The sequence below is a fragment of the Hevea brasiliensis genome, chromosome 9 (genome assembly GCF_030052815.1).
Source record: "Hevea brasiliensis isolate MT/VB/25A 57/8 chromosome 9, ASM3005281v1, whole genome shotgun sequence".
Taxonomy (NCBI): Eukaryota; Viridiplantae; Streptophyta; class Magnoliopsida; order Malpighiales; family Euphorbiaceae; genus Hevea; species Hevea brasiliensis.
In genome coordinates, this window is record NC_079501.1 from 12,055,852 (window position 1) to 12,200,030 (window position 144,179).

At 33.5% G+C, this 144,179-nt stretch overlaps 10 protein-coding genes and 1 non-coding gene across 22 annotated transcripts; 5 read left to right on the top strand and 6 right to left on the bottom strand.

Annotated features, from left to right (window-relative positions):
- Window positions 1-894: 894 nt before the first annotated feature.
- LOC131183747 (small nucleolar RNA R71) lies at window positions 895-1,001 on the bottom strand. Its single transcript, XR_009151771.1, has one exon. It is a non-coding gene; the product is annotated as a small nucleolar RNA R71 (small nucleolar RNA).
- A 2,048-nt stretch (window positions 1,002-3,049) lies between these two features.
- On the top strand, window positions 3,050-16,880 carry LOC131182808 (uncharacterized). The gene is made up of 4 exons (XM_058152117.1): window positions 3,050-3,248; window positions 12,886-15,702; window positions 16,254-16,393; window positions 16,494-16,880. The coding sequence occupies exons 1-4, from the start codon at window positions 3,050-3,052 to the stop codon at window positions 16,878-16,880; spliced, it is 3,543 nt and encodes a 1,180-aa protein (XP_058008100.1).
- Window positions 16,881-38,738: 21,858 nt separating this feature from the next.
- Window positions 38,739-47,542, bottom strand: LOC110644768 (signal peptide peptidase). 2 transcript variants are annotated; one of them, XM_021797697.2, is made up of 12 exons: window positions 47,376-47,542; window positions 46,972-47,143; window positions 45,726-45,841; window positions 45,484-45,635; window positions 45,282-45,367; window positions 41,680-41,807; window positions 40,949-40,999; window positions 39,805-39,891; window positions 39,598-39,667; window positions 39,273-39,409; window positions 39,064-39,141; window positions 38,739-38,978 (listed from the first exon to the last, which is right to left on the bottom strand). In XM_021797697.2, the coding sequence occupies exons 2-12, from the start codon at window positions 47,009-47,011 to the stop codon at window positions 38,898-38,900; spliced, it is 1,026 nt and encodes a 341-aa protein (XP_021653389.2). In that variant the 5' UTR covers window positions 47,012-47,143; window positions 47,376-47,542; the 3' UTR covers window positions 38,739-38,897. The 2 variants fall into 2 exon arrangements, with proteins under 2 accessions (XP_021653389.2, XP_021653390.2); XM_021797698.2 differs by having other exon boundaries at window positions 46,972-47,035; window positions 47,376-47,536.
- Window positions 47,543-53,544: 6,002 nt separating this feature from the next.
- On the top strand, window positions 53,545-76,261 carry LOC110644766 (ankyrin repeat-containing protein P16F5.05c). The gene is made up of 7 exons (XM_021797694.2): window positions 53,545-53,781; window positions 53,934-54,021; window positions 72,962-73,026; window positions 75,307-75,375; window positions 75,455-75,504; window positions 75,598-75,754; window positions 75,901-76,261. Exons 1-6 carry the CDS (start codon window positions 53,704-53,706, stop codon window positions 75,707-75,709), a joined length of 462 nt encoding a protein of 153 aa, XP_021653386.2. The 5' UTR covers window positions 53,545-53,703; the 3' UTR covers window positions 75,710-75,754; window positions 75,901-76,261.
- Window positions 76,262-82,994: 6,733 nt separating this feature from the next.
- Window positions 82,995-85,950, bottom strand: LOC110644764 (protein LATERAL ROOT PRIMORDIUM 1). Its single transcript, XM_021797692.2, has 2 exons — window positions 83,787-85,950; window positions 82,995-83,662 (listed from the first exon to the last, which is right to left on the bottom strand). The coding sequence occupies exons 1-2, from the start codon at window positions 84,505-84,507 to the stop codon at window positions 83,310-83,312; spliced, it is 1,074 nt and encodes a 357-aa protein (XP_021653384.2). The 5' UTR covers window positions 84,508-85,950; the 3' UTR covers window positions 82,995-83,309.
- A 12,440-nt stretch (window positions 85,951-98,390) lies between these two features.
- LOC110644776 (uncharacterized) lies at window positions 98,391-99,370 on the bottom strand. The gene has a single exon (XM_021797718.2). The coding sequence runs from the start codon at window positions 99,286-99,288 to the stop codon at window positions 98,683-98,685; it is 606 nt and encodes a 201-aa protein (XP_021653410.2). The 5' UTR covers window positions 99,289-99,370; the 3' UTR covers window positions 98,391-98,682.
- A 2,927-nt stretch (window positions 99,371-102,297) lies between these two features.
- Window positions 102,298-107,622, bottom strand: LOC110644774 (pentatricopeptide repeat-containing protein At5g01110). 4 transcript variants are annotated; one of them, XM_021797709.2, is made up of 5 exons: window positions 105,096-107,622; window positions 104,924-104,989; window positions 103,543-103,613; window positions 102,942-103,050; window positions 102,298-102,511 (listed from the first exon to the last, which is right to left on the bottom strand). In XM_021797709.2, the coding sequence occupies exon 1, from the start codon at window positions 107,444-107,446 to the stop codon at window positions 105,248-105,250; it is 2,199 nt and encodes a 732-aa protein (XP_021653401.2). In that variant the 5' UTR covers window positions 107,447-107,622; the 3' UTR covers window positions 102,298-102,511; window positions 102,942-103,050; window positions 103,543-103,613; window positions 104,924-104,989; window positions 105,096-105,247. The 4 variants fall into 4 exon arrangements, with proteins under 4 accessions (XP_021653401.2, XP_021653403.2, XP_021653404.2 ...); XM_021797711.2 differs by having other exon boundaries at window positions 103,518-103,613; XM_021797712.2 differs by lacking the exon at window positions 103,543-103,613.
- A 2,985-nt stretch (window positions 107,623-110,607) lies between these two features.
- Window positions 110,608-112,999, top strand: LOC110644772 (uncharacterized). Of its 2 annotated transcripts, XM_021797708.2 has the most exons (2): window positions 110,608-112,467; window positions 112,549-112,999. In XM_021797708.2, the coding sequence occupies exons 1-2, from the start codon at window positions 111,433-111,435 to the stop codon at window positions 112,750-112,752; spliced, it is 1,239 nt and encodes a 412-aa protein (XP_021653400.2). In that variant the 5' UTR covers window positions 110,608-111,432; the 3' UTR covers window positions 112,753-112,999. The 2 variants fall into 2 exon arrangements, with proteins under 2 accessions (XP_021653400.2, XP_058008888.1); XM_058152905.1 differs by having other exon boundaries at window positions 110,610-112,999.
- A 5,397-nt stretch (window positions 113,000-118,396) lies between these two features.
- On the top strand, window positions 118,397-119,528 carry LOC110637830 (AT-hook motif nuclear-localized protein 17-like). The gene has a single exon (XM_021788173.2). It carries the CDS (start codon window positions 118,447-118,449, stop codon window positions 119,296-119,298), a length of 852 nt encoding a protein of 283 aa, XP_021643865.1. The 5' UTR covers window positions 118,397-118,446; the 3' UTR covers window positions 119,299-119,528.
- A 3,915-nt stretch (window positions 119,529-123,443) lies between these two features.
- LOC110637767 (hydroxyproline O-arabinosyltransferase NOD3) lies at window positions 123,444-127,586 on the top strand. 2 transcript variants are annotated; one of them, XM_058152907.1, is made up of 9 exons: window positions 123,444-123,749; window positions 124,061-124,703; window positions 125,287-125,354; window positions 125,453-125,654; window positions 125,949-126,046; window positions 126,148-126,217; window positions 126,306-126,377; window positions 126,554-126,667; window positions 127,188-127,586. In XM_058152907.1, exons 2-9 carry the CDS (start codon window positions 124,299-124,301, stop codon window positions 127,257-127,259), a joined length of 1,101 nt encoding a protein of 366 aa, XP_058008890.1. In that variant the 5' UTR covers window positions 123,444-123,749; window positions 124,061-124,298; the 3' UTR covers window positions 127,260-127,586. The 2 variants fall into 2 exon arrangements, with proteins under 2 accessions (XP_058008890.1, XP_021643786.2); XM_021788094.2 differs by having other exon boundaries at window positions 124,225-124,703.
- Window positions 127,587-128,607: 1,021 nt separating this feature from the next.
- LOC110637741 (nonsense-mediated mRNA decay factor SMG7) lies at window positions 128,608-136,145 on the bottom strand. Of its 6 annotated transcripts, XM_021788060.2 has the most exons (9): window positions 135,908-136,145; window positions 135,483-135,576; window positions 134,703-134,812; window positions 133,909-134,547; window positions 133,646-133,768; window positions 132,522-132,754; window positions 130,482-132,433; window positions 130,245-130,392; window positions 128,608-129,237 (listed from the first exon to the last, which is right to left on the bottom strand). In XM_021788060.2, the coding sequence occupies exons 3-7, from the start codon at window positions 134,772-134,774 to the stop codon at window positions 130,510-130,512; spliced, it is 2,991 nt and encodes a 996-aa protein (XP_021643752.2). In that variant the 5' UTR covers window positions 134,775-134,812; window positions 135,483-135,576; window positions 135,908-136,145; the 3' UTR covers window positions 128,608-129,237; window positions 130,245-130,392; window positions 130,482-130,509. The 6 variants fall into 6 exon arrangements, with proteins under 6 accessions (XP_021643752.2, XP_021643760.2, XP_021643767.2 ...); XM_021788068.2 differs by lacking the exon at window positions 135,483-135,576 and having other exon boundaries at window positions 134,703-134,759; XM_021788075.2 differs by lacking the exon at window positions 135,483-135,576 and having other exon boundaries at window positions 133,909-134,514.
- Between the last annotated feature and the right edge of the window lie 8,034 nt (window positions 136,146-144,179).

Genomic DNA, 144,179 nt, shown 5'->3' on the forward strand with positions numbered 1-144,179 from the left:
TTTATTTGTTTGCTCCTTACCCATTTCAATTAGATTAATCAATTTACCTTGCTCAATTATATTTATCATTTATTCATTAATCATTAGCCCAAATAATCGCTTCATTCATGGTTTGGTCATCAAACAGCAAATCCTCGTGGGAACGATACTTGATTCATCACTTTATTACTTGAGACGACTCGTATACTTGCGGATTAGTCACATCAAGTTTTTGGCGCCATTGCCGGGGAATTGATTTTTGTTTGATATTGAACAATTGTTTGTTTGGTTAATTTGGGCACTTTATTTTATTTTCTTTTTACCATTTTACTTTGAGAATTTGTTTATTTTGTTTTTCAGGTGCTTTATTTTATGAGAAGGACAAAAAGTAAAGAAATCAATCTATTCTTTGATCCAGAAATAGAAAAGACAGCAAAAGCTTTAAGAGCAGAATCTAAGAGGAGAAAAGCTGAAATTAAAGCTCAACAACAACAAGAAAGAGCACAAGAGCAAGAGGAATTACAAGAAGAAATGGCCAACAACAATAACAACCGCTCTATAAAGGATCATGCCTATCCTAACATTGGGGATTTCATGCCAAGTATCACAAGACCAAGAGTAGAAGCTAATAATTTTGAACTGAAGCCTGCTCTTTGTCAGATGGTACAGCAATAACATTTTGGAGGAAATCCAAGTGAAAGTCCACATGTGCATCTAGCACACTTTCTTGAGATCAGTGATATGTTGAAGATAAATGGAGTTTCTGATGATGCAATTCGACTCAGATTATTTCCTTTTTCTCTAAAGGACCGAGCTCGAGAGTGGTTACATTCTTTGCCACCGGGTTCTATCACAATATGGGATGAACTTTCTCAAGCATTTTTAGCTCAATATTTTCCACCAAGCAAGACAGCTAAGCTAAGAAATGAGCTAACTTCTTTCAAACCTAGAGATGATGAGAGCTTGTATGAAACATGGGAGAGGTACAAGGATTTGCAAAGGAGATGTCCACATCATGGGATTCCTAAGTGGATGCTTGTTCAACACTTTTACAATGGAGTTTCACCAGCTATTAGAAGTACAATTGATGCATCTTTTGGAGGTGATCTTATGGAGAAATCTGGAGATGAAGCTTTTTCTGCTCTGGATAAAATTGCTTATAACAACTACCAATGGAGTTGTGAGAGGAATGAAATCAAGAAACCAGCTGGTATGTTTGAGCTTGATGCCATGAATATGATTAATGCTAAGTTTGATGCTTTGACAAGGAAGATGGACAAGCTAAGCATGAAAGTAGATTCTTCAGCCGGAGGTTCTAGTAATTCAGTAGAAGTTGGAGCTGCAAATGTTAATTGTGCAGCAGATTTTTCTGCACTTGATCAAGATTTTTCAAGTGAGCAAGTGGATTATGTGGGGAACTACAATCAAAGACCAGGTGGTAACTCATGTTCTGCAACTTATGATCCAGCATGGAGAAACCACCCCAATTTCTCTTGGGGAGGTAGACAAGGGCAAAATCAGAATTTTCAGCAATCTTCTGGATATCAACAAAATCAGAATTTTCAGCAGAATAGAGGTCCTCCTCCTGAAATTTCTAAACCTCAAAATGCACATGCTCCACCTCTACCACAACAAGCACAACCAGACAAGACAGCTAGGTTGGAAGCTATGATTGAAACTCTACTTGTGAGCCATCAAAGTCAACAAGAAATGATTTCTCAATTAGCATCTAAAGTGGATCAAATGGCAACACACAACAAGATGTTAGAGAATCAAATAGCTCAACAAGCTAGCTCTTCAAGTAACAAAGCATTTGGGAAGCTCCCTAGCCAGCCAGAAAATTCAAGGGAGCATTGCAAGGCTATTACATTAAGGAGTGGAAAAATATTGGAGAATGGAGATAAAAAGATTGAAGAGAAAATTGAAGAAGAGAAAAACAGAGAAGGAGATGAACAAACTGAAGCTGAAGTTAGAATTGGAGCTGAGAAAGAAAATTCAGTGGAAGAAAAAGGAAGTAAGGAGAAGGAGAGCAAAGAAGAAGAACCAAAATATGTTACACCTAAAGCCTACATGCCACCTTTACCATTCCCACAAAGGTTCCAGAAAGCGAAATTAGATAAACAATTTGGGAAGTTCTTGGAGGTATTGAAGTCTTTGCATGTGACTATTCCTTTCACTGATGCTTTAGCACAAATGCCTTCTTATGCTAAATTTTTGAAGGAGATTTTATCTAACAAGAAGAAATTGGAGGAATTTGAGACTGTAGCTTTCACGGAAGAAAGCAGTGCTATTTTGCAAAATAAGCTTCCACCCAAACTAAAAGATCCTGCGAGTTTCTCCATACCATGTCACATTGGGGATATCAGTATAGATAAGGCTTTATGTGATCTTGGAGCCAGTGTTAGTCTGATGCCATTGTCTATCTATGAGAAAGTGAAGATTGGAGAAATGAAGCCTACTACCATTTCACTACAATTAGCAGATAGGTGTATTAAATTTCCAATTGGGGTAATTGAGAATGTTCCTCTTAAAGTTGGAAAATTTTTTATACCAGTGGATTTTGTGGTATTGGAGATGGAGGAGGATGTACACATTCCTATCATTCTTGGTAGACCTTTCCTTGCTACTGCTGGAGCTGTGATTGTGTTAACAGACCATTACGAAGCTACACACGCAGGAAGCCACGTGTGAATATCCAGGAAATTGAAGACTAGTTCAGCATTTAGTTATTTTTGACTCTTTCTTAATTTGTTATTTTTTTCAGTTATTTTAGGAGATTTATGCTCCATGTAATCAAGTTGTGATTCCTTTGATTGTGAAGGTTGTTACCTACAATCTGTATAAATAATCAATAATAATCAATGAAGAGGAACTTGAAAATCAATTAGTCTTGAGTACTTTACACTCAAAGGTCTAGGTTCCCTTTGATGAATCTAATATTATAAACATAGGTCGAAGTAAGAAAACCCCTGTTCCACCTTCCTCTCCTACTCCATCTTTCCCTGCAAGCAGACCCGTAACTCGATCCTTATCTCGGGTACATAACAAATTGGTATCAGAGCCTGGAGTTATGGGCGATTCAACGCAGGAGCAGTTAAACAAAATGTTTGAACTATTACTTTCTGAACAAAAAGCGAATCAGAATCGCAGCGAACAAATGGATCAATTCCAAGCTCAATTGGATGCAATTTCGCGAGACCTGCAATCAACCAAACTCAGTTTATCGTCTTCCAGCACCGAGAGCCAACACCGTCCTCGCAAGGAAAAAGGTACGATGGGTGCAACCAATTCCGAATCTTCCGGAGAACATTTGGTTGTTCCTAAGTACACAAAGCTCGATTTGAAGGAACGGAAGCGTGAAAAACACAAGATTATACCATTGAATTCAAAAATTTTCACCTAGGGTCACATGCAGCATGCAAGATTTATTTTTATCTATTTGATTTCAATGACAAACAACATATTAAAACTCTTTTAATATGTTTTTGGATCTGTATTTGCCATTTAAGATTTTAAAATTAATCAGATTAATTTTAGAACCCTAGATTAAATCAAGAACAATTACACTAACCTCTTGATGTCTTTGCAGTATGCGTGCCTTTGAGATTCGTCTTCAGGACACCAGATGTTGTCCCTCTAGCTTGTCCACACCAAGAACACCTATGGCAGCCCTTGAACAGCTTCTAAAGCCTTTTCTATTAATTAGAAATTCAAGTTCTGCCTTTTAAGAGATTAGAGATGCAAACAGGACACTAGAAACAATTTCTAGTGTTCTTAATTCAAGAGATTGATGGCTAATCTCTTTGAATTGATGAGAGATGAAGAGAAATAGCTGGAGAGGCTCAAAATGGCGTGACAATTGAGAGGAGAGGCTGCTGGTTGTGTTTTCTTTTCATAACCCCACTTAAATAGCTAGGTTAACACATTAAACCCTAGCCACATGTCACCTTTTGATTAGCTCTAGGTTTAAGTGACCCAATCACATTGTGCCAAGTGTCAAACCTATATTTAATCTTGATTTTAATCATCTTACATGATTAAAAAACATTTGGCAAGCTTATGTGTTATGCCATGTGTCACCATCTCATGGTGCCACGTGTCACACTGTGAATTGACCAAAATGCCCCTATGTCTTAATTTTGAGTTCTTAACCCAAAATAATTATTTTCTTCTTCTAATTAATTTATATCAAATATAAATTAATTAATTAATCTCTATTAATTAATTTCTCATCAATTAAATTCATATTTAAACACTTTAAATATAAATTTAATTTATACTACACATCCAATAATCTAGATTTGGTTTCAAGTCATGCTAGGAACTTTGCAATTTAATTGCAAACCAAATCTATTTAATTAATTAATTAAACTCTTTAATTAATTAATTAAATCATATTTAAATAGGTGATAACTTGTGTATGTGTGTGACTTACTAGGCTCATCACTAATTGGCAATGAGACATGATATCAACTCTTAATATCATCAGAACTCTTTCTTACCATAAATGATTTCTCTAAATCATTTTATGAACCTCATAGACCATGGTTAACACCTAGCATAGCATGCCATGGCCACCCAATTAGTAATAAGATTTACCTTAAATGAACCTATAATCATATGTTACCTGCACTAGAATCTCTCTGCTACAAAATCCCAACTCAAGTTGAGTCATGGTTTATGTCAAACTCCATTTGCTATGAATATTATGTTCTCTTTTAATTCCAGTTCTTGATTAAAAGATTTTCTCATCGTAAACTCTTTCTCAATAAATCTATCTGTCTGGCCAGAACTTGAAACATCAAGAATAATTAAATGAACATAGAATTTTATCTCTATTTACTTAGAGGAATGGATTCCATCTTGATCAACACCAACCTCCATATATAACTAGCCGGAGCTAACACATGCCCATATACCCATACATAGTACAAGTATAAAAGCAGTATCAAACTCAAACCATTTATAAACAAGATAACTATGCTATCTCAGATCTAAAGATTATATGTACTGATATGATTTATGACAAAACATTGACAAGAGTAAACTCCATGTGCTTGTCATAAGTGTCACTGGTTCGGCCTACTTATCATTTATAAGTGCCTATCATGTTTGTTATATGGCATGAGACTCACCATTCCATCTTATTTATATCTCATATAAATAACTTGGGAACAAACATGAATACAATCTTTCTGGATAAGTCATGTCCTTATTATGAAGTATCCTCGATTGTGAACCTATTTATGATACTTTGTGCTAGAAATATTGTCACTCATATTCTTAACAACTTAAGAATAATATTTCTAACAAAATATCAATGGACCTTTTCTATTACACATAAATATATTATGTAAACGGAAAAGTGGAAATGCCTTTTATTATTAAAATATGTACAAGATACATACTAAATGATATGCTCTAGGGCATACTACTAACAATCTCCCACTAGCACTAGAGCCATTCATTACAATATCTTAGACCTATCTTCTCAAGATGTCGGTCTAACTGAACTTGTGACAAAAGCTTAGTGAATGGATCAGCTGAATTTTTTAGCTGATGTTATTTTTCTGCATGGCTATATCGCCTTGCCCAACTATATCTCTGATAACGTGGTAGTGCCTTTCTATGTGTTTGGATTTTGGGTGAGACCTTGGTTCCTTAGCTCAGATGATCGCTCCATTGTTGTCACGATTAATGGAACTACGACTCAATGGAAGGAACTACGTAAGTTCTGTCACGAACTTCTTTATCCAAATGACTTCTTTTGCGATCTCGATGCGAGAATATACTCACCTCGAGTGGAATCTGCAATGCGTGCTCGCTTGGAACTCTTCCAACCGATCGCACCTCCATTACAAATGAACACATATCCAGAGGTAGACTTTCTATCATCGATATCTGATTGGAAATCAGAATCAGTATAACCATCCAATTGCAAGTCTCCACCTCCATAAATCAAGAATAAATCCTTAGTTCTTCTTAAGTACTTAAGGATATTCTTGACAGCTATCCAGTGTTCCAAACCTGGATTGGATTGATACCTGCTAGTCAAACTAACAGCATATGCGATATCCGGCCTAGTACACAACATTGCATACATTAAACTTCCAATAGCCGAAGCATATGGAATCCTGGCCATCTTATCTCTTTCTTCAGGTGTCTTTGGAGACATCTCTTTAGAAAGATGGATACCATGTCTCACTGGTAACAATCCTCTCTTGGAATCAAGCATGTTAAACCTCTTTAATACCTTTTCCAAGTATAGACTTTGTGATAAACCAATTATCCTTTTCGCTCTATCTCTATAGATGCGAATCCCAAGAATATAGGTTGCCTCCCCTAAGTCTTTCATGGAGAATGTATTTGACAACCATACCTTTATAGTCGTCAACATACCTGTATCATTACCCATCAACAGTATGTCATCCACATATAAGACAAGGAAAGTGATAGCACTGTCACTAACCTTCTTATATACACATGGCTCATCCTCATTTTTGATAAAACCAAAAGATTTAATGGCTTCATCAAAACGGATGTTCCAACTCCTCGAAGCTTGTTTCAACCCATAAATGGATCGCTTTAGCTTGCATACCTTGGAACCATCTTGGGATTCAAATCCCTTAGGTTGTTCCATGAAAATGTTTTCTTCAATGTATCCATTGAGAAAAGTCTTTGACATCCATCCGCCAAATCTCATAATCATAGTATGCAGCTATTGCTAATAAAATCCTAATTGATTTAAGCATGGCAACAAAGTAGAAAGTCTCCTCATAGTCTATTCCTTGCCTTTGGCGAAACCCTTTCGCTACTAGCCTTGCCTTATAGGTCTTTACCTTTCCATCAGAACCAATTTTCTTCTTGAAAACCCATTTGTTCCCTATAGGTACAATACCTTCAGGTGGGTCAACAAGATCCCAAACTTGATTCTTATACATGGAATAAAAATCTGATTTCATAGCATCAATCCATTTTGAAGAGTCTATATCTGATATAGCTTCTTCATAGGTAAGTGGATCATCTCCATGATCTACTTCTTCATGAGTAGACAACTCTTGTTCTTCTTCATGAAGAAAACCATATCTCACTGGTGGGTGAGATACCCTGGTTGTTCTACGAGGAACAGCTGTAGATGTTTCATCAACGGGTATTGGTTGACTAGATGGATCTATATCCATATGATCTGTTGGTTGGTCAGAATTCTCCAATTCTAACTCTATTTGCCTTCCTTTGCCTCCTTTTTGAACAAACTGTTGTTCAAGAAATGTGGCATCTCTACTTATCACAACCTTTTGTGAAGTAGGCAAATAAAAATAATATCCAAAACTATCTTTTGGATATCCAACAAATCGACCTTTTTCTGATCTGGTCTCCAATTTATCAGTGTTCGACTTTTGATATAATATGTACAACCCCAAATCTTAACATGCTTAAGACTTGGTTTTCTTCCATGCCATATCTCATAAGGTGTGGAAGAAACTGATTTTGATGGAATCCTATTCAGAATATACAAAGCTGATTCTAATGCAAATCCCCAAAAGGAGATTGGCATATCAGTATAGCTCATCATACTACGTACCATATCCAATAGGGTACGATTTCTCCTTTCAGATACACCATTCAGTTGTGGCGTTCCTGGAGGAGTCAGCTGAGAAACAATGCCATGCTCTCTCAAGTATTCATCAAATTCAGTACTCAAATATTCACCTCCACGATCTGATCGAAGAGCTTTAATATTTTTCCTGTTTGATTTACTACTTGATTTAAATTCCTTAAACTTTTCAAAGGATTCATATTTGTATTTCATCAAATACAAATACCCAAACCTTGATTTATCATCAAGAAGGTAATAAAATAATGAAAGCCCCCTCTAGCCATTTCTTTAAATGGACCACATACATCACTATGTATTAGCTCCAAAATATTTTCAGCTCTTAGCCCTTGTCCAACAAAGGGTGATATAGTCATTTTGCCCTGAAGGCAAGATTCACAAGTTGGAGTAGGCTTAGAGCCCAATGAGGATAAAATCCCCATTTTCTCCAATTTTGTAATCCTATCTTCTACAACATGACATAACCTTAAGTGCCAAATATATTTTGAACTTGAGTTGGTTTTCACCATGGCATTGCATTCATTTAGATTGCTATACTGCTAGTGGAAACACTTTCTTCGGCAATGGAAACACTTTCTGTTAGCAATGGAAACACTTTCTGTTGGCGGTGGAAACACTTTCCTTTGCCTTTGTCACTTTGGTCTTCCCTTTCTGTTTAGCTATTTTCTTGGAAGGACCAGGAATCTGAAGTTTCTTTTTCTTATTGCCCTTCTTCTTGTTGGACTTTCCAGCGGAAGAAGATGCAACCAAAGCTACCTCTTTTCCTTTATTGCCCAACATATTCTTTTGGTCAATAACCAGCATGTTGAGTAAACCAGCTAAGGTGCATTCCTGTTGAGTCATATGGAAATTTGTCACAAAATTCCCAAAAGACTCAGGAAGGGACTGAAGGATCAAATCCGTCTGTAGTTGGAAATCCATGTTGAAGTCAAGATGTTCCAACTGCTCAATCAGCCGAATCATCTTGTGGACATGATCCCCAACATTACATCCCTCGGACATCCTCATACGGAATAGTGTATAGATATCTCATACCTAGCATTCCTCTGTGCTCACCATACAACTCTTGTAGGTGAAGGAGGATCTCACTCGCACTCTGCATGTTCTCATGTTGCTTCTGTAACTCATTACTCATGGAAGCAAGCATGCAACACTTAGCTCTCATATCATGCTCCTTCCACTTGTCCAAAGTTTCATGTTCCTCTTGTGTGGCCTCTGGAGGTAAGGGACCAGGAACATTTGAATCTAGAACATATCCTATATGTTCAAGGTTCAGGACAAGTTTCAAATTTGTTAGCCAATCAGACAGATTAGGTCCTGTCAACCTATTGCGATCAAGTATGCTTGCAAGGATATTGGATGGTGGTGGTTGTTTTGTGCTCATTATTATCAGAAAATTAATTGCAGAAATAACCAGATTAATTAGTAAATGTATCATGTAATTAACCAAAATGATTATGGTCTTTTAATCAAATTGGTCCTCCCACTAACTTAGCGAATCCTACACTTCCAAAGTAGAAAACGGAAATCCTAGTTGGATGGATTTCTAGTGGGTGATTGAATTCTTATAATTCTATTGATCATCCTCAGGTACATCCATTATTGGAATTACAATAAACTATAAGTGAGCAACTCCTTGCCCATCACATCTCATGTGAGGTTCAATCCTTTACCTAGCCCCTAATGCTCAAAATCTCAGGTACATCCATTATTGACTTATCTTTCATTAGTTAAGTTGATCCCATTGAGCCAGAATTATGCAAATAATTTTAATGTCCTCAGGTACATCCAATATTGGCCACCAAACCATTTACATATTTACAACATCTCATGCTTAACAATTATTCTTAAGAAAATCTCTTAAATTAATTGCATCTCATGCAACTATTTAAAATTTCTTAAAATAATTGCCCCAATGGAGGGCTTATGTTATAATTACTTTAATTATAGCATTTCCAACTTAATCATTTGTTTGGAAGATTTTATAGCCATCCTAATTACTATTAAGGTCTCACTTTGCACATTATCCATTTAGCATGCATATATCATATAATTGCATACATTCCCATACATCTCATGCATTCATGGATAAGCGATAAATATGGTATGATCATGGACTTTCTAAGGGATTCAATTACGAGCCACCAAGAATTGAATCAGGGCATTCCTAGGTGCATTTCATTCATTCTTTTACAAGAGTTGCTGAAGGAGTACATAATTAACACTTGATCTTGAATTCCTCTCACTTGTCCCACCAATGCTCTTGACCTCCTTAAACTTCTTGCAATCCAATATTACATAGTAATCCTTGGCATACCAAGGCGAATTTACAAGAACTTAAATAAATGAAATTACAACCCAAAAATATTACAAACTTAATAATACATGCCCAAAATAAATTAAAATAAATTAATTAATTTACAATCCCAAAGAAACATAAAAGAAATAAATCCAATCACATTGGTCTTTTATAGTCCATGATCATCCATCATGCATATCACTATTTAACAATTAAATAAAACATACATACTTAAATTAAATTGAATATCTCATATTCAACTTAAAAATTCAGATTTGAATATGATTCAAATAAATTTAAAAAATCAGATTTGAATCTCATTCAAACAAATTTAAAAATTCAGATTTGAATCACATTCAAACAACTTCAAAAATTCAGATTTGAATCACATTCAAACATTTTTTAAAAAATCAGATTTGAATCACATTCAAATATTTTTAAAAAATCAGATCTGAATTTTATTGAATCAATTTTAAAAAATCAGATTTAAATATGATTCAAACAACTTTAAAAATTCAAATTTGAATCACATTCAAACAACTTTTAAAATTCAGATTTGAATCACATTCAAATAATTTTTTAAAATTCTGATTTGAATCATAATTTAATTGTGTGATTAAAACTACTAATTAAACACTTTAATTAGTCAAACAATAGGCCTTAGATCATACAACAATTGCAGAATTAAAAGCCAAACCTTGAATCACCCATGGAACCATTGTTGCCGCCACCATTGGTGGCTTCACCATGTGTGACGCCACATCTCATGATCCAACCAGCAATGAATCTCTTGATCTCATGATCAAACACACAATTAAATTATATAATCAATAATCTAAATGGCAAATATAGTGGCTCTGATACCAATTGAAGGAACGGAAGCGTGAAAAACACAAGATTATACCATTGAATTCAAAAATTTTCACCTAGGGTCACATGCAGCATGCAAGATTTATTTTTATCTATTTGATTTCAATGACAAACAACATATTAAAACTCTTTTAATATGCTTTTGGATCTGTATTTGCCATTTAAGATTTTAAAATTAATCAGATTAATTTTAGAACCCTAGATTAAATCAAGAACAATTACACTAACCTCTTGATGTCTTTCGCGTGTACATGCCTTTGAGATTCGTCTTGAGGACACCGATGTTGTCCCTCTAGCTTGTCCACACCAAGAACACCTATGGCAGCCCTTGAACAGCTTCTAAAGCCTTTTCTATTAATTAGAAATTCAAGTTCTGCCTTTTAAGAGATTAGAGATGCAAACAGGACACTAGAAACAATTTCTAGTGTTCTTAATTCAAGAGATTGATGGCTAATCTCTTTGAATTGATGAGAGATGAAGAGAAATAGCTGGAGAGGCTCAAAATGGCGTGACAATTGAGAGGAGAGGCTGCTGGTTGTGTTTTCTTTTCATAACCCCACTTAAATAGCTAGGTTAACACATTAAACCCTAGCCACATGTCACCTTTTGATTAGCTCTAGGTTTAAGTGACCCAATCACATTGTGCCAAGTGTCAAACCTATATTTAATCTTGATTTTAATCATCTTACATGATTAAAAACATTTGGCAAGCTTATGTGTTATGCCATGTGTCACCATCTCATGGTGCCACGTGTCACACTGTGAATTGACCAAAATGCCCCTATGTCTTAATTTTGAGTTCTTAACCCAAAATAATTATTTTCTTCTTCTAATTAATTTATATCAAATATAAATTAATTAATTAATCTCTATTAATTAATTTCTCATCAATTAAATTCATATTTAAACACTTTAAATATAAATTTAATTTATACTACACATCCAATAATCTAGATTTGGTTTCAAGTCATGCTAGGGACTTTGCAATTTAATTGCAAACCAAATCTATTTAATTAATCAATTAAACTCTTTAATTAATTAATTAAATCATATTTAAATAGGTGATAACTTGTGTATGTGTGTGACTTACTAGGCTCATCACTAATTGGCAATGAGACATGATATCAACTCTTAATATCATCAGAACTCTTTCTTACCATAAATTATTTCTCTAAATCATTTTATGAACCTCATAGACCATGGTTAACACCTAGCATAGCATGCCATGGCCACCCAATTAGTAATAAGATTTACCTTAAATGAACCTATAATCATATGTTACTAGAATCTCTCTGTTACAAAATCCCAACTCAAGCTGGAGTCATGGTTTATGTCAAACTCCATTTGCTATGAATATTATGTTCTCTTTTAATTCCAGTTCTTGATTAAAAGATTTTTCTCATCAGAAACTCTTTCTCAATAAATCTATCTGTCTGGCCAGAACTTGAAACATCAAGAACAATTAAATGAACATAGGATTTTATCTCTATTTACTTAGAGGAACAGATTCCATCTTGATCAACACCTACCTCCATATATAACTAGCAGGAGCCAACACATGCCCATATACCCATACATAGTACAAGTATGAAAGCAGTATCAAACTCAAACTACCTATATACAAGATAACTGTGCTATCTCAAGTCTAAAGATTATATGTGCATCGATATGATTTATGACAAAACATTGACAAGAGTAAACTCCATGTGCTTGTCATAAGTGTCACCGGTTCGGCCTACTTATCATTTATAAGTGCCTATCATGTTTGTTATATGGCATGAGACTCACCATTCCATCTTATTTATATCTCATATAAATAACTTGGGAACAAACATGAATACAATCTTTCTGGATAAGTCATGTCCTTATTATGAAGTATCCTCGATTGTGAACCTATTTATGATACTTTGTGCTAGAAATATTGTCACTCATATTCTTAACAACTTAAGAATAATATTTCTAACAAAATATCAATGGACCTTTTCTATTACACATAAATATATTATGTAAACGGAAAAGTGGAAATGCCTTTTATTATTAAAATATGTACAAGATACATACTAAATGATATGCTCTAGGGCATACTACTAACACGATTTTCCCCGCTACAACGGATTGGAAGACCCATTGGGTTGGCTCAGTCGTTGTCAACTCTTCTTTAAGCATCAATCCACACTAGAGGAGGAAAAAGTTGGCCTAGCATCCATCCATCTAGAAGGAATTGCCCAATTGTGGTACTTACAATTGATTCAAGATAATCCCGAACCCACCTGGACTGATTTTGAGAGTCAGTGTAACAAGCGATTTGGCCCCCCAATTCGCAGCAATAAGCTCGGCGAGTTAGCAAAACTGAAGCAGACCGGTTCCGTTGAAGATTACCAAAACAAATTTGAAACTCTGGTTTCTCGTGCAGGTACCCTAACGCAACTTCAAAAAATCCAACTATATATCAGTGGTTTGCAGGAATACATAGCTGTGGAGGTTGAACTCCATCAACCACAAGACCTGGTTTCGGCCATGAGCATGTCACGCCTGTACGAAAGGAAGCTGAATTCTCGACTTCCCTCTAATCGAGATTTCCGGCGACCTTCAAACCCACCTGAACCACGTACAGCGCGTCCAATCAAGCGGCTCACTCCCGACGAGATGGATGACCGCCGGAAGAAGGGATTGTGCTTCAACTGTGATGAGCCATTTGTGCGAGGGCACCAATGCAAACGTTTGTTTCTCATCGATCTGGCGGAAGAACTGCAATCGGATGAAGATATGGACTTGGACCCGTCCCCAGAAATTTCTTTACATGCCATCACAGGAACACAAACTTCTCAGTCCATGCGTTTGCGTGGAGTTTGGAATGGTTTACAGGTCTTGATACTGGTTGATTCCGGGAGCACGCACAGTTTTATTTCGCTGGCTAAACTCTCAGAAAATGGGGTGAATGTCGACGCCACGGCGGGAGTGAGGGTGAAAGTAGCCAACGGCGAACAATTGCACAGTCCTGGTATTTGTAAAAAAGCTACAATTAATCTCTACCCCATTTTCTTTAGGGTGGATTTATTTGCTTTACAACTAACGGGCTTTGATATAGTGTTGGGTGTCAATTGGTTGAGAACATTGGGACCCATTTTGTGGGACTTTGAAATTATGCAGATGTCCTTCTATTTCAGAAACCAATTGGTTGAGTTGCGAGGAATAAATTCCAAATCAGAGGCGAGCCCAGAACTGCACTCTCTCCTGGCCGCATCCAACCCTGATCTGCAATTACAGAATTTATTGACAGAATTTGCGGCGATCTTCGAACCTCCAAAGGGCCTTCCTCCAGCACGCAACTGCGACCATCGCATTCCCTTGGAACCCGGATCCAAACCGGTGGTAGTGCATCCGTACAGGTATCCACATGGCCAGAAGGATGAAATCGAAAGGCAGTGTTCTGACATGCTCAATCAAGGGATCATCCGACCGAGTCGTTCTCCCTTTTCCTCATCGGTTATCCTGGTCCCTAAAGCCGACAAGACATGGCGTCTTTGTGTGGATTATAGGGAGCTTAACGCCAGAACTATAAAAGACAAGTTCCCAATCCCAATTATAGAAGAACTTCTGGATGAATTAGGAGGGGCACAGTTCTTCACCAAACTTGATTTGCTTGCAGGATATTATCAGGTTGCCATGTACCCGCCGGACATTGAAAAGACGGCCTTCCGAACACATCATGGCCATTTTGAATTCCTGGTAATGCCGTTCGGGTTGTCAAATGCCCCATCCACTTTCCAATCCTTGATGAATGAGGTATTCCGGGATTATTTACGCAAATTCGTTCTGGTTTTTTTTGACGACATTCTGGTTTTTAGCAGTTCTTGGGCAGAACACTTACAGCATCTTCGCCAAGTATTTCAACAATTGGCAGCTCATAAGCTTGTCCTGAAGAAACCCAAATGTTCGTTTGCACAACTCCAGGTGTCCTACCTTGGCCATATTATTTCACAGGTTGGAGTTCAAGTTGATAATTCAAAAATTTCGGCCATCACCGATTGGCCTCAGCCTACAACTCCACGAGGGCTACGCGGTTTCCTGGGGCTTACTGGATATTATCGCAAGTTTGTATACAATTACGGCTCAATTGCTGCACCGCTAACAGCTTTATTAAAGAAGAATTCTTTTCAATGGACGGCTGCCGCAACTCAAGCCTTTGAATCCTTGAAGAAAGCTCTAACTTCCACTCCAATTCTGGTTCTTCCCAACTTTGATCTTTTATTTGTAATCGAGTGTGATGCCTCTGACACAGGAATCGGCGCCGTACTGCTTCAAAACAATAAGCCAGTGGCCTTCTTTAGCCGAGCAATGGCTGTCCGTCACATTAGTCTTCCGGCGTACGAAAAAGAATTAATTGGTCTGGTCAAGGCAATTCGACATTGGCAGTCTTATTTATGGGGGAAGCAATTTGTGGTGCGTACAGATCATTATACTTTAAAGTTTTTGCTCGAACAGCTTTCACTCTCCTCGCCCCAACAACATTGGGTGAGTAAGCTACTACCATTCGATTTCAAAGTTGAGTACAAACCGGGCAAAGCTAATACAGTGGCAGACGCCTTATCACGCCGGGATGTTGACCAACACAGCCTCTATGCTATATCACTGCCTCAACTTGATTTATTTGATGACATCCGAAGGGAACAAATCTTTCGGATATTCAGAATTGACATTACTACGATTAGTGGTACCGCAATCGATGTGTGGAGCTTTAAGCAGGGTTACCTTTTCTTCAAAAATCGAGTTTATATTCCTCCAGAGTCACCTTCGGTTACATTAGTCATGACAGCACTACACAATCAAGGTCATGAAGGTTATCAGAAAACTCTCCATCGCATTACCAGGGATTTCTATTGGAGGGGCATGAAACATATGATTCAAGATTTCGTTCGTGCTTGTGAAGTCTGCCAACGTAATAAAACTCAGACCTTGCAACCAGTGGTTTACTACACCATCGCCTGCTCCGCAAATGATTTGGGCGGATATTTCACTAGACTTCATTGAAGGGCTTCCCAACTCCAAAGGTAAAAATGTTATCTTGGTAGTGGTAGATCGGTTCTCTAAGTACGGGCATTTCTTGGCACTTTCTCACCCATATACTGCCATCACTATTGCTCGTTTATTTTTTGATAACATTTTTCGATTGCATGGGCTGCCTGAGTCTATGGTCAGCGATAGAGATGTTACTTTCACTAGTTCCTTTTGGAGAGAATTGTTCAGGTTGTGTGGAACGAAATTATGTTTCAGCTCAGCTTATCATCCACAATCGGACGGCAAACCGAGGTGACTAATCGTGCCGTCGAGATGTATTTAAGGTGCTTCACCACTCTCAACCACACAAATGGTGTGATCAGCTTCCGTGTGAGTTTTGTTATAATACAAGCTTCCATACTGCTCTCAAGTCCACTCCATTCGAAACAGTCTATGGTCGGCCTCCACCAAGACTCCTTTCTTACTTACCAGGTAGCTGTGCTATTGAAGCTGTGGATGTTGTTCTCCAACAGCGGGATGAAATGCTACAGCATCTACGCTCTCACCTGTTGGATGCTCAAAACCGGATGAAAATTCAGTATGACCGCCACCATAGGCCATTGGAATTTCAAGTGGGTGACCAAGTTCTCTTGCGCCTTCACCTTTATCGATCTTACTGTTGCCACAAGAAGAAATCAAATGCTCTCTGTCTAGTTTTATGGGCCATTTAAGGTGCTTGAACGGGTTGGAACATTGGCTTACAAGTTGCAGCTTCCTCCGGAGTCCAAAATACATCCTGCTTTCCATGTTTCGCACTCAAACCATTCCATTCGGACATGCATCGCTGCTACAATCCTTCCTCCTTTGGACGACCCAGCACCGCAAGCTCCTCTCACTGTTCTGGGTCAACGAATTCGAGCGGGCATACATGAAGTGTTGATCCATTGGAAGAATACAAACCCTGCCGACTCATCCTGGGAACGTGTCTCAGACATCAACAACAGATATCGAGAATTCAAGCTTGAGGACAAGCTTTCGGTGGTGGGGAGTATTGTTAAGACCATTCTAAGCTACACACGCAGGAAGCCACGTGTGAATATCCAGGAAATTGAAGACTAGTTCAGCATTTAGTTATTTTTGACTCTTTCTTAATTTGTTATTTTTTTCAGTTATTTTAGGAGATTTATGCTCCATGTAATCAAGTTGTGATTCCTTTGATTGTGAAGGTTGTTACCTACAATCTGTATAAATAATCAATAATAATCAATGAAGAGGAACTTGAAAATCAATTAGTCTTGAGTACTTTACACTCAAAGGTCTAGGTTCCCTTTGATGAATCTAATATTATAAACATAGGTCGAAGTAAGAAAACCCCTGTTCCACCTTCCTCTCCTACTCCATCTTTCCCTGCAAGCAGACCCGTAACTCGATCCTTATCTCGGGTACATAACAGATTGATGTAAAAAATGGGAGGCTTACATTAGAAGTTGGGGAAGAGAAAGTTGAATTTAATTTGTTTCAAGCGATGAAAAAGAAAGATGATTCAAATTCATGCTTGAGAATTGATGTGATAGATGAAGAGGTCAGAGAAGTGCTTAAAAGGCAACATCCTAAAGATCCCTTAGAAGCTTGTTTGGTTCATAACATCAAAAAAGGGGATGAGATTGAAGAAGCTGCAGAATATGCTACAATTTTGGAAGGAAATCCACCTTTGCCTATGGCTGATATTGAAAAGATTGGGGACTTGAAGCAAGATACAACTTTATCATCAAAGCTTGAAAAAAGTGAAGCACCCAAGGTTGAATTGAAACCTCTTCCAACAAATCTCAGGTATGCTTTTCTAGGTCAAAATTCTACATATCCTGTGATTGTTAGTGCTAAATTGACTGATTGTGAGGTTGAAAAATTGTTAAGAGTTCTTAGAAAGCATTGAAGGATAATTGGTTATACCATTGATGATATTAAAGGAATACATCCTTCTATGTGCATGCATAGAATTTTGTTGGAAAATAATCATAAAGCCTCTCGAGAGTCACAAAGGAAATTGAATCCAAATATGAAAGAGGTTGTGAAAAATGAAATCTTGAAATTACTTGATGCAGGTATCATTTACCCTGTTTCTGACAGCAATTGGGTAAGTCCAGTTCATGTTGTACCCAAGAAAGGGGGCATCACAGTAGTGAAAAATGAAAATGATGAACTAATACCTACAAGGATCAGAATGGATGGAGAATGTGTATAGACTATAGGAAATTGAATAATGCAACTAGAAAGGACCATTTTCCATTACCATTTATAGATCAAATGCTTGAGAGACTAGCTCATCATTCTTATTTTTGCTATTTGGATGGCTATTCAGGGTTCTTTCAGATCCCTATTCACCCAGATAATCAGGATAAAACTACCTTCACATGTCCTTATGGTACCTTTGCATATCGAAGGATGCCATTTGGACTATGTAATGCCCCTGCTACATTTCAAAGATGTAAGATGTCCATATTTTCTGACATGATTGAGGGTATTATGGAAGTGTTCATGGATGATTTTTCTGTTTATGGTAAATTTTTTTATGAATGCTTATCTAACTTGTCTAAGGTTTTGCAGAGATGTGAAGAGTTCAATTTAGTTTTGAATTGGGAAAAGTGCCATTTTATGGTACAAGAAGGAATTGTTTTGGGACATCTTGTGTCAAACAGGGGTATTGAGGTGGATAAAGTAAAGGTAGAAATTATTGAGAAAATGCCACCCCCAACATCTGTGAAGGGAGTAAGGAGTTTCTTGGGGCATGCCGGATTTTACAGGAGATTTATCAAGGATTTCTCTAAGATTTCTAAGCCTCTTACCAATTTATTGAGTAAAGATGTGGAATTCCATTTTGATACTAATTGTATGAATGCTTTTTGCAGGATAAAGGAAGCTTTGATATCTGCTCCTATTATGCAGCCACCCGATTGGTCACTACCTTTTAAGTTAATGTGCGATGCTAGTGATTATGCCATTGGGGCTGTTTTGGGACAAAGGAGAGATAAGAAGGTGTATGCAATATACTATGCAAGTAGAACATTAGATGATGCTCAAATAAATTACTCTACTATAGAGAAAGAGTTTTTGGCAGTGGTATTTACAGTAGACAAATTCAGGTCCTATCTTGTGGGGTCAAAGGTAATAGTGTACACGGATCATGCAGCTATCAAGTATCTCCTTCAGAAAAAAGAGGCTAAACCTAGATTGATAAGGTGGGTGCTACTCCTTCAAGAGTTTGACTTGGAAATTAAAGATAAGAAAGGAGTAGAAAATGTGGTAGCAGATCATCTATCTAGATTGAGGCAAGAACAAGGAGAAAATTTGGGAAAAGAACCCCCAATAAATGATTATTTCCCTGATGAACAACTGTTAGTAATCATGAATGCAAAAATCCCTTGGTATGCAGATTTCGTGAACTATCTAGTGTGTGGAATCCTTCCACCTGACCTAACATGGCAGCAAAAGAAGAAATTTCTTTTTGATGTGAAGGATTATGATTGGGAAGAGCCATTTTTGTTCAAGAGATGTGGAGATGGGTTGATTAGAAGATGTTTAGCTGATGAGGAGATAGGGAATGTTATTAAAGATTGCCATTCTTCACTTTATGAGGGTCATATGAGCATGACAAAGACTGCAGAAAAAGTTCTTCAAGCAGGGTTCTTTTGGCCACACATGTTTAAAGATGTGAGGAAGTTTGTAAATGCATGTGATAGGTGTCAAAGGATGGGTAATATCTCAAAGAGAGATGAAATGCCCCTCCAAAATATATTGGAAGTTGAACTATTTGATGTGTGGGGCATTGATTTCATGGGACCTTTTCCATCATCCTTTGGACACAAATACATTTTAGTTGGAGTAGATTATGTGAGCAAATGGGTTGAAGCTATACCATCTCCAACTAATGATGTTAAAGTTGTGATTAAATTCCTTAAAAAGTTCATTTTCACAAGATTTGGAACTCCACGTGCCATTATAAGTGATGGAGGTTCTCATTTTTGCAACCATCAATTTGAAAGATTATTACAAAAATATGGAGTGAAGCATAAGGTTGCAACACCCTACCATCCGCAAACTAGTGGTCAAGTGGAGATCTCAAACAGAGAGTTGAAAAGAATTCTTGAAAAAACAGTGAATAATTCGAGGAAAGATTGGTCACTAAAGTTAGATGATGCTCTTTGGGCCTATAGAACAGCTTTTAAAACTCCTATTGGCACTACCCCATTTAGATTGGTTTATGGGAAAGCTTGTCATTTACCTTTAGAGTTAGAGCATAGAGCATATTGGGCTATAAGGACACTGAATTTTGACTTAAAAACTGCAGGACAAAAAAGAATGCTGCAACTAAATGAACTTGAGGAACTTAGATTGGATGCATATGAAAATGCCAAGCTTTACAAGGAAAGAACTAAGAGATGGCATGATAAGCATATTAGGAGGAAAGAATTTCAGGAAGGGGATTTTGTTCTTCTATACAACTCTAGGTTAAGGTTATTTCCAGGAAAATTAAAGTCAAGATGGTCAGGGCCCTACACTGTTATAAAAGTATATCCCTATGGACCTGTTGAGATAGGCAATGAAACCTCAGGGACTTTCAAAGTTAATGGGCAGAGATTAAAGCATTATATTGTTGGAGAACCCACACAAAAGATTGTAGAGGTTTCATGGCTTGGTTCTCCAATCAGGGATACTTAGGTGATTTGGAGTGGAAGGTCAAGCTTAAGACCTTAAACAAGCGCTTCTTGGGAGGCAACCCAAACATATCCTTTTATAGTTTGCTAATTTTTCATTTCATTTCATTTTTAGTTTTTACCCTCATTAAACTCAAAAGTGACATTTGTTTATCTTTTGTAGGTCATTCATGAAGATTGGGCAAATTAACACTTGTAGCAAAAAGAAAGAATTGAAAAAGAGCAAGTATAAGCAAAATTCTGCATTTTATCCAGTACCTGTGAACAGTAACACCTTTAAACTTGTGCTAAATTACTGATATTGCAATCTACTTGATAGCACGTGTTTAATTTTGTATCTTGTGTAAATTATGTGAAAATGCAACTTGAATGAGGATCAATTTTGATATTTAGGACTGATGTGAGCTTTATTAAAGTGCAAAAATAGTGTTTATTAAGTTTTACCTTTTAGTGTATATATAATTTTGTAGTCTGTTAGGAATTTACATATTTTTGTTTGAATTGCTGTTAGTTTTTACAGTTTGCAGATTTTTTGCTACTGTTCATACTGCTAAAAAGGTAAATTTCTATGTCCTTTCTACAATTCTTGAATGTTTGGAACTTGTCTCAAATGCTGCTGAAATGTACTTTTGGTATAAGTTCAGAAAGGAAATCATTTCATTAAGTGTGCAAAAGGGTAGTCACAATTGGTGCCTCAATTGAAAAATGTTTGCATGAGCTAAATGGAAATATATAGTGTTTGATGAGTTCTACGAGATGATGAGCTTAAATCCCTAAATTTTATGGTGTTTGTGTGTATATGGTAATTGCTGAGGGTCATGACAGCATTCCATAGCATTTGGACTGCTTTTGGTAAGTAAAACTAAAATTTTTCCCAAAACCTGCCGAAACTTGCTGATGATGTTGCTTGTCAAGCAGAGTCTTAAGCAAATTCTGCTGAACCTTATGCTTAACCCCAAGCATGACCCATATTACCACATGTCTGCCCCACATTTTAAAAAACTCAAAAATTTCCGCCATTTTTACAAAAGCCTCGCTCAAACTCCCGATAAACCTCGCTGACTCCCTTCCCACGCTATTTTTTCCGGCAAATTCTTACGGGAAGCTAAAAGGTTTCTTTCTTTTCAATAAATGGTGAGAACTAAAATGTGGTCTACCCACAAACCCAAACCCCGAAAATCTCGATACTCTATCCAATCGAAAATGGGTACCCCATCCTCTATACCCATAAACCCTAACCCCAGTCCCAGTCCGCCGTTACCTCAGTCGCCCCCACTGCAAACGCCGCCATTGCCGCAATCGCCACCACCTCAGTTGCCACCACTACCCCCAGACCAAACACCAACCCTCATTCCGCCGACTCCCCTCTCGCCGTAAACTAAACCGCAAAATGAAACACCAATTCTCGAAACTCATTCCCCAGAAACAATGCCTGAGCCTGCGCCTACTCAAATGAAAACCAAAGGCAAAACTCAAAAGGCTGCAGGTAGACCCAAGAAAACCCCTGTCGGAAAACGGAAACGAGTACCCTCTGTTCCTTTCGACCTAAATTCTCCACCCCAACCTTCCTCTGAACCAGAATTGAAAGGGACAATTGTAATTCAAATTCAATATTGTTTATGTAGTCCCTCTAAAAGCTTCAAAATTATATGCTAGCATTGGTGAATAGTTGTAAAGTTCTTTCTCCAAAATGATTCAAAAAAAAAAAAAATTTGTGTGTCTTGATCTTTTAATAATTTGATTATTCTCATATTTTGTTACCATTATCCCTTTCTTGTTAGCCACATTATCACCCCTTAGCCCCACTACAACCCTTGAAAGTCCTTTTGATCTTTTGATGGTGGTTTGCTACATTAGTGGAGATTGGAATAGGAGAATTGCCTATGGGATTGGGATATCATTAATCCATTCATTTACTTCCATCATTATTTGAGACACTTTAGTTTATGGATTACCCTATAGTCTATTTAGGCATGATTATTCCTTGTAATTGATTGGTTTGGGCTTGATGATATGGATAGTTGACCCAAGGCTAAGCGGTGATAACTTTGGTAAGGATTGAATTCTTTGTATCTTGAAAGTGGGTATACGGTTTGTTGGTGACTAAAAGTAAGTTTAAGAGTTTGGATAGGTAATTTTCATAAATTTAAGGTAAGGCACCCCAAATTGCATTAATTGTTTTAATTTGCTTGAGGACAAGCAAAGGTTTGAGTTTGGGGGAATTTGTTACACTCATTTCATATAGGCATTTTAGGGTAGTTTTGCATCCATTTTGTCCTCATATTTTAGTGTATTTTATGTTTTTAGCTTTATTTTATCTTATTTGTTAACTTTAGATACTTTATATTTGATTTTTGTAATTTTGTTATTTTTGATAGGATTTTGTGGTAAATCGAAGATCAATGAGTGCAATAGGAAGTGATTTGAAGAGATTTGGAGTTCTTTAAGCATGGAGGAAAGTTAAAGAAATCAAGCCTTGAAAGAGCAAACCAGCCAAAATTTGCTTGAGGCTTTGCTTAAGATCATGCTTAGGGTAAAGCGGCAGTGCTTAAGGTGCAGCACAAGTCAAGCAGGAGCATAAAAGTCCATTTTACTCTTAGTCTGCCGAGATTTACTGAAGGTCTGCTTAACCTTAAGCAGACAGTGCGACCAGAAGCTAAAATTTACTAAGAAGCTGCTTAGGGTTAAGCCGAACCCTAAGCAGACTGCCCAGAACGTGAAAGATGCTGCTGACTTGGATAATTTTACACCTCATTTCCTACCCACTCCTTGACTCTTATTTACTTTTAGAGCAACTTTTTTGGACCATATAAATTCATCATTTCCTTATTTTTGCCACAAGAGGAAAGGAAGGAAAGAAAAAAGGAAAGAAAATTTAATAGAGAGAGAGAGGAGACGCCATTTTCTCTTGGAGGAGGAGCTGCTGCATCAGTTTTGGAGCTCTAGAAACCAGAGATTTTGGTTCTTCTACCTGGGTTTTTCTATTTTAGTCCTTTTATCATGTTTTTCTTTACTTCTCCATCAATCTTTCTTGTAAATACCATCATGAGTGAGTAATCTCTTTAGATTTCAGAGTTGGAAAATATGTTTTAGATTAATTTGTGGATTTGGACTGGATATTTCCTTATTTTACATAAATATGAGTTTTGATTCCTTCCTTGTATGCTTGATTTACTTGCCTAATGTTGGTACCCATTGGGTATTGTATTAATCTTTGATTGAAGGACCGAAAGGTGAAAGTCATTGATAGATAATCAAGGATTGGAACTTAAAATCACCTAGATTTAGAAATAAACTAGGATTTTAAGAGGAATTAATTATTGGTTACAAAACTTAATGGGTTTTTAAGTAATAAAATAACATATGAAAGTAGGTTTGGTTATTTTAAAACACACTTTGGTTTGCTTGAAAAAGATATCAAAGGAATTTAAAATCAATTTCCTTCAAACTCTATTTTTTTCCTAAAAATTGGAATGCCCAAGACAAATCCCAATTAATTTATGCATAAACCCCTAACTCTGGAATCACTTTTACCATAATTAGACTTTCATTTAAATTACCCATTATTAATTTAGTTTAATTACGAACTAGAATTAGAATTTATTTGTTTGCTCCTTACCCATTTCAATTAGATTAATCAATTTACCTTGCTCAATTATATTTATCATTTATTCATTAATCATTAGCCCAAATAATCGCTTCATTCATGGTTTGGTAATCAAACAACAAATCCTCGTGGGAACGATACTTGATTCATCACTTTATTACTTGAGACGACCCGTATACTTGCGGATTAGTCACATCAATGGTCAAATGAACAAATACTGTTTATTTAGTCATTTTTGTACAGAGGCAATGCACATTACCCGGATTTGACCTAATTATTCACTATGTTAATGTCATTTTCTGGGTATGGTTTTTAAATAAAAAATGTGCCATTATGTATCTATTTTTATTCTCAATTTTTCTCATACCAATTGGGTTAGTAAAATTTCAGTTTTGGTCCCTCAAAAGGACCTAGGTCAAGCTGCCAGAATAGGAACCTTAACCAATCCAAATTACAATTTGTTTCTACCAATTCAAACACATCACAAATAGTCCCAATTGATCATTTTTAACCTCAATTAGGGTCAATTGCATCAATTGACTATTTTCTCCAATTTTTCTCCCAATTTCTAAAGCTCAAGAACCCTAATTTATGCAGTTCATTTAATTAGTGAAATTAAAGAGCAAAATCAACATCTACACACTTAATTACACTTTTATATCACTTTAATTCCATCAAATTCTTGCAATTCTAGTCCCCCTTAATGCTTGGCCAAAATTCTCAATTTGCTTCCCATAATTGTTTTTGTTTGACGTTAAGTTAAATTCTAAGTTAACTTAACTAAAAACATAGGAATTAAACAACAAAATTCAAGTTCACTCACTAACCTCAATCTTTGGAATTCAATCACCAATTTCTTTCTTGCTCAATCTTCTTCTCAAGTTACCAAAGTAAGGTTTAAGTAGTTAATTTGGGGAAATTGATAGAAATTTGGGAGTTTAAAAACTTAGACTTAAGCTTTAATGGAGATAAAAGAAAAATTTAAGAGAGAGAGGAAGAGGAGGTGACGGCAAGGGTGAAGAAGATGACCAATTTGTTTGTTTTTCTTTTATTTTTAAGTCATTTTATATCTTATTTGACTTAGTCAAAATTTTCATAAATTAAATTTATATCTTATTTGACTTAGTCAAAATTTTCATAAATTAAACTTGAATTATGATGTCATGGTGAGGTAATCTTGATGATGTAATAAAGACTTTTCTTTTCTTTTTCCATTTTCTTTAATCTTTTCATAGTACTTTAATTTAATTCACTATTCTAAAATTTTCATTTCTCCGATTTTATTGGACAGTTAGGTCAGGAGTCACCACTAGGGGTGATTTGACCAAATTGCCTCTCACCTGTTTGACCCGGTTTATAAGTAATTCAATATTTCTTCCGGAATCCTGACCTAATTATTTGACCTACTTATCAACCCTTTTCTGTGATTTTCTCTTTTCTACTAGGTTTGCAATAGTCCTTAGGACCACGACGTCATATTTTTCATTTCAAAAGTAGGGTTAGAACTGACATCGCAGTCACTTCTCGGTAAAGTCACCCATCGCTGTGACCCTCGGCTCATTTAACTGTTTATGTTCTGTTTTTCTTATTTATACTTAACCATCTGATAATCACTATTTATTTTCATTCAGGGTTTTTCTAATTGTCTTAAATGTGGTTCTAATCCCCTTAATTGTCCGGACCGACACCGATCACCGGAACAGTGAAATATACCAGGCTATGCATATAGAGGTGTTACACGATACTTCACTCACTACTTTATTACTTGTTAGCGATCCGTGCACTTGCGAGGTTAAAAAACCAGCAAACAAGTTTTTGGCGCCATTGTCGGGGAATTTAGTCTTAATAATATTAAGTGATAAGCAATTTAGCTTGTAATGCCCTCAAAGTAGGCAGTTTCATACAGTTTACTGTTCCAGTGACCAGAGTCAGTCCGGATAATTAAGATGAGTAAAACCATATTTAAGTCACCTAGAAAAGCCCTGAACAAAAATCAATAGTCATTACATGAAGGTTAAATGGAAATGAAGAAAATAAAGTATGATGGGTTAAATAAGCCAAGGCCACGGCGATGGGTGACCAAAACAGGAAGTGACTGCGAGGTCAGTCGCTGCCTTATTTTTGAATGGGACCCTATGGCACCCTGGGCCTAAGAATTATTGCGAAGCTAATGGTATTATGAAAACTACAGAAAAGAAGCAAGAACCAGCTCAAATAAATGAACCAGGGTTTCGAAAGTAATTAAATGTTATTGGAAAAAACGGATAAGACCGGTAAGGGGCAATTTGGTTAATTTACCCTTAGAGGTGACTTTTAGCATAAATGTCTAATAAAATGTAGGAAATTAAAATTTTGAAAAATAAATTAGAAATGAAGAGGTATAGAGAAAGAAAAGAAAAGGAAAAAAGAAAATTCTAAATTTTGATAGATTTATGACATCATTGTGAAATAAGCATGACACAATTAAAAGTTAAAGTTTAATTATGCTTTTTATGGATAATTATAAGCATAAAAGAAGACAAAAGCTAATTAAAAAGAAGTGTAGAAAAAAAAATGGAAAGATGAAAATTTCAAAATATAATTGAATTATGACCCCATGCATGACATAATTAAATTTTTAAAATTTAATTAATTATTGATGGGATAATTATCTACCAATAAGAAGACAAAATCAAAAAGGAAAATCATTTCCTTCTTCCCTAAACATTTCAGCAGGCTCACCATTCCCTTCTCTCTCTTTCTCTTTTCAATTCCTCCATTAATGGTCACTTTAAGCTTCTTAAACTCCATTCTTTCTTCATAAACTTCATACTCACCAAAGTAAAGTCTTGCTATTTGGCTTGGATAGAGAGTTTGGGAATAAGAAAGATAAAAAAGAAGTGAAGAATTAAGGACACAAATTCTGCTCACTTAAGGTAAGTCTTTTTCTTAGCTTCAATTGGGTTATAACTATAGAATTGAGGTTGAATAAGTGAGGATTGCTTGGAAAAGTGAAAAACCATGCTTGTTAGGGAACTTATAAATTTCGCCCAGCTTGAAATTGAGTTGAATTTTATGTGAATTGATTGAATTAAAGGAGTAGGCTAGCTCAATTGAGTAGGTAGAGATGATTTGTACAACTGAATTTCATAAATTGTGTTAATTTAGAGACTTAGGGTTCTTGATAATTGGGAATTTTGGGGAAAATTTGGGGATTTGGTGAATTAATGTAAATTGACCTAATTGAGATTGAAATTGGTCAATTGGTTTGATTTAGAGTGTGATTGAATGCATGGAATGGAATTGAAGTTATGTAGGTGAAATGGCCAATTCTGGCAGCTTGACCTTGGTTAACTCAAATGGCCATAATTGAAATTTTGTTGCTCCAATTGGTGCGAGGCTAATTGGAGATGAAAATTAAGACCCAAAGCTACAATTTTTATGTAGAAACCTAACCCTAAAACTGACCTTAAGTTGGTGAAAACTTTAGTGGAATCTGGATTAGGCACATTGCTATTATACAGAATTGATCATATGAATAGTACTTGTTCAAATGGTCATAACTTGGTATAAAAAGGTCCAAATGACCTAATTTTTATACCAATGGAAAGCTTAGATATAGTAATACAACTTTCATGAGAACACAAACCCAAATTCTGACCATAACCAAGTCAAATTGCCAACCAAAATTGGTTGCTCAAATCTGCCAGAACCCTAGTTGCCCAGAATTTCTGAGTTTAGACCGCATCCGGCCAACCTTAGAAAAATTGGCATAACTTGAGCTACAAAACTCCAAATGGAGTGATTCAAAAAGAGAATTAAAGCTAAGACATTAAGGAACAACTTTGATGGAGGAAGTGTAGCTAAATTTTTACTGTAGATATGGTCAATGGAACAGTAAACTTGGGTACCAAAATTGAATTTTTGGAAATATATCAAGGGAACTTTGAAATTCAATTAGCAACTAATGCCAACAATGTTAAGACCCAAAATGTGGTATTATAGGGTATTTTAAAATGGTCAAATGAATAGTAACCATAACATACCACATACAAAGAATTTAAATTTTAGAGGAAACTTATAAGGTAAATTTAGCAGGCAAAAATAAAATTGTTGAAATTAATTATTAGAAATAGTTTGAATAGATACTGAAATACTTTGAAATTTTATGTTTCAGTTGGAAAGAGGTCTTCGAAGGAAGAAAGAAAATTGGAATAGATCAAGACAACAAACGAGGTTTGTGCACAACTAGTTTTAATTTATAAATGTCTTACATATTTTGAATGATTAAATGATTTTAATTCTTTGTGATTTATGTTTATTAAGTTATGATTTTATTTCAACAATTATTGAGCATGGTTATAGATTGAATAAAATTTACTTTGGAAAATAGTGAATGAAATATGGTTTACATGGGAATTGGAACAATTATGTTCAAAATGGTGATGGACATGGAAAATATCGGCTATTGGAATTGGCATTGAAATTGATTTGTATTGTGATTTTATGCTCACAGAAAGGGCAATAAAATTTATGATGTTATTTTATATTTCACTATTAATGCTCGACATGGTTATTACCTGTCCCTCATTTGTTGAGGAGACACTGGAGTTAGCTTTGTTTTGATTACCATAGTATGTGCACATTGATGTATGATCTTCCTCATATAAGAGGTTAGATCAATGATGAAGATGACCCTTTTGGAAATTAAATTGATATGGTGTGATGGATGGAATGTGCACAATTCGATCCCCCCGATCATAGGGAGTGAGAATCACTTCGAAGATGACCCTTACGGATTGCATTGAGATAGTGAGATTAAGAATGGATTGAAAGTGAGAAATTGTGCTTTCCAAATGATATTTTATGCACAAATGATTTAAAAGAAATTATTAAATTTAATTGGTTCATTTTTTGATGCTTTTCCCTATTAATGAAATTCAACATCTATTGTCATAAATTGATGGGAATGTTTCAATGTTTATTTATGATTTGGAAAATTGTACTTATTGATCATTGTCATTTAAATAAATGATTTATATTGATTTTGATTTTGTGAAATATGATGAAATTAAATATTTCCAAATTCTTTGCTATGGATTTGTCAAGGCATAGTATATTACATTTTAAATTATAGTTGTGCACCACTGAATTCACCGCTCAGCAATAGCTTTGTATACCGTCGCTGGTGAAAGAAAAGATAGAGTAGCTGAGTGAGGTCACTTGAAGCTGCGACTTGAGGACAGACCGAGATAAACTTTGGGTATATTGTAGGCATACTATTGTATACTAAATTTTGATGTAATTATGTAATTATGTGTATGTAATGTACGTTCGAGCAGTTGTGCAGACAATTTTGTAATATTATTTTTGGATGTACTTAAATGTAAATTACTAAAATATTAAATGGAGATTTTATCTACTTGTATATTTCTGTAAAATAAATTTTATTACCCCAATGGATGCAGTACTTAGATTTCCTTCTAAATTTTGAAATTAATGAATTACTTCCTTTATGATGAGTTTTGTTGAAAATGAATTGAGATGGATTGAATTTGATTGCGGGAAATAATTTGTGAGTTGATTGAAATTGGATTGGGAAAAATTTTTGTAAGTTGCTTTTGCAGGTAAATTAAAGAACTGTTTTGACCAAGTTTTAGCCGTAACCACGCGAATTTTTCGCAAAATTTTAAAAATGCCTAATTAACCCTAACTAAGATTTATAACACATACTTGAGTTGAAAACACTCAAGGAAAAATATCTTAATGCATGCTTTGTGTTGGCACCTGTAACACCCCTACATGCATGGTCCTGTGCAAATCACTGTTCCAGTGATCAGTGTCGGTCCGGACAATTAAAAGGATTAAAATCATTTTTAAGTCACCTAGAAAAGCCCTGAACAAAAATTAATAGTGATTACCCAAAGGTTAAATACATATCAGAAAAATAGAATATAAAAAGTTAAATAAGCCGAGAGTCACAGCGATGGGTGACCGTACCAGGAAGTGACTGCGAGGTCAACTGTAACCCTATTTTCGTACGGGGCATTGTGACATCGCAGGCCTAAGAAAAATTTTGAAGCTAGGAAAAATGTAAAAATCACAGAAAAATGTTGAGAACCAGATCAAATAATTAGGTCAGGGTTTTGGCAGAAATACTGAATTATTAGTAAACCAGATCAGACCGGCGAGGGGCAAATTGGTCAATTCACCCCTAGAGGTGACTCATGACCTAACTGTTCAATAAAATATGAGAAATTAAAATTGTGAAATATATAATTAAATTGAAGAAGTGAGGAAAAAAAGAAAGAAAAAAGAAAATAAAATAAAATTAGAATAATGACATCACCATGGATGACATCATGCATGACTTCAAAATTCATTTTAATTTAATGAATTAATTTGACTAAGTCAAATTTTGGATAAATATGCATAAAATCAAAATAAAAACAAAAATAATAATTTTGGTCTTCTTCCTTAGAAGTGTGCCGCCCCCTCTCTCTCTTGTTCCTCTCTTATCTTTTCCATTTCCACCATGAAAGCTTATTTTCAAGCTTTCTAAACCCTAATTTTAATCATAAACCCCCTAAATTCCTTAGTTAAAAATTGTTATTAAGCCTTGAGAAGAAGATTGGGAGAAAGAAAGTGGAGAAATTGGAGGAGAATTGGAAGATTTGAAAAGCTCAAGTGAGGTAAGTAATTTAATCATCTTCTTTGGTAAAAATTGATTGAATTTAAGTTAGTTTTGATGGAATTACATGAAGAAATTTGAAAAAATTCTATGAATTGAAACCATGGGAAATTTCGGCCACCATTAGATCAAGGGTTTGATTGATTTTGATGAAGTTAAAAGTACATTTAAGCTTAGATTAGTGTGTAGATGTATAATATATACTTTGATTGAATGAGATGTAACAATTAGTGAATTAGAGTTCTTGACCCTTAGGGTTTTAGAGGAAAATTTTGAGAATTTAGTAAATTGATGTACTTTGACCTAAGTGAGGTTTAAAAAGGTTAATTGGTATAATTTAGAATGTGTTTGAATGGTGAGAAGTTAAGTCAAATTCGGATTCGTAGGGGTCCAATTCTGGACAGCCTAACCTTAGTCCACTTAGGGGACCAAAACTGTAATTTTGCTACTCCAACTAGTGCGAGCCCAATTGGAGATGAAAGTAGACACATTATGCCACAATTTTTGTGTAGAAACCCTGCCCTGAAAGTGACATTAAGTTAGTGAACAATTAGGTCAAACCTGGAATTGGCACATTGCCATAACTTGGTGTAGGAAGGTCCAAATGACCTGAATTTTATACCAATAGAAAGCTGAGACATAGCACTACAACTTTTATGAAGAATACAAATCCAAATTCTGACCATAACCCATCCGAAAAGTGAGCTGTAGTCAGCACATCAAACTGCCAGAACCAGAATTGTGCTCAGAATTCTAGGTTTGGACCAATCCGGCCAGTCTTAGAAAAATAGGCATAACTTAAGCTATAAAACTTCAAATGGAGTGATTCAAAAAGAGAATTAAAGATAAGACATTAAGGAACAACTTTGATAAATGATATTTAGCCAAATTCCCACAATAACTAGATCAATGGAATAGTAGAAAATAATGATCCAAAACTGAATTTTTGGATTTGAACCTAGGGAAATTAGAAATTGAATTGGCAAACAATGCCAATAAAATTGATACCCAAAATATGGTATATGGATGCAATTAGAATTAATAAACCTATTAAATATGAAAAAGTCAATATTCTAACCTGAATAGTGCAATGAATAGTAACCCAAAATGCAAAATTTAAAGGATACTATTTTAAGCAAATTTAAGGCTATAACTAAGTAGACATGAAATAACTTATTGAATTAATTATGAGATATGGTACTGAAATACTGTAAATTATGTGTTTCAGTTGAAAAAGAGACTGGAAAGAGATCTTCGAAGGAGAAAAGAAAATTTGAGTAAATTGGGTTAACAAAAGAGGTTTATGCATGACTAGTTTTAAATTGTTCATGTTTTGTATATTTTATTTGATTAAATGATTTTAGTTTCTTTGTGTATTATGTTTACCAATTATTGAATTTATTTCAATCACTATTGAAATGTGTTATAGTATGAATGAGTTTAGTTTTGGAAAATAAAATTAATTATGATTTTATTTTGTTATGAATTGAATGGAACTGACTTCGAAAAAATTTTGATTGAAATACGTTTACATGTTTTACATGAAAATTTTGATTTGAAAAATGATTTATACTTAACATGGGAAATGGATTAAATATGTTTGAATTGTGATGGGCATAAAAAAAATTATTGGATATTGGAATTGACTTTGAATTAAATTGTATTGTAATTTATGCTCACAAAAAGGACAAAGAGATTCATGATGTGTTTTATATCTCACTATAGATGCTTGACTAGGTTATTACCCGTCCCTCATTTGTTGAGGAGACACTAGAGTTAGCTTTGTTTTGATTACCATAGTACGTGCACATGCTTAGATTCTCCTCTTATTAGAGGTTAGATCTAAGTTTTTCATTGGCCCTTTCGGAAGTTACATTTTTGTAGTGTTGTAATGTGCATGATGATTCGATCTCCCCGACCATAGGGAGTTAGAATCCCGATTCGATCTCCCCGATCATAGAGAGTTAGAATCATCCTGAAGATGGCCCTTACGGATTAGTCTTGCATAGTTAGTGAGATAAAGAATGGTTTTTGAATAATAAAAAATTTTTGGATTTCAAATGGGATTTATGCATAATTGATTTTAGTGAAATTTTCTCTTTATTTCCATAAATTTATGGAATTATTTTAAACGTTCAGTTATGATTGCTAAATTGAATTTCTTGATCAATGTCATTTAAATACTTGATTTGTATCATTGAAAATATTGACTAATTTGATGAATTTAAAGACGTCCAAATTCTTTGCTATAATTTTGTCAATGCATAGTGTATTATGTTTTAAATTATAGTTGTATGTCACTGAGTTCACCGCTCAGCGATAGCTTTGTATGCTATCACAGGTGAAAGGAATATAGAGCAGCTGAGTAAGATTTCTTGAAGACAAATTGGGATTAGCTCCGGGTATATCATAGGTATACCCTAGTGTATTAAATTTTGATGTATTCATGTAATTATATATATGTAATTTTATTTGAGTAGTTGTACAAAAACTCTTGTAAAATATTTTAGTATGTAATTAAATGCAAATTATTGTAATGTAAATTTGAAATTTTTTATTTACCTGTATAGTTTTGTAATATTAATTTTATTACCTTAATAAATGTAATATTTAAAATTCTTTCTGAGTTTGGTAATATATGAATTGTTTCCTCTATGATGAGTTTGACTTAAAAATTAAATTGAGCTGCTTGTATTGATTTGGGAGATGAAATTGAGTTTATTGGAGTTGTGGTTGAGAAAACATATTGGAAGTGTTTTTCTTTTCAGGTTTTGAAGAACTGTTTTCTCAAAATATAGCCAGCATTCTACCGAAATTTTGAAAAATTTTCGTAACATCAGATTTAATCGAGAATTTGATCCATGACCAAAATTTCAATTATAGGCTTTTTAATAAATGTTCAACATTCCCACCACTATAAAAATGATTGAAAATTATTTTAAAATCCCTTATAATATATTTAATGAGTTACCAGTAGGCGAAGTACGGTAATTCATTAGATGTACTACGGGAGCATGTTATGCCTTACGGAGGGGTAAGGTGTGACAGTATCCGCCTAGTATTGATTACAGATATTAATTTAAGGACTGAAATATGAAGATTAATATTAGAAAATCAGAATTTTGAACCTAGGAAATCTGATTTAGAGATAGGCTGATGACATTTGTAGTGTTCCATAATTAATCAAAGATCTTAAGGGGTTTTTTTTAGGACTAATCACCAACGAAAGTAGGGTTTAGCTCTAATCGAAGCACACCTTATATGCCTTGAGAGAGGACTTAGGATATCTTAGGATTAATTTCCATCAACGTGACGATCCTCAATCCAATGAATAGACAAGATTAAAACCCATAATAAGATTATAGTGTGAAATCTTAAGGTAGAGTAAAGCCACACAGACCTAGCTGAAGATTAAGAGATGCATTGTGGCTCAATGAGTTGGACGAAATTAGGCAAGATGCATATGAGAACGCCAAAATCTTCAAGGACAAAACCAAAAGATGGCACGATAAATGCATAACAAGGAAAGAAATAAGAGATGCATTATGGCTTAATGAGTTGGACGAAATTAGGCAAGATGCGTATGAGAACGCCAAAATCTTCAAGGACAAAACTAAAAGATGGCACGATAAATGCATAACAAGGAAAGAAATAAAAGAAGGAGACCTTGTCCTACTTTTCAACTCTAGGTTAAAACTTTTTCCAGGGAAGCTGAGGTCAGAATGATCTAGACCCTTTAACGTTATGCAAGTCTTCCCACATGGAGCTGTAAAGATTTGGAGTGAAACCTCAGGAGCATTCAAAGTAAACGGGTAAAGGCTGAAACCATACTTTCAGGGAGAACCCATAGCGAAATAGATAAGATTAAAACCCATGTTCATTATACGCTTTTGTTTACACGACCCGTGTAAGGTGTATCAGCAACACTTCTCAATCTTTTGGCCTTTCCAAGCTCTCTACTTTGCTCCTATGCGTTGGAACTTCTTCAAAATACCTGAAAATATACAGAAAACATAAAATTCTGAGTCTGGCCATGGAATTTACAAAAGTTGGTGAAATTGATGATTATGCATGAGATTACTTATTTAAATGCTATGAAATATTATACAAATATACTTAAAAATATCTATACAATACAAGTGTATCATAATGTAACGATAATTCTTATTTTAATATTTAATTTATTTATAATATTAATAATAAGTAATAATTGTTGCAGTGACTAATAGTCAAGTGATAGTGGTGGTTAATGATGGTGGCGGCGGCGGCGACAGTGATAGTTAGATAGTGGTGGTGACAAGGTGAGATAGTGATGATGGTAGTAACCAAGTGGTGGTAGTGGTGACAACAACTAAGTAGTGATAACAATGGTCAAGTGATGATGATAGCGATGGTGGTAATAGGATAGTGGTGGCGTGGTGATGATGATAAAGCAGGAGCAATGGTGGCTGAGTAATAGTGGTGGTAATAGTATTGATAATAAATAAAAATTAAAACAAGTAATAATGATTACATTTATTTTTGTATGCAATGACTATTGTGTTATTTTAAGTATAATTAATTATGTTACGTAATTGTCATTCCATTACATTAAATTTTTTTATATTATCAAATAACACAATTAAATATGCAATGTAATCGCGATTATATTACAACTTTTATTACACCATACCAAACATGACCTAATGTTCTATAAGAGAAAACTTTTTCTCTCAAATGCTTTATTGCCATTTTATTCTATTAGGTTCACCGAGTTTTCCTTCCTTTCGTTTGATTTTCTTTATCCCTACGATAGAGGAAGACGCTTTTCAAAAACCTAGTTTGTGGGTAGCTTCTACCATTTGAGTTGGGAGTACATAGATTTTGGGTTGTGTTGATCTTTTGCGCATATGAGGAAATTGTGAGCGTAACTTTGAAGATCCATGTCATGGCTTTGTTTTGATTTATTCTTGAATTGAGCCAATCATTGACGTTTGGGTCACAGTCCTCATGGAGGGTTCCTTGCATCTGTGATGGTGCCATCCTCCTATGTTGGTTGCCGACCCTCGAGCTACACAAGATTGAGAAATTGTGACTCTACCCACTGTACCCCTTTAAAGGCCTCGTCAATGGTTGTATGTTTTGGTTCTTAAGGTCCAATTGTTGGCTAAGATTGAAAATCTAGACGGTGGTTTTTGATAGCATGCAGGCTCTTTTGTAGTTGTGGAAACTTATACTTTTCTTCCTTCCCAATTTCCTATCCAGTTCCAGTTTCTAGAAGGTTCAGCAATACCACAAGAGTCTTTGATTCTCTGTTTTTTATGATCTTCTACGACTTTTTGGGTTATGGATTTGGGGATTCCTTTGTATGCAGGGTATGAATTATTTGACTATAACCAAATAACTACACTAAATTGATAAAATTTAATTATTTTAATAAAAATAAATTCAGTTCAATTTAATTCGGTTTTCAATTAGCAATTATAAAATTTTTAATTTTCAATTTAATTACTTTCGATTTGGTAATCGAACTAATTAAAATAACTAAATTTTTATTAATTAATATATTTTATTAATAATATATTATTTATAATTATTACTTTTATAATTTTATAATAATATTTAACTCATAATTATTATCATATTAATATTAAGGCAAAGTATACTTTAGTACCATGTACTTTGGTTTTTTAGCATTAAGGGCATACACTTTGTTTTGCATCAATTAAGGACAAGGAATTTGGTTCTATTTTCACAGTAAAGACAAATTATTAACGGTATTAAATGACGTTGACATAACATACTGACACAACATCCTTGTATGACGAGTCGCCATGTATTATGGAGTGATAGCGTGACATGTCATGTTTGCGCCATGTTATACATGGGTGCTACATTAACATGCCACATCAACAAATTTTATAATATGTATCATTTTTGTTACTTAAGTATAAAAAGATAAAAGTACATATCCTAAATTGTAAAAATGTGAAAGTATTGATCCTAAATTATTAAAAAAAAAAAAAAGCAAAATTCAAGGCATAATTGTTAAAAGCGTAAAAATTTTAAAAGTACATGAAAAAATAAAGATATATATATATATATAATGAAAGATAATGAGAAAGAGAGAGAGATAGAAAGAAAGAGAGGCATGGGGGAGAGGGAGACAGAGAGATAGAGATAGATTGACTCTCCCATGTCTCTCTATTCATCTCTCCCTCTCCCTCTTTCTCTCTTTGTATCTCCCTTTTCTCTCTCTCTATATATATCTTTCTCTCCCCCATTTCTCTCTTTTTTTTTCTTATTTTTTCATATAAGTTTAAAAGCGCAAAAGTTTTAAATAGTGAGTGAGAGAGAGAGAGAGATACAATTAGGAAGAGAGAAAAAGAGAGACATAAAGAGAAGAGAGAGAGAGAGGGAGAGATATGAAGAGAGAGGAAGACACAATGAGAGAAAGAGGGAGAGGGAGGGATGAATAGAGACACATGGGAGAGTCAATCTTTCTCTATCTCTCTCCATCTCTCTTTCTCTTTCTCTCTCTCTCATTATCTCTTTCTTCCTCTCTCTCTTTCTTTTCTTATTTTTTCATGTACTTTCAAAACTTTTACATTTTTAATATTTAGGGTTTGAACTTTACCTTTTTTTTTTCAATTTACGATATGTACTTTCACATTTTTATAATTTAAGATATATACTTTCAACTTTTTACACTTAGATGACAAAATGAAATACAGCATAAAATTTAATAATGTGACACCCATGTTTAATATGGCGCTAACATGGTGTTGACATGGCTGGCTATGACATCACCACATCATGCATGGCACGTCAGTGTCATGTCATACATGAGTATTATATCAGCATGCTACATCAACGTCATTTAACACCGTTAATAATTTATCCTTATAGTGAAAATGAGCCAAAATTTATATCAATAATTGACACTAAACAAAATACATGTTCTCAATGCTAAAAGAACTAAAATACAGAGAACTAAAATGTGCTTTGCTCTTAATATTAAATCATATTTATTTATTTATTTATAAATAAATTATAAATATATTTTTATTAATAATTAATTAATTAATAATAATAAATATATATTTTATTTCTTTTAATTAGTTCGATTATAACCAATAATCAATTAAACATTTCCAACTTCGATTAATTTTAATTTTTTTCTTTTAATTAACATTTTTAAAATCAATTAATAATTTAATTAATTAAAAATTCCATTCAGTTAGTTGAATGCCCTCTATACACTATTTTTGAACTTAAAACCACATCATGCATGGCACGTCAGTGTCATGTCATACATGAGTATTATATTAGCATGCTACATCAACATCATTTAACACCGTTAATAATTTATCCTTATAGTGAAAATAAGCCAAAATTTATATCAATAATTGACACAAAACAAAATACATGTTCTCAATGCTAAAAGAACTAAAATACAGAGAACTAAAATGTGCTTTGCTCTTAATATTAAATCATATTTATTTATTTATTTATAAATAAATTATAAATATATTTTTATTAATAATTAATTAATTAATAATAATAAATATATATTTTATTTCTTTTAATTAGTTCGATTATAACCAATAATCAATTAAACATTTCCAACTTCGATTAATTTTAATTTTTTTCTTTTAATTAACATTTTTAAAATCAATTAATAATTTAATTAATTAAAAATTCCATTCAGTTAGTTGAATGCCCACTATACACTATTTTTGAACTTAAAAAGCCTTTGCCATTCAATCTGATGTACTGTTGGCCATTGAGCCTCGTAATGCGATTATACCATCAAGCACTCAAAATCACTTACCCCTATTTAGAATTTAAAATTTTATAAAAATTTAATTTAATTATTTTTTTAATTAAAAATAATTTAATTTTTTTAATTAAAATTTTATTTAAAAAAAATATAAATCACTAATTTTTTTTCCCCTTATAAGTGGTTTATTTCAAATAAAATCAAATATTTATCTAAAAAACTTAACTTTTTAATAAAAAAATGTACTCTTTTTTTGTTTTGAAAAAAAAATGTTTTTTCGCTTAATTCCAAATCAGTTACAGCGATGTGCAATTTGATCATAAGAGGCTTTTAGGGTCCTCAAAGAAAATAAAAATATCTCTATCCCGCGCTACAAAGTTTCGATTCACTCGACCTTTTTGTCAGACTTGGTTTCGCTACTATCTTTAGATGATGTGGCACTCTTGGATTCATCGAATTCCATCAACTGCAAATGATATTAAAACAATTAATTTCTTTTTTCTTTCTTTTTTTTAAAAAAAAAAGGAAGCCCATTAAGGGTTCGAACAAACCGGTTTGACTTCGCCATTCCATAGCACATGAGCTGCTAAGAATCCAATTACAGATGGTACAATATACAGAAGTGCAGGCTGAAAGCAAAAAAAATAATCAGATCATCAAACAAATTGTGTACTGCAAAATAGGGTTATTATATTAAAAATCATGTGCTCAGTATGCATTATAGGGAACAAAAGATAACCCAAGGAACAGGTGAAGTTACCTGTGCAGCTTGGAACCAGTTCATGACAACAATTGTAAGGACCACACCAACTGTATACCCCAGAAAAGCACTCTTAAAATACTGGCTGTTTTTTCCTCTAGACACATCAAATCGCAATGCCAGAGCTACAAAAATACCTGAGAAGGATGCATATGCATATTATTAAACCAATTAATGTACCTGCTTTGTAATAGCTAATGGACAAGTATTACAAGACATGTTCAAGATTCAGCGATCAATTTCATATTCATCAACAACAGTTTTTGTTCAAAAAATGTTGAAAACTAAATTTTAATATGTATTAACATGAAATTTAAAACCTTACCAGGGATGACAATATCACCAAGCCCAAGCATTGAAAATGGCCGTGCAGCATCTGTTGTTGGAAACAATAGCTACAGTAGAAACAAGCAGTTACTTCATTAGTATAATACACTAAATCATATCAAATGCCACAATATCAACACAAGCAAAGTTATATACACAAACATGTAAAGGCCAGATGAATTTTCCATCAAGTAGAAAAACTAACCTTTATAGGAGCATCAAATGATTTTGCAACACTAACCATAACAGGAGTGAAGAAAACCCAGAAAATATCATATACAAAAAGTCCAGCCTGTAATAGGCAGGGCAAAAAGAAAATGTCAGAAGTAATGGCTGAGTGTCTGGAACACAAATGCACAAGCAAAAATACAAGGCATAGGATCCTTGCCATATTGGGCTAATTATCTAATCTCACATCTGAAAGCATATAAATGATTTCACAAGCATTAGTTTAAATATAGTGAAGTTCAAGATGAAGCGGCTAAAGTAAACAATCTTGTCAGTCAGAGATAAAAATGCCTGTGTTTTTCAGGAAAGGCACCAAATACTAAGGGGCTGTTTTGCAGCAACAAATAGAGCACCAAGAACTATTTGCTTTTACTTTCTTTAGGAATTCCATGGATTTGCCACATGCTCTGTTGATTATATGATGATACCAATAGAAACCAAGCATGGCAATGCGGTGCCAGGAGTTGAGGTCTGAAGCTACATATTCTATAGCAATCACTTATTCAATTGAGATGATAATAATCACATGATAAAATGCATGATGGTGGCAACAGCAAAAGAATACGGACAGTATCATACTAACAATATGAATCACTCAGCAGAATTGTAAGATTGGGCAAATGACCATGCTCCAATCCACAAACAACTTCAACGTATAAATGATTCCATTGCCATCATTTGCTTACAAAATAGAAAATTTATGGCAAATTAGTTCCGGCCAATGTTACAATTCAATTCTTGAATGTAAGATATTGAATACTTCCCAAACCTTATACAAATATGAAAACGTAGGAGGTGCTATCAGAATATGTGGTAGAAAGAGATTGAGGAGTCAAAACGATGACTTAATGATTTCACATCTCAATAAGATGAAAACCACAATCATAGAAGAAAACGAGCCCTGGCTTTCGGGCAATAACACTTTGAGACCAAGATATTTGAGAAATGTTTGTCTAATGCAAGGAATTGCAAGATAGCCTACTACGATATATAACTGCTGCCAGACAATCAAAATTTTGCAACTAATTAAACTTATAGCATCTCTGGTTGTCAAGCAACTGTTATCTGCAATATACATAAATTACAAAAGAACTCCACAACCAGTGATTGAAACTTCTTACCAGGAGGATAGCGCCAGTCTTAAAAGAACCAAGAGAAAGCATTTCAATTCCCTGCAAAAGAACAAGAAGAAACCCTTCATTCGGTACACACACTCTAACCATTTCCGCCTCAGGAAAAAGAAATTTAAAACTTGTAATAAGCCAAAAAAAAAAATCCTAAGAAAATCTTTTCTGCATTCAACAATCAATTACCACAATTGTTTCACATGCATATGCTATAAGATTAAATTTGCAAGGTATAAACATGAAAATCTATAAGAAAACAACCTGCTATTCAGGACAAAGTAGCAATCACTGAAATCCCTAAAATCACGTGCAAATATGCTGAATAGTGAATGCTATGGAGAAAGAAAGTTACCAACAGCCTCAATCTATCTTGCAATTACAATGGAGACCAAAAGAATATACATGCTTAACTATCAAAACTAAGTAATACTAAAAAAAGGTGACCCGGTGCACGAATAATTAAGTAATAATACCTCATATTTAATACGCGGCTAGTTGAGGTAACATCTAAGCATCAAACATTGGAGAAGGTGACAAAAACATGAAATTACCATGATAATAAACAAAGTGATCAAGATGATGATGATGCAAGCAACTTACTACTAATGCAGAAAATACAAAATCAGAGATAATTTTCAAGCAACTAAAGCCACAAAAAAATATAACAAACATTTGCTTACAAATAAACATCAGCAACAATGAGAAATTCTTTAAAAGATGCAGACCTGAATAGAGAAAGACAAGCCTAAAATGTTGTTAGCCAGCCAATGCTTCTGGGAAGCATACCATGCACAAAAAAATGTTCCTGGAATTGCAGCAACAATCTGAGATCTTGTGAACTCAATCTCCAAAGCTGTGTAAGAAAGGTGTAAGGAAAAACATCATTCTGCATAATGCAAGCGAGATGTCAACTGGTTCAAATAAGAACTGAGACGAGAAAGACTGATAAAAATGCTTTAACATGCAAACAATAATTGTAACACGAACAACACTAGGTGCCACCAGTAACCAAGCACACAGAACCCAAAAGGCATAAATTTGAAAATAATGAGGCTCACCCTATTAAATTCTTAATCAATAGACACAGTTTGAGTGGCAAATACAACTCCAGTTACTCCAACTCCTTACATTACCCTCATATGACACTTTTCAAATACCTAGAAGAAGACAAATACATTGGCACAATCTTCCAAATACAAGCAAAACATATAAAAAATTGGATATCGTAAAGTTTGAGAGAAATTATTTTGATGATCTTTTCAAAAATAGTCAACGTAATAATAGCGTGAATATAAACTACAGAGCAATAGAAAAGAATGTGAATTATACTAGAAGGATTAGATCTTTAGAAGTAAATGAAGCACTTAAGAGAACGAAAGTGAGTAAAGCCTGTGGACCCGATGGAATACCAATTGAAGTGTGGAAGTGTTTGGGAGATATGGGAGTGGCATGGTTAAGTAAATTGTTTAATAAGATTCTAAACTAAAAAAAAATGCTTGATGAATGGGGGAGGAGAATTTTAGTACCTATTTTTAAAAACAAGGGAGACATACAAAATTACTCAAACTATACGGGAATTAAACTCATGAGCTATACTATGAAGTTGTGAGAGAGAGTTGTGGAACATCGACTACGTCATGACACTTCTATCTCTCCCAATCAATTTGGCTTTATGCCTGGTCGTTCAACTATGGAAGTGATCTTTCTCATTAGAAGCTTGATGGAGAAATATAGAGATGTAAAGAAAGATCTACACATGATTTTTATCAATTTGGAGAATGCTTATGATAGTATTCCAAGAGATGTCTTATGGAGAGTGCTAGAACAAAGGAGGGTATCTATTAGGTACATACAAGTGTTGAAAGATATGTATGAAGAAACAACTGCTATTGTGCGCACAGTGGGAGGAGACACAAGAGATTTTCCTATCTCAATTGGATTACACCAAGGTTCAGCTGTAAGCTCTTACCCTTTTACATTAGTTTTAGATGAATTGACGAAACATATACAAGAGAGCATCCCTTGGTGCATGATGTTTGCAGATGATAAAGTTCTGATAGATGAGACGCGAGGATAAGTCAATAGAAAGATAGAGATTTAGAGAAGTACTCTAGAGTCAAAGGGTTTTAAGTTAAGTAGAACGAAGATAGAATACATGCATTGCAAGTTCAGTGAAGGCCGAGCCGGTAATAGGAAAGGAATTAGTTTGGATGAAGTGGTACTGCCCCAAAGTAATCACTTTAAATATCTCGGCTCAATCCTTCTAATAGATAGGGGATGTGAAGAGGATGTTAGTCATAGGATTAAAGCCGGATGGTTGAAGTGGAGAAGTACCACGGGAGTTTTATGTGATCACAAGATTCCCAATAAGTTGAAAGGAAAATTTTACCGTACAGCCATACGACCGGCCATATTATATGGTAGTGAGTGTTGGGCACTGAAAGAGTCATATGTGTCTAAAATAAAAGTTGCGGAGATGAGAATGTTAAGGTGGATGAGTGATCATACCAGACTAGATAAAGTTCGTAATGAGAGTATTAGAGAAAAGGTAGGAGTGGTGCCAATTGAGGAAAAGTTGAAAGAAGAAAGATTGAAGTGGTTTGGTCATGTGAAGCGTAGGTATACAGAGGCTCCAGTTAGACAAGTAGAGCACATTAGGTTAGCGGATAGAAAGAAAAGAAGGGGTAGACCTAAATTGACTTGAAGAAGAGTAGTAGGCAGACCTAAATTGACTTAGAGGAAAGTAGTACAATATGACCTAGAAGCATTACACATTTCCGAGGATTTAACCCAAAATCGTTTAGAATTGAGAAAGAGAATCCATATAGCCGACCCCAAATTCTTGGGATAAAGGCTTAATTGAGTTGAGTTGTCAAGTTTGAGAGCAATATGCATCTAACATTCTAACTTGTTAAAATCCAAATTTTTGAACACAAAATAGGAACAAGATTGGATAAAGTTGCATGTATCCATTCATTGCAAGCATGAAGGATTTTTCTTTTGTTTCCAGCTTGCCCCATGTTTCAGATGCACAGTAACAAAAGATAAAGTTCTTAAGAAAAACATGTTTGTTGGGAAAGGAACAGTAGCCAGTATCACTTTTAGGAAAGCAAGGTTAGGCACTCAACCATTGCCATCACATTGAAAAGAAAGTAACCACTGCCATCACATTCAAAAAAATGTAACTATTTAAGACATGGTTTTAGCTAACGGCCGTTACGTATGTAATGGCCGTTATTTAAAGGTTTTTTGGCTTACCGTTACTGTTACCACCTTTATTTAACGGCTTTGTAAATTTGTAATTGTAAAAGCCGTTACGTCCATTATTTAAAGGTAATGGCCATTACTGACCTTTAAGTAACGGTCATAACAACCGCTACTTTTCCAACTTAGTTTTCTAGGCTTTTTTTATATCTTTCATGTGAAATGTAGTGGAAGGAATTTTTTTTTTTGGGGGGGAAATAACTATCTCGTTTCATTCATTTTAGCACCTTTTCATGCTCTCTCTATGCAACTAAAGCCATTTTCTCTCAACTTTCTCTCAATTTCTCCACAACCAACTTAAGTGAAATCCTTCAATTTTCTACAAATCTTTGAGCTCAAGAACACAGATTATCAATTAGACAAGGTAGTTTTAAAGTGATATTTTTAGGCAAATAATAATATCAAAGAAAGTTCTAGGATTTAATAATATTTGCTAAGTATAAATTTAGGTTTTGGCAAGATAAAATTCAAGAAAAATAAATAATCATGAAATTAACTCTTAAAATTAATTTCATAGATTAAATAGTAAGTAACTTTACAGCCTAAGGCAATGATCAAGCTCCCAGTCCTAGCCCTAGGATTAAAGTCAAGATAATCAAGACTCTCCTAGACACTCATTTTGATGGTAATAAGGATAGCTATTTACTACCTTCCTAATTATTTTGGTTTTAAATTGATTAATACTAATGATGCATAAGAATGGTGGATTTAATGTCTTTATTTGATATATTTGTGCTTATTATTTAGATGTATATCTTAGTTTTAATTGTGTTTTTTAATATTTATTCATTTCATGAACTTCGCAAATTTTTCAAAAAAATTTGCATAGCGATAGTCCGTTAACGTTATGTTACGACAGTTACAGGCCCATTTCCGTTACTCGTGACCGTGACCACGATTTAAAGAAAAAAGCCAGGTAATAAGGTCCATGAAAAAAAAAAAAGAATGAAATTTGGCAATATTGCATTTGATAGTCCATGAAAAATAGTGGAAAAAGAATGAAATTTAGAATGCAATGCAGCACACTTAAAACAGAAACATAGAAAATCTTAAGTATACGTACAGCGGAAGAATGGAAAATGCCAGGTAATAAGGTCATCATTCCAATGATTTGGCAAGTATCGTTTGATTGCTGGCAACAATGTTGCCCTGCAAAAAAGTAAAAATAATAAATAACAGTAATAATACTAATAATAAATCTGAAAGAAGCAAATAAAAAAAAAATTAATGGGCCTAGTAAAATAACCCATAAGGAAAGAACATACGAAAGTGCAATGATTCCAAGCGCGAAAAAGTAGCATGTCAATACAGCATTAACCAAGTCTTTTGAAAGAAACTTGAAGAGTAAGAATAGAGATAATAGCATTGCGCTCCCAACAAAGGGAAAGCGCATTGCATGTTCATTAGACATCGTCTCCTGCAAGATGAAAAGTAATAAATTTGCAGTAAGCTTCACTTAGATTCATTGGAAAAACAAAAGAATGAACAAAACTGCTGCTATTCTTACTGAAGGTGGAGTTGGCTTGACTGATCGGTAGCACCCAACATAGACTGTGAGGCATGCAGTCAAGATGACATTTAAGTTTGGGTCTACCTTCACAAGAAGTGGTGCCAATGTTAAACCTGCATTTAAGATCATGAACACAGTATCCAACAAAAGGAACAAAGGACCAATTTCCCAAACATAACAGGACAAAAGAAAGATGGTATCACATATATCACATTTATGAAACAGATAACTATCATATTGAAAAAATCATTCTCAACAAAAGAAAAAAAAAAAAATATATATATATATATATATATATATATATATATATATATATATATATATATATCTCCTCAAACCTCATCCCTAGATGAACAAGAGATTCAAAAATTCAACCCCATCCCATGCACCCACACTTCTTTACTACTTGTCATATGCATATGATAGCATGAGTTCCAATGTTCCATTTACCAAGGATTTTTTTATATGCAAAAAACAAAACCAGTTACATTCAATTGTCAAGGATGTATCACTCATGAGGAATTGTCTGCACTCACTGATCTCTGACCTACATTAATTAGTAACCACTGCATCAACCTGCAAAAGCTCATATAAAGATGGCAGTCGTCCACAACACATAAACACTACCCAACTCAAATGAAACTCATCCCAACACAAACTGCGACAGCTAGATCTTGTATGAAGCCTTTTCTCCAATCTTTTCAGGAAAACATGAATAAAATATTGCCAAAAAATTTTCAATGATGAGTAGTAATATAAACAGATAGCTGCTCCCTAAGACCATTGCAAGTATCAAATTCTTCAAAACAAGTGTTGCAGTCAATTCATAGCATCAAATCCAAGCCCACAATTTCCTTCTCTCAATGATGAATATAATAAATATTTGTCACCAAAAGGCCAATGCACAGCTTATAAACCATGATCACACCCTAAATCCCACCAAAAAATGAAAGAAAGAAATAGTGCCTTTAAACTAGGCATACCAGAAATATTCATTCCAGTGTTACTTTTTAGCTGTCATATTTCCAGGCGGAAAAATTAAGCATAAACTAAGCCAACCCCCTTGATTTCATGGAAGTCAATAATAAAAAAGGAAACAAATAAATAGACAAAGATCAACCTGAAAAGAAAATGAGAGCGCAAGCAATTCTAACAACTGGAGATTAGACTAGCATTCTCATTACCGATAACACCCAGTCAAGATTCAGATGTACAAATAAATAATAAATAAATAAAAACAAACCTGCTAAAGCAAAATTGGCAAGACGTTCAGTGTTCTTCATTGTTTCCTAATTTATTCAAACTTCCTGCAGAAAATTGAACTAATGAAGACGTACGTAGCAGCCCAATTAGGATAAATTAGTCCAGTAGCGAACTGAAATCTATTGAAAGATAGTAACTTTAGGATCCAGAACCTACAAATGAATATAAAAAAAAATTAAAAAAAAATCAAATTAACGTAAAATAACACATTTTAAAATTGAGATAAATTACACTCCGTTTCCAACAGTTGTGAGCATATAAATACTAGTCTTGATTCACTGAAAATAAAGTAAATCACGGGATTCGGGAAAAAAAAATCCTATTCCAATCCTCAACTTTCTCGGTAACCAAACATAAATTAGAATCAAATAGAAAGAGATGTACCAGAGACTTGTCCCTTTCTCTCTCCAACTGTTGCTGCTCAAAACAGATCGTAGATAGGTTTCGTCCAAGAGAGAGAGAAAGAAAAACAGAGATTTGAGATTTTGATATTCGATAAAGAGAGACAGCCAGATAGGGTTTTAACTATAACAAAATGGGAAAGATCAAAGAAATGGAAGTTGGCATTTAGAGACATCAAATACTAACACGTTAGTCACTAAAGTGCGCTCACAGCCAATTAGATGACAAAGTCTAGCAGAAATAGCCACCGACTAATATTCTATTACACGTGGTTTTATCTTATTTGGCGTTGATGGTAAAGTTAGAGAAACGGTTGTTACTTGTTATGGGTAGAAGCTTTGGATGACTACTTTTGTACCCCAAATGCACCGTACCGGTCATAATCGGTACGTTGACAACAATTGGATACTTTTAACGAATGGCCACGTCCGTTGAGGTGTATCATCCAATAATATTTTGCCATGTAAGCATCCAACAAGTATCTCCATTTGTTTTTCTTATTTTAAATATTCCACGTCAATTTTTCTATGATAAAAGAAAATAAATAAATATTCTCTAAAAAAAAGAAAATAAATAAGCAAATTAGGAAATGAATATCAAAATTTGGCGAAAATCATAATTTGGTTTCAAATGTTTAAAATGCTACCATGTATTTCTAAATTCTTAAAATCTAATCAAATTATCAATAATTAATATGATAAAATAGAAAAAAAAAAAACAAATGTTAATAAGGGAATCCTTTGATTTTATATCATGTTTAATTATAACTAAAAATATTTGCAATTTGTCCCCAGCATATAAAGATGAAATGCCAATTTAAGGTTGAATTTTAATTTTCTCAATCAGTTAAAGAATGTACTAGAACTTTTAATAATAATTATGTGATACTCATGCTATTTACACTCTTTATTAATATTTCTAATTTAATTTTATTTTTTTAATAATTTTTAATATATTATATTATATTAATATTATTTGAATTAAAAATGAATAGTTCATTAAATATAAAAAAATTTAAAATTATAATATTTTAAAATATTAAATTTTATAATAAAAATTAAAAATAATTTTTATCTAAAAACTCTATCTTATAATCATAACAATGTAATTTTATCTCCGCGAGTTTTTTAATTATTTTTTTATAATTTACATATAAATATTAAAATAAAATTTTTATTATTTAAATTAAAATAATAATATTAATGTTAATTTAATTAATTTTATAAAATTTTTTATAATAATTAACAGTGTGACAAATTTTAACTAAAGTTTGTTATAAAAGAATTTTAATGAAATACTAATACTGAATTGCTATAGTATTTTAACTAATTTCAATGTTCCCCTTCCTTCATATATTTATATATTATTAGTTTTTAAAACATATACAATGCACATGTATCAAATTAAAAAAATATAATATTTAAATATATATAATTTATTATTATAAATATACTACATATTACATATTTAATTATATGTAAACATATAATTACATTAAAATTATATAATGTATTAAAAAATATGACAAATAAATGTATACAAATATTTTTACTTTATTATTTTATTTAGTATATTTGCTACATTTTTGGCTCAATTATTGTTAAAATTTGAAATCATTTTTAATTAGTAAAATAAGTTCAGATTTATATAATTCAATTTTTATGATTTATTGAATTATGAATTTTTGATGTAGTTTATTTTCTTAAAATATTGAATTTTTAAAAATGAAATTTTATTAATATCAATTTTGTTTAAAATAACATTTTTAATATGCATAAAAGAAATTTTTATTCCAATAATTTCTAAATTTTAGTATAATTAAACAAAATGTCAACTCTTATTATGTACAATAGGTTTATTTGCATTATTTATCTATTAAGTATGGAAAAGAATTTCGTTATATGAAGAAATTTTTATTGTTATTTTGACATTTTATATATTTACTTTAATTTTGCTTGATTAATATATTAATGTACCTTTGCCTTACCATGTAACAAAATGATTTTTGAATTCTTCTTATGGAACGTAATGTTAGTTTGATTTTTATTAAGCTTTTAAATTTTTTTATTTTAATTAGGTTTTATTAATTTTTATTTTCATCTCTAATAATAATAGACTTTTTTATTATATTAGTTTTCTTAAATTTTATTCGATAGGATTTCTATATTAATTAATAAATTTTTTATAACACCCATAATTTTTAAATTTATTAGTTTGTGGGTAAAATTAGTTTTTTATTTTATTAAAATTTTGAGAAATTATTTGAAATTTTTCGAATTTTAGACATCGGGTTTGATTTTTCAAAATCAATAAACTTTGTTAATTTTTAGGAATTAATTTAAAGACCACGTGATAAAACTAAAAATATATTTGAAATCTATAATTTCTTTTCTGAGTTTTTTGAAATTTTTTTCAAAATTTTTGAACCTCATTTTTTGTCCTGTGACAGAGTAAAAATTTAATTTCGGATATCCTAAATCAGACCGGCCGAATCGAACAGGATCCGATCAAATCGAACCGGCCCTCTTCTTTTCTTCTTCCTTTTCCCCGTGCGTCCCGACTCTCTCCCTTCCCTCTATCTTTTCTCTCTCCTCTCTCCTCCCCTTGTCGCCCCACAGCCGCCCAGCCCTTCCCCGGTCACCGGCGCCTCGCCTGGATGCCTCCCCACCACCGGTCGCCACTCCAGTGGCCAAAAAAGCGCACGCGAAGTCCCTTCAACGCGCCGTGCAACTCCTCGTCTTCCCAGGCCGATTCTGGTCAATCCGGCCACCAATTGGACCGGGTCTTGTCCCAAAACTCATCTACACTTCGAGAGCTTTCCATATACACAAAGAACACAAAAATTCATCAAGCGATTTGTCTAATTTTTATCTCAAAAGTTTTAGCCCTTTTCGACTTTTGAGCTAGATTTCTCGTAAATCGTGAACCCCATGAAAATTTCTAGAGTATCGGAGTGCTCTCTCGACGAAAGCTTCGTGGCAATACCCATTTCAAAATTTTTCGACATCGTTTTTTTGTAGGTCCCACAGAACTTCGTAGTATTTTTTTATATATTAAATGAGCTTAATAAATTTCGTAAAAATTATGTACTAACCCCGTGTTGTGAGCTTCGCGTAGGTACGCTCATTTCGCAGAAATTCGATAGTTGCTTGGGTCTGCAATTTCAGGTCAGGTAGGCAGACTTCAGAATCGGATCGAGATTATAGGCTATTCCACCATTTTCAGACGTCCCGGACACCTCCCAAGTGTCGGAATTGGCATAGGTAAACCCGAACCCTCATTTTTCTTAATTATCAAGGCCTGATTTCGATTAAAAATCTATAAAATATTATTGATATGTTAGAAAATTATAATTCCTTTTGCATTAACTTAATAATATTGCTAAGGATCGTGAGACAAAATTTTAAAATTTTTAGAGCTCATTTTGGTAGTTTTTGCAAAAGGGTTAGTTATAGAGATTAAATGATAATTTTTCAAATTGTGGTGTTTAGTTTGGATGGGCTCAGGAGGGGCCATGTGATGTGATTGAGTTGTGGTTGTGTGACTTTGTAGATATAGAAGTGTATTTTAAACATTTTTTGCAAGTTGTATAGGTCATAGGTACAGGGAGACTCTACCGAATTTTCAGCACGACTTAAAGTGTCTTTGTTTCTTTTTAAGTTTTTATTAAGTCAATTATATTTAATAATTATAATGAAATTATCAGATGAGCTAGGACAACCTTCCTCTTCTGTCCAGCCGCCGCAGTGACCTCGGTTCACGTCTGTGAGTAAAATATTGATTTTAATCATAATTTCAATATTATTATATGTTCAGGCATGCCCATGCATCACTTATAAATATATATCTATGTAGTTAAATACTAGGCACATTTTATATTGCATTATTAATTGATGAAGTGACATGGATATTATTTTATGGTAATTTGGAGCAGTGTGCGTATGTTGGCGTGCTTATGGTGTGTGGTGTTGGATATAGACAGGATAGGTAGACGCGGCTAGAGCTTGACTCGTTAGGAGACGATCATTTTATGGATAAGTCGGGGTAGGCACGGCTCGATATTATTTCGCTGGCCCCCGCATTTGGTCTATTAAGCAAAAGTCTGGCTTGAGATGTACTCGCTGGCAGAGGTTGGAACAAGAGAACTGTATAGGGGATCAGTTTCCATATATATACTGTTTGAATATTATTGGGTGTGTGAGTACTCCAGATTACCTTTTTGCTGTTATGATGTGATTTGTATGAAAATTATGAATGTGCTGCATTCTATAGTTTGTGATGCAATAGTTTTAGATAGCTATAGAAATTGTACTTAAAATCGGTATTTTACTCTCTGAGTCGAACGCTTACTCCTGTTCACCTTATTTTTTCAGGATATAGGAGATTTTTTGTTGAGTTCTAACCTGCCTTTCTCTCTCGCAGGTCATCTATTAATGTCTGTGATGTTTTGTATAATTTTAATAACTTATAGAATTTCGCATGTGTTATAAATATTTATTTTAAATTGAGTCCGTAATATAATGTCGTATTTGATCTGTAAAATTATTAGATGCATGTATGATTTGATTGAATGAGGGAGCTGAGCTTCAATTTGATTTTATGATATTATGAGTGTGTGGAGAGTGAGCGCTCCCAAAATTATTATATATTGTGCTTACAGGTCGGACGAGCTAAAAACTCCTCGTTGTATGGTGCATGTTATGGCCGGACTCTGTCTGGTTTTTTTCTTAAAATTGAGGTTAATATGGATCTCAGGATTGGGTTAAGGAATAATTATACTTACTACGGGTCTCGGAGACTTTAAATTGGCCTAGGTCCTAGTGTCGGTCCAGTCTATAAGTTGGATCATGATATTTTTAATAATAATAACTAAATTAATTTTTAATAATAATAATTAAATTAAGTAATTATATTAAATGTATAATTTTTTAACAAAACTTCCAGTAAAATTCAATTATACTGATAACGTGAGCAGGTCACTTTGACAACCTAAAAAACTCTACAAACTAAAATATGAATCAAAGGTCTATATTGTGATATAGGATTCAAGCATTGTGGCACCTGAAAATCACTCAAATCACCTCATTGGATATACTTTTTAAATCATTGTCGATTAATAATACATAAATTTTTATAATTTGAAAATTTCAATTCAAACGAATAAAGCTAAATTAAACTTTGTTGATTCACTAATTAGGAATATGATTCCTTCAGGTAGGTGAACAAATTAAGTATGAAAAAGAGCTTCCTTATATGAAAATTTTTTATTATGATTTTTTTTATGGGAAATCCCTTACTTTAGCTTTTGTTAAGCTTTTCTTTTATAATTTTCAATTAACAATTTATTTTGATATGAATTCTTATTAGTATGTAGACTCCCTATTAAGATAATATTTCTAAATTTTATTTAATTATATTTTTTTAATAATTAAATTAAAATGATTATATTAAATATATAAGGGTATTTATATGTATAATAGAGTTAGTATATTTGTCATAAAATTATAACTGAATAAGAATTTAATTTGATTAATTTTATGACATTTGAATTTTTATTATTGTAAATAATATAAAAAATTAAGGGTATTATAGTTAGCTTACTCTCTTATTCGTATATTTGTATATATTATATATATATTGTAGATAGATAGATTATAAATAGATATGTATAAATTTAAGTTAATTTTTTTTAATGAATAAAATCTAAGTTAAGTTGATATCAAATATCTCATAGTGAAATTGATGTAAAAATTAAATTTTGAGTTTTGAAATTTTTTAATTAAATAAAAATTTAATTTATTATTCAATAAAATTTAATAAAATTGAAAAAATTAAAAACTCGTCTCTTCGTCAATTGTTTAACTTTATTAAAAGTATTAAAAATAATAATTTTAAATATATTAAATTAATAATTTTAAATATATTAAATTAAGTATATTCTTAAAATTATTTGAGATAATATTTAATCTCAATATGCACGTATAATGCCTCAAAAATAACAATAATAAAAGTAAAAAGATAAAATAAAATAATTTAATAAATATATTTTACGATTAATACTTTTAAAATTTAATTTTTTTTGAATTAAAATTTAATTTTTCACTAAAACAGTATTTTGTTACCTAATATATTTTTTCTCGGCTCTAGAAACGTTATAGTGATAAGGCCTCTTTATTACGGAGATAGAGATTCCTTGTATATATTTATGTATATAAAAGAAAAAGGTTTAATGATTTGTTAGGTTTTCCCACCGATTCTATAAAAAGTGATATTCCTCACCGCAATCGTCTTCGACAACAGAGGTAAACTAATGGGGGCAGAGGCGAATCAAGCAGGGCACTTTACGCAACTGGAAACGACGCCGGAGATTGTTGATGCCTTGCTCGAGGTAACCTCTCACCTCGCTTCCAGTACACTCTAGAGCTTCAAGTTCTTTCGATTCTACAGGGATTTCCACCCCCCCTCCCTCCCCCTTTTTTTCGTGGTCTTATTGGTTAAAGGATGGAATGCTTTTTTTTTTTTTTTTCAATGTGTTGATAGGCTGCTAGATATGATGATATTGATGACATTAAAAGCTTAGCATCTGAAGGGGTTTCTCTTGATTCCAAGGATTCACTGGGCCGAACAGGTTGTTATCAATACCATGTTTTAGACTCTCAATTTACTTATTTTTATGGTCGGTAATTATAATCAATGCTTATGCTTGTTTCTGGTTTTTTGGTTTCTTGTTATTTTATATCTGTTCCACAAGCTAGTTGTTATGGGTATAACTTCTGCTTGCAGAGTGTATCAATTTTGCATGACAGCAAGTAGGGCGTGTTAACTGTTATATGGTCTTATTTATGGTGCTCTATTTTTTAAGTATCAATTTACTTGCATTTCTTTTCTTTTTTTTTTTTTAAATTTATTTTATGGTCTTTAATGAACCAGGAAAGCATTATTACTAAAGCACAAATCCTTGTGGAATTGGGACTAGTTTCAGGATTCAAACATCTTGTGTGCTATTTTATCCATATACATCAATGCTTACGAAGCTTTTATCAATAAATCAGAAAGAATTCTTCCACAACAATGTTGATGCAATTCTTATTACCTTAGGCATGATGTCAACTGTAACTTGAGAACTGATAACTGATGATAATAGGACACTAAGATCAAAACTAGCTAAAATAATGAAATTGATGCTAAAAGAGCACCAGAATCAAAACAAACTAAATTTAGGTAAAAAAGTCAAAATCACACCATAATCCAAAAGAATATTTGCATACAAATGCCCCCCCCAAACCTTGACTTTCTAGTGTTATCATGATACCTTGTCATACTTAATTGTCCACATAAGATCCTATTTGTTATAGATTTTAAATATTCTAAGTAATTGTTCATGTTAGTTGTCATTCGTATTCTTGGTTTTTGATATTTGGCCCCCATGTGGGAATAATAATAATTAATAGTGATGCTGCTACGAGCCTCTAAAAACCAGTTCAAATGCCATGTAAGCTTGTAAAATGAGAGAATAGTCGGTGGCCTTTTGGCCAGCCACTCCGATGCTTAAGTTAGAGATTTGTCGTGAAAGTGATGAATTGAATAATCAGAATTTCAATAGTAAATTTGGCAGAGTAAGCGTATCTGCTTAATGGTTGTTTCTTATATTTATAGACCAAAAAGCTAATTAGCCATTGTAGTAATCTGCATGAATCTCGGGCATTAAATTAATATCTCGAGATTCCCTCCTGAAGATCCGGCCTTCCCATTGATTAGTATTGCTGATGCTCTGGACAGTTGATGCTCAACAATGATGCTCGGCTTACTGAGCGAACGTCTTCACCTGACCAATCTCTTAGCATTCTTCTGCCCAATCTGGGTTACCTGAGCTCCCTTCTGCTCGGTGTGGGTTGCCCAAGTACCCTTATGCTTGGTCTAACTCTTTGACTGAGTACTAACACTTTGACTGCCATGTTGAACTCTTCATCCAAGTGTTGACTATTTGACTCGATTTTGGGTGGGTAGTATCATTAGTCCCCCCCTCCCCCAGAAGCCCTACGAATATTTAGTTTCGGGTACTATTCGTCCGGTCGCCTTGTGCAGAGTGTCCTTGGAGCGTGTGATTTGGAATTTAATATGACATGACTCGAGGACAGCTGTTGGGCGTGATTTTTGCACTGCGTTGCCTCGATAATGCGTTGTATTGTTAACTTTTTCCTAAAAAACTTGAAAGGGTGTTTTGGCGGTTTGATTTTTGAATATGTGCTTTTATTTCTTCGATCATTGCACTATAAATGCTCCAGTGCTTCTACTCTTTTCATTTTTTGCTTTCGTACTTCTGTTTCTCTTTGTTTTTCTTTCTGCGATTTCCAATGATTGTTTTCCGGTGACATTTTTCCTTAGGTAACTCCAAAATAATCTTCTTTTCTTGTTTTCTTTCTATTTTGTTAAAAAATGAGTGAGGAGAGAGGTTACAGTGCGACTCCCCAGTCGTTGGTGGTTGTTTACAGTGAAGATTCAAGTACTCAACAGCTTTTCTCATATTCCAGCCATCGGGGCCAGAATGTGGGAGGCGATCCTGAGGTCAGTGGACCGTCTCGCTCATTACCTACTGGTCTTGCTGGGCCTGAAATCGTCTCTGGAGCTGCTTTTGCTCAAAATGTGGGGGTGAGTACATCTGGGTTGATTGTTCCTTCGGGAGTGAGTGAAATTGTTTCCGTCCTAAACGGGTGGGATCTACTAGATCCCCTCAAGTCACTTGGAATAGATAAGGACAGGTTTCGCGTATCACTCGCCGGACAAAGGGGACAAGCTGACAGTATTTTTCTTCTCTCAGTCAGGGTGGCCGTTTATGAAGAACAATTGAAGTCTAGTTTATGGCTTCTGCTCGACCCGCTGGATATCGAGGTCTTGAAATATTACTAGCTCTCCATCCTACAGATGCACCCTAATGTTTGGAGATTACTCTCGGCTTTTCGAGCGTTGTGCTGAAGAAAGAGGGTGCATGCATCCACTCGGATCTTCTCTTGCTTCTTCCAATTAAATACTTGGAAGACCGAGGAGTATTGAGATTTCATGCCTGGAAGGGGATGAGGCTTTTCGCCAACCTTCCGTTGTCTTTGAAAAAGTGGAAAGATAGGTTTCTCTTTATCGAAGATACGGTGGACGAACAGTGGGGCGACATCTGAACAAGTTGGAACTATCTAGTCGACAAGAGGGCGGGAAAGTTGAGACTTAATGCCAAAGAAAAGGCTGTAGTGAAGGAGCTTAATGCAAGACAAGATATCGATTAAAACTTTGATTGAAGCCGAAACCAAGTGGTGGGAGTCCGTGTACGTGACAAGGATCCCGTGGCGGCCAAACACTATAACAATCTTCCGATTGAGGGTAAAAACTTTAACTCATCCTTTGATTATTTTTACTTATTGAGATCCTTTTATTCTTGTAGGAATGTCGAGTAGAGCAAAAAATGTTGAGCAGTTGATCGGGAAAAGGAAGAAATCTAGACGGGCTCTTGCCGGTGAACAAATTGATGTCCCTGTGCCGAAGAGGTCAAGGGCTGCTACCCCTCTGACGTCCCCGGCTTCCGATGAGCAAAGAACAGCTGCTCCGATCACCGAGCCAAGGGTGGTTGGGATTGAAACTGCTGCCCCTTCTCAACTAGCTCCTCCTCAAACTATTGAGGAACTATTGGCCGGGCAATCAGTTGTTGGAAACTTCAAGCTTGCCAGCTGGTTTGCCAAACAATACACTCTTCCGATGGACCGAGCTCGCCTGGACCAGAATGTTGACATTGATCTAGCTCTCCGGGCGGTAAGCCTTCAGATGGAGCAGATTGCCTGCACACAGCTGCTTAGGGAGAGAAACAAGACTTTGTGGGGGCACATCAGGACTCAAGAGACAGAGATTGCTCTATTGACCGAGATCGTTTCTTCCTCTAAGGAGAAAATTCAAGAGCAAGAGGTTGAGCTGCCGAGGATAAGAGAGAAGTTGTCTGTTCTTGAAGTCGAGTTGAAGGTTGCTAGGGAGGGTCAGTTTGAGCTAAGGAAGAAAGTGGAGGAGCAGGAAGTTGAGCTAGTTGCCATTGACGATCAAATGGCCGAGATATATGTCAAGGCCCATAGCAACATTGTCATCGAGCTTGAAAAGCGGTACCCGGGAGATGATTTCTCCTGGGTAGAAGATCTAGGTGGTGGCAAGGGCGAGGGTGAGCTTGTAAATGTACAGGGAGATAGAGAAGGAGATGTAGGTCCATCGGCCTAACGTGTAGTCTGCATGAAAATTCATTTATGTATTGCAGTTCGGCGATAATAATCAATCATATTGAATAATTAGAAGTAAAATTTGTAAGTAGGAAAGCTCGGACCCACAGGTCGAGTGAAACAAATGAATCGAGATAGCTTGGAATCAAAACCCGAGTAATATTAAACCCAATGCTCGGACCTTTTGCAACAATAAATAGTAGGGTAAAAATACAAGATTGCTCGGTATCTCAAAAAACGAAATGCACAAGTAGCATTGGTCACTATATTATTCATGCACAAATGTTAACTAGGTGATTTGATATGAATCACAAGATAATATTGCAAGAAAAATTGCTGTGAATTTCAATCCAACCATAACCTGAACGAAAGCATCTTTGAGAAAAATGCATGTAAAATTACTCAGCACTTTAGTTAAAATTTAATGGTCGTGTTAGAATCCCTCAATTAATGTAAATTCCTTAATCAGTGTAAATTAGCTGTAAATTAGAATATAATTATGAATCATTGTATTTATTGGCTATTATTAGTTTTCTAGTTAGTCTTAGCCTTTGTATATAAATTAGAATGCTTGTAAATCATTTTAGTATGAAGAAATATAAAAGAAAAATTTTCAAATTCTCTGTTTTCTACATGGTATCAGAGTAGTGTCAAAATTTATTGGCGTGAACAACGTAGTTCTGGGTGGTTTTTTTTTTTTTGTCAAGCTTCTACGTCGTTCTAGGAAGGGAGGTGACTGTCAATACCCACTTGAGGAGGAAGGACACCAGCCGATCGGTCTACGCCCGGAGTCCCACCGCCGTCCGGTGAAGTGCGTGAGCTCAGGCGCCTCCAGAAGTCTCGCGTCATTCTTCACACGCCGGCGCGTGCACCCTTTTTTCGGTGATTTCTCCGACCACGCCTCTTGCCGATGACCTTCCCTGTCCGGCGCGCCTCTGACCAACGCGTTTCCACACTTGGTTTGCACATTTATTTTTTTTGGTACTTTCCGTTGCCCAGTTTCTTGCTTTCTGTCTCAGTACCTATTTCTTTAATTGAAAAATGACTGATGAAAAGAAGAAAGCCTTTGAAACAAAGGTTGGATTTGTTGGTGATAATCCCTCTTTATAAATTAGTCCTGTAAAGTTGGATGAAACTAATTATTTGGCATGGTCTAGATTTAATCTACTGTTCATTCAGGCTAGAGGACTGCATGGCAAGGGTATATCACTGGAGATAGAAAAAAGCCAGAAAGTACTAGTTCTACCTACAGCCAGTGGGAGTCGAAGAACTCTCTTGTTATGTCATCAATTCTATGCAACCTCATATAGCTCGTGGGTATTTATAGTTTGATAGTGCCGCTATCATTTGGAGTGCTGTTTCTCAGACTTATTCTCAAGTTGGGAATGATGCACAAGTTTATGAGCTAGGAACAAGGTTCATGGAATGAAACAAGATGAGTTGACTATTGCTCAGTATTATGCGGAACTGAGTGGTTTATGGCAAGAGTTGGATTTCTATCAGGACTTTCAGGCTTCATGTCCGGCTGATGTAGTTAAGTTCCAGAAATTGGTTGAGAAGGAGCGCATATATAATTTTCTTGCTGGGCTGAATGTGGAGTATGATTAGATTCGGGTCCAAGTGCTTGGTAAGGATCCTTTGCCCACCTTAAGGCAGACATACTCTTATGTTCAGCAGGAGGAGAGCAGAAGGAGTGTCATGATCAATTCTACAGCTATTGATAAGGTTGGGCTGGCTGCTAACTCCTTGCGAGAATATTCATATGGTCCATCAGATAAGGATCACTTGCATTGTGACTACTGTGGGAAATCTCGGCACACCAAAGAACAATGTTGGAAGCTGCACGGCCGCCCAACTAAAGGGCGTGGAGGAAAAAGGATGGGCTCTGCTAGATCACAAGCAAATGTATCTGAGGCTGTGAGTGTTTCTGAAGATACTGCTATCACTGGGATGTTTTCCAATGAAGAGGTACAAACTCAGATATGATTCCTATCACAGCTTGAATCACAATCCACTACAGTTGCCTCTTCTAATTTTGTCAACTCTGGTAATGCTTTTCTTGCCAATCATAATAATTCATTTTGGGTTATAGATTCTGGAGCAAACAAACATATGATAGGCTCTTCGAATAAATTCATATCCTATTCTCCATGTTCAGGCAAAGAAAAAGTCCGCATTGCGGATGGATCCTTATCTAATGTTTCTGGAACAGGTTCTGTTAAATGCACTCCTACTATAAGTCTTAGTTCTGTCTTACATGTGCCTAGCTTTCCTATTAACCTTTTGTCTGTCAGTTCTATCACAAAAGCTCTCAACTGCAAAATTGAATTTTTTTCCACTCACTGTGTGTTTCAGGAGTTGATAACAAAGAGAACGATTGGCAATGGTAGACTGCAAGATGGGCTATATCTATTAAATGATTGTGTTGATCAGGCCATGTTGGGATAGTCTATAGGTGCTGAGGAAGAAATTATTCAGTGGCATAGGAGACTTGGACATCCTTCATTTACTGTTTTAGAGAAACTTTATCCTCTTTTGTTTAAGCAATGCAAAACTGAATTGTTAGTATGTGATGCTTGTGAGTTTGCCAAACATACTAGACAATCTTATCCTGCAATAAATAATAAGGCTTCAGTTCCTTTTATGACTATCCATTCCGATGTGTGGGGGCCTACTCAAACTGTGTTTTTATCAGGGTATAGATGGTTTGTGACCTTTATTGATTGTTGCAGTAGGTTAACTTGCGTATATCTGATGAAAGGGAAAAATGAAGTATTTTCATGTTTTCAATAGTTTCACAAAATTATTAGCACCAAGTTTGATGCTCATGTTAAAATACTGAGAACTGATAATGGCACATATGAATGAAGTTTTTCAGGAATATTTGAAGTCATACGGAATTTTGCATTAGACTAGTTGTGTTAACACTAGTGCTCAAAATGGAGTGTCTGAGAGAAAAAATAGACATTTACTTGAGGTTGCTAGGTCTCTTATGTTTACAATGAATATTCCCAAACTTTACTAGGAGGATGCAATTCTTTTTGCTGCATATCTTATTAACAGGATACCACTCCGGATTTTGGAGTTTAAGAGTCTTTTAGAGGTTTTGCAAGGTAAAAATTCATATACTGTTTCTCTAAAGGTCTTTGGTTGTGTTTGCTTTGTTCATCAGCCTAATAGGGGGAAGTTAGAACCTCGAGCCCTCAAGTGTGTCTTTGTTGGCTATTCTGGTACTCAGAAGGGGTATAGGTGTTACCACCCTCCTATACGAAAATATTTTGTGAGCATGGATGTTACCTTTAGGGAATCTGAATCTTATTTCCATCCACCTCTTCAGGGGGAGCATAGGAAGGAATAAGAGATGTCTTTTCCTTCTTCTTTGTGCTCTCCCAACTTTCAACTTCAAAGGAAAAATCTGGGTCTAAAGCCTATACCTAATAATAATACTCAGGGGGAGTCACCTAAATCTCGAGGGAGACTGAATGGACCAGATTTGAGAATCTATACTCGACTGAACAAGACAGATATAGCCATCAAGAAGGAGACTGTTGATCAATCGGAATCTCTGGATTCAATTCCTGAACATCTTGAGGTATGTGATGAGTCTCCTTTGGTTCCTGAAGAGTCTAATTTTAATTCTCAGTCTACTCTTCCTTCTTTTAATAATGATCTTGATATTCCTATTGCTCTCAGAAAAGGTGTTAGAACCTGTACTAAACATCCCATCTCTAACTTCATTTCCTATGATTCTTTGTCTCCATCTTATAGAGCCTTTCTATTGTCTGTTTTCCCTGTTTCTATCCCACATGATTGGAAGAAAGCATGTCTTGATCCAAAATGGAAGGCAGCCATGGTGGAGGAGATGAAAGCTCTAGCAAAGAATGAGACATGGGAATTTGTTACTCTTCAAATGGGAAAAAAACCAGTTGGATGCAAGTGGGTTTTCACTGTGAAACATATAGCAGATGGTTCAATTGAAAGGTATAAGGCTAGGCTTGTAGCAAAAGGTTTCACACAGACGTATGGGGTAGATTACCAGGAAACGTTTGCTCCTGTTGCTAAAATGAATACCATCAGAATTTTACTATCATGTACAGTAAATCTTGAGTGGGATTTGCAGCAGTTTGATGTAAAAAATGCATTTCTACATGGTGATTTGGAAGAAGAAGTATATATGAAAATCCCTCCAGGGTTTGAGAATGGGAAAGACCAAAGAAAAAGTTTGCAGATTGAAAAAAGCACTATATGGTTTAAAACAGTCACCTAGGGCATGGTTTGACAGGTTTAGTAAGGCTATGGTTTCTTTTGGATACTGCCAAAGCAATGCTGATCACACCTTGTTTATAAAATACTATAGGGGTAAGATCACTCTGCTTATTGTCTATGTGGATGATATTGTGGTAACTGGTGATGATAGGGAAGAAATGATTCATCTGAAGGAACAACTAGCACAGGAGTTTGAAATCAAAGATTTGGGAAGGCTAAAGTACTTTCTTGGAATAGAGATTGCCAGATCAGATAAAGGAATCTTTATTTCTTAAAGGTAGTACATACTAGATCTGTTGGAGTAGATAAGAATGCTAGATTGTAAACCAGCAGAGTCTTCCATTGAGGCAAATCACAAATTGCAAGCTGGAGTTGGGGAATCCGTGGATATTAGGAGATATCAGAGGTTGGTTGGCAGATTGATTTACCTTTCGCGTACCAGACCAGATATAGCATATGCAGTGGGTCTAGTGAGTCAGTATATGCATGATCCTTATGAATCTCATTTGGAGGCTATTTTCCGCATCTTGCGATACTTAAAATCTGCACCTGGAAAATGACTTCTTTCTCAAAGCATGGCCATCTTCAGATTAAGGCCTTTACAGATGCAGATTGGGGTGGATCTCTTAATGATAGGAGATCGACATCTGGTTACTGTACTTTTGTTGGTGGTAATCTAGTCACTTGGAGAAGCAAGAAGCAAAATGTGACACTAGATCCAGTGCAGAGGCTGAGTTTAGAGCAATGGTTCAAGGTATTTGTGAACTACTGTGGTTACGAAAGTTGATGGAAGAATTAAAATTGCTGAAAACTAGTGGTTTGTCCCTGTTCTGTGATAACAAAGCTGCTACCAGTATAGTTCACAATCCAGTTCAGCATGATCAGACCAAGCATACAGAGATTGATAGACACTTCATAAAAGAAAAAGTTGTCAATGGTTCTTTAAATATCTCTTACGTAGGTTCGAAAGACCAGTTACCTGATGTGTTCACTAAGGGATTAAGTTGTAGGGGTTTTCATATCCTAGTTTGCAAGTTGGGCATGTGCAACATACATACTAACTTGAGGGAGAGTGTTAGAATCTCTCAATTAGTGTAATTCCCTTAATCAGTGTAAATTAGCTGTAAATTAGAATATAACTAGGAATTATTGTATTTATTGGCTATTATTAGTTTCCTAGTTAGTCTTAGCCTTTGTATATAAATTAAAATGCTTGTAAATCATTTTAGTATGAAGAAATATAAAAGAAAATTTTCTAAATTCTCTTTTTTCTACAGGTCGGCTAAGTATGAGCGTGTTGCTCGTACCTTTTAGTAAATAATTCAATGTCTAGACTACATGTCCAATCTTTTACTTAGCTGATCTCTAGTCTGAATGCTTTGCTCAGTGGGAGTAAACGCCGAAGGGCTATGTGCCTTTTGGTTTAGTTAACCTGGTGCAGAAAGAGTAGATACTTTTAGATTATTTAGCCTAAAAGATTATCGTCGTGGATAAGCTAAGCATCCTTAGATTATTTAGCCTAGTGGATAATCGTCGTGTATGAGCCAAACACTCTTAGATTATTTAGCTTAGCGGACTATATTCATAGATGAGCTAAGCACCCTTAGTTTGTTTAGTTTGGCAAACTATTGCTGTGAATAAGCTAAGCACCCTTAAATTGAAACAAACAGATATTCTGAAAAATTCCTCTTTATTTATAGTACTTATGAAGTTTACAGATATTTCATGCTTGGGGCAAAATTTTGTTGTTAGTTTCGACTAGTTTGTAGGATCCTAGGCTGATTACCTTTGACATAACCAATGGTCTGACCCAGTTACAACCTAACTTCTCAGCTTCGGCTACACTGCCTGTGATGTCATCCCCTTTGAGTACTAAGTCTCCAACCATAGACGCTCGGCCTTTGACTTTTTTGTTATACATGTTGACCATCTTTTGTCTGTATTGTGCCATCTGAATAAAAGCAACTTCTCTAAGCTCTTTTGCTGTGTCGAGATTAAAACGCAAGTCTTTCTCTTATTGAGCTTCCTTGGGGTGCTCTGTTTGGGCTGATGGGATACTGACTTTTGCACGGATTCCTACTTTCGACCATAAGCAAGCAAAAAAGGAGTCACTTGTGGCTAACCATGGTGCCCACAGGACGTGCGGCAGATGGCCGAGCCAGGCTCCTTTAGTTTAGTTGGGCGCTTCTTCAACCCTTGAAGTATTGTTCGGTTTGTGACCTGGGTCATTCTGTTTGTCTACGAATGATAGGTCAAACCAAAACGAAGGTCAATACCCCACTTAGTGCAGAGTTCTTTGAATTTATGGCTAAAGAAGATATTCTATCTGATAAAAGTGATTACTCGGTCGATTGTTACAAATTGTGATGTCTTGGTTTCTTGCCATTTGGTAAAGTGATCTATGGCGGCGATAGCATATCTTCGAGAACCTGATGCCATTGGGAAAAGTCCAAGGATGTCTATGCCTCATTGGTAGAAAGGCCTTGGGCTGCCGATGGCTGAAAGTTTCTCTGCTGGGAGGCGAGGAATGTTGCTATGTTGTTGGCATTTCTTGCACTTTTGAACCAAATCCTTGGTGTCCTAAATTGCAATTGGCTAGGAGAACCCATGCCTGAATGCTTTTTTGGCGATTGTTCTTTCCCCTTTATGGCTACCGCACAATCCTTCATGGATTTCAAGTAGGACCAACAAACCATCCTCTCTGCTGATGCATTTAAGCCATGGTTGAAGGTAGGATCTTCTTGGCTTCTAGTTGATTGTCCCATAGTGTGCCTTAGTCAAGATAGCTGAAGATAGGTGTCATCCATGTGTCGCCGATATTGATTGGTAGTACCTCCTTCTCGTCCATTATTAGTGTTGTGATGTCCTCAAATGGGATTGGCTGTGCCAAGTGCTACTCGCTTGCTACCGCCATTTTTGCTAGTGAGTCTGCCTCTTGGTTCTCCCTTCTTGGTACTTGTAGAATATTCACTTTTCTTTTATCTACTCGGATTTGTGCCAGCAAACTTTAGATCTGGTAGCTTGTATCTTCCTAAGTTCAGGTTTTTGATTTGGTAATTAACTTGTACTTGATTAACTAGCTGTGAGTCGCAATAAATGTTTGTTTTCTGGGCTTTTACCTCTTTGACGATGTGTAGGGCGATCAGGATTGTTTCATATTCGGCTATGTTATTTGTTACTCGGAACACTAGCTTTGATGCATATTTTAGCTTCACTGCATATTTCAACTTCGCTTTGTGTGGTACTTCAAGTACTATACTTATGCCTGCGCCAGTTGAGCTTGATGCTCTGTTCACCTAGGTGTTCCATTGTTCATTTGCTGATTTTTGCTCGGCTTCTGGGACTGGTGTTAATTCGGCTACAAAGTCTGCCAGTACTTGGTCCTTGAGTGCCGTTCTTAGGACATAACAGATGTCATATGCCCCTAAGATTACTGACCATGTTGCTAGTGGCCCAGATGCTTCTAATCTGTGAAGAATCTTGTGCAAAGGGTAATTTGTTCGTACTTCGATGGTGTGAGCTTCGAAGTACGACTTTAACTTTGTTACCGAAGATAGAACGGCGTAGGCAAGTCCTTCCAGGATCAGGTAGTTCAGCTTAGATCCTTTCAGTACTTGACTTGTGTAGTACACTGGCCTTTGCTCACCTTCCTCTTCTCTAACGAGGACTGAGCTTATGGTCTCCTTAGTCACTACTAGGTACAAAAATAATACCTCATCTGGTTTTGACGAGTCAAGTAATGGTAGAGAAGATAAAAATTCTTTTAAATTTTTATATGCTACCCGGCATTCCTCTCCTCATGTGAAGCTATTTCTCGCCTTCAATGCTCGAAAGAAGGCAAGACATTTCTTTGCTGAGCAGCTCATAAATCTCTCGAGTATTGTCACTCGTTCGTTTAGTTACTGGACCTCTTTTATGCTGCTTGGCGACTGCATTTCCATTATTGCTTGGATTTTTTCCGAGTTTGCTTCTATGCCTTGTTCGGAGACCATATACATGAGTAATTTTTCGGCTTTAACATCGAAAGTGCACTTGTCTAGATTCAACTTCATCTCGACCATATTTAATACATCGAATGCTTCGACTATGTTCCTGGCATGGTCCTCCAATCTCTTAGACTTGATTATCATATCATCTACATATACTTCAATGGTCTTGCCTTTCAAGTTTTCGAACATTTGGTCCACCAGCTTTTGATAGGTTGCTTACGCATTTTTAAGTTCGAATGGCATTCTCGGTAGCAGAAAACCTTAGAGTCTGTCATGAAAGCGGTCTTTTCCTTGTCTTCTAAATCCATTCTTATTTGATGGTAGGCTAATACAGCATCCACCAAGGACACAACTGCATGTCCAGCTGTCCACCAGTTTGTCTATTGTCAAGAATGGGTAATGGTCCTTTGGGCAAGCCTTGTTAAGGTCAATATAATCGATGCACATTTGCCACTTTCCATTCGCCTTTTTGACCAGGACAACGTTGGCTACCTAGGTCGGGTACTTGACTTCTCTGATAAGTCCTGCATCTAAAAGTTTCTTAGCTTCGTCAGTTATTACCTCTTGAAATGCCTCCTTTTGTTGGATAGACTTTGCTTCAGGATCCACATTCAGTTTGTGGGCGATTATAGTTGGGTTCATTCCATTAATATCTTCTAGTTGCCAGCCGAATATTGCCACTCTATCGTTCAATGTTTGAATAACTACGTCTTTGCTCGGCCCGTTAAGTGCAGTACCGACAAGGATCTTTTTGCCCTCACCGAGCTCGACCTCTATTGTCGGGTTAGTCAGCTCGGGTGAAATCTTGCTCACGGGTTTCTCTAGTAGTTCGATCGGCAGAGTTACCTTAGTGACTACCTTGGTGGACCTCTTGTAGCACTTTTGTGCTGACTTCTGGCTTTCTCAGACAACTACTATTCCATTCGAGGTAGGAAATTTCATGCACAACCACAGCATACTGATCACTATGTCGTTGCGGTTCAAGATTGGGCGGTCGAGAATGACATTGTACAATAAAGGAATACCTACCACTGCAAATTCGGTGTAGATCTCGCGCTTGTGTCCCTCATTGCCCAAAACCATTGCCAAGTTTATGGTTCTGAGTATGGGAACCGTTTTGTCCCCAAGTCCGACCAAGGGGTACATCACCTTTGCTAGGCTCTTCGGGTTTTGTTCGAGCTTTTTTAAGACTTCTTTGGTGATGAGATTGACCGAACTTCCCGTGTCAATGAGCACTCGGCGAACTGTGTTGCTGCTCGTCTGTACGAACACCACTAAAGGGTCAAAGTGTGGTTGTTTTACCTCATAGTTGCCAGGACAAAATGTAATGACTTACTTGCTTAGCTTGTACTTGTCGACGGATTAGATTGTTCGACTGCTACTTCCTTTGGCTAGCCTTTTGTTGCCAACTTTTCCTGTGTTCGGCCCGCCTGCAATCAAATTGATTACTTCGATCGACCCCTCATCCTTCTCTGTGATGGTGATGTCCTTATTTCCAGAGGTCGATCCTCTTCTTTTCGAAGGTCTGTCCTCTTAGTTGTCTCTCGCGAATCTCTTGAGTTGGTCATCTCTGATTAATCATTCGATCTCATCTTTCAGCTGAATGCACTTATTGGTATTGTGGCCGTGATCATTGTGAAATCTACAGAACTTACTCGTCCCTCTTTCCTAAAGTATCTAGGTTGTCTCTTTAACCATTTAATCTATTCATCATTTTTCTATATCCACATCAAGACCCTTGATCTAGCCTCATTGAGTGGTGTGTAGTTATGGAACCTCTCCTTGTTTCAATTGGCATTTCTATCCGAGCTATAACCCCTTCAGTCTGAATTATAGCTCTTTTTTCCCTGCCTCTTGTCGTTGCCTTGTGCGGACTTCCTTGCTTCCCTCAAGGACTATCGCTTGTCATCCAACCTGATGTACTTCTGTGCTCTTTCCATCAGTTGGTAATAATCCACTGCCAATTTTTTTATCAAGGAGTCAATGAACATGACATTCCTTGTGCCTTTCTTCAAAGCCTCACACGCAATTTCATGATTCAAGCTCTTGACCTAAATTGTCTCAGCATTTAATTGAGTAATATATTCTCTCAGAGACTTTTCTTCTTGTTGCTTCACCTTTTGGAGATCTGAGGATACTTCATTGGTGGGATGCAGGATATGAATTTGTTCTTGAACTCAATGGCGAGCTGATAGAAGCACTGGATTGATCCGGGCTTGAAGCGCTAGTACCATTTCTGAGCTAGCCCTGTCAAGGTTGTTAGGAACACTTGGCAGAGGTGATAGTCGTTCACGTTTTGAAGTTTTATTGTTCTTCGGAAATTGGCTATATGGCTCCGAGGATCAATAATTCCTTCGTATTTGTCCAAGATGGGCAATTTGAACTTCAGTAGGAATTGCTTGGCCAAAGTTGGTTCAGCTAAGGGAGACTTGTTCCCAATCCCGAAGTTCTCCTCCTCAGCCTAGCTCTGATATCTTTGAACCGCCTTAACTAGTTCCCAATTTGCCTTCGGGCAAGGAGACTCATTGGATTGCTCTTTTTGCTCTTCTTAATTTTTTTTTCGCTTTTGTTCGGTTGCTATTGGTTGAGTGAGCTTTTCAAGATGCCTCCGAAACCACTGCTCTCGGCTGAATTGGAGAAGCCTCTCCTGAGGGGGCCCTTGGTGGGAGCTCAGCACCTGGCGCTCTGGGCGTTGCACTACTGCCAAGGACGAAGCCTTTCAAAAATGCAATTTGAGCCTCCATTTCCTTGATGAGCTGGAGGACTTGCTCCGGTTAGTTCCTGGGGTTGGCTTTGTTGGTCAATCTTAGCTGGTGGCATCCCAGCATTGCGTGGTGAGACTTGGCCACTAAGTGCAATGGTGGCCCAATCACATTTTGAGTTACTGCGATTGCTGGTGGGTTTGTCCCAATCACGATAGTGCCAATCATCACATTCTTGCCAGTATTTCTTGGATAAGTAGCCATTGATATAGGAAAATAAAAAGAAACAGAATTGAATTAGGATTGAAAATATAAACTCACAGGAGCACAGAAAAATGCAAAATGAAAGAATATTGTTAGTTATGGGATTTCAACCGATATTCTGAGTTTGCCATAGATAGCGCCACTAATGCTGCTGTAAGCCTTCGAAGATTTAGTCTAAATGCCACATGAGCCTATAAAACAAGAGAATGGTGAGGTTAGTCTCTTTTTGGCCAGCCATTGCGACACTCAAGTTCGAGATTTGTCGTGAAAGTGATGAATTGAATAATCAGAGTTTTAGTAGTAAATTCGGTAGAGAAAGAGTACCTGGTTAATGGTTGTTTCATATATTTATAGAACAAATGGCTAATTAGCTATTGTAGCTATCTGCATGAACCTCGGGCATTGAATTAATATCCCGAGATTCCCTCTTGAACATCCAGCCTTTCCATTGACTGGTATTGCTGATGCTTGGTACAGTTGATGCTTGGCGTACCGAGCGAATGTCTTCACCTGACCAATCTTCTTAGCACTCTTCTACCCGGTCTGGGTTGCCCAAACACCCCTCTGTTTGGTTTGAGTTGCCCGAGCACCTTTTTACTCGGTCTAACTCTTTGATCAAGTGCTAACACTTTGACTGTTACGTTGGACTCTTCATCTAAGCTATGACTATTTGGCTCGATTTTGGGCGGGTAGTATCAAATAGAGCTTTGCTTTTTTTTTTTTTGGTCCCGAATTTCATTTTCATTCCATTTGATTCTTATTCTTAGCAACAAACAAGCGTAAGTGATAGCTCACCTAATTTGTCCTACATCACCTTGATACTTTTGTTGAACTATTAAGCATATTGATGTAGTGCTTGGGGCAAATACAGTAGAATAGCACAAAATCAAAATTTACGCTTAAGTAGGCTAGATTGAAGTTGGAACATCAATAGATATATAGGGTTTGGAGAAAAAGTGAAAATTTCAATCGTTATAAATAATAAGTAAAAGACAGCAGCAAACTAAATGGTATTAAAAGACTATTTGTACTAGCATTACATCATACACTAGGTCCGAGCCCTTGATTACAACAAAACCTTTTAATCTAAACCCTCCATCTAACTTAAAAGTCACATGCTAGGCATGTGACTTTTTAAATAAACATTCTTTGTAGAAATACTAAAACTAAACTAAATAATAAAAATAAAATAGCAATGATGAAAAAGAAGACTTAATGCAGAATAGGAAGTTTAGAATTTTATTTAGGAATTTTAATTATTATAGAATTAGAAAATTTAAAGAGTTTTTATTATTTAGAAATTTTATTATTATTAGATCTATTATTTTCTAGTTTATCTTATTTAGTATTCTTAATTGGAATTGAATTAAGGTTTCTATTCCTTATTTGATTAGGGTTGTAAGCTCTATAAATAGAGCTAATTTTCTATTATTCAGTAGCTTTGACTATAATTATTGAGAATTAGTTCTCTTTCCTAAGGATTTGTTCTTGTTCCTTGTTGTTCTACATCAATTTTGGTATCAAAGCCCAAATTCAATCCAAACTTTCATAAGCTTTCGCAAAATTTCAAACCTTCCCACCTGTGCTCTTGCCCTCTCAAAAATCTTTGCTACCAACTATTAGGGAAAAAAAAAAAAAAAAAACTGAGAAATAGATCCTTCAAAAGGAAACCCATCGCCTATAGCCCCTTCTCCCTTTACAGTCATCATTCAGCCATAGGACAAACCCACCACCGCAGCCGCATATCCACCAGCGACATTCAGGCCACCATCACGGCTCCGTTCTGATCATTTGCAACTGTTTGGGAGCTGAGGATCCAAACAGGTCAAATTTGATCTTAATCACAACCCGCCAGAATTTCACCTTGTCGGGCCATCTGATCCTTTACAACCATTCTTCGACTGCTGATCGTCCCATATCCGATGTTGAAACTGCCATCCGACTTCCAAGTTGCAAAAATCCATTGGGTCGAGTCAAAGATCCATCGGGTAAGAGAGGTGAGCTCACCAACAGCTTTAGTGAGCCCGCTTTACATCATCAGAAATTTTCAGTGCTCTAATTTGTTAATGTCGATGTGCTGGTTCCATTTTTATGTCTGTTTCCAGCAGAAACAACGTCTAAAAGCTGAAGTTTGAGCTTTCTTGAAGTGAGGTATGTTTACTTGATTAGAATATCATGGAAACTTATATTAAGAGGCTAGAAGAGGAAATCAATTACTACAAAAATGTTATCGAAGAAATCGATTATGACATTGGATTTCACAAGGGTCAATTACTATCTCTATGTCACTGGACAGATAATTATAGTTATAAACACAATCGCAAAAGGTATTCTTTCTTACGGGGTAAATATCAAGAGATCAAACAGATTTTACTAGATAAGGAAAGGGAATATATAGATCTACAACAATTCTTACAAGTAAAGGAAAGAGAACTTTAAGAATGCAAGAAAGAACTTATGATTTCAAGTGTGAAATAATGGAATGCACAGCTTGATAAGTTCTCAAAAGTAAAGTTTTAATGAGTTATCAAAAGTAGAGCTCAATGAATTATCAATAGCTTTGCGAGAACTTAAAAAAGAAATTAAAATTGTAAAGCAAGAAAAGAAGCTTGACATTGAAAATGAATGAGAAGAAGAATTCGAACAGCAACTTGTAGATGAAAATGAGGAACAAAACGAGTAACTTGAAGAAACTAAACTTGAAAGGTCTAAGATTAAAGAATCCGAAGATTTAAGTCTTGAACAGTTACGTGTTGCAGAGTCGATTCTAAAGCAAGAAGTTAATCAAGTCTTGGAGCCTTCAATGGAGATTGAAAATAATCAAGTCATTGAGTCAACGAAAATTGAGGATCCTACTAAGTTAAAGACCCTTTCAACTATTATTCTAATTGATTTTATCTGTCCAGATGTTTCAAGGAATATAAAAGAGAACACAAACTTTTTCAAGTCAATTTTGTTGCTGCCGTCCAAGAAGATTGTATTGTGTGTTCTTCACATCTGGTTTGTGATCATTCAGCACTTCAAGACTCGAGAACTGAGTTTTTTCCAACCAGGGGAAAATAATGTAGAATAGAAAGTTTAGAATTTTATTTAGGAATTTTATTATTATTAGGTCTATTATTTCTTAATTTATTTTATTTAGTGTTCCTAATTAGAATTGAATTAGGATTTCTATTCCTAATTTGATTAGGATTGTAAGCTCTATAAATAGAGCTAATTTTCTATTATTCCATAGCTTTGACTATGAGTATTATTGAGATTAAATAAATTATTGAGAATTAGTTCTCTTTCCTAAGGATTTGTTTTTGGTTCCTTCTTGTTCTACATCAGAAGTGCTCCTATGTCACACTCCCGTACAATATCTACTATTACCTTTTAGGACATGTCTGGTTCACTTTGAAAATATAATATAGATGTCTCCTTTTCAAGATTCTCATATCAAGTTCATTTTTCGATAAGTAAATACAAATTAATGGTAAAATTAGAATTTATACATAGAAGTACATGCTACTTTTACTTTTATTCATGTTATTGTAATGTAAGATGTTATAAAAAAAAAAAAAAATTGGATTCCTTTTGTATGGAACAAGAAATGGTATCTTATTCTAGGAAAAGCAATCTATTTCCATTTCCAGAACAAACCAAACACCATCCTTCATGTTTAGTCTCTTCTTATAGCTGAAATTCAGTATTGACCGTGAAATTAATGAATGTAAGCTGTCCAAAAGTGATCTAGTAGGTATTAATTTTCACTCTGATTTTTGTGTATGGTTGAGCTGCTTGAGCATCTTGAGCAAGACTTGAGGTTTAGAATTTTTCATTTTAACCTATTTAGAAGTTCCATTGAGGCAAAATCTTAAGTCAATAGCATTTGGGAATTTAGTGGTTGCAAAAGTTTCTAAAAGGTTTAAATGGCTAAATATTGTTTTTATTTTTCTTCCTTTTGTTTCTTTCAAGTGATTAATGTAGTGTAGGCTTGATTGTCAAGTGGACCCTATTGTCTTTTGTTTTATTAGAACATAGATTTAAATTGCAGTAGTGATTTGAATGATGATCACAATTGTATAATTAACAATTTATTTGTTCTGCTGATGGAATTGCAGCGCTTCATATGGCTGCAGCGAATGGGCATCTTGATATTGTAGAGTATCTTATCAGCCAAAGAGTGGTAATAAATCTATCTCGCAATTTTTTATTCATGCAATCACTTTTAGACTGTTGGTCAGCTATTGGGTAAGGATTTATTGTTGGCGTACCAAAAATTTAAATCTTAGGATGACAATTATTTACTGTGATTGCATTTTGATTCATTTGATAAATCTAATGCCAAGTGCCAAACTGATCTTTAGCTGGCACATGCTATCTAATTTAGTGGAAAAGGTTTATTTTGTTATATTTTTACCACCATGGGAAAAAGAAAGAAAGAAAGAAAATAGTATCTCATTTACTGGTTGATGTTTTTTCTCTTTTATTTACACAAGGGTTAATCACAAAATAAATCATGAGGTTTTCCTCCAAGAATACTTTTGGCTCTATTGTTTGACAATTAACACTTTTAGTCCATATGCTATCATAAGTGAAAAATACAAATTTTGATGGACTATAGTGTTCTACAAATTAATGATTCAAAGACTCCAGTGCAACTAAATTTAAACTTTAGGGATGATAGTATAATCAATTTAAAACGTTAAGGAAAGTGTAGTAGGAACATTCGTAATTTTATAGTGAATGACTAAAGTGTTGGTTTGATAATAACACTTAGGGACTGAAAGTGCTAATATTATTGCTATAGGGTTGCAAAACTTGGTTGGACTGGGCCCAATTGCCAAGTTCAAGCAATGTGATATATTGCGTGGTTGGACAATTCAATGGCCCTTTGAGTTGGGCATGATCTTAAAATGATCCCATTAATGAAGCTCAGTGGACTCATGCCTATAATACCGCGCTAATTACATAGGAGATCCTAAGAAAATACTAAGTTTAAATTTAAATCATTAATCAAATATTTCAAACTAAACCTTTGTCTCAAATCTTGTATTTGGGCCGGCCATTTTGGGGAATTAAAACAGCATTTTGAATTTAACTAAAGGTTATTTTTATATCTTTTATTTTCTAGATCATAATTCAAATTCATAAATCTTACTTTTGGGATTGAAGTGTTTTTCTTTTTTTTTTTTTTTTATTTGATAATACTTTTGGGATTGAAGTTAAATCATCCTATTGGATACTAGAATTTGAGGGACTAAAAAGGGAAAATGAAGGACTAGCCAAAGGCAAACCATGTATGTAATAAGATCATTCCTTTTAAATAATTGGATTGGGTGGATTGACCATGTAATCGATGTGACTCCAATCTATTTCCACTAATCTTCATGCAGTAGACTTCAGTGTAGCACTAGTAATCTTTCTTATATGTCCAATATTTCTTGAAAGAAAATGTTTAATGTTTGATTAATTATTAAGGCATTTAATTTGTAGAATCCAAGGTATCTTAAACTCCAGAATTAGAGCCTGATTTCAGAATGTAAGTGAAGATCGTTATTGAATTAAACATACATACATGCTAAATTTATATAAACAACTAATTTTGAAATTTAATTCGGATTCTTTTACAGAGTTTCCATAGCCTAAAATTTGGAACTAGATGAGTTCTTGAATACATATCCACACCACCCCAGCCAAGTCTAAGCAACATAGCTATTATCTACTCTACCTCATCCCTCTTAATTTGTTAACTTCTTTTGCTTTTCTTATATATCTATTCACTCGTTGCTCTTCTCTATTCTTTTTATTTCTTCCCTAATCTTCTCTCTCTCTCTCTCTCTCTCTCTCTCTCTCATTTTAGTCCTACATGAGTTGTTATCACTTATTAAAGCAATTCAATACAAACCCTAAACAGAAACTCTTAAAAATAGTTGCTGCGACAATTAAAACTGAATACATTTGGTTACCTAGTCTTTGCTAAATGATTGAAAGCTACATAGATAATTAGGTGTGTTGATCCGAACATCTGAGGACAGTTTTTTCTAGCTCGACTTTCTGATTAAGTATATACATGAGAATTTTCCCACAATTTTTAAGTTAACTGAACAATGTTGTTCGATGCTTGTCAGATGCCTAGTTGGATATTACTTCAGGATGATCCTCCAAATAATAGAGAAATTATTACAAAGAGAGAATGTTTGTGTTGAACATGGATATGTATCCAACACATGTACCCTAGGCCAAGCAACAAAAATCATGGAAAACAATGATCATGCCCAAGTTTCAAAAAGGCATTGCACCCTCATGATTATGCACATTCTGCATTTGTCTTTTTCTTTCTTGTTTAAGAACTGTATTTCTACTTCCTTTTTTTTTATTTTTTATCTTCGTTGGCCCAATACTGAACCCTGTTTGTAAATGCTTTTCAAAAAGCTGCTTAATTTTGGGAATTTCTGCCAAGCAGGATCTCAATGCTTCTAACGAGGAGAAGAATACACCTCTTCACTGGGCTTGCCTCAATGGTCGTATTGAGGTAATTATCATTGTTCCTTTGCACTGCAAGTACTGTGATGTCTGTTCTTGGGTATTTAAATAAATGTTGATGAGTACAGGTGGTTAAGAAATTGATTCTTGCTGGAGCAAGTTTAAGCACTCTAAACTGGTATGTTATTTCTAGCCTGAAATCTACACATGCAAAAAAATACATGCCTTTTCTAGTTTCCCCTTTACCCAAGTGTCACTGGATTATTTTCAGCCATGAACGGACTCCGGTAGACGAAGCTATTAGTCAAGGAAAAATGGATGTTGTTGATGCAATTAATGCAGCTGTAGCACAACTGGAACTTGCTGGTGTCCAAGTTTCTTGATGCAGGAAGACTGGAAATTTGATTATTTTGGTATTACAGCTACAGGTATTACAACCTTATAATTTGATTATTTTGGTTTATGACAGTAGTTGATGCCCTTGATTTTGGGCCCAAGGCCTTCAATTCTTAATTTATTAGTTATTTGGCTTTGGTCCATGAAATTATTAAATGGTGATTTATGATTTATGTAGGACGTCAAAGAAGACTGGAAAAAGTTTTTCTTTCTTGGTCTGAAGATTTTGTGAAGCATCTTGGATTTTGCTTGAAACTAACCTAGTGATGCAAATGGAGGAATAAAGATAAAGATCCTTACTATTCAATCTCTCAAGATTCATCTATGGGAACTTTTCATAGATTATGGCTCTGTAATTTAGAGTAAAGGTGCAATTGTTATTCTTTGAAATAACAGTTGTATGATGAAAATTTTTCTTTTTAGTCATAAGAGAATCATTAAGTTTTTGTTGGAGGCTGCAATTTCTGCGTCTTAAGATGGGAATTCTCATTCTGTTTGAACAACTTTCAACCTGCAATAGTTTGTTTTGATCTTTACAATTCTCCTTCCTATTTGCCTATAAGATGTAGAATTTATTCCTTTTGTAGATAAAGAGAGGCTGTGCTTCGGGTAAGTTCAACCAGGGAAATTATTATTATTCTGTACACCGATATTCCCCAGTAGAGAATATTTACACATACAGTTTGAAAGACTTGAATAAATTTGCATCTTATTAAAGTTTAAGATAGCTATGAAATTTTTTTCTTTTTTTCTGGTTTTTGGTATTTTACAAAAGCTGGAATAGAATGTGTGAAGCTGTCGTGAATTCTTGTTTCACATGAAATGCAAGTTCGTATAATTACGAAAATAAGAAAATAGATTGTGATTATTGAAATTAAATATATATATTCTTATCGGTATGCATAAAATTTAACAATTTTATAGTTTTTATATTCAAATAACTTTAGTTAAGTTGAAAAATAAAATTTACATTTTATAATAATTTTTATAATTGATATTTAGATATCCTGTTAATTTAAAATTTGCATGCATGATTTACATTATTAAATAATAAATCAATAATTAATTAGTAAAAATATGGATATAAAAAAAATGAAAATCTATAAAAATGTCTAATTAATTCGTATATGTGAATTGATTCTAATGCATATATATATATATAATTACACACTTGATATTGAAATTTCATTCTTCAATATATTAATCACTAAAATAATACTTACAATGGTTAACAACATCTAAACTTTGCCCATTAAGAAAGTAATTGTTTACCATTTTTTAATTATTATTTTATTATTCTAGGAGAATACTTTTCAGATTTCTTAAAAGTATTCCCATCATTTTTTGTGGAGAATAAACATTGGTTTTTTTTTTTTAAAAAAATTGAAGATATTTGCTTAAAAGTTTTGTTCACATCCTTGAATTTTTTATTTTTTTTTAATGGTAGGTAGGGGATTAGAGACTTAGGAACATAATTAGAGATTCTATAGCACACCCACATAAAACCATATTATAACCAAGTGCATTTAAGCACTAAAAGTGAGGCAATTATAATAACATACTACAAGAAGAAACTTTTGCAATTAAAATTTCAATATTCCTTTTAATTGAGTTTTTTTTTAATTCATTAATTTTTATATAATACCACTGCATATGAGCACTAAAAGTAGCAATTATACCACCATCATGGAAGGAACTTTTGCATTATTCTATTCATGTATTTCTTTTTTTTTATAACCTTTAAAATAAATAAATATATATATATATATATATATATATATATATATATATATATATATATATATATATATATATATATTTTATAATATGGATCCATTGTGAATGCAAATATGCCTCCCTGTGCTTTGCACACAATTTTCCTCTTATTATAATCATTAATGGTGTTTTGTTCTCAAAAAAGATATAATTGATTTATTGTTTAAATAAGAAATTAAATTCCCCATCTTCTATATTATGAAATTAATATTAAATATTAAATTTCCACTATTAATAATTGTAAATATTTTGTTGAAACAGAATATTTACATTGCATTGTGAGGAAGGTTGGATTTTTAAGTTGGAATGAAAATAGTCATCTCTAAATTTTAAATTTTATTATTTTTTCTAATATTTAAAAGAAAAGATTTTTTATGTAACGATGAGTGTAATTTATTAATGGTGATGGCCCAGTAGATAATAGTGCAGTGGCACATCAGATCAGTCAGCCATTGAGAAAGCAAGGGGACATAATATCAGGTGCAGTGGGAGGGATGGGATTAGAGGGCATGTGGATGTGGGGTTGGGAATCTCACTATTCTACTTGGTGTCTGTTTGTTAAGCAAATGATCCTATTTCAACATCCTCCCATTATGGCTGGACCCTGATTCTGTCACCTCTGTACTCTGTCCTCTAACCCTAACCCCATCCACATGCTTCCATCTCTCTCATATTACATTCCATGCAATGAGCATATGTTCTCATCTCCAACTTCCACTCAATAAACATATATAGAAAGTTTTAAAAATACACACATCATTAAGTTTTCTCTTTTTTTTTTTTTTTTGTTGTACTATTCTTTATAGGAAGGCTATGCCAACTTTGTGAGGAAAGATTAATTAAGAAGTTAAAAGCTAAAAGAAATAATAGAGAAAAGTTCAATTACCCGCAGAAAATAATTGAACCCCAAAACAGTGAGTAATAGCAGTTCGGCATTGAAAGTTTTGCATTGCAATGGGCGGCCTCAAAGTTTATGGTAATCTTGAGTCTTGTATCCTTTTAAAGCCAATTTTGGGCATTAATTCTCTTTCGCGAAGTGGTAATGAAAGTGGAAGCTGACTGCACAAGATGCAGGCTGCTTATATTGGTAGATTTTTTTTTTTTTTTTTTCTTTATGCTGTTAAGTTCATGATGCAAGAAACTGGAAATGAAACAATTCTCATGCTGTAGAAGGATATGTTGGCCTGCTAAAAGATTTGATCCAAAAAATTAGAAACCCTATTAATTCTTTTGGGTGCTTTGCCCTAAGAACTGATAAAATGAGGCTAAAATGGACTACTTAAAAATAAAATCAAATGATTTGAATGAAGCTGGGACTTCGCAGATTACAGAAGCCTCTACCATAACAATCCGTTTGGCTGCTTTTTCTTTTATTATATGGTTCTCGTAGAATAACAACTATCGAGTCACATAAAATAATCAAGTAATCGACAATCTTTTATAAATAATTATAATAAATGTAAAGACATATTTATCCATTTTTAATTAGCTTACAACTGTAGGCAGACTTTCTTAATTTTGTCTTAATGACTTCGCTATTAGTTTTTAATTGCTATTCCAATTCTCAACCCAACTGAAGAAAAAAAAAAATGGCAACATCTGATTGACAACCCTCTCAGAGCTCCCACAAATAAGAGAGCCTCGCGTGCTGAACACCAATAATCATATTCAGAAATGCTCACTTTGGAAACTCCAGACAAATCCCTGTGCATGATTTTCCCACTACCAAAAATGCAATCCAGAGCAATATCCACACCCACGCATTTAAGGAAAACTGTCGTTTTAGAATTGAGGGACTTCTGTCCGCAGCCAGCAGTAGCTAGTGCACTCTGAAACCTGCCACAGCGCAGCTGCTCCAAACATGAATTCCCCACCGCAGAGATCCCTTTTTGCTCAAGTCAAGATGTATGCGGAGTACTAAGTATCAAGTAATAAAAAGTGAAAGAACAAAGGTAACTTCTTTATCCTTTCGTGTGCTTCTTCTCTTTCCCTTGAAACCAGTCACCAAATCTCCCCCAACAACATATTTTTTGGCCCGACTGCTCCCCCCTTGTATTGTTTTTGCTGGATAATTATTACTAACACGAATGCCTTGTGTACTACTTTTTATTGAACCAATCATCCTTCCACTGCTATCTCACCATTTTTTTTTTTCTTCTTTATTTTATTGTAAAGAAAATAATAGAAAAGAAAACCGCACTAGACTTGCAACCCTTGAGGTCTTCACCCACAGGGTACTTGACGGTGGAAGAAGAAATTCTCACTTTTATGAATAATTTTTTCTTGAGTGCGTTCGTACCATACATGTATGTAAAACAAAAGAGGGAATCATTCATGGGAATCACTGATAATGGAAGATGGTGATCCTCCACATGCCAAAAACAAACGCAACAAACCAACATTGAAATATAACACAATCAGTGTTTCACCAGGCACAATAAACTCCGATATTACAATCAGAATCAATCATTTGGACCTAGTTAATATGCTCAGATACAAATTCTGAAAAGCCTCGTACACACAAAGACAGACCAGGAAGACTGAATCATACGTGTACTTGCGAATCTATGCTCTTAAAATGTTCCACATTCCTAACACGTATAGAAACTCTATTGCTTCTTTTGATTTGTAGAACAGCCAATGAACAGACAACTTGCCACTAACAAGAATGTGCTTTCCTCCAGGGTCTTTACAGTAATGAACTACTTGTCATTTTTGACAGCCATGCTCAAAACTAACATAAATATGAAAATTCACCTTTTTTTTTCATTGACGAGTATACAACTGTTACAAGTGACAAATACTGGCATATGACGTCAGACAATAATTTATTAAAAACATATATCATTTGCATACATGATCTTACCTGATCATACATGACACAGGATAAAAGATGCAGCAGCTATTCTAGCAAGTAATCAAATATGTCAGCAAACATGTATACTATTTCAACAAATTATTTAGCCAATGCACAAACTATCTACGAGTTAAAACAAATCAGCAAGTGTGCTGCACTTCAAAATAAAGGGAGAGAGAAAACCCAAGGGTGAACCTGCCTAATGAAAAGAATAAACATGATGCAACTAATGCAAACAGACGGTGTCAAACAAAAACCACCCAAAGATAGAGCTCAAAATGATTAGGGCATAGCACGCAGAATATTAGAATTTCTAATTCACAAAATGGTCAAACATTTTAAACAAAAATCTTCAATCTCACTGCAGCAAAATCATTGCTTCTTTCATGAATTGACAACAAAAAGACCAAACATGTTCAATGATCTAATCACATTAAGCCCAGTCAGATATCTGCGTTTCATGCTACCAATATGACATATGCTATGTAAATAGCAAATCCATAAGGACTAAATGAGCATTACAAACAAACAAGGGCAGTATGGTTCAAAAAAGACAACACTATCAAGTAATTCAGTAGATTCACATATTCCAAAATAAGTGGTTTCAGCATCCAACGATGGGACAAGTTGCATGCGGTTATACATCTCCCTCCTTTCTTTCGGATATAGAGGAATGAAGATTGCAAAATCTAAATCAAGTCAGTATTACAAGCTTAAGAAGCAAGGCAGCGCATTACCTATATATTATGCAAAAGTCTACCCAAGTTTATTTCTTCAATCACAAATTTCAAGTCGATAGTTAGGTTTACCATCAAAGAATTATGATTACTAATGGAAACAAGCAGTGATTAAAAGTATTTATTACTGTTCAGTAACTTTGTTTTTGTTGTCTCAGTTTTCTTCCACACACACACACACACACACACACACATATTGGTTCACTAGAAGGGTACATCATAATGTACACAGCATACACATACACCGTTATATATGCAAAGAAATCCTATAAGACGACCTTATAATATTAACAGAAAATAATTAAGAAATTGTTAACATAACCCATAAATGCACAAACATTTGTGGAGAACTACACAATCCTATAAATAGCAGAATAAAACTCCATTTTCCCTCAGCATGGAACTTAACAAAATGGCAAAGAGAAGGCCACAAAAGCAATAACATAAATAATGGGATTAGTGAGCAAGTACCACAAATGGGCACAAATGTTAAAATTAATCTCTCTCACCGCACACATCCATCTGTCAGCCAAATAGCAAGCATACAGGAACATGTGCTGCTGCCTAGTATGGAGACAGGCAGTACTGCCATCTGCAATATATGCAAAGGTATCTAATAAAGTTCTAAAAAGAAATAAAGAAGGATGAAAAAAGAAAGAAAGAAAGAAAGAAGGCAACAGCTTCAATGGGGATTGTCTTTATCCTATCACTCATGCATAGTTTACAAATGTGGTGCGCAGCATATCAAACAATGACATCATATATAAGCAAATATGAAAAAAAAAATGATGTTGATCCACATGACAAAATCTATGCATTCCATAATCTAAATGAAGAGATCCAATGGGAGACAACACGTCAAAGGACGGAAAGAAAAAGCCAAGCAAGCATTAAATACACCACCACTTTAATCAATCCACATTAGCCAACATTTATACACAAAAAAAATATAGCCAAAAGGATAAGTCATAACTGCCAGATTGAGAAGAATAAAAAAACCCACTTAGGGATATAATAATATTTCTCAAATATTCCATACATTGCACACACGCAACATGGGAAACAGAAACAAATAAATAATCCAATTAAGTAGGCCCTTAAAGGAGTTTGGTTCAACTAAAAACCACTGGAGAAGTACTGAATCAATGCATAGTGAATCAACTTGTGGCACAATAGATGCAAAATTGACCACAAATCAATGTTTACCAAAAATAAAAAACAAACCAGCAAAAGATTAAAATGTTAGATGATATGAAGGAGGGATACAAATCTAATACTCAAAATTGGGTGGGGGAAGCATTTGCAATACAAGGATAGCAAGCAGCAGCAAGTACACCATGTGTTGATGAATGCATGCAATTGTAGATATTATAAAAAAGATGGAAGGAGTGTAGTGGGTCGAAAAGGACATCCATGTAATGCTTTGTTTGGCAATAAATGATGGAGACATCGCAACTACTTCTCGTGCTGAAGTCTAAAGCAGCAAAATAATGATGGGTTCCTCATTTACTTCCAGTTGATGAAGAACCAATCTAACCAAACCAACCCAACAGAAAATATAAAATGGTGCAACACAATGTTAGCCTGCAAACCATGAATGCATATGTAAAATTGGAATAATGCTAACAAGGGAATAAAGACCAGAAAATACGGTACAAAGAGGGAAATTTTATAATAAAAATAGACCACATATATGTCCGAAGCCATGAGTAGAGTAGTGAACAAGGGCAAGACAAAATTGCAACACTTAAAAGTTCAGGTTAATACCAAAATGTCTTTTGATGATGGATGATACTTTATACTGTAGATCTCACCAAGAAGAAAAAAAAAAAGAAAAAAAAAGAAGGCTACAACTTCAAGAAAGCAGACTGATTTTAACATCACAGAGTTTAAGAACTGATATATCTAGAAGAACAGGATTTTTCGCCTTTTATTATCTATCTTTTCTAAAATTTGATACAGAAATTACTCTAATAGTGAGAAAATGCAGCTCCTTTGGAATATGGTGATCCTCCTCTCAGTGCAATTACAGAAGGGAAATGGACACGAGGAACAAGAAAACCCAAACCAAGAAGCTGAAAATATCAAAAACATGTCAACAAGACACAATTCTAGAAGAGCAACTTACCAAAACCCTATTGATAGTAATTAGTGACTAGTGCACATAAGGAAAATTTGACTAAAATAATGCCAATACATAAACCTTGAAAGTAAACCTCAATTTATTGGATTACCATAACTTGAACCTCCCAACAACCCTCCACCGGATGCACCATAAACATCTGAAGGATCAATAATGGGGGAAGATGAGGAAGCTCCATTCCTTCCTCCCCCATCACCACCACCACTACTGCTCGCACCGCCCAAATGCAATTCGGATATATTAGGGAACCCATCTCTTCCTTCAACTCCTTGATCATAAAGAAACCCTTTAAACACATGGCCACCGATCTTTACCACAGCCTGATACGCATACTCATCTTCACCATCCTCCACTGCCGTCACTCTAACACACTTGAAAACAGCCGGTGCACGTACTTGCCCCGGCAATGCCTCTTTAAAACTCGCATCTGCGCACAGAAATTTAACAAGCCCTACTCAAAATTTCACCCCTTTAACAACCCTAAACCTTTTCTCATTTTTACAGCAAAGAAACTATGTATATATAAACGAAAGAAAGTCGGAATATCAAACCTTGGTGACTGGAGCTCGTATCGAAGCTTCTTGGCGGAGTAGTGTTAGAAGTGGAAGTATGAGAAGTTGTGGTGGTTTGTGAATTTATGAGTCGAGGTTTCTTGACCCCGGAAGTAGACCCAGAAGAACCAGCACCTCCTCCGGCTGCAGCTGCCATTAGCTGACGCTCTCTCCTCCTGGCCGCCGGTACCCACGTGCTTTTGACGTGAGTAGTGCAATCATAACCACGACTCTTGCAGCACGTCCTGCACCTCCTATGGCTGCAATCTTTCTTGGCCTGGTTTCCACAATCTTGACACGTTGTTGCCCCAGATGAGGCAGAATTACCGCCAAGACCGCCACCGGCGCTGGTATTGTTAACGCTTTGAAGCAGATTCACCGAAGAATTATTGTGATCAAGAATCGAAGCAGCAGTTTTCTTTATATTGTATTGACTGTGGTGATGAGAGGTCTGGTTTTGCCAGAACTGGATTCCACTGATCTTGTTGCGCCCATTATTGAACAAATCTTGATCATCCATGTTTTGCGGCGCGAGACACGGAGCGGCCGTGAGAAGTGGGATAACGCCTACACCCATACCGACACCAAGCGCAGTGGCAGCAGCATTCGGACCATTCATTGGATCAGCAAGATTAATAGACGGCTCATGCTGGTGCTGATGCTGGTGGTGGTGATGATGATGATTAAACGAAGCAGCAGGAGCAACAACAAACATGCCCATTTCAGGAGGGATCCCATAGTTGATTTGTCTGGCTGAGCTAGACCACGATGGGCCGGTGGGTCCGCCCCCAGCTGCTGCTGCAGCGGCGGCAGCGGCGGCTGTAGGGCCGGCATTAAACCCAAGGGAAAGGTCGTCCGGGCCCGCGGCACGTATGGCTGAAGAAGAAGAGGACGTAGCCCAGTCTGCAAAGGCTCCAGAGTCGGATAGGAGCTGCCTACTCCTTGTAGTAGCCACAACTAAAGAATTTTTCTTGATAGAATTGAAGAAAGATACAATCTTTATACACACACACAAACACAAATATCGGTTATATAATGTCTGCAAATCCAATACTAAGCAGCGTTTTTATGACAATCATCGATATGAGAGATGGTACATCTATGGATGGATCTATATGTATGTAGGTGTTATGTAAAGAGAAGAGGTGGGGTGAAAAGAAAAAAAAGGAAGAAGAAGAAACTCTGAAATTGTATCAGAGAAGAGATATAGAGAAAGAGATCTTGTTTGTTGGGGATAGTGGGCTTCGTTTCCTTCTATTACTATTTTTATTTCTCTAAGTAGGACTCTGGGATGGCTGCCATTGCTGGTAGGTTATTCTGGAAGCTGGTTTTGGGGAGGTGGGTTTCTGTTTGCAAAAATATACAACAACATAGACACACACACACACACACACACACACTCACACACCCAACTGTCAGGTTTGGCTTTTCTGAGATGGAATAAAATGAAAAGAAAAGTTTTGGCCTTTGGGTATGAGAGGTAGAGATGACTGAGTTTTTCTCGGTGAGGATAAGGAGAGATATAGGGTTGTGGCAGACACAGCAGTGATGAGAGCAGGAGAAGCAGAAGCATAAGAGAGACTGATAAGAAGAAACAAAGCCAAAAAAATGTAAGAAATAATAAAAAGAAGGCAAGAAATGCAATAACGACCCTTTAGTAGCTAGCACACACAAACACACGCTCTCTCTATCTATCTATATGTATTTTTGTATCTTTCTTCCTTTGTTGTGTGTTCTCCTTCGTGTTGTTATTTGTTGCCTCATAATCATCATCATCGCTTCTTCTTCTTTCCTTTTCTTCTTCTTCTTCTCTCTCTTCTTTTCTCTCAGAGCTTTCTTAATCGCTCTCTCTCTCTCCAGCGGCAACACAGGCACACACTTTCTCTATATGCTTTCCTAGAAAGCGAAAAATTGAGGTGGGTTCCTCTCTCTCTCTCTCTCTCTCTCTCTCTCTGTGTTGTGATTATTAGAGTGACGAGAGAGAAAGGGCATAAAGACTTTTGTTCTCTAGTTTTTGTAATTTTATGGGTCTCTAAAGTCACATGACACCTTTCATTCACTTTGGCCAACCTTCTCCTTCTTCTTGTTCTTGATTTTGCCCTTCCTCTTCATGCGTTGCATCTACATATACCCACTCTCCATCCATGCGCGTGGACGTTTCTCAGTGACACTATAGACAAGTTATCAACACTACCTTCCTTGCTTCCTTTTCATTGGACCGTGAAATGCAAGCCCCCATGAAGCCTTATTTATATATTTATTTTATGCATTAAAAAATGAACAGTGGAGTGGGACTGGGAGCCTCTAAAGTCTAAAGTGAATTCATCATCGTTTGTCCATAACATGTATAATCCGATTATGTTGTGCCGTTTGGTCCGAGATTTGTCAGATAATATGGGAGAAGATTTTTCCAAATTTGTCTTTTTATGTAGCTTATGCTATTCTCACTTCCTCTTCAACATTTAATATGTACATACAATTTCATGCCTAACATTGTAAAATATTAAACTATTTGAAATGCTAGCCAAGCCAAGGCACGTGAAAGAGAGAAAGTGAAGCTCCTAGGCCCCCATCTCCCTTTGGCCTTTGGCCTATGGGGCCACGAATCTCCCCTTAAGTCTCTTATGCTACCCCATTGCACTGCCCTTAACTATAATCTCTCTCTCTCTTTATCTCTTTTTCAAAGCATTAATTTGCTCTCTCTTTTATTTCTTTCCAAAGTGTTTGATGGATTTAGAAAGCACTTCTTTCTAGTTCCCACATTAAAATGCTCTTCTATATAGCTTAGGTAAGCTAAGCTCATGCCCTTTAATTGATTACCCTATTGTTTCAGCTTTCTTGTTTAGTATATAGCTAATTAAGCTAAGTTTTAACTTGTAATTTTACACTTTTTATTAGCAAAAAAAGTATAAATTATTGCATGCACCCATGAGGAATCATTTTCTCCTCTGGCTTTTAGGGTATGGCAAAAAAGTATAACGTGCTTTTACGATTGGATGCTTTCAAATTAAAATTTATTATTAAGACAAAATAACCAACAATATGCCAATAGCATTCTTGAAATTTAAGAGCTAGTTTATGTTTAATTATTGCAGTTAATTAGGATTAGTATCATTTATTTATATAATTTAAACTTTATTTTATATGTCTCCCACACTGCCTTATATATATATATGGATAAAGATATATCAAGTACGAGGCTTCAATTATAATTAATCACTGCTAGAACATCAAATTTCACTGGCAAAGAGATTAATTAGACACAAGAAAATTCCTAATAAGGCATGACTCATTAATCCGGCAAGCAAAGTCATTATTAATAATGTCTCTCGATCACCATTACTGTATATGTGCAGTTAATTATAACTATTAGCAATATTCTTTACAATATTTAATTGTATATTTTAGTCCAAAAAAGAAAAAGTTAAGACTAACTCTAATTACCACCCATAATTTTACTTAATGCTATATGTTGGGTTTTTTTATTTTTTTTTATTTTTTCCAACTTTCTTATGAAGGAAAATTCAAGCAAGAGATGGCTCGTCTCCAAATGATGCTAGTCACTTTTTTTTTTTTTTTTTTCAAAGATATGTAATTTCATTCCCATAAAAGGCTTGAGCTAATACACAATAAAGATCAAGCAAATATCAAAGAAATACAAACAAGAGCTCAACCCAAATGATGCCAGTCGCTTTTGAACAATGTAAAGACAAAAATTTGATATTTGTACATTAAAAAATATATATATATATATTTTATTTTAATGCAGTATTAGACTCATAATTCAATAATTGAATATCATAGATGAATTACTTTACCTTATGTATACATGAAAGGAAATAAAAAACTAAGACAAATTGAAGGAAATAATATTAGAATAGTTTTCAGGGTTGTGAAGTCTTAAATTCATCTCTCAATCGGATCCAATTATATATATATATATAAAGCTAAAAGGTGGAAGCCCTAATTGAAGGAAGAAGAGAAGTGAGATGACATTTAACATTAGATGCAAAAGGAGAACTGAAGAAAGACATCAAAAGAGTTTGCTTAGTAATTACATATAAATGAGAGATGGATAGCTACTCCTGTCATTGGATGACAAAGAAAGAAGAGAAAATGTAATAAAAGAACTTGTTGAAAGGAAAAAACATGTGTTGATAGAAGACAATGAAATGGAAAGAGACCCACAACTTACGTACATTAATCAAATACCCAAAATTGAAAGCATAAGGGGAAAAAGAAGTTATTTATAGTTTTTCTTTTTTTTTTTTTTTTTTTTTTTTAACATTTGAAGTTTACATAGAGGAAGGTGTGGGGTTAGAAAAGAAAGGAGAGGTGGAGAGAAGGAAAGACAAAATTAAATAAAGCATGTGAATTATGCACTTACTCACCGCCCGCATTGGACTAACTTGCATGCGAAGAAGAAAGTCCACTAAATGCTTCTTTTCACATGGAGAGAGCACATGCTCTTGCCCCCTTCTATTTCGTCCATTTATTAGCATCCCCCACTAAACTATTGCCATAACAATAAAAAAAATATATATATATTTTACATTTTATAATCCAACAACCAATTACAATTGATATTTTTAATAAAATACAAAATTAATTTATTTTAAAAAATATTTTTTTTCTCAAAATAGTAAGTCATCTTTTTATTTTTTAAATTTTGATAATTTTATTAAAATATAAAAATATTTATACATATATGAGATAAATATATTAATTAAATAATAAAAAGTATTTTTATAAAAAATATTTTTTAAATTATAACAGAGAGTGAAATTTAAAAACCAGGAATCGAAGAAGGCATGATATTAATATCACTTAATTAAGATTCATTAATTTTTTTTTTTTTGTCAAATGACATGGGCTGCCATGATATTAAACCCTTTCATTTGCGTCTTAGCCCTTATAAATCACAGTGCTTGAGTTGGTCAATCTTATTGGAACATTAATTACACTGTTTAAACAGTCGATTAATTTTTTTTTATTTCTAATCATATTGTTTTTTTTTTAATTGAAAAATTAAATCGATACTTGAATTCAAGAAAGCTGTGATTCTGAAATTTGATTGGAAAGAAGAAAGGAATCCACCTGAATGGAATTGGAGTAGGAATATGATACCCAGTTGGAGAGGAGGATTGTGAGGATGAGCAAAAACCACTTAAATCTAAATGTTAGGCAGTGGTTGTTATAATGGGAAGAGTGGGCCATGTCATCACATCAATATGCAATCAAATTCTCATCACCGTCCATTCTCTCTTCACCGTTGACCATCGCACAGTTCCCCACTGCATCGTGCCGCAAAAGATGATAAAAAAAAAAAAAAAGAACTAAAGACATCAACTCAGCTGTAAAACTAATTTTATTTGTTTTCTAAATTTATATTAAATTTGATGAATTTCTAAGTTAAAACATTCAAGGGTTAAAGGTCTCATCCTCGTCATTCTCCTTCCTTCAATTTGCTGCCTCAACAACCCTAGAATTGCCCGAGCAGACTCTGAGTTGACTCAAAAAAACTGAACCCAAAAAATGACACAGAGAAATAGCAAAAGCATTAATAACAAAGAAAGAAAACTGCTATATTTATTTAACAGACAGGACAGGTGGCTTATATCAGAGAGCAAACAAAGGGTTTGTGTATGGAAAATATCGTGAGTTTCTTCAAGAATGAGGGATTTAACTGCACACCACTCTTCTCTCTTCCACTTCATTCATGGGAAATAATTGGAGAGGAGAGACGAATAGAGAGCAAAGAAAGCAAAGTTTAGATGACAGAAGTTGGTTAATACCTCCGCCGTGTGCGGCTGAAATGGGGTTGGTTTTACTTTCGTCGTCTCCATTCTAACTCCGATTGCAAGTACGGGCTTACAAAACCCAAATGGGTCGAATCCACGGTCTCCAATCATGGTTCCGTCCATCGATTCTGGTGGGAACCATGCAAGTTGATCTCCTGCTAGCTAGTTTTCGTTTCATTATGTTATATATTATATTTTAATTTTGTGCGAAAAAAGAGTTGATTTTCTATTAAAAAGTTATTTTATATATGTAATTAATCAATTAGATTTTATTTCTAAATATTTTTTAATGAAAAAAGAAAAGGTTAAAAAAAAACTATTTATAATATGTAAATTAGGTGAATAAATGAACACTCTGCCAAGAAAAAAGAAGACAAATTAAGTGGCAATGAGTTGTATCAAATTGGCCAAAAGATTAATTGGTCACGTATGTCAACAGCAATGCCCTCCAAGCGAAGATTGGCAATATTCCAAATATTGACCAACTTTAATTAGTAGGTAAATGTAGGACTAAAGAGACTCAATCCCACCTAAGATTCTATATTACAACTTTATTTATCCTTTTGAGATTTAACGGTATCTTTACCAAATTATATATATATATATATATATATATATATATATATATATTACGTTAAGCATAAACCAATGTGAATTAAAAAAAATAAATTTATAAGAATTAAGGTTATATTTGATATAATGTAATTAAAATTGTAATATTATTATAATTATATTATATATTTAATTGTATTATTTGGTAATACAAAAAATTTGACGTAATATAATGATAATTATATAATATAATTAATTATATTTAAAATAATATAATAATTATTACATATAAAAATAGATGCAATCATAATTATTTATTTTAATTATTTTATTTATTATCAATACTATCACTATTACTATTGTCACAAATATTTCACTGTATTAATATCATCACTATTACTATCATAACTACCATCATTATATATATATATATATATATATATATATATATATATATATATATATATATTATGTTAAGCATAAACCAATGTGAATTAAAAAAAATAAATTTATAAGAATTAAGGTTATATTTGATATAATGTAATTAAAATTGTAATATTATTGTAATTATATTATATATTTAATTGTATTATTTGGTAATACAAAAAATTTGACGTAATATAATGATAATTATATAATATAATTAATTATATTTAAAATAATATAATAATTATTACATATAAAAATAGATGCAATCATAATTATTTATTTTAATTATTTTATTTATTATCAATACTATCACTACTACTACTGCCACAAATATTTCACTGTATTAATATCATCACTATTACTATCATAACTACCATCATTATCACTATCAGTATTGTCACTTGATCACTATTATCACTATCTAATCATCGTTATCGACACCATTATCATTCGACTACTAATTACTATAATCATTATCACTTATCATTAATAATATAAATAAATTAAATATTAAAATTAAAATTATCATTACCTTGCATATATTTTTATTTTACAACTAGATATAAGAACATAATAATAATTATATTATATTATATTATAATTTTAATTATATTATATAATTAATTACGTTACGCTTTACTAAACGTAAGCTAAAAAAATAAATAAAATTTTTTTAGTAACTTTATAAGTACATCTAATTTGAATTTCAAGTTCAACTTACAATTATGAAAACCCTAATTCAAATGCTAAATAAGTAAATTTATGAAAATGTTTTTAAATAAATAATAATTTAAATATGATTTTATATTGAAGTCTCAAATCAATCCAACCACCAGACCAGCGCTTTTTTTACATACCTAAAATGCCCTTTTATTTATTATATCAAATTTCCTGAGATATTCCAAATTCAATTTAACTTTAATTTTTCAATTCAATAAACTTTGTAAATATTACCCAAAATTGAAATAAATCCCAGTCTGAATGAAAACTTAAAAGCAATCAAGAATTGGAGATTGATGCCTCTAATTATTGTTAGGTGTCACTAACATATGATCCAAGTGGAGACCACACTACACCTACGTCTTCATTAATAGACCCCCTAAGATATGAAAACAGGCTTACGAGGGCTATTTCATAAGCTACAATCAAAATGAGGAAAGAATACTATGAAACCTTCCATAAATAGGAAAAAGATTTTGTGCCAACTTTTGGGATTATCAACTAATCACCTATAATTAAGCTTTATCTAATCCCTCCCCATATTTGATTAACAAAATAAAGCAATTTCTTCCATCACACACTTTGTTATTATCTTCCCATGTGTCCTCTTGTGTTTGGATTTAACTTTGAATTAAACTACAATCCCTTATTAGAGTAATCATGATTAATTATTGTAATCAATTTCCTACTAATGATTAATACAACTTGCTTGTGCGAGTGTAGGCCTTCCTTTTCAACCCTAAACTTAGTGGATCAGCACAGAAACTTATATATGTCTAGCCCTAACCCAACCCCTACGCTTTCCTTTGCGGCTTTTGTTTCAACGTGTTTGAATTCTTGGAAAAATCCATTATGTAATACTTTTTTTTTAATTAAATAAAAGTAATTTTTTTATATAAAATTAATAATAAATAATGAATTTTAATAAATATAATTTTGCATTTTATTATATAAATTATTTATTTAAATTCACTTTCTTGCACTAATTTCAATTAAAAAATAAAAAATTTCTAACAAAATATTTTCTCAAGGTCTGAAATTTGATAACAGACTTTTTTTTTTTTTTTTGGAAAGGAATGGATGCCATGCCAGCCCAGCTCATTAGTTATTTTAATAATAATAATAATAATATAAAAAGTTAAAAATGAAAGTAAAAAAATAAAAAGAAAAGTAAAATAATAATAAGGTGGAAAGGTGGTGGGAAAAATGATAATATATTGTAGTAGTAGTTATATAAAGAGGGAAATAATTGGAGGGGAAAAAAAGAAGTGGGACCCACAAAAAGTGTACGGAAAGGTGGAGACAGCACGCCACCTCCGTTAATTTAGGCAGCGCTGTCCCTCTCTATTATTATTATTCTTTGGCCTTTCTCTTCCTCTTGAGCCCCGTGCCCCCTTTTTTTTTAATTATTTTTTTATTTTAATTATTCTTTTTCATTAATTGGTTGGATTTATTTTAATTTCACAATTAAAATTTTTAATAAGAAAATGGTGGTGATTTCAGATTTCTCTCTGTCACGTGCGTATAGTTCTCTAGCTTGGCCCCTTTTTTTTTGGATAAATAATAAAAAATAAAAAAATCACCAACCATGACGATTTTCCCTACACGTCATCCAAAATCGAAGTTAATCCTCTCGGACGAATAACGATTGCCGTTCTCCTAACTTTTTTCTTTTTCGCATTTGTATAACTTTCATGATTTATTTTTATTCAAAATTATTGTATTTTAAACGCAAAAATATTCAAGTTTATAATTTCTAAATATTTATTTATTTTTAAAATTTTTATTCCGCCTAAAAATATATTTTTTAAGTATATATTTGCCACATATTCAGAGAATTTTATAAAATTTTTATTTTTTTTAATCTATGTCATATTTATTTTTATAATATTAAATTAATAAAATTATTTATATATAATTTAAATAAAAATATAAATATATAATATTTATTCAATATATAAATTTTATATATTTATATATTTAAATTTATAATATATCACATTTAAATAAAAATTGTATATTATTAAATATAAATTTATGAAAAGAGAAAATATTATTAGTTTAATGAAATATTAAAATCTGTTAAATATCTTCTCATCTGATCTAATCATTCAATCCTCAAAAAATATGTTTAAACAGTAAGAAAAATAAAAAAAAAATAGAAAGAAAATTAGTTTTTTTATATCTAAATATAGAAAAAAAAAATTTGAGATAATTTTTTTTAAATAATAAAATTATAATTTTACACTTAAATATTTATAAACATCTTAAAAAATGTAGGAATTTTTTTTTTCTGTAATTCTACATATTTTTCTCTTATCTTTTAGATAACATAGAATAAAATCTAACATTTATTTTACTTTTGAAAGTTTTATTTTATTTTCATTTTCTTTTTAGCTAAACATACATTGAGTGAAAAATAAGTTTATTTTCCTTTTAAACTACCTTATTTTCCTACGATCTAAATTTAGTGTTAAATTAATAATTTTTTGTCAAGTGAAAAATAAGTTTTTCTATTACTGTAAATTAATATCATAATTTATTTTTATGCATTATTTTAATTCATATTTTCAATTTAATTAAAATGTTAATTATGTTGCTTTACTATTATTCTGTAATTTTAATTTTAAATTCTAATTAAAAAATCCAATAACACATTAACCCAATAATTTTTAAGATTCAATTGGGCTAGGTTTATTTTTTTTATATAATCTAATAATTAACCCTTATTTTGATGAATAATTTATGAATATTCAATCTTATGAACATCACACTCTAAATGTGAGTGAGGGCGAAGTTATTTTCTCTTTCCTACGCTATTTCGTAAAAAATAATGAACCCAAATTGTGGATTTTACGAGTGCATTGCATGGATCAAAGTTGGAATATCAATGAGTCATCTTTCGTTGAAGTTTGCAAAGCAGCCGAAAATTTGATGCGCCATTTCTTCATCTTTTACTAGGAACGCAGGATCCCACGTCAGTACATGGAATTTCATTTATTTCTTATTACCTTCTCAATATCTATTTTACGAATTTAATTTTTTTTTTAAATATTAAAAGTATTTTTATATATTAAAAACAAAATATATAGACAAATTTTGTATTTAAATACTTCAAAATTTTAATTCGGATCATGGGATATTTATCTTAACAATTTTAATTGTCTATGAATAAAATATTTAAAATTCATGAAAAAAATATTAAAAATAAATAAATTAATTTAAAATTGAATATTATAACTCTATAACATTGTCAAACACAAAATTGTGTTAATTGTTATTAAAAATATAAAATATTAAATTCTTGCATTCTCATAAAAATGTTAAAAATAATCAATAATTATTTAAAAAATAAATTTTAAATTACGTTAAAATTAAATTTAACATAATTAATTTAAAATTTTATATTAACACATATATAAAATTAAACTTTACTACGTTGTTTTTAAAGTCAAATGGAAGATAATATATATATATAATTAATAGTAAAGTTGGTAAATTATAAAATTTTAAAATTAATTGTTTATAAATTTATATATTATTCAATTCATATTTTTAGAATTAAGATAGTGTTTGATTCAATTTTTATTTTATAATTATTTATTTATAAAAATAAAACTAATAATAAAAACATATATTACGTAAATATATAGCTTTTAATATTTTTATAACATAAATTCATTCATTCATTTACTGTAGCCATAATGAAAAAAGAGTTAAATTAAACTCTTTTTAAATAAATACTGAGTTAAATTAAATATTTTAATTAAGCAATAAATAAGAAAAAGTAAATAATAATAAAAAAAAAGAGTGAGATAGCTGGAAGACAGATACAATAGTGCAGGGAAAACGCGGCACAGACAGAAACGGTCACACCCCACAACCCAACACAAGCCCTCACTTTTCCCAATAACATAGCGCCGCTCTTTCTTCCAGTAACCATTCTTCCGCTTCTTCTTCTTCTTCTTATTTTGCCCATCAGAGCTACACCCATTTCTTACTAGCTCAAAACTTATATATTATATTATATTATTTTTGTTATTAATATATTTTAAAAATAATATAATATCAAATAATTTAATAATATTTTATTATTGATATCATATTATAAATAATAAGATAATTTAATTTTTATTATTATTTATTATTTATATTTATATCATACAAGATAGTTTTTTTTTACTGTTAAAAATATATCATGTTATATGATATAATTTTTATTATTAATATATTTAAAAAATAATATAATATAAAATAATTTAATAATATTTTATTATTTAGTTGAATAATATGATATAATAAAATAAATATAAAATTATTAAAATATTTTTTTTTTATAATTATATATAAAAATAATTTTAAAATATTTTATTTTTATGAAAAAATAATCATATAAAAATAAAATAAAAATATAAAAATTTTAAATCATTCCAAATCATCAATTTAATGATTTAAAAAATTGTGATAAAATGGTAATTATTTTTAGAAGTAATTTTAAAAATATATATAATAATCATATTATATAATATAAAATCATTATAAATTATAATCTAAATATAATTTAACAAAATCACTCTAAATATTATATATATGTAAACATTTAGGAAAAAAGGGATATTGCCATTCTAAAATTAGAGAGAATTTATACATGACTGGAAATTTAATACAAGACTTATAACAACACGACCTTCGGCAGCCATCGGTAAGAGTTGAATTATGAACCATTTTGGATGATCTATGTGAGTTAATTAAATATGTTTTAACAACTGATATGTTAGATTAGTGAAGAGAGGAAAAGAAAGGAGCGCGTGGGAGAGAGTAGGAAAGAGAGAGGGAAGTGAAGATATTGTTGAACAGCAGAGACTAGACTAGTAGGGGGAGGTGACGCAGATACCGAGGAGGAAAGGGAGGTGCCTCGAGCCCTGTGTTAGTTTACTACGTGACTACTGCCTCAATAGAACCTTGCGAGCGAGATCTCTCTGTTTCCCTACTTTCTGTTTTTGATTCCCCCAACACAAACCCTCTCTCTCTCCCCACGCGCATCTTTTCTTCTTTTGTGGATCACGTCCCCCATTCCTTCTTTTCTTTCCTCGCCAAAAATAAAATTACCATTGAGTATGGACTATCTATTGCTTAAAATAACTCAATTTTTTTAAAAGAAAATTGTGACAGGCGCGATTCAAATTTGCCGCATTTAGGCCCGAGATGCGCAGATTGTCGGGTTGGGGCGTGAATATGCAATTGAGGCGACACGCGCCAATAACGTTAAGGATGTGTTTAGTATAAAGTTAAAATATTAAAAATTAAAAATTATTATTATTATAATTTTAAGTTTTTTAAAAAATAATTATTAAATTAAATTCTTAAAATTAATATTTAAAAATTAATTTATTATTTTTAAATATTTAAATAATATTATTGAGAATTAAAAATTATGAGCGTAACGGTTACGTTTTATTAACCTTCTACTAGATGCTTCTATTAAAGGTACGTAACTTTTAGTTTTAATTTAATTAAAAAATGACTGATGTTATAAAAATTAAATTAAATTAGATAAATTTAATAAAAAATTAAAATTTAATTCTAAAAATTTCTCAATCTTCAAATGAATCATACCACACTCACCCCAATCATTAAAATTCAAATATCAACATAAACCCACCACCAAAATTGTTTTCTTGATAACAATTTTAACAGTAGACCTATATTCTTTCATTTATTTAATTCCCTCTTGATAAATCTTTCCTTGTCTTATGAAATGAGCATAAAAATAATTTCATGGGAATGGAGTGCTTAGGGTTGAGGTGTTATGTTGGATGTATATGTGAAATTGATAGGGCCCTAGACCTAATGTTGGGTCCTAGACCTAATGCTGGGCCAAAACTAGGACAGAAGATTAAGCATCCAAAATTAATAGGGTAGGTTCCCAGGTCAGTTTCAATGGCCTACCTTCCTCAGTTTGATAGTGATTTGCAGGCTTAGGGTAAATCTTGGCCCCCCAACCAACAATCCAAATGTCATCTGTTCACCCATTTGGGCACTGGCCCCCTTCTTCTCCAACCCTAGCTCCTCAACCTTCTTCTTGCCCCATATCTACAGCTTTTGTTTCATTCATCCAATAGTTCTACAATACAATAGTTATATTTGTCTGGTAGTATAAAATAGTTATTATATTAGTAGTTTCGCTTTCACAAATTTCAAATTTTTATTGAAATTTAAATGTGAAATTTGTGGAGGTACATTGAAAACATGAAGGAAAAAGAATAACTTCAAACTTGGATGGGCCTCTCTCCCAAATATGGGTCTACTAAGTGGGCATTTTCAAGACCCAAGAACCAAAAAGGCCTCTCCTAAATTATCTAGCCCAGCTCTTTGCACATTATTAGAAATATAAATATATTTTTTTTTAAAAATCAGAGTTTATTTAAAAAAAAAATTTGATATTTGATTGCTATTTAAAAAATTATTAAGTTCAACTTCTTTAATTCTAGTAATTAATAAAATATTTTTAAAATAAAATTATAATGAAACACAAGCAATAAAATAAAAATAAAATAATAATATTAACAGTATATAGATACTCCTACCAAATTAAAATCTGCTAATAAATTAAACTCCCCAATGCCTACAAGAACACAAATAAAAGAAACTAATAAGTAATAACAATACCATTTATTTTCTTAAATCCCTTCAGCTTGCTATATCACAGTCTAGGCTTAATTAGGTCTTGGTGGGAGACCCTTCCAAATTAAATTTCATCCATATTCAGCAAAGCCATATTCTTGCACTTGGAATAATTAAGAATAATAAATTCTTAAGCCTGGATATGGACTCGCAAATTTTACTTGGATATTTGATACTAGAAAAAAGCTGCATGATCTGATTTTGAATGAGTTATGTTGAAATTCATTTAAAAATGAAAATTTCATATTTTATATATGAAAAAAAAATTCATATTATACCCTACGAAGATGGTATATCCTAAAGGGAAAAACGAAATTAATGGGTTATTAATTAAAACAAAAAGATGTTAATAATTATGAGAATTAATTCAATATTTTGCAAATAAGAAACTATATTAAAGAAGCAAATTAATGAAAGCTTGCTCTAAAACATTTATCTATATTTATATATCTAACAAAATGGGCAATTTAATTTTCAACAACATTAATAAGATCTAAATGTGTACAAATTGGAACAAGAGGGAAAAAAAAAATAACTTTTTACAAATTGATCCATAAATTATAGGGACCAAAAATAAAATTCTAAAGAAATCACCATATTATAACTACATATATATGATCTATTATATTCTTTCATTTAATAATTAATTAATTTTTTAGAATTAATTAATTGAGAAGGAAAAAAAAAATACAAAATTATGCATCATTCTCTTATTTTTGTTTCCGCTCCAACCCTAAAAATCTGCAAGGAGAATACCTAATTTTGTACTCAGAAATGGTCTCAAGTTTAGGTGACCATGATTGTTCTCTAGACCCAACAAGCTGTTCATAGTGCTTCTTCAACTCTGGGGTGCTACAAAGAAAGTTATTACAATTTTCTTCTCCTGCTTTACTTTTATTTAGAAGCCTTATTATGAATTCAGGCACCACCTTTATCAGAGTCCTACCGTTTGCAGCTTTTACATATTGGAAAGAATCACACGCACCAAAATTGATTGGTGCAGGTCTAGGGCTGGAGGAGCTGCAGGTTAAGGCAGAAAGAGAAGCAGCTGATAAGACATGGTTGCAAGAGATGCGATCTATAGGAAGGACGAAGTAGGTTTGGCCTGGTATGAGCTCATCATCAATGGCTAGGGCTGGTAAAGGGTGACCAATGAAGAAAGAATCTGCATGGCAAACAATCTTATCTGGATTCTCGAACATGATCTCTCCTGCTATGTGTTTCCCTGTAAGAATTCTTGTGGTTCCTTCCCAGAAGATTAGCCTCACTGATGAACACCTTGCTGAATGGAAACATGGCGATATAGCATTTCCCATTTCACAGAAAGAAAGAGAGAAAAGGATGAGAAATGGAAGGTGTTTGGATGGAGAGAAAATCAAAGAGAGGAGAAAAGATGGGTTAAATATAGAAATGAACAAGGTATTGACTTAGAGAAAGTCTTATTATTATTATTTTGCTTGTTTGTAGGGTTTCTGATGGGTCGGTGGTCAGCCGTGCCGGCTTTGAACATTATCTTCCGGCTTTGAACATTATCTTTCACTGTATATATCTTCCTAAAACTTCCATTGCTATCACGACTTTAACCTCAATTAACAACTCATATTTTCCTGGCCTTATAACTGGTAATTAGTAAATTACAATTTGTAATTAATTTACACAAACATCGAAAAAGAGTTATAAAAAGGTTTAATTGAGATTAAATTCAACATAATGCATTTGTTGTCTATACTATTATAAAATAAAAAGATTAATCAAATTATATCTAATAATTTGAATAGAGTGAATTTTTTTTTTATTTTTAAAATATCACTCAAAACGGAATAAAAATAGTAATTGTATCAATTAATGAATTGTGAATAAATGTATTCAAAATTTTGAAAACTAACCATGGTCCTTTGGCTTCCGTGACTTGGAGAAAAAATTTGGTCATAATTAAGCATGTGAACCACTGTGTTTGTTTAATTTGTGGACCAAGTGGTTAATGAACCAAAGGCAAATTGGACTCCACCAACTAATTAATAGCACAACTACCATTCATTTAGCCACCTTATAGGAGCACCACTAACAAAACAAATGGTTACCTCACTTGCATGAATTGAGTGGTTGAGTTGGGTTCTATGATCAATCACCTTTCACCCTTTGGATTATGCCACTACTCATTTGTCAATGAATTTGTTTAGAATGGTCATTGGTCCCTTCCCCGTTTTAATATGCTTTTAATGAGGGATTTGACTTAAACTACTCCACAATAGACCCAACATTTGAAATCTAGGGATTCATTAATGATACCCACTTGAACTTTCTAATTGCATGTGAATTAGATGAAATTTGTATGTTGCTTTGCTTGTAGAATGGGTTGCAATTTGAGACAAATTAAGGATTTGACTTTTTATGGGAACAATTCAAACAGTTTTGGCATTTCTGAGGCTTTCTAAATCTACATCATGCACGTTATATAAATATATATAGATGTTAAATTATTAAGCAATTCGATCTAAGTCATAATTCAGCTTTTTTGTAATATGTGAGTGAAGTTTGAGATTGTGGTGTTAACAAGTAAATTAATAAGAAAATGAATGTCCTTTTTCCCTGTACATTTGGCCATCTAAAATAAATAATTGGTAAGCACTATAATAAGGACACCTACAGACTTCTCTCTCTATATATATACATAAATAAATCATAGTCCCAAAGACTTTGAGGATAATTTGGCAGTAAAATAACAATGAAATTGACCTTTTTATCCATACTTTGTCACATCATCATGCATGATTTTTTTATGGGTTCTGATCTGACTTTTTAAAAAAAATAATAACAAAAATGAAATTATGCATTTGAGGAGGGCATCACAGAAGGTCAATATATATATATTTTTTTCCATTTCTTAGTACAAAATTGCCCCTAATATGTGAGGGTGTTGAAGATATTATTGAATTAAGTGCAAAAAGATTAAATTAGTAATGAAAAGCAATCTCTAATTTTTCCTCTTATTTGTTAATGTAAGCCATCCATATAATAACATGTACATGATACAATGTTCATGCCTGGCCTCTACATATATTAATCTACTTTGGTTAAACAAAATTTCTCTTCATGATGACAAATATTAATGTTCTTACATACAAGCTTTTATATTAGGATTAATTACAATTTGGGTCCTTAAACTTTTTGCAAGTGCAATTATTTAATTTTGAGTTGAAATGCGATGTCCTAAAATAAAAAAAAAAGGTTAAAATTTTATTATCATCTTCTTTAAAATTATGAAATTTTAAATTTAATTTTTTTTTCTTTGGAAGGATTTCAATGGTGGTAAAATAAATAAATAAATAAATGCAGAGAGGTGGCTTTTTATATTCCTTAACCGTTTCACGTGCTATTTAATCCATTGGCCAGCTGATTCAAATATTGAATTAGTCACAGCAAGCAACAATTAGCTAGGCCAGGTCACTGTTCAAGGTTTCGTCCCACACATTGTGAACATAATAATGCACATATATTAATAAAATTATTTAAATTTATTTATTTTAATTAGTATCAGAGAGTCGTTGATTTTATTGAAACAAGATGGTTGAATAATTTTCTCAATACAAATTTGTTGATATTATTTCGTTACTATTTGTTAATAATTTAATAGTCAAATGCAACGCTTAGATTTTAAATTTAGAATAAGGTTTAATATACCCCCTATACTTATTGTAGAAGTTTAATTTAGTACATTGTTAACTTTTAATTCAATTTAATCCATAAATTTTAATTTATGCTTAAATTAGCTCAATTAATTAATATGTGTCAATTTTTAGTATTAAAATATTATTTTTATATTATATAATTATTTAAATAAAAAATAAAATATTATTTTTATTATTTAATATTATTAATTAAACTAAAAATATAAAAAAAATCTTTATATTTTTATAAAATTAATTAAAATTTTAATTAATTTTAATTATTTAAATGAAAAAAATATAATTTTTGTATTTCATGCTTTTAATTTAAAATTAAAAAATTCTAAATAAATAAAATTAAAACTATAAAACTATATATTTTTTCATATTATTAATTAATATTAAAAAAGTAAAATACAAAAATAACTAATTATAGTTAATTAATTAAGATAAAAAATAATTAACTAAATAATTAACATTAAAAAATAATTAACTTTAAAAATATTTAAAAATTAGAAAAAAAAAATAACTCACACTAAAATAGTGAGTGAGGTACACTTTTCTCAAAATTGAACTAAATTGGATATAAATTAAAATTTCTTGATTAAATTAAATCAAAAATTAAAATTAAGCTAAATTAAATCTCCAGGGAGGAAATTAACCTTATTCCTTTTAAATTCTTACATTCCCTTTATATCATTCAGGCAATATTTCACCTTCTACGTGTGATCTTCGCTAATAGCTAGCTTCCTCTTCCTCCTTTAATTATCTCCGCCACTACATCTGTTTTGAGTCTGCTGCTGTCGCCCCCGTTCCTCCATTCAACAATGGTTCCTCGATCTACTCTTCAACATCAGTAGATTTGTTCTTCAACCTGTTCAGATTCCAACTCTTTACAAAATAATAATAATAATAAACAAGAACTAGCAATATAATTGAAAACACTTCAGAAAAAGGACAGCTAGAATTACAGATGAAGTCATACGCTAACAAATAAAGGCCACAATGTTGAATACTCGGAACTCTTCTTTTTCTTCTTCGGGTAGGGTCTGGCCTTGTGGAAGGTGGGTGGGAGCTAGCTGTGGGAATGAGAGAGAGAGGTGTGTGGATGGGGGCAAGGGCTGTAATAAGAAATAAATTAGGGTTTTTTGTTTGGGAATGGTAGTTTTGGAATAGAAATTTTAATAGACAAGCTTTTTCATCTTCACTGGAATTCCAAAGTTGACACAAATTTATAATAATTAACACTGATACAATCTCAAAATGTACTCTTTCAAGCTGGGAAAATGGATCAATCACGTTACCTATTCTCCTTCAACCGGTATAGCATTCAACCTATCAAGAGGGCTTTCAACAAAAAGCTTGGAGCTTGAATCTGGCTTTCTTTAGCCACTCTGAGCTTTCTCAGTTACCCTAAAGAACACAATATTAAGCAAGATATATATTGTGAGAAGAGAACATGATCCAAAAGCTTTTGCTTGGAAAACAAACTGGGTTACTAAAGATCCATAGTTACTGCATAGTGATTGAGAAAACAAAATAGTTTGCCTAATGATGAAAAAAGCTGTAGAGCTTTTCAAAATCTTCAAGAATGATTTCATGGTTCATATCAACAAGAGAACAAAAAAATAAGTGAACTGTGAGAAGTGAAAAATATTTAACTTTGTACGTCTGTGTAATGTATCCCAATACAGGAACATTTTCTTGCTTACAAATATAGGGGGAGGTAAGTCCATATTGCAGATCCCTCGAAAGCTTTTCTAAATTTTAAAGCTTTAATCAGGGATGGCAATTACCATAAACATAAACGCAAGACTCTTTTTTAAATAGTTCTGTGGAAATGGAAAAGAAAAAAATCAGCTTAGTTTTAACGAATTCACCATTCTTCAGGCTTCAGATGTTTACCATTACAGCAACAGAAGCACTTAACCAGTCAGCTTCCACTTTGTGCATAGGTTGCTCCACAGAGTGACTTCCTAGAAGAGGGTTTTGAAATCACATAGTTTAATACAAACATGACAATTCACTATCATCCAATTCGATGGCATAATATACTATGTAAAATCACACAAGATTCTTGATTCCTATTCAAGGACAATATATCCAACACAGAGATAGGGAACCAGAAAACTTGAAATTTAAGGTTCATCTGAGTTTTGAGGCAAAGAGGAAGCCCAAACAGCAAGAAACCCAAGGGTTCACACTACAATTTTAAGAACCAAAGACATCTGATTTCTGAAAATATCTAGACTCTGTAATATGATTTACTGTTTCTACTTCATATAGAGTTAAAATATCATCCACTGAATTTAGTTTTTCATGTAATCACTCTGTGTCAACAAAGAAGAGAATAATGATGTTTCAATAATAAAACTCTCTTCAAATGAGTGGGTTGGACATCTGGAATCTATTGCTTAACAGCTGGAGGCTTTGATCTTTTTTACTAATTGATAATGAACCAATCCCGTATTGGACCAAGTTGTGGCCCACTCCTTGACATATTGTTCACTTTGGCTTGCTCTCAATAGCCTCACAGTTTTGTCCCTTGGAAAAGAACCCTTGCTCTTTTTAGCCAAACTGTTTTGTCTTTTGGAAAAGGGCCCTCAAAGGAAGGGTGAGCTCAGCTTTACAAAGATCAAGTCTCTTTAGGTCCTAGTTGATTTAGGAAATTGGCATCATCGCTAATAGAACAAGATATAAATGCCTTGTTGTTCTACCATAAATATTAAGGGACTAATCTGTAACTGATATGCCAATGGAATTGATAACAGCAAGTAGCTTCCAAAGCAAAAACAATGTAAACAAAACATAAGGGCTACACAAGGACACCAGTTGATTGGAGTTTCTTTATTTTTTCTTCCCCTATTCATTTTTGGGAACCAAGATCCTATAAATATCAGCAAAGTGCAGAAATTGATTAATAAATAGTAGTTAATCACAAATTCACAAAACTTTCATTTTTGGGAAAGGACCCGGTTAATACCATCAATTGATGCAGAAAATGAGTAATACAAATACATATAAAGTAGTCCCACACATCAGGGAAATCGTTATTCCAGCTACAATGCTTTGAACAGTTCAAGATGGCACTAAGTAAAGGAATGATGAACAACCAATTTCTATGTATTCATTACCTCACTACAAAGCAGGCCCAACTTTTCATTTTGGATCACTTTTTCAAGTGAGCCAATTAAAAGTGGCCGCATCACCATGAATATTGCATCCAAATTTTGCTTACTCTTAATTTTTTTCGAGAAAAGTTCATTAGGAGTAGAAATAACTTCACCTTCAACGTGATCAACAAGGAAACAAGGAACTTCACATAATAACACAATCAAGCCTTCTTGGGCTCCTGGAGAAAATCCACAAATAACACATCAAGAAGTGAAGACTAAATGATAAAGCTCATATTGTTACATTGTAGAACAAATGAAAAATGCAACAAAAGTTTATCAAACCTGGCATGAGAGAAAAGGATTTCACAGATCTTTAGGCTACAGTAGCAAAACAATTAGGATTCATCATCTGGCAAAATCTCCTTTGCATCATTTCATCATGAACCTCAACACACGTTCTATCAACAATGACAGAATGTGGTATGCAGATAAAGTTAAAATTTATCATCTGGTACAAAGCCCCTTTGCAGCATTTCATCATGAAATCGAAATGCCTCCTTCAAATTGTCATGGGAGACATGCCCATTTATCAAAGCTATATAAGTGGATCTATCAGGATTTATTCCTTTCTCAATCATTTTCCGTAAGATCAGTTCAGCCTCCTGCATTTTACCTAGCCTACAGAACCCATTCAGAATTACATTATACGTAATGACATCTGGCAAAAGCCCATCTTTTTCCATCTTATTGACTAGAAAGAAAGCTTTGTCCATATTTTCTTCTTTTACAAATCCATTAATGAGGGTGTTATATGTGATGCTATCAGGAAGAACTCCTTTCGAAATCATCTTGCACAAGAATTCATCTGCCTTAGATGCATCACCTGACCGGCAATAGCCCTTTACAACAGTATTGCAAGTGATAAGAGTAGGCTTGATGCCTTTCTCAATCATCTCATCCCACAGTCTGAAGGCCTCAGATACAAAGCCCAGATTACAATACCCATTTATTAAAATGCCATATGAAATGTGATTGGGAAATATCTTCCTAGAAATCATATCAAACCACAACTGATTAGCTTTCTCCATTTCACCTACCTTGCAAAATCCATCAATTAAAGTATTGTATGTAACAATGTCTGGTTTGATATTCCTCTGATTCATTGCTCCAAATAAGCTTAGTGCTTTATTCATATTTCCATCCTTGCAATGTCCATGAATCAGAGTGGTGAAAGTGTAAAAATCAGGAAACACGCCCCTTTCGAGCATCTCATCAAACAGTGCATTTGCATCCATGAGCACCTTCTCTTTGCACAACCCGTTTAATATTGTATTATATGTAACCACATCCAAAACACAGCCCTGCTCAAGCATTTCATCCCGTATTGTCAAAGCCTCCAATATCATTCCATTTCTACAATAACCATCTATAAGAACAGTGTAAATCACATTATCTGGAACCAAGCCAGATTTCTTCATATCTCTAAAGTAAACCAATGCCCGATCAAGATGTCCATTTTTTGAAAACACCCTAATGAGCGAACTGAAGCTAACCAAATCAGCAACAATGCCTCTATGCAACATTTCACCAAATATTTTTTCAGCTTCTGAAAAATTGTCTTTTCTACAACTTTCAACAAGCAATGTGTTATAAGTGGTAGTATCAGGACTCAATCCGATGCTCAACATCTCATCCAAAACTCCCTTTGCTCTAGCAAAGCTTCCCTTTTTACATAAACCATTGATAATAGCATTATATGTAAAGAGACCCGGTTTCAACCCCTTATTTAACATTGAGTTCATTACCCCAAAAGCTTCATCTAAACGTCCTTCGCGACAATATGCATTGATAAGAGTATTATATGTTACAATATCTGCAAAAATTCCTTTCTGCTCCATATCGAATAAAAATTTCTTAACATCATCAATTTTGTAATCTTTACACAACGCATTGACCATAATATTTTGTGTGTAAACATTCAATTCAATCCCACTTCTAACAATTTCACCATACACTTCCCATGCCAAATCAACCCAACCCATTTTCACTAGTCCTCCAAGAAGACTATTACAAGCATTTATAGACACCAAAAACCCTTTGCTAGTCAAAATTGTAAACGCATCAGTCCCTTCCCTTAACTTCCTAGCTTGCACATAAGTCCTAATTAGCAAATCAAACACGAAATTATCTAATTGACAAGTACTACTCATTGATATCAAGGATTCAACAATCCCAACCCTCGAAGCTCCACTTCTCCTAATCATCCTAAGAATCAAAGCTTGTGCATCAGATAATCTTCTACTCAGTACCAAAACATGAATCATTGCACTCAATGACATGGATGAGTGCTTAACATTCTTACCACGTAACACAGCATGATCAATAAATCTTAGAGCAAGTTGTAAATTATCACGGCAACGCTTTAACACCTCAACTATGACCAATGGGTTTAAGCGGAAATGATAGTTGAGCAAAGAATTTACATTACCTTGCTTTAAATTCAATAGAATTTTCTCCACCAAGAACAAATCCGGTAGTGGTGTTGATGAAAGGGGTTGTTGGGGTGGATTTTGAGAGGCCTCGAGGCCATATTTAGGGGCACGGTTTAGAAGAGTGGTGATAGAGAAAAATCTTTTGTGGGTGTTGAAGATTCCGCGATACTGTTTCTGACAAAGCAAGCAATGAATGAGCATTTCTGTGAAATACCCAATACCCTTTTCTGTCTGTTTACAAGTTCGGAGCGCTCTTCTCTGAACAGAGAAGAAGAGATTTCTAAAGAGTGAGCACAATGAATACTGAGGCTGTTCTTCGGCAGGTAACCCTACCCTCTCCTAATTCTTACTGGGCTTCTATTTCCTTCTTGTCGGGTTGAGCTTCTATCTATTATGATCAAAGTATTTTTGATAGTTTATATAAATTATTTTTTTTTTTTTAAAAATAATTTTAATAATACACCCTTTCCCATTAACTTAATGTACATGTATATTAGTGAAATATCGTGTATGGCTAGTGTGTGTGTATATATATATATAAAATAATTTTTTATTTTTAAATTAATTTTTATATAATTTTTTAAATAAATTTTATTTAAATAATTTTTTATTTTAAATAAATTTTATTTAAATAATTTTTTATTTTAAATTAATTTTATTTAAATAATTTTTTTATTTATAACAAAATTATTTAAAAATATATATATTTTAATTCTTTTTATACATAAATTGATGGTAGTTTATGTAATTATTTTATTTAAAATATAATAATATTATTTTATTTATAAAAATAATTTAAAATTTATTGACACTATTAGTCAAATAAATTGAGTGACACTAAATTATCACTTAATCTGATAAGATTATAAACTTAAATTATTCTAACATTTGATTCATTAATCAAATTATTATATATATTTTATTTTTTTATTTAATTTTAGTTAATATTTTAAATTATTTTTACTTGTAGTCAAATTTTTGATGTAATTTTATTTTTATATATAAAAATACAGTTATTCAACTAAAATAAAAATATAATCCAATGTTTAAAAGTAAATAAAATGGAAATAAGAAAAAATAATTGCTAACCTATTATAGTGAAGTTTTCCACTTTTTAGAAAAAAAAAAAAGCATTAACTATATAAAAAGTATAAATTATGTTTTTGGGTGACTTTATATAAAAAAAAAATATAAATTGATTTTATATTAATTGATAATAGTATAATATTCATAATTTGTGTCTTATTAACTTTTTTTATAAAAAAAATTAATAATTTGTGTTTGTTTAACTTTTTTTTTAATTAATTTATTTTAATTTTATTGTGCTTAATAGAGTCATAAAAGTAAATTAAGAATTAAAAAAATATTTGTAAATCAAGATCAATAAGTCTTGAAAATAGTAATATAAATAATAAAGTAAAATTAAAAGAGGATTTAAGAGTAATGAGATGAAAATAAAATATTTGATGAGAAGAAAAATATTTGATGTGTATTAAATGATAGAAAGTATAAATTATTTATAGGTAGAGAGATAAAAGAAAATTTATATCTTATTTAATTAGGTCATTAAATCATTATTAATTAAAAAAATATTATTATTTAATGAAAAAATTTTAACGTTGCTATTTAATAATAATAATAATAATATAATTATTAATTTTTTATAATTTAATAAAATATTAAATGTATTAATAAATACTAAATATAATTATAGTCAATGTATTTAAAAATATTATACTAAATAATTTTGATTTTTCTTCAAAATAAACATGGATCTTAATTTAGTAATTAAGTAACATGATAATTAATGATAATTATACCTAATAAATTATATATTATAGCTATTTAAGAAATATATAAAAAATTTAATGTTCACCTTTCTCATTAAAAAAATTAAAAATTAATAGTTATATTACCTTTAATAATTAGATATATTTTAAAAAAATTAATTATTAATTTTTCACAAAACTCAAATATCCTCTGATGTTTAGTCATAATTTCAAGTAAATATTTAAAAAAAAAATTAAACTTTTAATCATGGCAATAACCGAAAAGTCATAATAATAATTATTGAATTTTAAAATTAAATGCATTAGTTGGCAAATCACTAGCAATTAATATTAAATTTAATTACAATAAATATATTTAAAAATATTATACCAAAATGATTTTGATTTTCCTTTAAATAAAAGATAACTACTTGACATAAATATAATAGATTTAAAAGACTATGTTACAGCTTCATATATATATATATATATATATATATATATATATATATATATATATATATAAAGAATGAGAAATCATAAATTAATGGTCATTTTTTTTAATTAATGTTATCAATGACATTTATTATTATTATTATTATTATTATTATAGAAGTCACATGTAATAAATAATATTTTTATATAAATGAATTTATAAAAAATAATATAAATAATTTTTAAATATTATATTTAATTATAAAATATCTTAATTAAAAAATAAATTTTAAAAAATTAATAATTTAAATATAAATATTAAAATAGTAAAGTAAATAATAATGAGAATTAAAAGCGAAATAAAAATAATTAAATAACAATTAATATAAATAGAGTTAATTAAATAATAATTAAAATAAAAAAAAATTTTAAATTTTATTAATTAATATACTACTCCATGCGCCTTATAAGCATGGAATAATATATTTTTAGTTTGTGTATTCGTAAGGGTAGATCTACTTCATATTGAGGGAGTAAATTGACTCACTCAATTTTTTTTAAACAATTACTTATATATATAAATTATTCATATAACCTATTAAAATAATTTTTATCCTATTTAAATATTTAAAATATTTAACAAATTTAAACTTATCATTTTGATAATTATTGTATTATTATATAATAATTAAGATTTAAATTAATAATCATTGTATTTATTATTTTAATTATTGACATGTAATATATGTAAAATCTAATATATTTATTAGTTTGTTAGCTTGTAAAATTGACGTTAATATAATTTAATTACGGAATCAAGTGAAATATTAGTTATTGAATTATTATTGATTACATATATTGAAATTGAAGGAGAATGCATTTGCTTTACTTACACTGGGCCAAACACATGATCTTGTCATCTGAGATGATAGACTATTTGTATATAAATTAGTACATAAGTTACAGGAAAAAACAAAAATTGTGTTTCTTGCGAAATTAAGTGTGAATAGAATGCATGGAATGTTGAGTAGCCTGCACATAACTTTCCCTTGATTCCAAGGACTTCAAAAAGGGGTTAATTTGTATGCATTGCAATTTCTTCCCACATGAAGTCTAAAAGATAGAAATGGAATGAGAGAGAGAGAGAGAGAGAGAGAGAGATTTCATTGTCTGAAAGCTCTGGAGAGCACCTGTGAGAAGGAGATAGGAAGAGAATGATAATTGAAGATGGGACCAAATGGGACCTCCAATTACCTCAGCGGAGCAATTTAAGTCATTGGAAGTGGAAGATGCAATGTCAAGTAAAGCCAAGCCAAGCCTTCCAAAAATCCCAATCCCCTACCCACCCCTCATAGAAAGAGAAGCATGTGAAAATTACAAAAAGAACAACTACAAAATCATCATTGCCATCCTCCTGTTCTTCTACATCTTCTCCTCTCTTGATTCTCACCTACTACCCTCACCCACCTCCTCAATTTGCACAAAGCAAGCTCCACAATTCTACTTTAAACCACTCCTCTCTCTTCCACACTTTTTTTTCCCCTTCTTGAGTCCACCCTTTTCGCTGAATTAATGGATCAATGTCAGCAACCCACAAGCCAAAACGGATATAGAAAGTAGGGGGAAAAGCTCCAATACTTTGTAGGTAATCAATCTGCTCTCTTTAACAACTCTGTTTTTCTATGTCCTGTTATGTTCTCTTTCCTTCTAAACCGGTCTTTCTGTTTTTAAATCTTGCCCTCAGTTTCTTGCATTGATCCTTCAAAGTTTCTAGAAGGGATTATCACTATCGAAATGGGTAAATACATGTAGGAATATATAGGATCTTCCAGAGCATCACTTCTTGCGGGTTTGTTCTGTGTCAATTCTGTTTTTTGTTCTGCTCTTCACTCTGTAAGAGCTTTTCTTGGCAAATATAACCCAACAGGATAGAAAGTCTTCAAGCTCCTTGAATCATCATATTCAAAAGTCTTTTTCCTAGCAATGGATTCTTTCAATCAAACTTCTGGGTTCCGGTACAACCCAAATTCGAACACAATGGGTGATGGTGATTCTGAAGAGTCAGGGATTCTTGAAATCTATGTTCATCATGCTAGGAATATTCATAACATATGTATCTATGATAACCAAGATGTCTATGCAAAATTCTCTCTTACTTATAACCCAGATGACACCCACTCAACTAGAGTTATCAATGGAGGTGGCAAGAACCCAGAATTCAATGAAAAACTGGAGATCAAAGTCTCCCAACTCGATGCAGTTCTCAAGTGTGAGATTTGGATGTTTAGTAGAGATAGGAACTATATGGAGGATCAGCTTTTAGGGTTTGCTTTGGTCCCAATTTCACAAGTTGTTGGCAAAGGAAAGGTGACTCAAGATTATAGCCTCTCCTCCACTGATCTCTTTCATTCCCCTGCTGGAACTGTCCAATTGTCTCTTTCTTTGAACACATCTTTGCCTTTGAATCCTTCTGCAGCCGCTGCTAATTCTTCAATATCAGCTGAAGTTGTGTTGCTTGACAGGAAAATATCAGAAGTAATTCTTGATCCTGCCGAGTACTCGAGGATCGAATTTCCTGATATCAATGTTGTTACTGAGAATCAGCAAATGGTATCTGAGTATTTTGATGGTTTGGGTTCCAGGCCTGGCTCATTTCTTCATCTTGGTGCTTCTCCTCATCTTCTTGTTGTTGACTATGAAATGACCATAAATTCCTCCGAGGAAAATCAAGGAGTTTCCACTTCTCCCAATGGTAGTAGCATCCAAAATTCAGGTTTCTTGAGCTCTACCACAACTAGCTTAAGTGATGACCGAAACTCGTCCGATTCGATTGACAAAAAGGGTCGGCTCAGCACTCATTTTTCCAACTCCGTCAACGTTTCGATCACCACAGAGGCTAATCAGGGCTCGAGCACTTGCCCTGACACTCCTACCTCAAAGAAAGGAGGTGAAGTAAGAGACGAAAAGGGCTCAAACTTTTCAAGCAAAGATGAGGAAGGAAACGACAAGGAAGGGAGGGTAAGTTCTGTTAAATTTGGTCAAGTATTTTCATCTCCATTAGGGAATAAGAATCTTGAAGCAGAGCAATCTGCAATGCAGCAACAAATAGTAGACATGTACATGAGGAGTATGCAGCAGTTCACTGAATCTTTATCCAAAATGAAGCTTCCTATGGATCTTGACAAGCCTGAAAATGAAGATCGCGGGGATTTGATTCAAAGCCATAGCAATAAACTAGAGCTTGAGAATAAGCAGAAAAAGGATGGATCACGGGTGTTCTATGGAAGCAGGGCATTCTTCTAATTTTATTGAGCTGCTGTTGGTGCATATGTATATATTTTGTTCTCTAGCTTCGTTGTTGCTGGATATGGAGTTTAATTTCTCGAAACTCTTGGTTTCTCTCGGCTTATTTTGTGGTATTTATGACTGGAAATTAGTTATCTTGTAGTCTTGTTTTAAGGTCCTCCTCTTGTTGATCAGTACCATTTCTTATTGTAATTTGTATCGTTAACCTTGGTAAGTACGTAATTGTAGTTGTGTTTTGAGACCAGTTGTTCTTGGGTGCCTGGCTTTTCTAGCATTTGGGACATTTCCCATGTTGTCTTGTGGGGGGAAAAAAAAAAAAATTCATGAGATCGCTACGTTTTTTTTTTTTTATTAGAAAACTCAAAGGTGGAAACTTGACCCCAACATAATTTTTTTTTTTTAATTTTCGTTTTGTAGTGTCGAAAATTAAATAATTACTTCCCATGACATAGTGGGTGGAGTCCACATCTCTCCATGAGAATAATTAAAGCTCCGCTGCTGCGTAGATGTTTCATCTCCACTTATGTTGCTCTTGTTCTATCTCCCAGGGAAAGACTCACAAGTTCATAACATTTGAACATTTAAATTCTGCATTTTTAATATTCAATCAAATCAAATGTCAGTTCAAGTAATTTGTATATTGTTAAAATTATTAATATGTATATAATTATATTATGAAATTATTTAATTAGTAAAATAAAATTACAATTAAAATAAAAGTGTTCACAAATTAACATTATCCCATTGTAAAAAACTTTAACTTTATAAAATATTATTAAGTTTAAAAATATAAATAAACCATATATTAAGTTACGAAATGTAAATTATAAATATTAAAAAAAAAAAAATAGAAGCGACAATGATAAAGAGAGGGGTTTCGGGAGTTGGGTTTGGGCTGACTAATGGTAGTGCGAAGGAGGGTGGGGATTGAGTTCAAGTGGGCAAGGAGAGAGAGACCTGTATAGGAATTGCCATGATTCTGATTTTTTGAATATTTAATTTAATTAAATTTAATTTAAATAATATATAATTATGTTCAAAATGAATTTTAATTTAAAAAATAATTTGGATAAGTTTAAGTTTTATTTATTAGATATTATTATTTAAATATGTTTATGTAAATAATTGTTTTAATATAAAATATATATATTTTAAAATATTATACTTTAAATAGATATACGTAATAAAAAGCTTAAATAACTATCACGTGGCTTATAATTTTTTTTCTTAATTTTTTATTTTTTTTTATATAGAAATTTAACTTATCATATTAATCATTAATTTTTTTATTTAAATATTTTCATATTTCAATTAATAATATATTATGTCATAAAAAATAATTAAAAATTTCTTTTACTATAAAATTCTAAATTTATAATTTTAGGTATTATAAAATTCTGTTTACATATTATATATCTCCAAAGAAATAATATTTTTTAATTAAAATTTTGGTTAGGTTAGGAAAAAGATGTATTATTTTTTATAAAATTTAAAAATTTATTTTAAAAACATTTATATATTTAAATTATACAAATTTTAATAACGATACTTTAAAATCATTATGTGATATGTGTTTTTTTTTTCCTATTTTGTTTATCTTTTTTAACATATATGTCAATTAATTAAAAAAAATAGAAAACAATTTATTAATCAACTTATTTAAATATTTAAAATTAAATATTATATGTTTTTATATTTTTTATCAAATACAAAATAATAGTATTTGCTATTAAAAAATTTATATATTGACATTTGATGTAAAATTATAATTAATTATAATTTATCATTAATAAATTTTATAGAATGATTATAAAAACATAAAATAGAAAAATACATATTAAATTATATTATTAAAATAAAATAATAAATAATTTATACAGTGTATAAGTAAAATGACAAATTAAATTATTTAATATTAAATAGATTTAGATAATAATGATAATAATTAAATTTTAAAAATAATTAAAAATTAAAAATAATAATCAAATTTAAGTGAAAATTTTTGTGGATATTCTATCCTATCCTATCTTATTCGTTGTAATCCCTGGACTCGTATGTTATGAGGTAGTGGGAACCTATTAGAAACCAAAAATATTAAAGTTTAATATATATTTAATATTTCATAAATATTAAAAAGATAATTATATATTTATAAATTTTTTTTATACTATATCACTTAAATACTTTATATTAAATTTAAAAATACTATTAAAATTTATTAAATATAACTTAATAAATATTAAAATTTTATTTTAAATAATTAAAAATTAATTAATTATATTTATTTACATTAATATGTATTATATTTTATTAAATTTAATTAATTTATATGTTTAATTAATTTTTAATTATTTATTGATTAAACTATTGACTCATTGATTAAATCACTTATCAATTCACACAAATTTTTCACTGGATTAACTTTTAAATCGAGTTTAATAATACTGCTATTAATTTTCACTTAAAATCGTTAATTGAAGTAAAAAAAAAAAAGTAGAGTCATATTATAGATTATTGTTATTTCATTAGTTTTATAAAAATAGATTTTTTTATTTATTTTAAATTATAAAATATTTTTTAAAATAATATTTGATTTATTAATTTATTAAAATAAAAAGTAAAAATATTTTTTTTATAGGACGGAATGAATAAATGAGGAGAACAAAGGCTATCATGCATGCAAATTAAAAAATAGATAAATAAATAAAAAAAAATGAATTTAAAAAGGGAGTTTGCTTAGTAGAGAATGGAAGAAATGATAGGAATCGTACAAGTAATGATGAAAGGGTTGAAAAGCATGGCCATTTTTGTTACAGTAGCCATTAAGTTATAATTGGAGTGAGCAAAATTGCAACCCAGTTTCTTTTTCTTTATCTTATATATATATATATATATATATATATATATATTTTGTTCTTTAGCCTTGAAAATTAATGCAAAGCATCTGTCAAACTCGTATGAGTTTTGATAGAATGGGAATCCGAGGTGCCAGTTTATGTGCTAACCTGTCCAAATCTTGTTGGTTAATAGTCCGTGGAATGTCAGCCACATGGAGCCCACGTCTATTTCAAGGAAAATTGTTAATATTATGGAATAGACCCTAAACTTGCATTCCATGCTCCACATCGTAAATGTGACCTTCTTTGATTTGATATTATTGAAAGATTATTAATATTTAATACCCACATTTTACATAAATATATTACTACATTCTCATTTGGTTGATTTATATATTAAAATTTCAAGGTATGATATAAAATAAAATTATCTCCCAATTTTTTAGAATAATTTACTTTAAAAAATTTATTTATATTTTCCTAGAAAAAAAAGTTACTTAAATCTCTAATTAATAAGTTACTTCCTTAATTAGTCAGGTCCTATATAATATTTAATTTACTTATAATATTATATTAATTTTCAAATATATTATTATTATTATTTAATTTATAGTTTAAGTATAGAATAATTATAATTTTATAATATAATAATTTAATCTTGATTGCTCAAAATATAATATGTTATATATACTTTTTTTAATATGTAATAGTATATTAAATTTGCAATGCAAATAGTTGCAATAATAATGTAAATAGAAAAATAAATTAAAGATAAATAAAGGCATCAATTAAGAAAAATAAATAAGTTAATTTACTTAGTCAAGCTTTCTTTGTCATCAATTTAATTGCATGAACCATCAATCGTATAGAGGAGCCATAATTCAATATTAGTCGAATCAAATAATTATGAAAACCAACCTAAATTTATAATCAAAGCAATGAGAATAAGGTTGTGATGAGAGTGAAGTGACCTTCAATTTACACCCAAATCTTAAAAAAGAAGTTTGCTTTAGAATTTTTTCTTCCTTTTTAAAAAATTCAATGAAATAATACAATAAGAGTTAAAATATTAGTTTTATTTATAAATAAATTTTATTTATTTAATTTTCATATAGATTCAAATGGACTATTGAATTGAAACTCAATTTAAAAATTACTTAATTTAATATAAATTTAAATGAAATATAAATTACCTAAAGTCTTGTAAATTTAAATGGCAACACTCGAACAATATTTGGAAAACAACCAAGATGAGATATGGCAAGCAATGTGCTAAAAACTGAAACGTGACATTTATAGGCTGTTGTTATTGGATCAAGCCTACTGGGCTTTTGTTTTGTTTTTAATATCCTCTGGTTGGGTACTTGGGTTTGCCTTGTTGGATTATGGGCTTGGTGCTTTTGTTGATTTTTTTTTTAATTTATTGATAAAATAATTAATTTAAAAAAAAATCATAAATTACAACTTTCAAGCATAGGGAAATTTGTGCAATAAAGATAACTTTTTTTTTTTAAATATAAGAAAGATAAACTTCATCTCATGTATTCAATCAATTTAAAATTTCACGCAAATAACAATTAGTTAAAATTTATATTTTTTATGATAAAAATTAAAATACTTAGTCACTATTTATATATTTGATAAAAAAATAATCAAGTTATCCCTAATTATTGTTAAGCAAGGCACCATTGATATGGCGCAGACTAGAGAAGAAGAAAATAAACTAACTAGAGTGAGGATTTTTTTTGCCTTCCGTAGGTCTTTCTTCTCCCTTTCGGGTAGGGAGACTCTCATCTTCTGGCCTGAACTATGGGTTCACCCTCTCCACCTTGTTGAAGTATGGGAGTAGAGACATAACCACTTTTGTAGCTTTTGATTTATTTGAGGTTTCTCAAATGTCGTTGATGATGAAATTTCTGGTGCCCTTAATCTATCTTTGATGATGGTGATTGACCCTTAAGGCTAAGGAGAAAGTCCGTGAGCTCTACCGATCATTTCCCACTGGAAACACTCTTTTATCTTTGTTCTTTGGATTCCAAACCTTTTGCAATCAGTTAGAAAAATTCTTCTCTTGCTTGACTTCTGGAACGCATGCAATCTGCCATCTTGATATTTTGGCCTCTAGTTTGTTGCTTTCCCTCACCAATGCTTCAACACCCTCAGATCTACGACAGCACTCCAAGGTAGTGACAAAGTTGCATTTTTTCTTTCTTGTTCGATAGTACATAAGGTTTCATTATTTTGGGGTATTTATTTTGGGTTTGCTATTGTATTAGGGGCTTGGGTTTTAATTACTTACTAGACTTATTTCTTTTCTTGGTAAAGTTTTAGACCTGAAACTTTTAATGATTTTGAATGAAAATTTATCTATTAATTAAAAAAAATTAATTAGAGTGATGATTTTTTTATTAGATTTAAAATAAAAAATATATAATAAATTTATATATTAAATATATATATTTTTTATATATTTATATATTAAATATTAACGAATCAGATTTATATAAAAATTTTGATAATAATAATAATAATAATAATAATAATAATAATAATAATAATAGGAGTTTCGCAGTACCTGACCTAGTTCAAACAAACTCTCAAGAAACTCTACTCAAAAAACGAACAGATAATATTGCCTTCCCTATATTCCAAACTTTGGACCCACCTGTATATGTGGGTGCCCACCTTAAGTGCAGATGTGGTGCCCCGCCTTTGAATTGGCATGACTTCCCAATGGTGGGACCCCTAATGTGGGCCCCACGTCTCAAATTTTGCATTATAAAGGATCTCTGTGGTCTCTTTCCTTCTTTCTCTATTTAAAAATCGAAGTGACATACCTCAAGGAAAAAAAAAAATGGCTGACTATGGCACTACTATCTCTCTATCAAGAGAGCTTTCTCACACCTCCGATGACTCTTCCTCCGACCACAGTCCCCGGAGCGTGCCCACAGCACTCTCCACACCTCCATCATCCTCCTCCAAACGACGAACCCCTAACAAGCCCTCGCCCGACAATCACCAATGCATTCGATCGATGCTGGAGGTTCAGAGAAAGCCTAGAGGCAGACCTCCTGGCTCCAAGAACAAGCCTAAGCCACCCATTATCATCACCAAAGACAGTGAATCCGCCATGAAGCCAGCTATCCTCGAGATCTCCGCTGGCTCCGATATCATCGACTCCATCATCAGCTTCGCGCGTAGGAACCACTCTGGTATCAGTATCATGAGTGCCACTGGCTCGGTCTCCAATGTCACGCTCCGCCAGCCAATCCCTCACGCACCATCTCTCTCTTTACATGGACCCTTTAACTTGCTTGCACTATCGGGCTCGTTTCTTGGTTCCCTTGCACCAAAACAGTGCTCTTCTTCTGGTTCTAGCTCTTTGCATTCTTCTTCTTGTTTTGGGATAACTCTTGCAGGGGCACAAGGACAGGTATTCGGAGGAATTATCGCCGGGAAGGTGTTAGCTGCAAGTCTGGTGGTGGTAGTTGCCGCCACTTTCTTGAACCCTACGTTTCACAGGCTGCCAATCAGTGATAATGATGAGGCTGTGGAGACTAAGCCTAGTGTTGGTGGCCCTGCAAATGAGTCTTGTATTAGTACTGGCATGTCCATGGCTGTTCATGGTGTGGCCAACCCAACCCCAATCAATTGCCAGATGTCTCCTGATGTTATGCATTGGGGTCCTCCTCGGCCTCATTACTAAGAAAAGTGATCAATAAAGTAGCCAAAGATTTTAGATGCAAATTTGATTTAATTGGACAGTCCTCCTTTAGTTTTCGGATTTGCATTGTCTAGAACTTGAGAAATTTTATAATTGCTCCTAGAACTGCAGGGAACTATTTTGGTTTGCATATCTTAATGTTTTTATCCAAATAACTCATTTATGTATTCTTTGGACAGCCTCTGTTTGGGGGTTTTGTTTCTTGTTTCTGATGGATTCATGCTTTCTTTGATAGTTAGGGTTTGATTTTGTTGGATATAAAACATTTATTTTTATTTAATTACTTTCAAGTGTTTTTCTACAAAAAAATAAGTTCATTGAGGTTAAATATAATCGAGAAGAGGATATGCTACGGTTCCTTTCCTGTTATTTTCTGCAGGTTGCCAGATGTCAATGTCAGGCTCAGGTTCTTAACTTCCTCGGGAAGTGCCTGCATATTTTCAAAGCAAAACTCCTGCGTATTTGAAAAAAAAAAAAAAAAGGAGCAAAGCTCCTACATGTTGTAGCCTGAAAGGCTGAATCTCTATCCAAACTAAAGATTTCAACAATCGCATAGTAATTGCGTCTTCTATCATTTGGTAGCTAGCTTTCATTTTTGAGGGAGTTTTCTTTCCTGCACTGGGATGCAAACCCTTAATCGGTAGTTAAACCATAACTAGCTACTTTTAACCCTCAGGGCTTTTTAGCTACAAGGAAGATTTTTTGCATGCACCTTTTGGTTTTTGGCGTATATCACAGATATATATAGAACCTCATCCTGATTAATTTTCTTGATATTTGACATTACTATAATACTGTAGCATACACATAATGTAGGAATATTATTCAATAAACTTCGGGTATAATGTAGGTTAAATATAAATATTATATAATATAATACCTTTTGCTATTAGATTATACATCCATTTCTTCTATATGGTGGTTTGTCATGGGCTTTGCTAGTTTTTTAGCTTATGGGTGTCGCATACATTTATAGACATAGATGTATACATTGAACATGAACTACTGTCTCCACTAATAATTCGACATTCTTTATTCCAGTGGTTAAAATATTTAAGTCCAAGGGTACGCTGGAAATGATTCCTGAAAAATTTTCAATATTTAATTTTGGATTTAATTTTCGTGATCAATAGTTGCAGAGAATTAATTTCTGAGTTTATAAGCTGAATGCGTCTAAATCAATTGAGGTTTGGGGTCGAAAGAAAGAACCATGCAAACAAATATGAACTTTGAGGCTTGGTTTTCCATTAATTGACGGAGTAATGAAGATACCACTCTAAGCTATAGTGATTACAAAATCCAGTAAGTATGCTCAGAGCATACATTTGTTTGGAAATCATTAATAAGGAGCAGGAGTGCCCTCTTATTTATTACCATTTTCGTCCTCTTTGAACATGCATGTGGTAAGTGGTATCGTTCATTGCTTGTGATGAGATAAAAATGATGGAACTTTTTTTACAGTTTACAGTGGTCACTGGGTTCAAGCATGAGCAAGACTGCTATAGGGGAGTGAGGCTTTAGGCCAAGTGGGTGCACGCGGGGTCAGAGACATTGAGCAATTCTGGGTTTCAAGCACGTGCCGTCCTCTCATTGGCCATACCATCTTCACGAGGGTATGCTAATGCTTATATTGTACAGACGACTACAGAAAGATAAAAGAAAAGAAAAGAAAAGAAAAGAAAAGAAAAGCTGTGTCGTGCACTTGTGCTTGACCCTTCTTTCCTTCAACCTAATTAATTTAGCGTCTCCCTCCGGTTTGGTCAAAACTTACAGGGGATTGCTATTTTTAGGCCTGAATTTGCCGGTTCAAAGCCCTTGTCCTGAATTGTGAAAATCTGAAAGAAACCAGCAGGGTGTGGGAGCAGGCTTTTTCTGTGTATGTGTTGGGAACTGGAACTAGCTAAGCTACAACATACTGTGAGGTGTATAATATAGCAGAAATTGTTGCTTTAGTAGCCATGTACGGAGGTGAAGAAGCTTTGAAACTCTGGTGGGTGAGGAGCTAATGGTTGTATGAGGTACATTTTATGTCTCTGATAGGGACACAAGAGTTTATTGTCCATTGGTTTGTAGAGTACTGCTCCAAAATTGACTCGATGTCCTCAAATTTCCCTCCACTCTCGTTTGACTACAAACAAAAATTGTTTATGGTTGGGGCTATGTTTAGATTTCTTTAGGCCTGAGCTTCATCCAAGTTTAGCCCGTTCAAAGCCATTGGGTTAGCCCAGTTAGTTCATCACCACTGGAATTTTGAATATAAACAAATGGTCCAATCATTTAGGTTTGGACCTAGGGAGTACAAAGAACATTGAGGCCCAAACACAAAACACAGAATTATGATGGGCCTCATAGCATATGCCTATTGGATTGCGTTTACATTGGATCTCTTTCTGGGAAATTATAATTATTTTTATTTATATAAAAATATTTAAGAAAATTTTAATATTTAAATTAAAATAATCAAATAAAAGCCATTTTACTTAATGGATGAGCAATTATATATTATTTTTTAATTTACTCTATGCTGAAAGAATTGCAGTGAGCCCCAGCTTTCCAGCATTTTCCAACTTTTAATAGGAAAATAAAAAATTAATTGATCTTACAACGGAAAATGGAATAAATTAAGATGCCTTGGAACATATATATATATATATATATATATATATATATATATATATATATATATATATATATATATATATATATTTGAAACTAAAGAAGAAAAGGAAAGGGAAAAATTAAAATAAAAAAACCATTTATATAGCAGCGGAAACACAGCAACAAGAAGAAGAAGAAGAAGAAGAAGAAATTATTTATAAGAAAGCAGTAGAGCAAGGTTTCTTGGAGTGATACTGTTCATGCAGGTTTTCCAGGAAGAGAGTTCTTGGATGGAAAATGAGCAGCAATGGATTGTTGATGAGGATGAGTAGTTGTGGAAGGATTGTTAGCTCTTCCATTGACAGTAGTTGTGGAACCTTCACTGCTATGACCCACCACTGCTATTCCTGCGTTTGCCTGTACTAATGGCTCTCCTAGCCGCCCATCGCCAGTCAGTATCTCCGGCGGCAGCACTTGAGACGCTTGCCGTCGGTGGCGAGACATGTCTCTCTGTTTTCTTGCTTGTAGGTTCTTCAGAGAGGGAGAGAGAGAGAGAGCGAGTGATTGCCCTAACGGTGTTTCGAATTACCTAATGCTCCTAGGAATATATCACAACTTTATATTTCCTATATTTCACAATTCCTTAAAAAAAAAAAAGATAATAAAAAATGCATGTGTTTCTTTAAATAACTTTATTCAATTGATATTAATTATACGATCATATTTTAAACCAATCAAGTATTTAATTATATAAATAATTCATTTTATAAAATATTATTTATTAATTACAGTAAAATACCTAATTCATAGCATCATATATTGTGTTGTTTTGGGGGATATCATTTGATATGAGAAACCATGTGAATAGTAAGATGAGACAAGTGACAATAAGATGCTTGTATGGCTACTACTGGCAACTTGTCTCATGATTTGGTTACCTAACAACCTTATCAATTGTCAATTTGGGATTCTCTCAATCCACCAAACATAAAGAAATGGAGAAAGAGCCAAACTTTGTAATCTTGAGACTATCTATCCATGGTGTGTGTTGGATATTTTTTTTTGGGATCACAGTATTTTGTGGCCTTATCTAATTTTGGGAATGTGTGCTGAATGTCACTTCATCATTAATGGTGGGAAAATTATTTTTGTTGGTTCATTTAATATGATTTTGTTTGTTTTCTAAATATTATTATTATTATTATTGTTTGACTGTGTTATAGAGAAGATGAGTTTTGATTAAAATTTTATATTTAAGAGTGAATGGGCTCATCTACGGGACATCTCTTCCTTAGGCCAGACCAACTATGAGCCCAACTGCCTAAGCTATTCTAGTTATGGGCTCACCATTGAACTTCAATGCACAATGCTCAGTCGCTCTTCTTCTTTCCACTACTCTACTCAGCCGCCGCCACTAATGTATTTTTTTAAAATAAAAAATGAAATAAATAATTTTATTCAAATGAAAAGACTAAATCATAATTTTTCCTTTAAATAAAATTAGTATTTGATTTATTTCCTTATGATCATATTTTAATTCCTCAAAAAAATGAATTGGAAGAAGAAGAAGAAGAAGAAGAAGACAGAGAAGACGAGGTGAAGGAGTAATGTCCAAATGTAGTTGTCGCCACCTCCACGTCATACTTCCACAAGGCTTATTTCCAACGACTGAAAAATCAATCCCACATAGTACGTTAGCCTTATTAAAAATGGCACTCTGAAACATTAATTAGATTCAATTTTCCAGTTGGCGACTTGTCAAACCTCCGCGTTTCCTAGCAACCGTTGACAAAAACTCAGAGTCTCTCCCTCTCTGCTCCTCCTTCAATCTTCAGGTTAATTAAAATGCGCTCTTTCTTAATTTTCTTTTGAGTTCTCTGATCTCTGTTTCTTTCGCTGTTTTGGGTTCTTTTCTTTTCAATTTTATTCAGTTGCTTTCAACTAGTCATTTCAGATCTCTGTCTACCCATTTCTTAATCAAAACTGTGTTCTGGCTGATGAGTGGATTGTCGTTTTACTGATTTTTGAGCATCTGGGATTGTTTGGCGCTGAATTAGCTGTGTTTTGGAGACTGGCTTTTTGCACTGTGTTATTTCTTTATATGCCGCATTGACTCTATCATTTCTATTTGTTAATTGTGATGCAGATTGATGCATGCCTGTTTTCCTTTCATCCTGGATTTGTGATTGGTCCCATTGGATTTTCTTCGTGAAAGTATGGAGATTTTATTGTTGCAATTGTTTTCTGGAGCTGTGAAATGAAATGGGTGTAAGTGGGAGTGTTTGCCTTCTAATTTAAATGCTGTTGAAGGTAGGAGAATTGGGGTTTGGTTGAATTGTAACTTCTGAGGAGTTGGAATTCATTTTCTAACTTAGGACTTCAAGATGACTGGGAGAAAAAATATGGGGCGAGTATCACCATTCTTTTTGGTGCTTTTGTCACTTGGATTTTTCTTTGCTACATATAACTTGTTGACATTGGTAATACAATATAAGAACTCCAGTTCAGGAAATGGATTGGAGTTATCTGACTCCATTGCTAATATGCCTCATGAAGTAAAGAGATTAGGGAAATCAAATTTGAGATACCACGTTGGTCTTACAGCGACAGATACTCCTTATAGCCAATGGCAATGCCGGATTATGTACTATTGGTATAAGAAGATGAAAGACATGCCTGGATCAGACATGGGGAAGTTCACTCGAATTCTGCATTCAGGAAAAGCTGACAATTTGATGGATGAGATTCCAACATTCGTTGTAGATCCTCTTCCAGAGGGCCTGGATCGAGTGAGATTTCTGCTCACTTTTTAAGTTCTTTATATTTACATTTTAAATACCATATCTATATGTTGATCAAAAACTAATGTGGTACAGAATTTACTTCAGGACGTGTATTGTTCTCAATGAATTTTCATTCTACCAATGAATCCATTTTACACATTAAAATGATGCTAGATGGCAAGTTTAAAGCAAATCCTGGAATTGATTCCATACTTTTGAACAAACTATCATGAATTATGATTAAGAGAGCCCAATAGCAAAAAAAAAAAAAAAGGTCATATATGAATGTAAGATGAATGCCCTAAAGGAGGGAGACTGGAGAGGGATGGCCATGAGCCCACCTCTTGCTCTCATTTTATTGCAATTCCCAAGTTCCTTCTTTTTCATCTTACATTATTAAGTCTCTCGTTTAAAGTAAATTTAGAACTTAATTTCAAAGTACATTTTACTTTTTTTGCTACCTAATTTTTCACAACCTCTTCTATTTCCTAAACTTTTTGTAGAAATCAGTCACTACTTCTCAGTTATTACCATCAATGATGGCTTAATTACATATTTTACTCATTTAGAAGTTTAATGTTCTATCCAGGGTTATATCGTCTTAAATAGGCCATGGGCTTTTGTGCAATGGCTGGAAAAGGCAACTATTGATGAAGAGTGAGATTCTAAAGTCACAATCTTTAGTATTATTGTTGTTTTTATCATTCTCCTTATTTATGACATCTGAAAGTTAGTCTTTTCGCTGATTGATGCAGATACATTTTAATGGCAGAGCCTGACCACATATTTGTAAATCCTTTGCCTAACTTGGCACATGGAGAACATCCAGTGGGGTATCCATTTTTCTACATTAAACCAACTGAACATGAAAAAATTATTAGAAAGTTTTATCCGGAGGAAAGGGGTCCTGTGACAAATGTTGATCCAATTGGCAATTCTCCTGTAATAATAAAAAAGGTAGAACGCTTGTTGCTATTATAGCCCATCTGAATAATTAATCTGATTATAAATGTCCAACTATTAAACTGCTCATGCATTTCTACTTTTATTTATCAGAAGCTGCCAAAAAAAAAAAAAAAAAAAGAGATAAAGGAAGAATGTAATCTCAAAAACAGTTGGAATCAAGGAGGTGCTAATAATTGTTTATTTAAAACATTGCTGTCCTGATTGGTGCATGACATTTGTTTTTGCCTGCTGAACTATTTGGTTTCACCTAGAACAATATTAACGTTGCCAACTAAACTTTCTCAGTCCATACTGGAGGAAATTTCACCGACATGGGTAAATATTTCATTAAGAATGAAAGATGACCATGAGACTGATAAGGCATTTGGTTGGGTGTTAGAAATGTGAGTAGTATTTGAGAAGATTGTTTCTATTTTGATTGATGAATGTTGATCTTGAATGACTGAAGTATGCTTCAATGTTTTGATGTCTCTGTTGAATTAAGGTATGCCTATGCTGTAGCATCAGCATTGCATGGTGTTCATCATATACTTCGGAAGGACTTTATGATACAGGTACTGATGATATGTGTGAAATCTTCTTTTATTTCGTTCTGTCTATTGTAGCTGCATGTAAAGAATTAGATCTCTTCAAATTTTTCAGCCACCATGGGATTTGGAAGTTGGGAAGAGGTTTATTATTCATTATACTTATGGATGTGACTATAATTTAAAGGTAAAAAGATCTCTCTTTTTCTTATCTTGTTTTTATCAGAAATCTGATAGTTTAAATGTTATTTTTCCATTATTTTTCCTTGATTGCTTTCTTTTGCAAATTTTGACAAGTATAATTGTTGTTCACTTAGCTTCTTCTTCTTCTTCTTCTCTTTTTTTTCTTTGGTTACTATCCAGGGGGAACTAACATATGGAAAAATTGGAGAATGGCGATTTGATAAGAGATCTTATTTAAGCGGTCCTCCTCCAAAGAACCTCTCCTTACCCCCACCAGGAGTTCCTGAAAGTGTTGTATGTCTACCTAAATTTCTTTCTTTAAAGTACCTTTTGGGAAATAATAATTTGGAAATATTACTGAATCAACTTTAATGAGGGAACTTAATAAATAAGATCAAAAGCAGGAATACTGCTACCCCACCTCTGTCCTAGAATTCATTTCTCCGTATTCATGGAAATAACTTGTGCTTTTTTGAATTAGCTATTTGCTGACTTCAACTTTCTCAAAAAGAACTTAAATTTTATGGGTGTATTTTGGTAGAATGAGAATGCTTGAATTGTTTTATAAGGTACTCTTAACAATCTCTAATTTCATCAATATTGGTTTGGTGTGCCAAATATGAAGATTCTTTTATGTATTTGTGATTTGAAGAAACTGGTTCTATGCTTGCTGATACAGTGACCCTTAAGAAGCTTTTTCTCATCTGAATTATAATTCATTTTTGCCCTTTCTTCACTTTATTAAAGGATAGATCATGGTGTGAAGGTAACTTATGGGCACTTTCTTTTCTTTCAATAATGCAATTGTCTGCAGGTAAGACTTGTAAAGATGGTAAATGAAGCTACAGCTAATATTCCAGGTTGGGAGTCAATAAACAGCAGTTGAAATTGAATTCAGTATGATTGCATCCTCCGGATGGAGATTCATTCATACTATTTACAGGGTAACAAAAGAGTGATATGGATAGAAAAATAGGAAAGTATTTGCAACTATAGCAGGGATTTTGGATTTTGACATGGAAGGCTCTGAATTCTTTTTGTACAAGTCTGCACATTTGACATTAGTGTTGAATTTTGTATCTTTGAATGTTTCAGACCATTAAGTTGAAAACTCCTTGTTGTCTGAGTTTGTAGTACTTGCAGCTTTTTGCAGGCCTTGTCACTAATTGTAGCTCATGGGGCATTTTTACTAGTAAATAAATTTTAAGCCTTATCAGTTGACTCAGATAAATATTCTCCGCATTTGGTTCGTGGGGATTCATGGTTCTGTCCCAGCAGATGCCCCATAATGACTTCATTATTGTCAGATTGTTACAAGTGTCAAAAGAAGGCAAGAAAATTGTAGAGGTTGAAGAGCTTCTTCACCGTCGCTGGAATTAATGAATTTCATATTTTGAAGTCGGAAATGTTGACCTATTAGGGCCATGAACAGGAACAAATGCATCCCCAGCATAAAGTGTGACTAAAATTTTTACTTTTTATTCTCAGACTCATTCCTCCACGTACCAAACTCTGATGGGATTTTATGGTTGTGTGAAATTTATGAAATAATTAAAATATTATTTTTAAAAATATTTTAAAATTTCAATATTTTTTTTAAAAGATTGTTAGAATTAAAAGAAAAACATTTAAAATTCATTAAAGCCTAAAAAATTACACTAACAGACGGACAGACAAAATCCCTTAATCATAGCTGTTGAATCTTGATTCCATGGGTCTTCCTTATCACATAGCAATGGGCTGCCCTTCGTTCCACTTCTAAAAAGGATAATTGGACCAATTCACACTTGAATCACGACTCGTTTGCAAAAACCAATCAAAATACAATGCAATGGGCGACTCCTCAAAACCCACGATCACATCATCGCCAACCGTCCCCTACTCATCTCCCTTTCTCCCCCTACGGTGCATACTAGCGCACAGCTAGAAATATCCGTATCACCGAATTACTCATCTTGAAACTTGTTAGCTTCATTGTTTTAACCCGGTCGGGGAAGGAAGTTGATATGAGCAAGCTGTTCCTCGCTTTAGCTAATGATACACTGTATACTTGTAGTATGTGGGAATTATATATATATATATATATATATATATGTTTTGCCAAGTACCCACTTCCCCAATTTCTCGACTAAAAACTTGGGCACAATATTCTTTCATCCAAAGCTTCTGCTGTAAATTTTCTCCAAGGAAAAAAAATAACATACTGATAAATTACAAGAAAAACTCAAAAAACATAACTTCAAAACATAGGACACTGAACATTAAAATTCAACATAGGAAGTATGTATTCCAGAGTTTATTTCCCAGAAGTTAGGGTCAAACCCAACTTCAACACAAACTAAAATCAGTCGCTGTTCTAATTTACTCATACCCTGTAAAAGTATGATATCACACAACAGCATCGTAGAACATTACAAGTCTTTGATCTAGACACTACAGCCATACACGTAACATCTTCCATACTCCCATTTATACCATATCATATCATACTACCATTTATCATACTACCATTTAATCCCACTGTCCAACTTCTGATGCCAAAATCATATCTAACCACCCTTCCAACTAGAGCTCTGAAGATATCTGGCACAGAACCAATCACATACACGATAAATTATCACCTGCCAACCAATGATAGCACCAGCAGTTCTGACAGCTAGGGCAAGATGAAAGTCGAGTAAAATGGCGAGTGCACCATATGTTTATTCCACCAACTCCTCCAATGTAAGCCCAAAACAAACAGTTGCTTATTAAACATTCTATTCGGACCCATGCAACCAGACAAAGGTATTAACTTCTTACGAATTTCGCATCATAAACATGTTCAATATTTGTCTTCCCATGGCAAGAGAGCTCAGCGAAATCTGCATAATAAGGGAAATTAATTCAAATGCACAAAAATGCATTTTGCAATCCAGCAAAAATAAACAAGTTTAAGATACATCTGTATGTCGAGCAAAGAAGCAGAACACATAAAGCACTAGAAAGCAGGAATCTGATCAACACAGTTCACAACCTTAGAAATAAGGATGTTGCTACACATATCTAACAACCTGAACCCAACTATGGAGAATAATGTTTTGGACCCATGTTCCATATTAGCATTGAGATGTACTTTTCACAACAGTACACACCAAATACAATAACATTACACCTCTTTCTTGGTTGATTAACAAGACATGTAAATTACAAGAATCAACCCTACTATTGAGGAAATCCCCAATTTTTTAAAGTTATATGGTCCTTGAAATTTGGCGAACTGCACAAGTCCCTCATCTTTTCATAGTCCTTAGCTTTTAAATTAGACCTTAGCTTTTATAAGACTATAAGAAATTTTCTATTCAAAAACTCATAAAATATTGTTCAAAGTACAAAGTAATTAAAAAACATTAATTTGACTTCATCACTGAAGCTAGGGAACAAAGCTTGTATACCTTCCTTATGGCACAGTGTAAGGGCACTGCAGTCTAGGCATGAGAAAAAACTACAAATTGAAGCTTGTAAACCAAAATCTTGCTAGCTTTGAAAATGTAACTAGGGAATAATTTAAACAATCACACAAGCATCTAATAATTAGAGCTATAATCAGGGAGATAACCTCCTACAAAAATTTGCAAAATTAACTGTATGAAAGTTTTTTTAAAGCTCATGAAGAGACTAAATGCAGATTTACCAGTCTGGTCCTTAACTTCTAAATTATTAATATCAACCATTGAAAAAGATGTTCAATTCCCCACAGCAAGAGAAGTGAAGTTTTTTTGGGGGCTCATAAGGATATATAAAAAAAAAAAAAAACTTTTTGTTTTGGTTCCACAGTTTTATTTGGAAAAGGGGAGAGAGGGGGGTGTAAATAAAGCAGACAGCCACTCACATGTTCAGTAGCAAGGCCCCACAAGGAGCCACAGCCACCCATGCTCCAACAAAAACTTAAAATTTGAAATTTGACGAAGGCTGCAAAGTTGGAGTACATATTTGGTAGCAAGAGGATGCAGTACATTCACCAAAATCATTCTCGGAACCTAAAGATTAAAAAGGATGTTAGATCAGAGCAATTAACCAAATAGAGATTATTACAAGCCCAGGAATACCATAGAAGATGTTATCTTACCATCTATGCTTATGCTTTTATGCTCATCTCACACAATATAATGACCACCCCAGATGGAATTTCCATGATATTGCTCAGGCATTGTAGTAAATTGCTGATTTCCATTTAAGAGTTGCTGTTGCAACTGCTGCTCTTGCTGTACACTTAGATGCTCATAGGGTTGGTAATTATGCCAGACTTTCTGTTTTTCAGTCTGTAATTGAACTGATGGCACCTGTTTTCCAGGAAAAGGGAAGCTAAGTGTCCCAGTCAAGCCATTACTGCTATTGACATACTGAGACATTGCTTGAGAAGTGATAGTAGAGGTATTATTGAGCCCTGAGCCTTTTGTTGATGATGGTAATTGATAGCCATCCAACCAACTATAATCATCTGTCAGTGAAGTGTCACTCATCAAATCTGAACTGGTAACAATTTCATTCACTTGTTTAAGAGGACCATGACCAAAGCCTGGAGGAGGCCCAAGGTGCCTTACAGGTCGACTGACTGGACTTTTCCTCAAGCCTGCTGGCAAAGCTGCTGATGTCTTCACAGCCAAACTTTCAGCAATAACTCCAGAAGATGCAGCAAAATCAATCTTTGATGGGATCACAGCTTCAGGCACTTTTGCCTGATTGTAAAACATACTACCATTAACATTTGCAGGCTGTTGGATGGGAAGTGAATGTGTAGTAGGATTGGCCATGCCTAAATCTTTTGGCAACTCATGTTCGTTTACATGCCCATTCTCCATGAACCTGACAGCCTTCAAACTATTTGCAAGCAAAGCAGCTTCTTCCATTAACCACTTTGAGGCAGGTGGTTGAATTGGCTGTAAATGCTGGGGAGCAATAATACCAGTGGATGCAGATATTTGTAGAACTGCATCAAAAGCAGAATGCTGCAGCACATCATGAGGAGATGAAACAGAGCCTCCATAAAATTTCAGATTAACAGATTCATCTTGACTCGGTTTCATGCCATCATAAGGGGCCCATTTTGGACTTAGCCCGTCATTTTGTTTCTCAGTCACTGCCGGCCTGAAAACTATTACTTCATCCTCCTCATCCCCTTCTATGTATGGCTGTGCGTTAGGCTGCAAAACTCCCAGATTAATGGTTTTCTGAGGCTGAATTTCTTGCATCACATCATTAGTTTTTTGCAGGCCAGGATCAAAATTCAAAATGCTATCATCTGAAATTTGAGGCTCCACACCTATAACAAATTTCTTCATCCTTGAATCATAAAATATTGTTTTTTGATCAACCCTAGCAATATTTGCTAAAGCCTTTCCTGCAGCTAAAATCCTTTTAACACGAGCTATCTTTTCCTTACTGCCTTCGCTTCCAAAAGAGTGCTTCCCCGAGAAGTCCAAGATGGTTTGTGCAGGGAGAACAGGTAAAAATCCTCTCAACTCAAAATCTTCCCATAGAGCAAGCCGATTTCCAGTTTCCCCCTCTTCATAATGGCTCATGTTATAAAAGCATGTATCATCTTCATTATCATCAAGAGACATTGACCAAAATGACAATATCTTGTTCAAGAAGGATATAAAATAGTTCCAAAACTTTAATCTCACATTGGCCTGTTTCTCATCTGCATCACTGCCTGATGCAACATCAGGGCAACAGGCCAACCATTCTACAAAAACAAGAATGCCAGGCAAGAGATAACATGAAGAAGGATCCTGCAGCTGCACAAACCTCTCTAACATATGTCCCATTAACTCAAAAACTGCAGTAAGTGCATTCTGTAGTAGAACAGCACGCTGCACAATTTCTGCATAAGTCTGACCCAAAGCTTCTCTTTTCACATTGTGAACTGTGAATATAAGAATAGAGATGAGCCGTACAATGAAAAGGGCATTCTCAACAGCATCTGCACCAAAATTTAGCTGCTCTTCTGGTCCAGAAGAAAGAAGCTCACAGAATTCACCAATGACAGATGAGAGAACTTCAGCAAATGTCTCCAGGCTGGACAAGAAAAAGCACAATAAAATATATAAATACAAGGAATAAGATTAATAATATGCCAAGAAAGTTACTGTAAATAGCTAAATACCTCGTGCGCGTGAAAAGAATACCGTTCAACCAGACAAACTGAATGCAAAATGATTTATACATCTCTCGGATATTAGATGTCCTTTCATTGACAACATTGGCTTCCATGTTTGTGTCCTTAACTGCAAGTTTTGCTTCCACTTTTCCTCTCCCCTTGCTATTCTTGCGCACAGATGAATCCTTGATCACAGATCCATTAACATCCCCAAGCAGTTGAGTGTAACTCTGTCGGTTCTGCCAAAGAGCAAAAAGAAATCTAAAAAGACTTTCAAAACATCATAATAATGGTGAGTCATATTGACGCAGCATGAAGCTCACAAAAGAAAACACTACACCACACAAAGTGAAAATTAAAAGAAATTCTCTGCAGGGTTTTTACTGATTGAGAACTAAACTAAAATACATAGAATTTAGGGTAGTATTTATAAAGTTTTTGGACTACTAAACCTACTAGGAATATAAAGCTATTAATTAGGAAGTTTATTTAAACCTAAATACTGCAGCAAATCTAGATAAAACAGGAAAAACTATGATCTAACTGAAATACGAATAGACAAATCCTAGCTAGAATAGCAAAATATCCAAAATTAAAATTCTAGTTGATCTTTGCCTAAATAGGAAGTCCAAAACAAAATACAAGTGAGTTTCTGCCCTTGGCCTGCACTTCACGTTTTTGGCCCAGCCCCAAAATCACGTCATATATTCAAAATTTTTATTAGCGTTATTTGCACAAGTTTGCTACCAAAAGAATTAACCAGTTTAATTAACAATTGCCACAATAACTTAAAGCTTGGTGCTTTTACTTTTATACTCAAATACAATCCTTTATCTCAAGATAATCTCAGCTGTCAAAAAATAAAAACCAACTACAACAGATTAAAAAAGGTTCACCCCAAAAATGACTTCCAATATGTTAGTTTCATGCCCAACAAACCCTTATGCATAAAAATAATAAACTGTCATCCACACATTTTTCTGCCTCAGTAAGACATGAGTAAATTGCAACATCTTTAATATGACAGACATTTTCTCTTCCGCTACACAGGGAAGGCAAATCTAAAGGGCAGATTCAGACAGTAACATTCTTGAAGAAAATTCGAAAAAAAAAAAAAAAAGAATAGGCACCTTCTCAAAAGCAACAATCAAGTTATCTCTTGCTGTCGTAAAGGGATTATCAACTGCCAGACTCCTAAAATATCGATACACAGCCACCAGCTCATCTCCCGAATAGGAAGCCAAAATAGCAAGCTGAAAATAAGTATGAAATTTGTCAAACTAAATAGACATCATAATTAAAATAACAAAATCAAAGTAAAAAATAAAAAATACAGAACAAAATGGCTTACAACATAACAATAGCAAATATCATAGTGTTATTGAGGACAAACCTGATGATGGGGGTTCCCACTTGATGGCCATAAAGATGCGGCTTGTAAATAGTAACTTGAAGCCGCTGCATACTCGCGTGTCTTTGATTCACCCTCCCCATATAGTCCCTTGTACCTTGCAAGGTCACCCAAGTATATTAAACAGCGGTGACAAGAGATTAAACCTTTCTTCATGTTGGCTGATTTTTTCCCATCTTTTTCCAAGACAACTCTATTATCTGAATCCTCAGAGAAGTATCCCAGAGGAAGACCATACTTAGCTCTGATTTTCAGGATCAGATCATGATAGAATCCAGTTGCTTCCGAAAGAAATGTTTTAAACTGCAGCCTTATTTTTGTGATACGGTCAGGTCGAGCAGGAACTTTCACTCCCTGAGATGTATTTGAGCCAGTATTAGCAAGAGCAGCACTGAAGTGAGCTCTTAGTTCCTCAATGCGCCTATAATGCAACTGCCAAAGAACATATTCTATATTGTGCTGCTCAGAAAAACCATGATCCTCAAGAATTATAGCTTCATAGTTCTCGCGCATCTGTTGCCAGGCATTGGGATCTGATGGAATTCTTGCCTGAGCTGACCTTCGACGCTTATTCTCGAACTCAATATTCTGTACAAAGTTCATACATGGAGAAGTTTGGACCTGTTTTGACCAGCATATTTTATACATACAAATACAGTGCACAAATAAATGTGACATAAGAGAGGACAGGGAGGAGAGGAGATTGGCAAGGAGCCTCCCTTTGTGTTTGATAACAGGCAGAAGACTTAAAATTTAAGAAGAGGAAAATGAGATACCTTTTCGTAGAGATGTTGTGCACGCTCCCGTGATGAAGGAGCAGACATTTTATCCATCTGCACAATCATCATCCATCAAATATATTTGAAGACTATCAAATTGCATTCATCTGCAGAAAGCCACAAGAATAACTGACCAACAAGAGAAAACCAAAATACATAGATATGAAACTTAATCAATTATATGTGCAAAATATCACAAAGGAAACTCGATCAAGAATTAAATGAGAATGTTTCACACCGCAGGCCCACCAACTCAATCATAGAAAACGCAAATCACCCTTGGCCAACATCATCAATTAATAAACAAATGTTCATTTTATCTTAATGAAATTTAAACAGAAAATTCAACAAAAGCCAACACCATTAAAAACAATATAGAAATAATTTTACAAAGAAGCACCATTATTGTAGAATTCAGGAAGTATGATTACTCATCCAGCTATATATGTATTCACAAGGAATCATCTCATAAATGTAGCCACATCTTCTATTAAGTAGCCTCAACTAGCTCATTGCCTCATACACAAATAGAAGATCAGTTAAAGTGACACAATCATTGCCTAAACGATTAGGCTATATTTAAATAAGAATAATAAAAATATCATCTACCCTAAACTTATAGGAAAATGTCTGCAAATATAACAATAGCGACGTGATTAAAAAAAAAAATTGCAAGAAATAAACTATCTTAACAAAAGGACCCAATTGATCATGCAAACACTAGCTTTCGAATTCATTAAACCAAATGTCATTACTCATGATTTTTCACAAACCTACCATTCGGCCGGAGAGAAAACACAGGAAAACAACAGAAAGAATTTCATCAATAAGAATTTTAAAGGGTGACCCAGGTCAACAGCTCGATTTCGACCTATTCCCATTTGGAAAGTCAAAAGAAAAAGAAAAGAAAATCGATTCAGATTTCATTTTCCTTTAATTTCCCAATATCCTAAACAATCAAACCAGAGAATTAATCTCCAAAACAACATATTACCCCCAAAAAATTCCAGCTCCTAAAACCAAAATATAAAAAAAAAAGAGGAAAAAAGATTAAGAAGGTAAAGGAAGACAATAAAAGGAAACTATTATCCGATCCGGTGAGATTACCCCAATCAGTTTCCAAGTATAAATTTCTTATCAACGAACAAAGAAAAGAAGAAAAAGAACAAATTATGCAAATCAAATTCCAAAAACAAAGGTACCAGTTGGAACAGATCTATAGAGATTTGTTCTCATCAGATGGCGAATTCGAGAGATAGACAGAGAGATTTCGGTTAGGGCTTGTATGTTTTGGGGAGAGAGGAGAGGAGAGGAGGCGGAGAAAAGAGATGGGCTATTGGTCGATGAGGCTACAAAATCAATGCATTTTCCTTTCTCTTTCCCATTCGTCTAGCTTCTCTCAGGCGGGTACTATTAAACGCCACCGTTTCATTCCCCTAGTTTAGTAAATTTATTTTTTTTAAAGAAAGAGATAATTACAATGGATTTAATTTTGAGCTAGGTGTTTTATTTTCAGTTTACTAAATTATTCTGTAAAACTAGTTAAAAAAAAGTATTCTGTAAAAGGAAACGAAGTTCACGCTCCATGAAAAAGAGTGTACTTCACTTGAGTTTATAACAAATTTAAATATTTAAAATTTTAAATAGATATTTAGTAAAAAAAATAATTTACATATATATTTATTATTAAAATAATTAAAAAATATTAAATTATTTTTTAAATAATAAATTATATTAACTTAATATTTTATTATAATATTATCAAATATATATTAATCATCTGATAATATAATTTAATTTTAAAATAAATAAATAATATTTTTGTAGACAAAAGTTTTATTAAAACTAATAAAAAATTAAATATACCAAAATTAATGTAAATAATGTATTTAAATCATTACATGAAAATAATTTATTTATTGTGAATATGTAAATAAATACAATAAGAATATATATTAAAATTATAAAATTAAATGAGACAATAAAATAAAATATTTGACCAAATTAACTTATAAGTATCAAAATTAAAATCTCTTTCTCTTAATTTTTTTTATAAATATATATTGTAAGCTCTAAAAATATTTTTAAAAAAATCAATTTAAAATTATAGCTACATAAAAAAAATAGATACATATTATAATTGTAAAATGGTAATATAAAAATTTTAAGTTTTTAATTTGGAAATTGTTTAAGGTGAATTATATTTATATTCAAGTAATCTAGCTACTAATTATACATTTATTACAATATCTAAAATAGTATAATGTTTTGTTGTGAGTTACTCTTCGTCCTATTTTAATAGCCTTTTAAAGTTTTTATATGAGAATTAAGAAAATAATTAAATAATATTATTTTTATAAAAAATATTAATAATTAATTAAAATATTATTAGAATGTACAAATATATTTAAAAAATAAATATATTAAAAATAATAATGAATAAGAATAAAATTAAAAAAAAATAATTAATATTTTTTTTTATTATTTATAGAGAAAGTAACTATTTTAAGTGATATTACTATTATAATTATCGTTAAAAAAATTATTTTTTTAAATATATTAGGTAGAAGTATTAAAAAATAATTAAAATTAAATTTTATAAATTTTAATAATAAAAATATTAAAATAATAAAATAAAATTTTTTAATTTTTTTTAATAACATCTAAAATAATATTTTTAGATGTTAAAAAAATTATTTTCATACCCTAAATACAATATCAAATAGGTACTCAAATTTTTTTTTTAAATATTAGATTTTATAATGTGAATTAAATAAAAAATAAATTTGCAAGGGTTGTAACATTTAATTTAATTTAATTAACTGTGAGTTTAAAATGTTAACATTTAAATCTCCGTTATGAATGAAAGAAAAAAAAAATGTAATATTCTAGGATTAAGACAAATTTCAAGTGGTTACATTACACGCTCCAAGTAGAGAGGGTGAGTGTGGAAAAAGTCTGACCTTGTGGGGCCTGCTCTAACTAATGAGGACTACAGCATACGCATCGGAGAAAACGTAGCCCCTACTCAACCTGTCCTTCTCTCTCCCTCTATAGTAAAATCCATACATGTGGGGCCACCCAGGAAAAGACTCCATCACAGCCGTTGAAAAGGTTTAGTGTGTCATCTGGACGGTCAAATTTCTAGCCGAAGGGCAGTTGTAAATGATCATTCATCAACCTTCGCTTTCCAATTTTTTCTTTTCATGAAATAGTTGACGCGCACACATTTTATTTTTGAAAATTTTGTTTAAGTTTTATTTGTCATGAAAAATAAATAGAATTTACATGTTTATATATTAAATTGACATGTTTAAATCTAAATAAATATTTTCTTTATTTTTAGACATAATGATTATATTTTATATTTATTTTTAATTAATTATGTAATAATAATTTTATTAAATAATTAATAAATTATTAATATGTCCAAATAATTATGTAAATGATAATTTTTTAATAATAACATATTAAAGAGACCTTTCAACATAATTATAAGTGAAATATATGTAAATAAAATCTTATGATATAAATTTTTGAATGTTTAAAATTTTGTAATTTATTATTAATTAATATAGTTATTATTTTATTGGTATTGTAGTTTTGCAATTAATTTATTTTCTTATCAAAATAAAAAGAAATTTTAGTTATATTATCATGCATCGAATGTATAGCTCACTCTTACTCAATGGATGTCAGAATTCATGTGGGATATATTTTATAATTATATATACTTTTTAAATTTGTTTTTTGTAAAATAGTATGAATTTATTTCTAAGATATATGAATTTTTTTGGCTTCTTTAAAAAAAATTAAGTTTATTTAATTAATAAAAATGATTTTTTTACTATAAATTTAAATTAAAAATAAATATAAAATATATTTTCTTTTTAAATTCAATTTAACACTTGACTTGCATCATAACTGTTAAAATATAATAAAAAAAATTTTAAAAATAACTATAATAATGAATTTGCGCAAACAATGGGAGGCCTTTTATTTTTAGTGTATTTTGTGTTCACTTTATGGTAATGTGATAATGACATACTCAACAAACTTTCAACACCAAATTAGTTGGGACTAACTATTAAGTAGTTGAATATGTGGATCGTTTTCATATCTTCCATCTGGCTATGCCCCTCACTACTTGAATTTATTAATTTTTGTACAACTTCAATGTGCTTAGCCTACCGTACTAACGCAATTGCTGGTCTACAATGTGTTTATTTCAAACACAGCCATGATCCCTCTTCACCTTTGCGCATTAGCACAGGAAACTTCAACTTGAATGTTACAACTCAACTCAACTCAACTCAATTAAGCCTTTATCCCAAAAATTTGGGGTCTGCTATATGGATTCGCTTTCTCCACTCTGAACGATTTTGGGTTAAATCCTCATAAATATGTAATACTTCTAGATCATGTTGTACTACTCTCCTCCAAGTCAATTTAGGTCTACCCCTTTTTTTCTTTCTATCCTCTAACCTAATGTGCTCTACTTGTCTAATTGGAGCCTCCGTATATTACTGATCACATGTTGCAATTATGATCACATTTCACATTGCTTAGCCATCCAACATTGAGTGCCTTGAATGTAACTTCACAATTTGTATTCTATATGGTATCAAGAGATTCCTAAGACCTCCCATGATTAGACGAAAATAATGAAACAATCAGCAAAGATTTAAACATTGTCAAAAGCCATATATACATCAGCATTGCGCACCTCAGCAAGATGGTAATTCAATCATCTTTGTAACATCTCAAATTTTTAAATTTATTATTTTGTGAGTAATATTAATATTTTATTTTATTTAAATTTTAAAAAATTATTTGAAATTTTTTAGATTTTAGAAATTGGATTCGATTTTCTGAAATTTTGATAGTTTTTAAAAATTAATTTAAAGACCACGTAACAAAACTAAAAATATATTTAGACCCTAAGAATTTTTCTGAGTTTTCTAAAATTTTTTCGGAATTTTTGAGCCTCGTTTTCGGTCCCAAGGCAGAGTAAAAATTCAAAATTTTGTATCCTGAATCGAACCAGCCGAATCGAATCGGACCGGATTGGACAGGTCGAATCGGACCGACCTCCCTCCTTCTTTTCTTCTCTTCCCCGCGCGTCCCGACCCTCCTTCCTCACTCTCCCGTTTTCTCTCTCCTCTCTCCTCCCCAGGCCGCGCCGCCGCCACCCAGCATTGCCCACCTCGCCGGCGCACCGCCCTAGTGCCTCCTCACGGCCATCCGATGCTCCAGGTGGTCGGAAAACGCGTGCGAAGACTCACCTGCGCGGGGGCACCATTTCGGCTTCCCGGTTGAAATCCGGTTGATCCGGCCACCGATTAGGCCGGGTCTTGTGTCAAACACAATCTACACCTCGAGAGCTTTCCATAGACACTAAAAACACCAAAATCCATCGAGCGGTTTGTCCAATTTTTACCCGGGAAGTTTTACCCATTTCAATTTTTGGGCTAAATTTCTCGCAAACCGTGAACCCCATGAGAAAATCGAGAGTACCAGAGCGCTCCACTAGTCGAGAGCTTCACGACAATATAAATTTCAAAATTTCTCAACACCGTTTTACGGTAGGTCCCTGTAACACCCTAGGCAAATCCCACATTGGCAAAACACGGGAGAGATGCTAGGTTTATAAGTTGGTGGTTCGTAACCGCTATTGACGCGTTTTAAAACCGTGAGGGCTTCAGCCCAGAGCGGACAATATCACTAGTGGGTTGGGCCATTACATTTGTGGTATCAGAGCCGCTCCGTGTACAACCTTGAGCGATGGTGGGGCAAACCTCAGCTAGGACGCTGAGTCCTATAAGGGGGGTGGATTGTAACACCCTAGGCAAATCCCACATCGGCAAAATACGGGAGAGATGCTGGGTTTATAAGTTGGTGGTTCGTAACCCCTATTGACGCGTTTTAAAACCGTGAGGGCTTCAGCCCAGAGCGGACAATATCACTAGTGGGTCGGGCCATTACAGTCCCACGAAACTTCGTAATGTTTTTTCGAGCATTAAATGAGCTTAGAAAATTCCGTAAAAATTATATATTAACCCCTGTGTTGTGGGCTTCGTGTAGGTACCTTCAATTTGCGAAAATTCGACGGTTGCCCGGGTCTATGAAATTCCTGCCAGACAGACCGGCTACCAAAAAAGTCTTGGAATTGGGTCGAGATTTTAGCTACCTGTCACGACCCAACCTATGGGCCGGACCGGCACTAGGACCTGGGCCAGCCTAAAGCCCCCGAGGCCCGTAGTAAGCCTAACTGTTCATTAACCCAACTCTAAGGCCCATTTGGGCCCAATATCAAGAAATCAACCGGACAGAGTCCGGCCATAAAATGGACCTACCAACGGAGAGTTTTTGACTCACCCGACCAATAAACAAAATATAACATCAATTGGAGAGCTCAGCTCACCCTCCACATACTCATCATCATAAAAATAAATGGGAGCTCAGCTCCCTCATCCAATCCATCAATCATGCATAGAATATTATGTTTACAGGCCCAAAATAATAATTTAGTTTACAGACCCAATTCAAATAATATTTCTATCACATGCGGAAATTCTAGGAGTTAATAAAATTACACAAACATTCATAAACAACCTGCGAGGAAAGGAAGCAGGTTAACCTCAAAAATATCCTCCTGTGGCCTGGAAAAATATTGAACAGGAGTGAGCGTTCGACTCAGAGAGTAAAATATCAATTTTAACCATAATCTCTATAACTATCTAAAACTAATGCACCCTGTAGAGTGAAATGCAACATCAACCACATTTTCACATCATAACATCAAAAAGGTAATTTGGAGCACTCACACACCCAATAATATCAATCATAGTAAATGGGAGCTGATCCGCTATACAGCTCTCTTAATTTCAACTGTGCCAGCGAAGAACTCATCTCGGACTTCCACTTAATAACCAAATCGGGGTCCCAGCGAAGAACTCAAGCTGTGTCTACCCTGAAGGACCGGGTCCCAGCGAAGATCTCAAGCCGTGTCTACCCGTCCTATCCATAGTCCACACCACATCACACGCACGCCAACGCACGCACACTGCTCCAAATTACCACAACAACATACATGGCACTTTCACAGTTATGAATGCAACATAAATCATGCCTAAAGTTTATCTACATAGATATATGCATATAAGTGATGCATGGGCATGCTTGAACATATAATAATAGTGAAATTATAATTAAAATTAATATTTTACTCACAGACTTGACAACGGTCACTGTGGCGGCTGGGCGGAGGAAGAAGGCTGTCCTGGCTCACCTGACAATTACATTACAATTATTTAATACAAATGACTCAATACAAATCAAGAAAAGACCAAGTACGTCCTAAGTCGTGGTGAAAATCCGACAGAGTCTCCCCTATACCTAGGACCTACCCAACCTGCAAAATGGCTTAAAACACACTTCTATATTCACAATCCATATATCCACAACTCAATCACATCACACAGCCCCTCCTGGGCCCATCAAATCAGTCATCCATCACAATACGTAAAATTTCAATTTAGTCCTTATAATTGATCATTTTTGCAAAAACTGCCCAAATAAGCTATAAAAATTCTAAAACTTTCACCAGAGTTCCTTAGCAATATTACTAGGCTATTGCAAAAAGAATCATAATTTTCTGAGCTACCACGAATATTTTATGGATTTTTAATCCTATTTAAACACTAGAAAATTACGAAAAAGCAAGGTTCGGGTTTACCTTTGTCGATTCCAACTTCGGGAACGCGCTCGGGACGTCTGACAAATAGTAGCCAAAACCTTGGTCCAATTCGGAGACTTTTCGGGTAATGGGTCTGTCTGGCCGGAGATTTGCAGACCCGGTCAACTGTCGAATTTCTGTGAATTGAGGATACCTACACGAAGCCCACAACACGGGGGTTAGTACATAAATTTTTAGAATTTTCTAAGCTCATTTAATGCTCCGAAAAGCACTGCGAAGTTCCGTGGGACCCACCGAAAAACGGTGTCGAAAAAATTCAAAATTTATATCGCCGCGAAGCTCTCGACGAGTGGATCGCTCTGGTACTCTCGGTTTTCTCGTGGGATTCACGGTTTGTGAGAAATCAAGCCGGAAAGTCAAATTGGGCTAAAACGTCCTGGGCAAAAATTGGACAAACCTCTTGATGGATTTCGGTGTTCTTGGTGTCTATGGAAAGCTCTTGCCGAGTAGATGATTTTAGACACAAGACCCGGTCCAATTGGTGGCCGGATCAGCCGGATTTTGGCCTGGAAGTCCAGGCGTCGCGCTCTGGCGTCCTTTCGAGGCCGTTTCGGCGTTCCAGTGCGCCACCGTGGGAGAGGCCAGGTGGGGCGCGGCGAGTGGGAAGCGAGGCAGCGGCGCAGCAAGGGGAGGAGGGAGGAGAGAGAAAAGAGAGAGAGAAGGGAGAGGGGTCAGACGCGCGCGGGAGGAAGGAGGAAGAAAAAGAAAAGGCCGGTCCGATTCGACCGGTCCGATCCGGTCCGGTTCGATTCATGATACAAAATTTTAAATTTTTACTCTGCCTCGGGACCGAAAACGATGTCCAAAAATTCTGAAAAAATTTCAGAAAACTCAGAAAAATACGTAGACTCCAAATATATTTTTAATTTTTCCACGTGGTCTTTAAATAAATTTTTTAAAAATCATCAAAGTTTATATTTTCGGAAAATCAAACACGATTTTTAAAATCCGAAAAATCTCAAAAAAAATTCCTAAAATTTAAATAAAATTAAAATATAAAAAATGCTCATAAAATAATAAAATTTAAAATTTTTGGGGTGTTACATTCTTCCCCCCTTACAGAAAATTCATCCTCGAATTTTACACAAGGCAGAATAAAGCACATGATTATACATTGAACAGATAATGGTACTTGCTACGCATGTCCCGTTCTGACTCCCAGGTGCACTCTTCCATTGACTGACTCCTCCACAAAACCTTAACTTTAGGGATCTGTTTTGATCTCAGCTGTCTCACTTGGTAGTCCACTATGGCTACAGGTTGCTCCTCAAACGTCAAGTTCTCTTTTAGCTCTATTACATCTGGCTGTAGTACATGAGAAGGATCTAGAATGTATTTCCTGAGCATGGAGATGTGAAATACGGGATGAACGTGAGAAAGGTTAGGTGGTAGCTCCAACCGGTAGGCAACTGCTCCAACTCTATCCGTAACCTCAAAAGGTCCAATATACCGAGGTGCCAACTTGCCCTTCTTTCCAAATTTCATGACTCCCTTCATTGGAGAAACCTTCAAAAATACATAGTCGCCTACTGCAAACTCCACATCCCTCCGTCTGGGGTCTGCATAACTCTTCTGCCTACTGAAAGCTGTTTTCAATCGTTCCCTGATTAAGGGAACCATCTCTGATGTGTACTGCACTAGGTCTACATTATGCACCCTTGCTTCCCCCATTTCTGTCCAACACAGAGGAGACCTACACTTTCTTCCATATAATG

Bases quoted from the DNA above. Each gene is read 5' to 3' on its own strand.
- LOC110644776 (XM_021797718.2), bottom strand. From the start codon at position 99,288: ATGGGAAATGCTATATCGCCATGTTTCCATTCAGCAAGGTGTTCATCA.
- LOC110637767 (XM_058152907.1), top strand. From the start codon at position 124,299: ATGACTGGGAGAAAAAATATGGGGCGAGTATCACCATTCTTTTTGGTG. The intron at 125,655-125,948 runs GTAGAACGCTTG...AAACTTTCTCAG, and splicing joins CTCCTGTAATAATAAAAAAG to TCCATACTGGAGGAAATTTC. The intron at 126,668-127,187 runs GTATGTCTACCT...AATTGTCTGCAG, and splicing joins CAGGAGTTCCTGAAAGTGTT to GTAAGACTTGTAAAGATGGT.
- LOC110644766 (XM_021797694.2), top strand. From the start codon at position 53,704: ATGGGGGCAGAGGCGAATCAAGCAGGGCACTTTACGCAACTGGAAACG. The intron at 53,782-53,933 runs GTAACCTCTCAC...ATGTGTTGATAG, and splicing joins TTGTTGATGCCTTGCTCGAG to GCTGCTAGATATGATGATAT. The intron at 73,027-75,306 runs GTAATAAATCTA...TCTGCCAAGCAG, and splicing joins ATCTTATCAGCCAAAGAGTG to GATCTCAATGCTTCTAACGA.
- LOC131182808 (XM_058152117.1), top strand. From the start codon at position 3,050: ATGGGCGATTCAACGCAGGAGCAGTTAAACAAAATGTTTGAACTATTA. The intron at 3,249-12,885 runs GTACGATGGGTG...ACGGATTGGAAG, and splicing joins CCGTCCTCGCAAGGAAAAAG to ACCCATTGGGTTGGCTCAGT. The intron at 15,703-16,253 runs GTAATAAAACTC...CTTACTTACCAG, and splicing joins TGCTTGTGAAGTCTGCCAAC to GTAGCTGTGCTATTGAAGCT.
- LOC110644772 (XM_058152905.1), top strand. From the start codon at position 111,433: ATGGATTCTTTCAATCAAACTTCTGGGTTCCGGTACAACCCAAATTCG.
- LOC110644774 (XM_021797712.2), bottom strand. From the start codon at position 107,446: ATGCTCATTCATTGCTTGCTTTGTCAGAAACAGTATCGCGGAATCTTC.
- LOC110644768 (XM_021797697.2), bottom strand. From the start codon at position 47,011: ATGAAGAACACTGAACGTCTTGCCAATTTTGCTTTAGCAG. The intron at 41,000-41,679 runs GTCTGCATCTTT...GTTCTTTTGCAG, and splicing joins GCTTGTCTTTCTCTATTCAG to GGAATTGAAATGCTTTCTCT. The intron at 39,668-39,804 runs GTTAGTTTTTCT...TTTCTACTGTAG, and splicing joins CATTTGATGCTCCTATAAAG to CTATTGTTTCCAACAACAGA.
- LOC110637830 (XM_021788173.2), top strand. From the start codon at position 118,447: ATGGCTGACTATGGCACTACTATCTCTCTATCAAGAGAGCTTTCTCAC.
- LOC110637741 (XM_021788051.2), bottom strand. From the start codon at position 134,774: ATGATGATTGTGCAGATGGATAAAATGTCTGCTCCTTCATCACGGGAG. The intron at 133,769-133,908 runs GTTTGTCCTCAA...ACTTATTTTCAG, and splicing joins GTGGGAACCCCCATCATCAG to CTTGCTATTTTGGCTTCCTA. The intron at 132,755-133,645 runs GTGCCTATTCTT...GCTCTTTGGCAG, and splicing joins TGATTGTTGCTTTTGAGAAG to AACCGACAGAGTTACACTCA.
- LOC110644764 (XM_021797692.2), bottom strand. From the start codon at position 84,507: ATGGGCATGTTTGTTGTTGCTCCTGCTGCTTCGTTTAATCATCATCAT. The intron at 83,663-83,786 runs GTTTGATATTCC...TTCTGTGCGCAG, and splicing joins TACGAGCTCCAGTCACCAAG to ATGCGAGTTTTAAAGAGGCA.